Below are 144,179 nucleotides of genomic sequence, written 5' to 3'. Positions count from 1 at the left end.
AGGTAAAACTGACTGTCACGTACATCTTAATATTTATTAAGAAGACTGTGTAGAGGGGGAGGAGCCAAGATGGCGGAACAGCATGGAAGCTTTTTGTGTGTCTCGCACCCACAAAATACAACCAGACCAACACTGAACCATCCTACACACCTAGAAAACTGATTGGAGGATTAATACAACAATCTGCACAACCTGAACCACAGAATTCAGCAGGTACGCGGCACAGAGAGCTGAACTTGGGGAGCAAGAAGCCCTGAAAAGGTAGGGAACCACTTTTGTGGGCAGAGAGAGGACAGAGACTGGGGAGGGGGGGAGAATACGGGAATGTCACCCCCCCCCAAAAGTAGCTGGAGAGAAAGTGGAAAATTGGAAACAGCCGCAGGGAATAAACTAAAAAGGCAGAAAGGAGAAAGGAGAGGGTCTATTTTCCATGAAGACTGTAAACAAGGGGAGCACAAAGGCTGCATCTCCGCAGCTCCATACCTGGCGGTGCTCTGGCGGGAAGGGCGAATCCCCAGGAACAGAGTGGGGTCTGGGAGGTTCTCGGGCCACACGGGAAAAAAGCAGTTCCACTGCTGGAAGCACATTTGGTTGAGACTGTTGAAGCCACCTGATCCCAGCAGATCCCAGAAGGTGGCCACATTCACTCGTGCTGGGGCAAGGTCGTTAAGGGTGAAGTCTGGTGCCAGATGTGTGTTGTGATTTTCCATAATCCCTGAAAAGCTGAGGCTACGCTGTCTCGCGAACATTTTCTGGGATAGGCTGGCACCTGGCCACACTCTCGGGGCTCCGGCAACAATAGGGTCCAGTGGGCGTACCTGGGTGCAGCCAATATTCAGCCATTGCTCATTTGGCCACTGCTTGTTGAGACCCTCCTGCACAGGGGCGGAACAGGTCAAAGCCGCAGTCCTTCGGAAGTAGGGGGCCGGGGAAAACAGCCACATCTGAGACAAGGCTTGGGAGAGAGGTGCTGCATGGGGCCTGGTCACAGAGAGTGAAGAAGCGGGGAGTGGATGAGAGCTGAAGACGGAGGACAAGTGCGTGATTGCTGATTGGGGAGAACAGACTGCGTGGCTGGGTGGTGCCATTTTCACCACTCCCGCGCATACTCACCTACAAGCCCCAAAACAATCCACCCCAGTAGGCTAGCAGCGCCACCAAGTGGAGAGAGAAGCTGTTACACTGAGCCCTGCCCAACTGGGCCAAATTCCCTCTTCAAGAACGTAAGTCTCACCGCCAATTTAATTTATGGACTATAAAGAGCTACATAGAGTGACTTCTAAGGGAAAACGAAGCAATTTCAGTCCTACTTCAGTCTGTTAGCAGGTTCATCTATCCAATTTTCTTTTTCTTTTTCCTTTTTCTCTTTTACAATTCTTTTCTTTTTCTTGAATACAGAAAGACAAAAAATTCATTTTTATTTTCAATTTGTATTAAAAATATCTTTCTTTAATTTTTATTACTATCCTTTTTACTTTTGTGTAAATTTTTTTCAAATTCTACTTTACTTCATTTTATTTTAGTCTACTTCAGTGTACTCACCTTTTCAAATTCTGTTTCCTTTTTTTCCTTTTTCTTTTATCCCCTTTTCCATTTCTTTTCCTTTTCTTGAATGCAGAAAGAGTAAAACTTCATTTTTACTTTCTATTTCTATTAAAAATATTTTTATTTAATTTTTATTACTATATTTTTGCTATTATGTAAGTTTTTTCAAATTCTATTTTACTTCCATCATTTTATTTTAGTCTACTACAGTGTATTCACTTTCTCAAATTTTCAAACGTTGTTTTCTTTTCTTTTTTTAACTCTTTTTCTTTTTCATTTCTTTTTTCTTAAATACAGAAAATGACAAAAAATCATATTTATTTTTAATTTTTATTAAAAATATTTTTCTATAATTTTTTTCTACTACATTCTGTACTTTTGGGTATATTTTTTAAATTCTATTTTACCCCCATCATCTCATTTTAGTCTACTTCAGTGTATTCATTTTTTAAAATTCCCAAACATTTTCTTCCCCCCCCCCTTTTTTTCTCTAATCCGCCAAACCACTTTCAATACCCAGACCAAAACACACCTAGGATATAGCATCATCTATTCAATTTGTGTGTGTGTGTGTGTGTGTGTGTGTGTGTGTGTTTAATTTTTAATTTCAATATTTTTTTATTTTAATTTCTTTTAATTTCAATTTTTCTACCTCATTAATTCCTTTTCTCCCTTCAAAATGACAAAATGAAGGAATTCACCCCAAAAGAAAGAGCACGAAGAAACAACAGCCAGGGATTTAACCAACACAGATACAAGCAAGATGTCTGAACCAGAATTTAGAATCACGATAATAAGAATACTAGCTGGAGTCAAAAATAGATTAGAATCCCTTTCTGCAGAGATATAAGAAGTAAAAAATAGCCAGAATGAAATTATAAATTCTATAACTGAGCTGCAATCACAGATGGATGCAGCAGTGACAAGGATGGATGAAGCAAAACAGAGAATCAGTGATATACAGGACAAACATATAGAGAATAATGAAGCAGAAAAAAAGAGGGAGATTAAGGCAAAAGAGCACGATTTAAGAATTAGAGAAACCAGTGACTCATTAAAACAGAACAACATCAAAATCATAGGGGTCCCAGAAGAGAAAGAGAGAGAAATAGGGGTAGAAGGGTTATGTGGGCAAATCATAGCGGAAAAACTTTCCTAACTTGGGGAAAGACACAGACATCAAAATCCAGGAAGCACAGAGGACCCCCCATTAGATTCAACAGAAACCGACCATCAACAAGGCATATCAAAGTCAAATTCACAAAATACTCAGGCAAGGAGAGAATCATGAAAGCATAAAGGGAAAAAAAAGTCCCTAACATAAAAGGGAAGACAGATCAGGTTTGCAGCAGACCTATCCACAGAAACTTGGCAGGCCAGAAGGGAGTGGTGGGATATATTCAGTGTGCTGAATCAGAAAAATATGCAGCCAAGAATTCTTTATCCAGCAAGGCTGTCATTCAAAATAGAAGGAGAGATAAAAAGTTTCCTAGACAAACAAAAATTAAAGGAGTTTGTGACCACTAAACCAGCTCAGCAAGAAATGTTAAGGGGAACTCTCTTGAGGGGAGAAAAGATGAAAAAAAATATATATATATATAATACTGAGTAATATATATATATATATATATATTACTCAGTATTACTCAGCAATCAAAAAGAACCAAATCTTGTCATTTGCAACTACATGGATGGAACTGGAGGGTATTATGCTAAGTGAAATTATTCAGTCAGTGAAAGACAAACATCATATGACTTCACTCATATGGGGACTTTAAGAGACAAAACAGATGAACCTAAGGGAAGGGAAACAAAAATAACATAAAAACGACGGGAAAAAACAGAAGATACTCATAAATATAGAGAACAAACTGAGGGTTGCTGGAGGGGTTGTGGGAGGGGGATGGGGTAAATGGGTAAGGGGCATTAAGGAATCTACTCCTGAAATCATTGTTTCACTATATGCTAATTTGGATGTAAATTTAAAAAAAAATAAAAAAAATAAAAACAAAAAACAAAAAAACTAGAAGTGTCATAATCACAGATTTCCAGTAAAACTAAAATTTATAGTTACCAAAACAGTATGGTACTGGCACAAAAATAGACACATAGATCAATAGAACAGGATAGAGAGCACAGAAATAAACCCACCCTTATATGGCCAACCAATCTACAACAAGGGAGGCAACAATATACAAATCTTCAGTAAATGGTGCTGGGAGAAATGAACAGCTACATGCAAAAGAATAAAATTGGACAACTTTCTTACATTATACACAAAAATAAATACACAGTGGATTAAATACCTAAATGTGAGACCTGAAATAAAACTCCTAAAAGAAAACATAGGTAATGATGTCTTGGAAATCAACCTTAGCAACATTTTTCTGGATATTTCTCCTCAGGGAAGAAAATCAAAAGCAAAAGAAACTATTGGGAATTACACCAAAAGAAAAAGCTTTTGCACAACAAAGAAAACCAACAAAATAAAAAGTCAACCTGCTGAATGGGACAAGATGTTTGCAAATGATATATCCAATAAGGGGTTAACATCCAAAATATATGAAGAACTCAAGCAATTCAACACACACGGAAAAACAAATAATCCGATTTAAAAATGGGCAGAGGACCTAAATAGACATTTTCCCAAAGACATACAAATGGCCAACAGACACATGAAACAATGCTCAGCATCACCAATCATCAGGGAAACGCAAGTCAAAATCAAAATGATGTATCACCTCACTGCATTCAGAATGGCTAGTGTCAAAAAGACAACAAACAACAAGTTTTGGCAGGCACGTGGAGAAAAGGAAACCCTGTGCACTGTGGCAATATAAATTTATGCAGCCATTATGGAAAACAGTATGGAGGTTTGTCAAAAAATTAAAAATAGAAATACTATATGATCAAACTAATAATTGCATTGCTGGGTATTTACCCAAAGAAAACAACAAAAAACCTAATCTGAAAATATATATGCACCCTTTTGTTTACTGCTGCATTATTTATAATAGCCAAGATATGGAAGCAACCCAAGTGTTTATCAATAGATGAATGGATAGAGATGCGATACATAATATAATATATTTATATATATTATATATAATGGAATATTACCCAGCCATAGAAAAGAATGAGATCTTACCATTTGCAAAAACATGCATGGACCTACAGGTTATTATGCAATGTGAAATAAGTCAGATAAAGACAAATATGATATGATTTTACTTATATATGGAATCTAAAAAACAGAAAAAAAATGAACAAAGAAACAGAAAAAAAGAGAAACAGATTCCTAAATACAGACAAACTGGTGGTGGCCAGAAGGAAGGGGGTTTGGTTGAATTGGTGAAATTTATGAAGGGGATTAAGAGGTACAAACTTCCAGTTGTAACATAAGTAAGTCAGGGGGATATAATGCACACCATAGGTAATATAGTCAATAATATTGTAATAACGTCTTATGGTGACAGACAATAAGTATACTTACTCTGGTGAGCACTGTGTAATGTATATTGTATGTCAACTATACTTCAATAAATTTTTTTTAAAAAGAAGACGGTGTAGAGAACAGACCAGTTTTGAGAAAATTCTCTATTTAGAAATTAGATAAAGGCAGTTGCTTTGCAAAGAAATGAAGAAGACAAAGCCACACTTGAACACCAGTAATGTGGTTTCATGGAAGCCAAAGGAAGACGATATTATAAAGAAAGAAAGGATGGTTGGATCTACTGAGTGTGTCTTAAAAACCTAGTATTCTAAGGATGAAAATCTGTGACCTCATTTGGTCACATTTGAGTCAACAGTGCTTTAGAGACATTTATTTAAAAAGATGATGAGAGGGGCGCCTGAGTGGCTCAGTCGGTTGAGCGTCCGACTTCGGCTCGGGTTATGATCTCACTGTCTGTGAGTTCGAGCCCTGCGTCAGGCTCTGTGCGGACAGCCCGGAGCCTGGAGCCTGTTTCAGATTCTGTGTCTCCCTCTCTCTCTGAACCTTCCCCGTTCATGCTCTGTCTCTCTCTGTCTCAAAAAAAAAAATAAACGTTAAAATTTTTTTTTAAAAAAAGATGATATGAGATATGAAGTAAAATGTGAAAGTGAGATTGGGGTCGCATGACAAATGAGAAGGAATATTGCTTATCTAACGCTAGGTATTTTTTAAGGAATGTTTCCATTACATCTAATTTTTAAATTATAGAATCTATAGATCTATACAATATGTAGTGAGGCTTTACCTATTTTTTGATATCGTCTCTTTTAGCTGTCTATATATTTTTTCAACAGTAAATTCAATAGTTTATCATCTTCTGGATTTCTTCTGCCATGTATAATTTGGTTTGAAAATCTTTAAAATTTTAATTTCCATTCTCATATTTTAGTCTAGAATTTCCCTTTATTTTTATATAGATTATAATTATCCAGTAAAACTTGTTTTCAATATTCAAGTTTTTCATTATTTTAATCACTTCAAGTATTGTTAACATTACAACTCTTAATTGAATTATATAAAATACTTTATAACCTTATCTGCCAACTCCAATATCTACTTCAACTGTAGGTCTGCTTCATTTGTTTTTATTCTATTGTTTTTGAGGAATATGGTATCTTGCTCTTAGTATGCCTAGTGTTTTTTTTTTTTTAATGAATGTTGAAAATTACATTTATTCCCATTTTCCTTCTGCTATGCAGATAGGGTAAGGACCGATTACCTTGATTCAATTAGAGACAGAGTTTATTCAAACCTATATTATAGTTTTGGTACATCGCTGTCCACTTTTTTGGCTCTTTTCTAAGCATAGTTGTGGCTTTCACCAAAAAGTTTTCATAGTTGTTGTTGGCTGTCTTCTCACCTCTCAATAATCTTTGGCTCTAACATACGTTTCTTCGGAACTGCCAGATTACTGACAGCCAACTACTTGCTTTAATTTTCAAGAGCTCTCTATATACTTGCCTCCTCTCCCAACCCATACAACTTCATCAGAGACCTGGAGGGAAAAGCAGCTATGTCAAGCTATTCTTACCCACTACTTCTCATCAAGTACAATTTTGCCTATTTTCATTAGACCGTGAAATGCCCTGCAGGTTGACTTACTCCCTCTTCAACGCTCTCCTGGGACAAAACTTTAATTCTCAGCCTCTTGCATCATGTCATAATTTGGCTCCTACCAGGAGAGAAACTAAAAGTTTCAAAAAAATTTAAGTTAAAAATTTCAAAAACTCATGGGAATTGTGCTCAGTGAAAAAGAAAACAATCTGAAAATGTTACATACTGTTTGATTCATTTGATATAACACTTTGAAAGTAAAGAAAAAAAAAGGGAAATTAATGGTTGCCAGAAGCTGGAGTTGGGGGATGAGAGTATCTGGCAAGAAAAGGAAAGCAAGAAGGAGGCTTCTATTAATGGAATAGATTTGTATCTTGATTGTGGTGGTAGTTTCATCAATGCACATGAGTTATAAAATTATGTAGGACTATATACACACAGTTGTGTTTATAAATAATTGCATGTAAACTTGTGAAATCTAAACAAATCTGTGTATTATACAAATGGCAATTTCCTGATTATATTGATTTATTAATATGCAAGATATCACCATTTGGAGAAACTGGTGAAAGTATATAGGACATCCTGCATACTTTTTACAACTTCCTATAAATCTATGATTATTTCATAATTTAAAGTTTTCTTTTTAAAGTGTTATCCTCACTTTAAGACCATTTTATATTCCCACCAACAGTCTACATGGATTCCAATTTGTCCACATCCCTGCCAACACCATCTATTTATTTATTTGTTTGTTTGTTTAATGATAGACATCCTAACATATATGTAGTGATATCTCATTGTGATTTTAACTTGCATTACCCTGATTATTAATGTTGAGCACTATTTAATATACCCATTTGTGTGTCTTCTTTGGAGAAACATCCGTTCAAATCCTTTGTCCATTTTTTAATTGAACTATTATTACTATCACTATTATTTTGCTATTGACTTGTAAGAGTTCCTTGCATATTTTGATAATTAACCCCTTATCAGATATATGGTTTGTGAATATTCTTACCCATTCTATAGGTTACTGTTTCACTGCTGATTGGTTCCTTTGCTGTGCAGAAGCTTTTTCATTTCATTTAGTGCCACTTGTCTATTTTTGCTTTTGTTGCTTATTCTTTTGGTATAATATCTATGAAAACAGTATGGCGGTTCCTCAAAAATTAATATAGAGCTACCATATAATATAGTAATCCTATAATAATATAATATAGTAATATGTACAGTAATATATATAGTAATAGTATAGTAATATAATATATATATAATATATATAATATACTATATATATTATAGTAATCCTATTTCTTACTATATATCCCAAATAATTGAAACAGGATCTCAAAGAGATAGCTCTATGACCATGTTCATTTCAGCATTATTCACAATTTATCCAAGCTATATAAACAACTGAAATGTTTGTCAACAATTGCATAGAGAAAATGTGATATATAATGTGATAAAATGGAATATCATTTAGCCTTTTAAAAGAAGGAAATTCTGCTATTTCCAGCAACATGGATGGACCTGGAAGACATTAAGTTAAATAAGTCATTTACAAAAGGAAAAACACTGCATAATTCAACTTAGATGAAGTACTTAAAACAGTTAAAGTTAGAGAAGCAATAAATAGAATGGTAGCTTCTAGGGGATGGGGGGAAGTAAGAAGTGGTAAATGTTTGCTTAATGGCATAAAGTCATAATTATACAAAATGAGTAAGTTTTAAAAACTTCCTGCATACTATCCTATAGTAAATACCATGTTGTTGTTCACTTAAAAATTTGTTACGAAAGTAGATCTCATATTGTTTTTTTTAATTTTTATTTAAATTCCAGTTAACATTCAGCCTAATATTAGTTTTAGGCATGCAATACAGTGACTTAACACTTCCATACAACACTCGGTGCTCATCACAGCAAATACATTCCTTAAACCCATCACCTATTTAAGTCATCCCCCCACCAACCTCCCCTCTGGTAACCATCAGTTTGTTCTCTATAGTTAAGAGTCTGTTTCTTGATTTGCCTCCCCTCTTTTTCTCCCCTATGCTTGTTTGTTTTGATTCTTAAATTCCACATATGAGGTGAAATCATAGAGTATTTGTCTTTCTTGGACTCACTTATTTTGCTTAGCATAATACATTCTAGCTCCCTCCATGCCACCTCAAATGGCAAGATGTCATTCTTTTTTATGGCTGGGTAACATTCCCATATATATATATATATATATATATGTGTGTGTGTGTGTGTGTGTGCGTGCACGCGCACACACACGTACCACCTTTTCTTTATAAATTCATCAGTCAATGGATATTTTGGCTGTTTCCATACTTTGGCTATTGTAGCTAATGCTGCTATAAACATCTGGGTGCATGTATCACTTTGAATACATATTTTTGTATTCTTTGGGTAAATATTTACTAGTGCAATTGCCAGATTGGAGGTAGATCAACTTGTTACTTTTTGAGGAACCTCCATAATGATTCCCAGAGTGGCTGTACCAGTTTGTATTCCTCCTACTCTACATTCTTGCCCACACCTGTGGTTTCTTGTGTTGTTGATTTTAGCCATTCTGACAGGTGTGATTTTAGCCATTCTGCATCTCATTGCAGTTTTGATTTCCACTTCCCTATTGATAAGCGATGTTGAGTACCTTTCATGTGTACGTTGGACATCTATATGTCTCCTTTGGAAAAGTGTCTATTCGTGACTTCTGCCCATTTTTTAAATTGGATTATTTGCTTTGGGGTGTTGTGTCTTAAAAATTCTTTATATATTTTAGATACTAACCCTTTATCAGATATATCACTTGCAAATATCTTCTCCCATTCTGTAGGTTACCTTTTAGTTTTGTTGATTGTTTCTTCTGCCATACAGAAGTATTTTATTTTGATGAAGTACCAATAGTTTTTTTTTTTTTTTTTTGCTTTTGTTTTCCTTGCCTTAGGAGACATATCTAGTAAGAAGTTGCTACAGTCAATGTAAAATTGGTTAGTGACTGTGTTCTCCTTTAGGATTTTTATGACTTCCTGTCTCACGTTTAAGCCTTTTATCCATCTGCATTTATTTTTGTGTTTGGTGTAAGGAAGTAGTCAAGTTTCATTGTTTTCCAAGTTGCTGTCCAGTTTTCCCAACACCATTTGTTGCAGAGACTGTCTTTTTTCCATTGGATATTCCTCCTGCTTTGTCAAAGATTAATTGTCCATATAGTTGTGGTTTAATTTCTGGGTTTTCTATTTTGTTCCATTTATCCATGTATCTATTTTTGTGCCAGTACCTGTACTTGTGGATCACTACAGCTTTGTAATACAACTTCAAGTCCAGAATTGTGATGCCTCCTGCTTTGTTTTTCCTTTTCAAGGTTGCTTTGGCTTTTCAGGGTCTTTTGTGGTTCCATAAAATTTTATGATTGTTTTAGCTCTGTGAAAAATGCTGTTGGTGTTTTGAATGGAATTGCATTAAATGTAGATTGCTTTGGGTAGTATAGACCTTTTAACAATAACTAGTCTTTGGGGCGCCTGGGTGGCGCAGTCGGTTAAGCGTCCGACTTCAGCCAGATCACGATCTCGCGGTCCGTGAGTTCGAGCCCCGCGTCAGGCTCTGGGCTGATGGCTCGGAGCCTGGAGCCTGTTTCCGATTTTGTGTCTCCCTCTCTCTCTGCCCCTCCCCCGTTCATGCTCTGTCTCTCTCTGTCCCAAAAATAAATAAAAAACGTTGAAAAAAAAATTAAAAAAAAAAAAAAAACAATAACTAGTCTTCCAATTCATCAGTCTGGAATGTCTTTCCATTTCATTGTGTCATCTTCGATTTCTTTCATTAGTGTTTTATAAGTTTTGAGAGTACAGATCACTCAAATCTTTGGTTGGTTTATTCCTAGGCCTCTAACTGGCAAGGAAGAAGTAAATCTTTCTCTATGTGTAGATGACATGATATTCTATATTGAAAACCCAAGAGACTCCACCCAAAAACTGCTAAAACTGATAAACAAATTCACAAAAGTCTCAGGAGACAAAACCAAAGTACAGAAAACTGTTGCATTTTTATACACCAATAATGAAACAGCAGAAAGAGAACTTAGGGAAACAATCCCACCTACAATTTCATTCTGTTAAGTGTTTTTAACACGCACACACACACAACAAAGGGACATATGGAAACTTTTGGCAGTAATGAATATGTTTTTTTTTGCTTGATTACAGTGATGGTATCATAAGAGTGTATATATGTCCAAACACATCAATTATATTCATTAAATGTATGTATTTTTATTTATTAATTGTACCTCAATAATCTGTAAAATAACACCTATAAATGGAAGTCATTTTTGTTTGGTTTTATAGCTTTTATCTCTCTATGAAAATCCAAAATATGTCTTTTATTATTAACAAATTAATTTCTATACTTTTTATGTCCGTATTTTTAAAGTATGGTTATTTAATTAAATAGGTCTTCTGTGGATCTATTTATATTTTCTCTCTCTCCCTGTCTCTATCATCTATCATGTATCATCATCTTCGTCTTCCAATCATACTTTGTAATTTTAAAAAATGTAGACATGATCTGAGACTCAGAATGACAGTGACTTTCTCTAGAGCATACAATCTAGCTTGAGATATGACAAAAAAATCCCTTAAATATTACAAGGATTTGTGACTTCTAAAAGCTCAAACCTAACCAACAAAATCTTTTCCCTTAGTTAATTTCATAAGGGAAGTATGACTAGCAACATTATACAAAAAAAAAATGCTTCTTAGATGAATGGTAATGAAGAAAAAAACTGAGAAACACTACTCTTGAGAATAACTACGTTTGCTACTGTCAGGCAGTTCAGTTACAGCAAGGTTCTCAAATGTGGCTGGGCAACCTGTGGGGATCCATATAACTGTCAGGAGGGCCACTGCACCAAAATGATTTTCACAATAATACTAAGATGTTATTTGGCTTTTTACACTCATTCTCTCATGAGTACACAGTGATGCTTTCCTGAAGTTATATGACATGTGATTCTACGACAAATCAAATGCAGAAGCAAATATGATAGTCTAGCATTCTTCTATTACACCAGACTTTAAAGATATTTCAACAAATATAGAACAATGAAGTGCTTCTCAATTTCATAATGTCTATTTCATAATGTAGGTTATCTAGGTCAATATATTTTAGGTTTTTGTTATGTGTAAATAAATTAATAATCATATTGTAAAAAGTTCTGTTGCAATTTCTAATATGATAAATATCAATAGATATCAATCATATAACCAAAACTCGTTGGTGTCCTCAATACCGTTTAACAGTATAAAAGGTGTTCTGAGTCCTGAAAATATGAAAGCCACTCAGTTAGATACAGTTGGAATTATAGATCAACTTAATCCAGTCAAAATTCTATTCTCTTGAAACTGGGCTTAATTAAAATCTTGAGAAGGATGCTGTCTTTCAAGTTTACATTTATTCCTAAGTGTAGCCTCAAAGTTCCTACTAAAAGTTGGGGAAGCTTGGCAGGACTCTTCCCCATTGGTCTACCCTGATCTATAAGTTTGCCCTAATGAATCTACCAACATATACATGGACTCCTCAGTGTCTCAATCACTGCTTTTGAATTTGGAACAAAAATACACCTAAAATGTTGAACTTTGTTTTGGGGGTTCTGTCTTTCTGAGATCTTAGTCCCAGGATCTTCACTTATTTTAGTTTGTATGACAAATAATATGGTTTCAAGATGGGAAGAATCTGTTTTTATATTTCAATATAACACATTTTACTTAGATTGGGAAAAAATAAATCATAGGTAATAATTTGGAAGACATTTTATAGTATTATTCAGTGAAGAAAATTTTGTTGTGGAAAGTTCTGTTTTCTACTAGAAAAGTCTGTAATCTGAGCAAAACCACAATAAGAAATGTATAGCCACTGTTATAAAACCGTTACATATATTGTATCACACAATTTTCTCAAAATTATTATTAATGGTGCTTTACAGATAACAAAAAATACTGAAACATGAAAATGTATTTCCTCTTTCTGTCCTCTCCTCTGCCCATGGAGATTTCCTTTCTGCTCATGGTCTATCATTAAGTTCTACTCAATCTTAAATAATAAATGGCTATCCTATTGGTCTAATTCCTTCCTTTAATAAAGAATTTTTCTTGAATAGCTAGATCAGTAAAAAAAGAGCTTCCAGATAAATGCACACATTTTCTCAATGCCAGCAAATTTCAGTTAAAAGATAAACACATGGATAAATGATGGCTTGGCAATTTTGATGTACTAAATTATTTAGTCATCTCGTGTTTTACTCATGTCAGGTCCAAGTCAATGAGATTGGGACTCTAGGAATATGTAAAGAGAAAATTAATTGGAATGAGATAATGTCACGAGGAGGTCCTTCTCACCCCATACATGGGTGCCACTAAGTGACTTTTATCCATTGAGGTTCAACAGTCTTTCCATAATAACACACAGAGGAATGTTCCAGCATTATGAAGTGAACACTTCCTCATTAAAGTAATAGAATAATAACATGGACACCCATAGTTTAAATATTTCACATGTAAAGAAGTCAGGCTCCTCTTGATTGCAAATAGCAATCACACAACTGAGAAGTGCAAGACTCTCCTCTTCCTGTCCTCTCTTTTGTTTCTCATGGTTCAGCATTTCCATTTCCACTTTTACTCTTTGTTTCCATAAAATATAGTCTAGGTTTCTTCTATATTTCTGAGCATTGTTTCTTAGCCTACTTCAATGTATTATATTCCTTTTCATCTTCAAGTTCTACAGGCTTTCTTTTGTGAAATGTTTTGCTGTTATGGTGACTGTTTCTTCTCTTTCTCCTGCTTTACCATCTCCTCTTTTATATAGGGTTCCTGACTAATCCATTTTGATGAATATTTCTTAAGCTGAACTATGTTTACCCCAGTGATCTATGGTAAGATACATAAGATATGCAAAGTTAATTAGTTTCTTAGGGCTGCTGTAATGAAGTACAAAAAACTGGCTGGCTTTGAATGACAGAAATGTACTTTCTCAAAGTTGTGGAGAACAGAAGCCCCAAAGCAAGGTGCCAGTAAGCCCATGTTCTCTCCTCTGGATTTTGAGGAGAATATTTCCTTGCTTTTTCTAGCTTCTGGAGTTCTCTGGCTCATGGACACATTGGTCCAATTATGTGGCAATTTTCTTCCTGTGTGTCTTCACATAGTTTTCTTTCTTTGTATGTCTGTCTCTGTGTCCAAATTCCCCATTTTTTAAGACTCCAGTCATATTAGATTAGGATGCATCCTAATAACCACATTTTAACTTGATTATCTCTGTAAAGGTCCTATTCACAAATAAGGTCACAATTCTGACTTCGAATTTCAACTTATCTGTTTGGAGGACATAATTCAATTCATAACACAAAGTTAAAGCACAATATGACATGCTTTCTTGAAGATTTTGGGGGCTGGGAAATTGGGTTCAGGCACTGGTGTGGGTTCAGTTGTTTTACGAAGATTTGTTTTAAGCAGATTTGTAGGGGAGGTATGCTCTCACCCTTTACGAACATAAGAAAAAACTTAGACACTGAATATGATCTCATTTCCTATGCTTTGGTTTTTGAAATAAATTTTTCCTATAATGCCAATCATTTCATGATTCAACTGCCTAATTTATATTTTATTTTATTATTTTTTTTAATGTTTATTTGTGTGTGTGTGTGTGTGTGTGTGTGTGTGTGAGAGAGAGAGAGAGAGAGAGAGAGAGAGAGAGAGAGAGAAGGGGCACAAAAGGAGGGAGGAACAGAATCTGAAGCATGCTCCAGGCTCTGAGCTGTCGGCACAGAGCCTGACATGGGGTTCAAAACTCATAAACCATGAGATCATGACTTAGCCAAAGTTGGATGCTTAACCGACTGAGCAACTCAGGCACTCTATAAACTGCCTAATTTATATTTTAGAAGCTGATCTCAAGTTTATCTAGTCTTGTAGAGATAATTTTTACATTTCAAAATTATTGCAGATACAACTAATAATTCCACATAATTTAGGGTAAATAACTTTTAGGTCTTTACAACATACTAAACATGCATTTTTTAGCAATTCTTCTAATTTGTTTTTACATCAACTAATAGGACAGATGCTTCAAAACGTGCCTTTGCTTCTGCAGATTATACGCTTTAATTTCACTACAGTGGGACTCATCACTGGCATTCTAATTCTATCTCAGAATTTACTACTTGATGTTTTCTTTGGTTTGCTGAGATTTAAATGACTACTATGTAATTATATAACAGCTACTACCTTAAAATAATTAGAAAAATGGAACAGTTATACTGCAAAGTTCTTCACTGTGAATTACCTATGTACTTACATGAGGAGACAGATACATATAGCCTTCCTGGGAAGCAGTTGACTTATTATCACTTTGGGGTACATAGACCCAGATGTGTGCCAAACAGTTCTCTAGTAGCTTGAGTGAGTGTGCTTTCCTAAATTCTCCTCTTAGCAGTAAGTTGGGGAGGCAGATGCCTGAATTCCCTTATTGTTTAGATACTTTTAGTCCAATATGGATATTAAGGATGTTAAGAAATAAATATTAATACAACTCCTAACAAACCTGTCTGGAATTTATCTTTATTTCCTCAAATAGTAAGATGATTATATAAAGGGCTATAATGATTAAAAAATGTATATATATTTCCTAACCTGAAAGTTTTACAATATGGCTTTCTGAGATGATTTAAGTATTTATTGTTAATGGGAAAGGAGGGAAAGTATATGACTTATCAAGTTAATTTCCAGAAAAAAAATAATTTCCTGATACATGGGAGCGCTGAATTTTCAGTTACCTAACTTGTAAACACATTTTCAAAAATATATTTACTTTTGAAAGTAAGAGCAAAATAAGCCTCTACTCTATGGCCTGATTTTAAGTTAAATTCAGTCAAAATGGTTTTGATTATGTTTTTTTTTTTTTCCCTAAGTGTATTCAGTAATAATATATAAGAATGGCACAAATAAAAAATATGTGAGCATACTGGGCAATTTCAGACACATGGAGAGCAAGTTAGCAAACCATGCATTTAAAATATTCAGAATTCTTTGCAGTGTTCATTCATCTGAGGAGCCAGAGCCCTTGAACTCTAATGATGAGCAGGTGACCAACTACCAGGAATACTAATCTTTAATCAACCCCTATTTGAAGCATGAAATTCTCACTCCAGGAAGGTGATTAGTTAATTTAATGGGAATAGGATTGCCAAATGGGAAATATGTATAGAAATATAATTTAGAATGTTGCTATCTGTTATTACTCTTGCAATTTAAAGAGAAAAATATCTCTTTATCTGGAACTTACATAATTATTTTTCCAAAAAATAATTCCAAACAGATCATATAGAAAATATTTATTTTGGTACTCTTTATATAAGCAAAACAATACTGACTCAATTGTCTTTATGTGTTTTTTTTTTGTAATTTTAAACCAATATTTAAGACCTATGATAAATATTCCCTTATAATTAATTAAATCAAACAAAGGTCAGCAGAATACCATTCAGTATATGATCTAATAATGAGAATATGGCGACTGCCAGAATAATCCAACTACCAGTAAAAAATTCACCTTTATTATGGCCAATATAAGACTGTCCCTAGACAAAGTACTTTACAGTATTTATTCAAAATGTATTTTAACGTCAAACATAAATGAATAATTAGGTCTGCAAGTTAGCACTTTGGGTATTAAATCAGTTGCTTCTTCATAGATTTTATGGTCTGGGACATCTATACTATTTCATTTGATCCTATTTAATAAGATTTCCATATATTTTGTACCCTACTACATTCCAGAAAAAATATTTTATTTCCCTGAATGAAAGAAATGGTACCAATGCTTCATATAAAAATTTACTATAAACGATTCAAGCTGTAAGCAACTATACCTGAGACCAGGCCATTTTCTCTTCTAGAATAAAATATGATACATAATTAATGTTATACATTTTGGGACTTAACATTTTGACATTTAAATCTGAATAAACGTTTAACTGTGATGAAAACAATGTAATAAATCTGGTCAAGTTAAATATAGAGATGTTTAAACGATGCACATTATCTAAATCCTTCCAAACTTTTAATTTCATGAAATTATTTTTCTTTGTTGTAGAAAATGATGCACTTATAACAGTTTATTGCTCCTGTTTTGGATTATTTGATTTTTGCTAATTAATAAAATTTTAAGGTATTTATTTTTAATTTCATCATTCAATCATTAAATCATCATGATTTAATACATTTGTTAGGTGTAAAGAAGTTATATGACAGAATTATATTTAGAGGAGACTTATAGTAAAATATTAAAGTGATATACTGAATGTTTCTATGAATCTTTCCAATTTACTGCCATTAATTATACTTCATGAACACCAAGTACTGATATTTTCAACTCATATTTTAAAGGAAATTGATTGTCTATGGAAATTTTCAGAGGATTTTGGTGCTGTAAGAAAAATAAAAGAATAACCAGGCTCCAACCAATTTTTAAATTAAAGGCAACACCTTGTACTACTGAGAAACAAATAGGAAATCATTGGCAAAGAAAGGATAATAATAATGAATTTAAAATTAGAAATGAGTCATGCTCCTGTAACTATGTGTTCAAGAAGTAAATAACCTATTTTGTTTATTTATAAATCACCTTCAACTGAACAATGCATGTAGCCTTATAGTATTAAAATACAAAGTATGTTACTGGCATTCAACATGTTAATAAGTCGCTTGCGTTGTGTGTATCTGATTAAAAAGTAAAACTAACATTTTTCTTGATGGGGTAACATGTAAAATGTGACTAAGCTAATCGTATTGTGGCTTTACATTTTTTTGCATCATATATATTCACTTATATATTATATTATACATTTATTTTTAATATTCACTTTTAGTATTGAGGATTTCTTTTACCTTTACTTGAGTGGTTGTGAGTGTACATTTGTGTGTGAGAGAAAGATTCACATACATATATGTGCATATGTGTATACTAAATAGAGTACTGGATAATATATTCAAATTGAAAAGAAGTTGGAGCTCCTTGAATGGGTAGATTATTAAAAAAGGGTGTAAGAAGTAACCAAGAAACAAGGTCTAATAAATAATTGAGGAGAATCCGCAATGAAATGCTGAGATTGTGCTCTATTCTCTTCTAAACAGGAGCTAAAGAAATTTATAAATCTTCTCTCAATCTCATGAAAAATAAAATAAAATAATATAATAATAATAATAATAATAAGGCATTATGTACAAAGCTTTTAAAGACTTGGGGATCAATAAATATTCTTCCTTATATTTCTGTGATTTTTCCAAATCACAAAATTTTCCAAATTTTGTTTTGTACTAAAAAACAAAAACAGAAAGGAAGAATAAAGGTTCAATAAATATTCCTCAAAATATGAACTTGGAAAATTTGGCAATACTAGAAAAGTAGGCATCCATAACCAACCATGGCTCTGAGGGAGAAATAACAGAGGTCCTTGCTTAGTAATAATAGAAAAATAAATAGATGATTGATAGATGATAGATAATAAAGCAAACCAAAACAACAACAACAACAACAACAACAACAAACCTTAAGAGAGATCTGAGGAGATAGAAGGTAGCTGTGTCCCAGTGTGGAAAAAATTATTATAATGAAGGACTGCTGTGGCCATAGACAGGGAACGGATCATAACATAGTTTGATGGCTGTGCTCTTTTGTGTCACCCTCTTTACCCCTAGAAGATCACCATGTCAAGGCACAAAAGAAGCCAAAAGAAAACTGAGACATAACACCAAGGCACTGCTTGAGAATAGACAGGATGACACATTAATAGTAACAACAGGTGGGCTATGTATCCCCTGAAAATTATCTACTGGGAAAGATCCCTAAAGGACCAAACATGTTTACTGAGATCCTTGCAAGACTTCAGCCTCCAACTGTTCTCTCCACCCCTCTTACTAAACTCAACCTGACTCCAGGACCCCAGTCTTGCTAGCCCTACATTGTTTTCTATAATTATCACAACCTAAAATTATCCATTCCTTCCAAGAAATTGCACAATGAAGAATTCTTGCCGCAATATTGTTTGACCAATCTCTTTCCTTAAGTGTAATTTTTATGGCTGAGTTCACTAAGATTCTGAGAACACATGAAGTTAGAGATAAATGGAGTGGTTGAGACCAGAACATGAAGACAGAGGCTCTCTCCCTAAATTGTACTCTACAGACACATATAAGAGTATAATATATATGGCCTAAACTTTTCCTCACTCCCCATTGAAACACAACCAGTTTATATATAAACTCACAGAGAACAGTTTATAGGATTGCTAAGAGCATAGGATGAAATAAAAAGAAACTAAAATTGTAGTTGGTGAGGGAGCAGCAGTGACTCGAATTTGCGGGGAGAAGGGAATGTTTGATGTTTCGTGGTTTGCATAGCGACCTACCCTTGTCTGTACTTGGCGAAGATTATGATGCACTCTTGTTTTAAGTGTCCCTTCATCATGGTCCCAGAGTGATGTTGTCTGATGTTGGTGTCCTGTGAGATTATTTCTGGCCAACAGGAGGATACCATCTGTGGCTGTGAATGCCAGCCTGGTTCCCTAAAACACTGAGCCCCAGATGTTAGTGTTGGGGACTCCTATACCCGTTGCTATATTCTCTTGCTCAAAATATATCTTCTTAGCATCAGATACCCCGAAATATAGTATAAATGTCTTTTTTTTCTAAAAACAACAACAACAACAACAACAACAACAACAACAACAAAAATCTCATGAATTATTTTCCAAGCAAACTAGATAATTTATCCATTGGCTAGAAAGCAGTCTATGTACAAAAGTGATGTCAGAATGTATATTTTTATGAGTGTTCAAACTTTTGTAATGCTTCACTGAATATTATAAAATAAATAGGGGAAAGATAGTCTTAGTTTCTTTAATCATGTTCACTCAAACTTTTACCACCTGGATCTCTTAATGCTGTTTCTTATACTTATTGCCTTTTTCCTGCATTTTGTAATTTTCATTAGGTTCTCCACCTCTAGCATCACTCAGTCTGTGAGAAGTGGTCATTATATTGTCAAAAAGAACCTCTCTGATCAAATTACACTCATATTTATAATTATAAACATAGTCAATATTTAAAGACTAGTTTCTCATGCCTTGGAAATTAATTCATTGCAAGTTAGAGTTCACCTCCACTAGCTGAGTTAAAGTAAATCTTCCTTCTAAATTCCTAAACCTCTCATGCACAAATATGAAGAACATTCCAAACATGCTACTACTTTCTAATCTCTACACTGCTATTTCTGTTTCCCCTCTGCCCATACTCAGCTCATTTATTTTTCAATATATATTATATTGAATATATATAAAATAACATATTTTATCAATATATTATCTACCAGTCCAAATCCAGCACAAACCTTGTATTTTACAGCTTTGAAGTTGTCTCAAAGTTTGCCTGTTAATTGATAAAAGAAGTTAGTGCCCCTGACAGGATATCACATTATGTTGTTCAGTACAGATCACCTCTGTGCCTCTCTTATTTCTCAACTGTGTTATATGTTTATTTTAGACTAGTACTGGTACTGGTCATCATTCAGATTTTCAATAGAAAGTCTCTAGTAATGTTTAGACACAGTACTTCATTTTCACAAATTCTCAAAAAAGTAAAAAACTCCTTTGAATGGAAAGTTGAACTGTATTCTGTATTAATATGTAGAATGCTAAAGACTATATATATTTCCATTTTGACACATAGTCAATTTCAGAAAGCCTCTCTAAAATGTTTATTCCCCCTTTATTTCACCCATCCCCCACCCAATTTCCCTCTGGCAACCACCAGTTCTCTGTTTTTAAGAGTCTGGCTTTTTGTTTCCTTTTTCTTTTGTTTGTTCATTTTCTTTGTTTCTTAAACTTCACATATGAGTGAAGTCATATAGTATTTGTCTTTTGTCTTTTTCTTTCTGACTTATTTCACTTAGCATTATACTCTCTAGCTCTATCCATGTTGTTGCAAATGGCAAGATGCCATTCTTTTTTATGGCTGAGTAATATTCCACTGTATGGATAAATACCCAGTAGTGGGAGTACTGGATCATACAGTAGTCCTATTTTTAATTCTTAAGGAACCTTCATACTGATTTCCACAGTGATTGCACCAATTTATATCCCCATTAACAGTGCACGATGGTCCCTTTGTATTCACATCCTTGTCCATACTTGTTATTTCTTGTCTTTTTGATACTAACTATTCCGACAAGTATAAGATTATATCTTATTGTGGTTTTGACTTAAATTTCCTTGGTAATTAGTGATTTTGAGCATCTTTTCATATGTCTCTTGGCCATCTACATGTCTTCTTTGGAGAAATGTCTACTTAGGTCCTCTGCTTATTTTTAATTGGATTATCTGGGTGTTTTTCAGTGTAAAATCTTTTCTTTTTCTAAATATATTAATGCATATTGATGATCCACGTCTAAGGAAAAGAAATTTTAAAGTTGCTATCGGCAGAAACTGTTTGACCAACTTTTAATTAGTGTTTCCTAGTTACTGATAGAAATGCTAAATAGTTAACAGTTTGTGGAAAAGATTATCAATAACAATGTTATTTCTCGTACCCTGATCAACAGCTTTCAATTTTGGAAAACTAAGGGGAAGATTAACTTGACAAATAAAAATACTATCTAGAAACTAGACACAAATAACATTTTTGGGGTGATAAACATGTATTTTATATAGTGTAAGGAGATTATACCTATTTGTGTATATATGTACATGGGAATATAATGATCATAGATATGTTCTGGGGAAAAAACATACAAACCTCAATAATATAGGAGGTATGAGATGTTAAGTATAAGGGAGATTGGAATAGCATAGATGATCATTACTGGTGCAGAGGAAATGTTGCAGGGCATTTGAAATAATGATCTGATTTATAGGGAGTAGGAGCAACACCCTAGAAAAAAGGACTGGAGAATTATCATACTCCAGTTAGAGAGTAATTTTAATATGAGAGAAACACACAGAGTAAAATCCCCAAAGAGCATATTGGATATCTACATATTTAATTTGAATTGTGTAAATTGTCAGCAATGAGTAAAAGAAAATACTGCTTATATTCAAAGAAAAAGAAATTAATGATTTTAAAGTAACTAAAGTTGTCCCTTCAACAATGCAGTTGTCAGTTAGAGGAATCAACCCCATCCCCCTACATAGTCAAAAAAATCTGTGTATAACTTTTGACTCTTTCAAAACTTAACTATTAATAGCCTACTCTTGACTGAAAGCCTTACCAATAACATAAACAGTTGATTGACATGTATTTTGTATAATACATATAACTATGTATTATATACTGTATTCTTACAATAAAGTAAGGTGGAGAAAAGAAAATGTTAACAAAAATCATAAGTAAGAGAAAATACATTTATAGTGCTGGACTGCAAAAACTTGACGTATAAATGGACCCTCATAGTTCAAACATGTGTTGTTCAAGGATCAAACATACATTGTTTAGGAAGAAATGTAGTTAGAGTAAGAAGTCTATTGATGCACCTAGCTATGAGTACAAAGAAACTCTTTCCTAATTCATAACCCCATTGAGAAATGCAGAGGTTCAGTTGCATTTTTTCTCCTCTAGGCATAATTGCAGTATTATTGCAGGGAAGCCAGTCACTGCTATGTTTTCATCCATTTTGTCCTGGACCCAAAGATCTTACTATTTATATAGTTAAAGCACAATGAAGTTGCTTTTTCCATTTATAGAATAATTCCTTTGTCTTAAGAGGTTCTGAAACATGTTTTCACGTGCTAGGATGGAAATAATTTGTGAAACATTTTATTGTGCCTCCTTCAATTTCCCTTGGACATCCAGAGTTAAAAGAACAAGTGACCAGGAAGAGTTTCAGTTTCTACTCTTCCCTACATTTGAGTTATTTGCATACAGTTGGTCTATGACATCCAAGATTAGTACATACAAATCTATGTGTGTTTGCCTCTCTACCTCCCCATGCAAATAAATGTAAATTGCTTGGTGGCCAGGACTGCTTTCTGTTCATTATTGAAAAACCTAGTTTTCCAACGTCTACTATAATTATCCAGCTTGTTATATTTTACCTTGTTAAAATAGTTACACACTATCTTATCTTACTATAGCTATTTACTTGATAGATTTTCCTTATTATTTAAAAAAATTATATATCTGAGTGTATTTTATGATAATAAATACCTACATAGTGGGGTGCCTGAGTGGGTCAGTTGGTTAAGTTTTCAGTTCATGTTATGATCTCACGGTTTGTGAGTTCGAGCCCTGCATCAGGCTCTCTGCTGTTGGCACAGAGCCTGCTTCAGATCCTCTGTCCCCCTCACTCTCTGCCCCTTCCCCAATCATGCTCTCTCTTTTTCTCTCTCAAGAATAATAAAATAAACATTAAAAACAACATACAGAAAGCTCCCACAAAACCACACATACTCTAATATGCCCAATTATTCTTTCATCTAGCAATGACACAAAACTTTCAATACCTAATCTATAGGCAAATGCAGGAACACTATCCATGTGATTTAACACAGGTGGAAAGATATATATCTCTGGACTCTTTGTGATATGCACTATTCCACATGATTTTGCTTAAAAGCTCATTGCCAAATTGTTAGCACATTTTTTATCTCTTTAACTGCTTACTCATTTAGATCATTATAAGCCTGCAGGCTGCCTAGGTTGCTGAGGTCAACCCAAGGATAGTTCTGTATTGCTATTGTCAGCATTTCGATCTCAACTGAGATTATTCAGTTAAATCTCATATTTAACCTTCGACCTCGAGCTTATCTTTGTCTAAAATGCTTTGCAGACACTTTGAAACAACACATCATTTACATATCATAATCCCAGTCCAATCCAAAACTATAGTTATCAGGATACAGCAGCAGCAGGATTATTGTTTCAAAGACTTGGGGTGACGTTCCTTCTGAGGAGGTTGGAAGAGTTTTATAATGGACCAAAACAGTTTTAAGACTCTAGAATAAATATAATAAAGTTTTTGATTAAAAGTTCCTATTAAATGAAAAAAAGTGAAGAAGTAACATGAAAAGTGAATTGTAACATCTTGATATTCGTTATTATTAAACTATATCAAATAGCACAGTAATGATTTCAATTTTATAAAAATCAATAGTTATACTCTATCTCTAAACATTAATATTTTATGCAAGGTTTAATGTTTTGGATGTCCACCACAAAAGACATTGCTATTTGATGATGTATAGTGAAAAAGCATTTTAACACACTAAACGAATTACTAATTGTTCTAAAGATGATAATAATGACTTTATGGGCTGAAAATATCTTCATACTGTTACGAATTGGCTCATTTTTAAGATAGCAAAAATTTTACTATAAACATTATAATCTGCATTAGGGATGGCTGATGAGAAGAATGATCTCAATTATCCTTATCTTGCTTATGTTGAATCACTGAATTAAAAATAATAAGAAATTTATGTTGGGCTTAATAGGCAAAAATATAAATGGCATCTGTTGGTCTTTTCCTCCACTAAACCTCAAAACTTTCTGTTCCCAAAAGGAAAATAAACAGATTCTAATAGCATTCTCTATGAAAATTAATTACCCTGGATTTCAGTTTATTCACCTATTAAAATGCTGGAGGTGATAGAAATACATTTATTCTTCCACTGATCCATTCCAGCTGACACTTAAAGAAAACAAACTTAATTCTTCCTGGAACACTGAATGGGAATCTGTCAGAAGAAAACTGGAGAAATCACTCTGTCCTTAGGGAATCATGTGAAAATAAATGAACTGAATACACCAAGAATAGTAGCTACAGTGTGTGTCAAAGTTCATATATTTATTCTTTATACTCTATTTAAATTATACATAAAATATTATGTTATAAGTATGTATATACATACATATATATATGAAATCTTTAGTGTTCAAGTATAAACACTACAACAGTATTTCCTTAGAATAAGAGCGTTATTATTAATTGTTCTTTTAAGCTATACACATACTTAGAAAAGTGGTCAAGACTAAATTATTTGGTAATTGTACATACAAGTACGTTACTTTCCTTAGAAATAAATTTTTACTTATCATAAACAAATTAAAAGACAATGTAAGGTATATTTTTCCTAATAACACATATGTATATTCTATTTTAATCACTTAACTTATAGCAGCTACTGACCTAATAGGTTCAAAATGATGTTTTGAGATAGTTCTTAATAATTATTTTTAAATAAATTTGATTTTTTTAGAACTGGTTTAGATTTACCAAAAAAATGCTGTATAGGAAGATCACAGAGTTTAAATATACTGTTTATACTCCATCTAATTCAAATACTATTAACATCTTACATTAGTACGCACAGTACATTTGTTCCAATTAGTGAACAAAGGTTGATGCATTGTTACAAACAACCACATTTTATCTAGGTTTCCTTAGTTTCTAACCTAATGTGTTTTTCTGTTCCACAATCTCATTTAGGATATGACATTATATTTCGTTGTCATGTCTCCTTAGATTTCTATGACCTGTTACAAATGCTCAGATATTTCTTGTGTTGACTTTGACAGTTTTGAAATGCACTGGTCAAGTATTTTGTGGAATGTCCCTCATTTGGGATTGGTTTGGTATTTTTATCATGATGGTATTATCATCATGATATCATGATATTATCAATACCTGGTGTTATTCATTTTGGTGAAGGAAGTTCACAAAGGTAAAGTGTCACTGTCATCACATGGTATCAAAATTACATACTATCAACATACAATCACTGCTGATGTTGACCTTATTCATCTGGCTGAGATAGTGTTTGTCTAAAGTTACTCTTTCTGTACTGTAATTTTTTGAAGAAGCTATTATATGCAGCCAACATCTAAGGAGTAAGGAGTTATGCTCCATCTCTTTGAGGGCAGCGTATCTACATACATTGTTTGGAATTGTTACACATCAAAGATTTATCTTTCTTCCTCTTCATTTATATAATAACAAATTATATTGTTATAATATAATAACTATTATTATGTAATGAGTTCATATAATAATTTTATATAATTTTATCTGTTTAATGTTTATTCAGTTTTGAGACAGAGAGACAGAGAAAGAGATGGAGCATGAGTGGAGGAGGGACACAGAGGGAGGGAGACACAGAATCCAAAGCAGGCTCCAAGTTCTGAACTGTCATTACAGAGCCGGATGCGGGGCTCGAAGCCATAAACCACAAGATCGTGACCTGAGCCAAAGTTGGATGCTTAACCCACCGAGCCACCCAGGCGCCCCTGGATTCATACATTTATTTTAAATATACTTTAGATTGTTATCCAATGTTCTTTTATTTATTTTGTTGCTCAAGTTCTAGTTTAGGCCATTGGAAGCTCTTTCAGTTTGGCCCTACATCCATTCCACATAACTCTCAACATTGTGAATGTGTTAATATATTATTTGTTTGCTTGCTTTTGAGGACTTTCTTACTTTATGACACTGCAGGACGCACTATGATTGTCTTGTATGTTTCCTGCCCCAACCCTAGGATCAGCCATTTCTGCAATAAGTCCTATTTCTCTTACTGGTTAATGATATTTAAAACAAGATCTCTATGCTTAGTATGCTCATTGCTGCTGGAGCATCATGGGAATTGGAAGCAAATTGGGGGTCCATGGCCCAAGATAAGAAACTAGGAACAACCAAGTAGATGTGCACTTTTGAGAGATGAATTGATCATAAAAGAGAATTCACATTATCTAGAATTAAAAAGAAGACAGTAGGATATATAAACAATTAATATTCAAGTGAAATACAAAATGAAAATGAGGTTTTGAAATAAATTATTAAACGTTCAGTTTGGCACTTTTCACTATTTCTTATTAAGTTATTTTTACAACTTCTTTTATTCATTATATTCATATTTTTAAATTGAAATCATATTAATATATATTCCTATAAATTCATATGAAAATTAACTTCAAATTTATTAGTCAATATTTGTATAGAATATCTTCTATTTTTTCTTCCTTGTTATATCTCTTAACTATTATAACATTCTCTGTTTGTTTTCTTATATATGTTAGTTTGTCAAAAGTAAACTTTAAATTATCAATTTTATTATACTTTCTACTATAGTTCTTACTTTATTATATTTCTTAGTTTCTTCTTTTTTAATTTTTTTTTAATGTTTATTTATTTTTGAGAGAGGGTGAGAGAGAGACAGAACATGAGCTGGGGAGAGGTAGAAAGAGAAGGAGAGAGAGATACTCCCAAGCAGGCCCCACACTGTCAGGGCTGAGCCCAACATGGGTCCTAAACTCAGAAACTGTGATATCATTACCTGACCCCAAATCAAGAGTTGACACTTAACCAACTGAGCCACTCAGGTGCTCCCGCCAATCTTCTTTATCCACTGATCAGTCAATGGACATTTGGGCTCTTTCCATAATTTGACTTTTTGATAATGCTGCCATAAACATGAGGGAGCACATGCTGCTTCCAATCAGTAATATTTGACAAAGCAGGAAAAAGTATCCAATAGATAAAAGACAGTCTCTTCAATAAATGGTGTTGAGAAAACTGGACAGCAATAAGCAGAAGAATGAAACTAGACCACTTTCTTATCCCATACACAAAAATAAATTTGAAATGGATGAAAGACATAATTTGATACAGGAAACAATCAAAATCACAGAGAAGAACACAGGCAGCAACCTCTTTCACCTCAGACATATAACTTCTTACTTGACACGTAGCTGAAGTCAAGGGAAACAAAAGCAAAATTAACTATTGAGACTGTCAAGATAAAAACTTCTGCACAGAGAAGGAAACAATCAACAAAACTGAAAGGTAGTCTGTAGAATGGGAGAAGACATTTGAAAATGACATATCTGATAAAGACTTAGTACCTAAAATCTATGAAGAATTTATCAAACTCAACACCCAAAAAACAATCCAGTTAGGAAATGGGCGTATAACATGAATAGACACTTTTCCAAAGAAGGCATCCAGATGGCTAACAGACACATGAAAAAATGTTCAATATCACTCATCATCAGGGAAATACAAATCAAAACCATGATGAGATACCACTTCACATGGGTCAGAGTGGCTAAAATTAAAAACACAGGAAACAACAGATGTTGGTGAGGATGAGGAGTAAGGGGAGCTCTCTTACACTGTTAGTAGGAATGCAAACTGGTACAGCCACTCTGGAAAACAGTGTAGAGTTCTTCAAAAAGTTAAAGATAAACTACTCTATGATTCAGAAATTGCACTACTAGTTATTTGCCCAAATGTTCTCTCAGTGTTCTCAAAGAATATAAAGAATATAAAATATAATTACTACTTCCTGGAATGTTTATGTTTTCTAAGCTACAAGCCTCTCATAATTTTAATGTGATATGATAATTTGTAAATAGCACATTTCTAGGCTTAGAGTGATATAAAAACCTATATACATATATAATACTACTTGCTTCTGTGTGTCCCCAATTATGTACACATAGAATCTCAGTAAATTAAGGTCATTAATTATATCTTTCAAATTATGTATGTCAGTAATCTGTCACATCATTTTGACTCATCATGGTCAAGAACTGAATTCTGTAACTAAAAAGGAATAGTGGACAGTGAGCATATATGCCACAAAAATATTATATATAATATATATTTAAATTTATATATAATATATACTTTATGTGTATTAAATATATAAATATATTTTAATTCTTGCAGTATCATTAGATTACCTAAACCTAAAAAATTAAGGTACCTAAAACTGATTATTGATCTGTATGTTGCAGTCTACTTACATTCTCCAGATAAATATCCCATTTTATACAAATCAAAACTTTATATATATATATATATTTATATTTATATATATATTTATATATATATATATATTTTTATATATATATCAAAATTTTATATTTATATCAGGTCCCTATTCTGCTATATACAATTTTATGTTAAACAGATTCTTAATTATTTAATTGTATTTATTATGTATTTTTTTCATTTTGATAATTATCTTATTTCTTTTTCAAATTAGCCATGTGTTTAATGGTATTCTGTTTGTTCTTTTTTTAACTTCATAATTTTACTCATCTACACAATTTTTTTAAAAACTAATTTTTCTGGTCACTTCGGATTTATTTATTGTAGGTTTTCTGTTTTTTTCACATTATGTTCACATACAATATGGGCTAATAGTTGATTGTTACATTTTCTGTGAATCATGAGCAAATAAGTTAAAGGGCATTTCTTTTCAGTGGGATTTGTATTTGCTTTTGCCAGAAGCCACAAGCTACTATCAACCAGAGACTGCATTGGAGAACTGGAATTTCCCACACTACATATGTAATATTAAACATCAGCATCAAACCTGTGTGACCTCAGGTCTATTTATCCTTTTTTTTTTTTTTAGACTTGTTTCTCCACTCAGAGCCAAGGCCAAGCCACAGATTTTCTTATTCCTTCCAATTCCTTATAATGTATTCTATTAGTCAAGGTTCTCCAGAGAAACAGAACCAACAGGAGATTTTATATATGCATGACTTCATTTTAACGCTGCATAATATCCATGGTGAGATGTTGCATTGATTATCAATCTTTTTCCCTTCCTGCCATCTTTGGTTCCACACTATGTGTCTCATGAGGGCAGTTTGACTACTTCAGACAGCAATGAATCAAACATCCTTTAGAGTTTTATATTTTGGTTATTTCATTCCTGTAGACTTAAGTCTCTGGAGTAGATTTTTTGGGCATGAGCTATGCTTTACTGTTTGTTTTTCTTTTTATTTTAATAGAATTTCTAGACTGTCTTCTTCCCCACCCAAAAATGGTTGTAACAATTCATGTTTCTACCAGCAACAAAAAAGATGGTGTTCACTGGATCCTATGTTGCTCACATCAGTCTGATTTGTGTTTGATATTTCATTTTTTCTTTGCCTCTCCATGATTTGCAATGAATTTGTTACTTTTGTTCTTTTTGATATGCTTGAAAAACTGACAGTCTGGACCCTTTTCTCTTTGTTCTACTTGCATATTTTTAAGTAAATTTGTAAGAACTTTCCTTATAGTACTCTTTATTTTGCACTTCTCTTTTATGCTGCCAACTGCATTGTATCTGATGACCAATTATGGTAACTTTTGTTTCCATATGAGAACTTTACGTCTTTTATAACTCAAGGAATTAATGTATTCATCATTAGCATATTACTCTACTCTGGGTTTATATGTATTCTGATTGATACTGTTCTGAGTTATATTTTTACAGCATTTATAACTTTTAATCTATTTGAAATTTATTTCTTTTGTTGTCAAATTTGGTTTATACTTGTTTCTTGAGATCTTTATATTTTAAATTCTTTTTTAAAGTTTATTTATTTATTTTGAAAGAGGCAGAAACAGCACGAATCGAACAGGGGCAGAAAGAGGGAGAGAGAGAATCCCAAGCAGGCTCTGTGCTGCCAGCACAGAGCCTGACATGGGGCTCGAACTCACAAAAGTGTGAGAGCATGAGCTGAACGGAAACCAAGAGTCGGACTCTTAACCAACTGAGCTACCCAGGTGCCCCTATATTTTAAGTTCTAATAAATTAAGTTTAGTTTTATCCACATAATATTTATATAATATTTCTTTAGTGACAACAGCTGTTAAAATGTATGTCAAAACTATGTAGACTACCTGTGTTTTACTTCAGAATTTTGACTTGAGGCCTCTATTGTAAAATTCCTATGTCTCTTTTTCAGTGAAAATTATGCTTTGTTTTCCAAGTACACTTCAGTAAACCTTTCCTGATTTCAGTGACAGGAAGTTCAAGACATTGTATGTTACTAGTAAAGACAATAGAATTTAACAGACCCTTTACCTGAGCTTTGTCATTGCTTATAACTGTGTTATTGTTTTTGTTTTTTTGGGTTTTTTTTTGGAAGTTTATTTATTTTTGTGGGAGAAAGTGTAAACGCGAGAGGGGAAGAGAGTGGGGGGGACACAGAATCTGAAGCAGGCTTCAGGCTTTGAGCAGTCAGCACAGGGCCCGACTCGAGGCTCGAACTCACGAACCATGAGATCATGACCTGAGCTGATGTAGGAGGCTTAATCGACTGAGCCACCCAGGTGCCCCTTAACTGTTTCATTCTTGATGAATGATAAAAAGTATTATATCTTAACATACAATTAAGCTTCTAGCTATATATGTACTTAGACAAACAGATGATCAAAGAAAGAAAATAAAAATCACTACTATTTTAATGTCTCCTATGTGTGTATAGATTTTTAATGTAATCATATCATCTTTCTTCTTTCAATACTATGTCTTTAATTTTTTTAGAAATAATTAAATCTCCACATGTAAATAAAATTACAATGTTCATATAATATTCAACCCTATGCTTGAGGAAACAATTTAACCAATAACTTTTATTATATATTTATGAGATTTTAAATTATTCTCTGTAACAAAGATGTAAATTCTTGTCCACATACTTAACACCTTGGAAGTAATCCTAAATTCTGATTCCACAGTCATTTTTAGATCGTTGATAGCATTGCTAAGTTCTTTCTAAAAATAGTTGTACAATAGTACAACCTATGGTGGAAATAATGATATGTTGTTGTCTACTCTATTTGGAACACCAGATTGCATATGCTAATAATAGTTCTTAAAAACACATGCTATTAAAAGACAGCAAAAAGTGAATTCACATACATTCCTAGTTACATCTAATCCTTTTTTATTTCCTTTCCCCAACGAACAGAAAATTTCTTGATATTTCTGTATCTAAACTAACATCTATTGCATTGCCTGCCACAGACCATATGCTCAATATACTTCGAGTGAATAAAGGCTTAACATCTATGATTTTTGGTCCTCGCAAATTGGTCATAAACAATTATATCTTTCCTTTAATACTGAACTGTATTGCATAGTTGAAAATACAATCTTGTTCTAAATTTCTCTTTGAAAAATACTCTCAGGGACCCTCAAAATTCTTACACAGTTTCACAGTGGTATATGAGAAATAGGATGGACTTCTTGTGTCATACAGAAATGGCTCCTGATAGCCTTTAAAAAAAGTGAATTATAATTAACTTACAATATTGTTAGTTTTAAGTGTGCCACATAATGATTTGACATTTTTACATGACAAAGTAACGACTACAGCAGGTCTAGCTACTACCTGTTACCATGTAAAGTTATTGCAATGCTATTGACTATCTTGTCTATGCTGTGCATTGCATCCTCATGACTTATTCATGTTATAACTGGAGGCTTGTACCTCTTAATCGCCTTCACCCTATTTCACTCATCCCCACACTCCTCTCCCCTCTGGCAATCATCAGTTTGCTCTCTGTGTTTGAGCCTGTTTCTCTTTCACTTTGTGTTTTGACCTGTCTGATGATTACTGCAGGTTCAGGACCAGTTCACTGGCTTTTTCAAAGTAGCAGTCTGGTGTATATCTCTGATATTCGGCATTTTGAAGAAATGCCTCCATTAACCACTGCTGCTGAAGCCTGCTCTCATCAATCTCTTGCTTGCGGGGCTTAAAATATAGTACAATTGTCTGTTCATTTAGTGAAGCCATTGTGGTTCTCAAACATAGAGGAGGTCACTCTTTCCCAAGTCACACATGGTGAAGGTTGTCTCACATCAAAAACAACTTGGTTCCCAATCTTATTTATCTGTACTTCCAATTCACAGATCAGCACATATACCACAGAGACACGTTTTTTTCTCCCAACATGTGGTCAACAGGTCTATGAGTTATGCCAGGCCATTCTGTGACCAAATAACCACGCTTCAAAGTTCAGCTACCATGATGAGGCGCTCAGATGACTCAATCCATTCTCACTTTTGTGGCAAATTATTTATGGAAAATTATTTCCCAGATTATTTCTCAGAGACAATGTTGGCCTTTTTCTTTTAATCACCTTGGCCATTGTAAACTAATTCATCAAAATAATTTATTTTTTGATAAAATTTAATTATCAAGAGATGGAATTGTGAAATTCTTGTACTTCTAGGAAAATGTGCACTATTACAGTTCTAAAACATCCAAATTCTTTGGTGAGGGTCACTGTGGTAGATACACTTACAGAGGTTACCCTGTATTATCAGAATGGCCTGGTATATGCTCCCTAGTGGAAATGGAAGAAGTTTCTTGTTTTGCAACAAGGGATATTCACATAGTTATTTCCAGGGAAAAGGGATACTTCTCTAAGATGAAGTGATGTTTCCATTTATATACAGGAAAAAAAAACATACTGATTTTTAAGTAATTTTTTAAAAAGTGGTCCCCTCCAAAAGTTTCTTTTCCAGAAGTGCTTTTTTTCTTCTTTTAACCAATGAATGAATGAATGAATAAATCAAAACCAAACTATATTATACAGTAAGTTTAAACTTACCTTTATTTTTAAGTGTTTATTAATTTTGAGAGAGCACATACCTGCATGTGAGAGGAAAGGGGCAGAAAGAGAGGAGGGGAGAGAGAATCCCAACCAGGCTCTACCCTATCAGTGCAGAGCCCAACACAGTGCTTGATCTCATGAACCACAAGATCATGACCTGAGCTTAAATCAAAAGTCAGTTGCTTAACTGACTGAGCCACCCAGGTGCCCCTAAAACTTATCTTCAAAAGTTTTAAACAAAAACAAACTATATGTATGTAGTATGTCATATCACAAAAGACACGCTGTATATTTGACAAAGGAGCTTATTTATTTTTTGGTTGGAAGGGGAAAAAAAAAGTAAGGATCAAAATGACAGAGTAGCTCAGAGAATTATAATGAGTGGCTTTTAAGATCATTTCTACCTATAGATGACCAACCTTATTACTTGAACATTCTGTGGGTCTGTGCCCACATTTCCTTTAAGCCTCCTTTTTGTCCTTCATGGGAGATGAAAATATTTCATAGTCACTCTATAAACAAGGAGCTCATCTGTTGATGTCAATGGAAAGTTTACTAATGTATAAGTTATATAGCCTACATCCACACATATGTCATATCATGTGACAAGGCACCATTTGTTATACAACCTTCCACGCTCAGACATATGTCGATTCACATAGCAGAATACAAATATATCAAAAATGAATTTTGTGAAAGGTTATTTTCTGAGACAAGTAAATTGTTCAATGACTTAAGTAAATTTGTAAAGTAGATGTGCTTACAGATTTTTTGCCTTTCATAGTGAACACTGGGATAGCTTAGTTACCATAACTAATGGTTTTGTACTATGTTAAATTAAATATTTTCCATTACTACATTTAAGTTTAAAAAAGGAGATAGATAAAATAGATTTATACATTCTCAAGCTAAATGACATAGTAAACAAAGTCAGAAAAATAATATATTTTCACATGTCTGAGAGAAAGCCTGTGTTCTATAGATGCCATATTAGGATGATAAACTGAAAGTAGTATACTACTTGCATAAAAGTTTAAGAACACATTCCTGATATATTCATTTTATTCAGGTGGATATTGGAATGTAGCAGAATTAGTTTCCACCCTTAAAAATTAACAGCATTTCATGACTGTCTTTGAAATGTACGCCTATTTTGGAGTTGAATAAATCAATAAAAGAAGTAATAAGGTAAAATTACATGCTGATTTTGGTAAAACAAGAAATTATCAAAATATTTAATTTTAAATTTCCTACAGAAAAATGCTACCTAAGAGTTCTAAATTAGTATAAGTATGTAACAAATGTTTTTAGGGCTTTATTAATTGTTTTCCTTCTTCTTTAATTTTTGTCCACTTCTTTCAACATCCATAAAAACTGTGAAACGCTCTAAAGTAAATTTATGTAATTGAAATAATGTAATTGATTTGTACTTCCTGGTTTGTATTTTCCTGATGATAAGTGATGTTGAGTGTCTTTTCATGTGTCTGTTAGTCATATGTATATCTTCTTTTGGAAAAATGTCAATTCACATCTTCTTCCCATTTTTTAACTGGATTATTTGGGGTTTTTTTGGTGTTTAGTTCTATAAGTTCTTTACATATTTTAGATACAAACACTTTATCAGATACATCATTTGCAAATATCTTCTCCCATCTCATAGGTTGCCTTTTGGTTTTGTTGATTGTTTCCTTCACTGTGCAGAAGCTCTTTATTTTGATGAGGTTCCAAGAGTTTATTTTTGTTTTTGTTTCCCTTGCCTAAGGAGACATATCTAGTAAGAAGTTACTATAGCTGATATCAAAGAAGTTACTGCCTGTGTTCTCTAGGAGTTTAATGGTTTCTTGTCTCACATTGAGGTCTTTAATCCACTTTGAATTTATTTATTTGGTGTAACAAAGTGGTGAAGTTTCATTGTTTGGCATGTTGCTGTCCAGTTGTCCCAACACCATTTGTTGAAGATATTATCTTTTTCCCATTGGATATTCTTTCCTGCTTTATCTAAGATTAATCGCCCATGGAGTTGTGGGTTCACTTTGGGGTTTTCTATTCTGTTCCATTGATTTACGTGTCTTTGTATCACTATCATACTGTCTTGATCACTATAGCTTTATAATATAACTTGAATTCTGGAATTGTGATGTCTCCAGCTTTGCTTTTCTTTTTCAAAGTTGATTTAGCTCTTCAGGGTCTTTTATGGTTCCATACAAATTTTAGGACTGTTCTAGCTCTGTGAAAAATATTGGTGGTATTTTGATAGGATTGCATTCAATGTTGATAGAGCTAGAGAGTATTATGCTATGCGAAATAAGTTAGAGAAAGACAAATACCATGTGATTTCACTCATGTGGAATTTGAGAAACAAAACAATGAACATGGTGGAGGGAAAAAAAAAATAGAGAGAGAGGGAAACCAAGAAACAGACTCTTAACAAACTGATGGCTATTGGAGGGCAAATGGGTGGGGAGATGGGTTAAAGAGGTGATGAGGATTAAGGAGGGCACTTGTGATGAGCACTGGATGATGTATGTAAGTGATGAATCAATAAACTCTACACCAAACTATTATTACACTGTATCTTAACTAACTGGAATTTAAATAAAAACTTGAAAAAGAAATAAAAATAATGTAATCGATTAAATGCCGTAAGTAAAATATGGAAAGTAAAATTAAGTAAGCAAAACAAAAATATATAACAATAACCCTTATCTAATAAGGAAATGCTTATAGTTTAATGAATTATTCATTTTGAATAACTTGCTATAATACTAGCCACAGTAAGTTTTACATTTAAAATTTTCAGATTTAATATATTTTCCAAATATGTGTAACACACTCTCATTTTGTTTTTTTTAATAATATATGTGTATATATATGTATATATATATTTATTTTTCTTTGGAGAACACTATCTTGATAAGTATCACTCTGTTATGCATAAATATATATACATTTACTAGAGACTCTTAAGAAATATATTCATATTTCAGAATAATAGGAATTATTTGAGCTTGATTCAGTTAGTTATGGTAATAAAGAAAAAAAAGGGAAATAGGCTATAATTTAATAGTCACTCACTATTTGAATGGGTATGTTTTCTTTAATTGTTTAATGGATCAAATAATTTAGTTTATATTTGGGTAGTTTTTTGCTTTGTTTTGTTTTTCATTTTCAATTTTATAAGTCACAAATTGTCTCAAAAAAGCCAAAGATATTAAATGGTATTTCAGATGTCTCCTAGATCATATATATTCAAATTACTTATACAAGGTATTTGACACTTGACTATATATTAACTCCTATATCACTTGAAAAAGTTATATTCTTATATGTGAATTTCATCACTTTCCCACTCTCTTACCTATAAGCTTACTCTTCTCACTTTGCTTGTCATAGATGGAATGACTTGTTGCTTCCTTTTAGACTCATCAAATTAATTATAATTCTATCATCTTCTATCTCTTTTTAGATCAAAGTTCATTAATTACTGCATAAATGTATTAATCACTGCAAGATCAATGTATGTATTTATGAATAATTAGTATGTTCTATACTTGTCAAACATATAGATAGATAGATAGATAGATAGATATAGATATATGTATATACCAATATATACGTCTCCAAATCTCCATTCCACATATTCAGCTGGAAAGAAAATTGATGTGATTTTCTCCTAATGAGACACCCTAACAGGCATTTACTTAAAGTCTTTGCGATCATTTTAGCTTATATCGTATGTATCCTTCACAGTCAGATCTCCAATTTCTGAACCAGTGTAGTATGTGGTATCATTTTCTCAGCATGCATTGCTATTTTTTCTTTTTCTAACTCTCAACAAATCATATTATAGATATTACTTCTACTACAATAAATTATTTTCAGTACCTCCCACTCCCACCCTCAATCCATTAATTGTCTCATTGTCCAATTAAAGTAACTTGTGTTCTTTACAGAAGAGTAACTGGTCTTGATATATAAAAAGCTGACAAGACTGTAATATTTAATTGCTTTTTGGGAAGTAATATTTTATAAATGTGTGAACTTATATGAAATTGTATAAGGTGATCAAGCTAAAAGTACTCCTATATATAATATTTGCAAAGTTGTGATGATACAAAATTTTATAGAAACACACACACACAGACATACAATCAACTAAAATGACAGAGTAAGATAGCAGCTTACACAGATAAGGAAAAGGAAAACTGAGCATAAAGTTTACCCAAAATATTTGTGATGCATGCTACTATATTATCCAAATTATTTGTTGCAAGTATTGAATATTCATCAGTCTAAATTATACATCTCCTTTACTCAAGATCTGGTGGACTTCTAGGTTACTAGTTCTTTGTTGTACATTTTAAATGATAAAAGGATGTTTAAATATTCATATTTAGAAATATTTAATATTTATATTTAGAAATACAGTATTGTTTTGTATAAGATAATGTAAACATGTGAGATGGCGAAATGATTTACTTTATTAAGGTGGTTTTGTAAAACTTTATAAAAAGACAAATATGTGTAATGTCAATTTTTAAATTAATACAATGATTTGGGCATTATAGACCTTTGCACACATGCAAATCTATAAAGTATAGATACCTCTCTATTCGTATGGATGGATACAGTATGGATACAGTAAATAGTATATAGTCTAGATAGTTCAAAAACAGTACAATTTATTTTAAAATAAGAAGAGTTATACCAGTAGTGATACATCAAATGCAGACCACATGAAGGCTCAAGCCTATTCCAAGGTGAATATCCCTAAGAGAGTTCTGTATGGATTTTATCCAGGAGACAAATCTTATAGATACCCAAAATATTTTTAATGTAGTAATGAATTAGTCTTTAACTGAGATTCTGTACCTTGAGACAAAGTCTTAATTGACATGGAGCTTGAGGAATGGTTCAAGTAGAGGACTGGCAGTGTCAGAAAAAGGAGGTATCTGATCCTGTACCTCAGGTCATAGCTAAGGGTGGGTTTCCTCAGCATTTGGAATCTTGATAGACATTGTCTCTCAAATTACAATAAAATGAATGTAGTTGTCCATGGCTTATTCAAATACATCTGGAATAACTAGAAGACAATACAGCAGGTTGAATTCGTTTTTGTGGTATATATTTGAGACCTCATGTATATAGTCATAGAGCTAGGCTTCCAACTAACAACCAGGGGAAATCTGGAGGGAATTTATTTTTCCTTTGCCTCCCATTGCTTCCTAATATATTTTGGTCATGATTTCATCTGCATGACTCCACTCACTCTCTAGGAGAATTCCTCAATGAGTTCCTAATCATGGGCACATTGAACTCATTAGATTCCTTGACCATAGTCATTTCTCAGTAATGTCTATTAGAAACTTTCTTCCTCTTCGTATCGTCTACTTTGGCTTTTGAAAAACACAATTCACACTAGGTCCCCACCCTTAAAACACTGATGCCTTGGTCCTCTCACTCTATAGGAGAGATTCATCACACAATCTGAATCTTTATCCTATAGTATTCTTTTCTAAATCTAGTAAAATTGATCTAACGTGAATGACCCACAAGTGTCAGAAAGTCATTATATCACACCCTATGCTCACTAGCAGTGACAACAGAGCTCCTTTAAGTCTCTATTTTCCATCAGAAGGAATGTCAACATCATCACAAGTCAAAGAAGCCTAAAGCTGGGAGTCACCCTATATACTTCTCACTCTTAGTCCACCTATTTCACCATAGTCCCATGTGTCTGTACATGCGCTTTCCTAACATTTTGCAACACTCATCTCTGACTTACATTTCATTCTCACATGGATTTTTTATAGTAGATTCCTAATTCCCCTGGCCTAAAGAAATCAATTCCTTACCCCATTATACCCCAAACATACTTCCAATATATATTACATATCCTTAAATACACTGAATACGTACATTCACTCATCACCATAAATATTGCATTTATCTTAATAAACAATGTCTTGCATAATATATCAAAACTTTCAATGTTTGATAATTAAATCTAAATACATTGAATACTTCAATGCTACATCTAGATGTCTAGACCCAGATATATTTATTTCTGTATGTGGCAGCCATGAAAAAAATGCCTTTCAATCTCTGTCTGCAGAGTGTAGTTGACTGATGGCTCCAGCTGCTACACTCTCTTAATTTATCATTGTGTTCACACTGAGACCACCCTTCCCACAAAATTCAGCCAAAGACTAAGCATGGCAAAGATATTAAGTTAGTCCTGTTCCTGGGAGTCAGGGGACTCAAATGAGATGTGACTTTTACTAAACTCTCTTAGACCTGTTTTGCTTTCTAAGATGATTTCACTCAATCTTCCTTCCTTACCTATGGCCTACAGCTGGGATCAACATCAAAGTCTAATGCCTCTCCCCACCTTTCCTGTTTCCTTCCCTTTTTCTTGATAAGCATTGCTCTTAATAAAGCCCCTGCATGGCTAATTAATTCCAAGTGTCCACTTCTTAGAAGATCAGGACTAACACAAATGGTATTAGAACTGTTCTACGAATACAGCAGATAAGATGAGGAATTTGGAACTGGCTCATACACCATGCATCCAAAGTAGGGTACATTCAGTAAGTAGGGTACAGATAGTCCTAGAAAAAGATAGTGGCTTAGCTGATAAATATTTCACTGACAGTTACCTTGGAATGTGTTCCAGGGATAAGGAATGCTGCAGCAGAAGGGATGATTCAAGCATTCAAAGAATATGGAGGAGCAGAGAGTGGATGGGAGGACAGTGTCCATAAAGACAACAGAACTGACTGCTTACTAAGTTGCATGAATGCTATCAGAGGGATATTAAAAGACTGATGACTATTAACAAGCATTAATAGCTAAGTTTGAGAGGCATAGGGCCTTAAATGAGGCCCTTATACCTTGAAGTATAATAACAGACTAAAGGTGAGCAACTATTGGTCACAGTTGGAGACCTCCACAGACATTTATATGCTCAGTCTGTTATGCGAAGCTCAGGGCCTCCTGGGAAAAACCTGGGATCCTGAAACATGGGGCAGACGTCTGTGTATGGAAACACTTGAGTATGTTGACTCAAAGTCCCCTACTGGACTCTCCGGACTTACAAAGGTTGCCTACCCTTCCCTAATAAAAGCTAGAACTTCTGTTATGCGAGAAGATGCTGCTCCACGAGGCTAAAGTTTTTTATTTTATTTCCCCCTCTCAGGAGCTACCTTTATATTCTTTCCTGACTGCCAGAATAATGATGGCTATAAATCCCAGAAAAAAACCTGCCTGGGAACACACTGAATCTAACATAAGAAAGAGACTATAAACCAAAAAAGTTACAAGAAATAGGTATCATGTATGGATTAGAGCCAGGGAAGTGTTTCCAGGATTGAATCTTGAGGGTTATTGATCAAGGGGATCAAAATGTAAATGTATGTAGGCAACTGCTTATTGAATTGGGGACTGTTTCTCAGGATATAGGACCTATCCCAGAAGGTACCTCAAGGGATTGGAAGAAAAGTACCTACTACAGTTGGAAATCTGGGAGAAGCAATGGAGAACAATAAGGGAGGCTAAAGGGTTGAGTTGCCCTAGGGAACAGGATAGATAGGGAAGAGGGAAGAAGGAGATTAAGGGAAGTGGACATGCTGGAATGGATAATTATTAAGGTCAGAATACCCAGCAGAGATTTATACTCCATAGAAGAGTCCAGAAGACTCACCATTTACCAATAGCATGAAGTGAGAGGGACACCATCAACACTACGAAGTTCTCCTCTACAGACAGGGCTGGTATAGAAGATGCAACTGCAGACCTTAATGATGGGTCTCAAAAGTCACAGAAGTCAGGTGTCAGGAGGTTGCAATTACTGTTATGGATGGCAAGGGCAAAGGGGATAATAAAGTGCCTAACTGACAAAGACTTATGAAGATGGTTAAGTGTGTGGCCTTCCCAGGGGAAAATAGAGAAACAGAGCCCAAAGGTGCTACTTAATTTGTCACCAAGTGGCCTCTTGGTCTCCTTGAGCAATGGTGCATGCAACATCCACAGCTCAATACCGATCTTTGTTCTGACAGACTGAATATTCACAAGCAGAATAGTTACATCTGTCTTGGTAGATGAAAGCTCTTATTGCTGGGCTTAAGTCTTGGCCATCATGGCTGCTTAGCTCATGTGTCAATAGTGTTGTTTTGGTGTAACTTAGATAGGACAGTTGGATTTTTTTTTAATTCATGAATTTATATTGATATTTCAAATTCATATTTTGTATTACAGAATGCTTACAAAATTTCCTTAATTTTAAATTTGTATGTTTTTGTTCTCTTGTACTGAAAATCTAACCTTAGCTTGCATGCATATATATATATATATATATATATATATATATATATATATATATAATTTCAATGTAATACTAATAGTGTTACCTTAAAGATAAGAAAGAATAAAGATTAAGATTTATTTGCAGTTTTGTTTATAAAATATATTCAGCTAGAATAAACTAACAAAAACAGTGTTCTGAAGACAGTAAAAATAATTCCTTCTCCACTTCTCCACTATGGTTATTTAAACAACTTGAAATGTGGTTAGATTTATTTTTTTTAATTTTCTCTAACTTTTTAGAAATTGCTTCTTTTCTTGTTGATTTAATTCTGAATAGGTTCATAAACTACACTGTCACTATGATTCCTTATCAGAAAATATTCACATCTATTAACTCTTAATAAAATATTGATTGAATTGGAAGCATACTTTGCAAAAAGTATGAAAGTCATACATACACCTCAAAACCATGTGAGTATATAACCATATAACTACCACCCAGGGTAAAAGTAGGAAAATACAATATTAGAAATATTTCCAGGGGTGCCTGGGTGACTCAGTCGGTTAAGCGTCCGGCTTCGGCTCAGGTCATGATCTCATGGTTCATGAGTTCGAGCCCTGCGTCAGGCTCTGTGCTGACAGCTCAGAGCCTGGAGCCTGCTTTGGACTCTGTGTCTCCCTCTCTCTCTGCCCCTCCCCCGCTCGCACTCTGTCTCTCTCTCTCTCTCAGAAATCAATAAATTAAAAAAAAAAAAAGAAATATTTCCAGAAATTTCTTAGTGCTCCTCCCAAATATCCCTGTCTCTTCTCAAAGTTTCTCATTATTACTACTTCTAACATCACAGAACCGTAATTATTTTTTACCTACTTTTGATATTTTATAATGAGAATCTTTCTTGTAATGTTATAATGAAATCTTTGAACACATAGCATGACCATCATGACAGTGTTTTTTTTTTTTTCCTTTGTTGCATAGTATTGTATTTTACAAATATCTCATTACTCCTATATCCATTCTATTGTTGATGGGTTGTATTCATTTTTTTTTGGATGTTGATGTTTTTCAAATATTTTTTGCTGCAAATATGCATGCATATCATCAAAATTAGTAGATAAATATTAACATATTACCAAAAATAGATATTAATTTATTATGTCCCTAGCAAGTTCTGAGGATTGTTATTTCTTCACTTTCTTGACAACACTTGATATTGCCAGTCTATTTTCAATTGTAGTATTTCTGCTTTACTTATAGTGTTATCTCATTGGGGTTTTAATTTATATATTCCTGGTGACCTAACATAATGGAGAATGTTTTGATATGCTCGCTAACAGCTTGTATATTGTCTCTTTTGAAATGCCTATCTAAGTGTTTTCTCTGCTGAGGTTTCTGCCTTTTCTAATTAATTTATAAGTATTCTTTATACCTTCCAGATATGAGACATTCATGGTCTACAAGTGCTACAAATACCTTCTGTATTCCATGATATTGACAGAACACAATGAATGGAAGTGCAGAAACATATTTCCATAGACGTGGGCATTTGATTAATGTCAAAGAACAGTGGGAAAAAGTCTTAATTTCAATATACAGTGCTGAGTCCTTTGAATTCTATAAAGAAAAAAAAAGTTCAATTTCATCCTTGTATCACCCCACAAACAAAAATCAAATTCAGGCATAAAAAGTAAAACAAGAACACTTGTAGAAGATAATGCAGAAAAATATTTGCATAATTTTGGAATAAGGATAGCTTATTTAATCAAGATAAAGAGGGGTGCCGGGGTGGCTCAGTCTGTTAAGCATCTGACTTTGGCTCAGGTCATGATCTCACAGTTTGTGGATTCAAGTCCCGCATCTGACAGCTCAGAGCCTACAGTTGCTTGGATTCTGTGTTTCCCTCACTCTCTCTGCCCCTCCCCTGCTTGCACTCTCTCTCTCAAAAGTAAATAAATGTTAAAATTTTTTAAAAAATAGATAAAGAAGACACTGTCATAATAGAAATATTGACACATGGACTACATTAAAATCAAGAAAGCTAGTCACCATTTGAGTAAAAAGTTATAAATTGACAAGATTCAAATTCAATAGTATATTCAATAAGTATATTTTATTTCTACTGAAAATGTCTTTTCCCCTCAAAAATATGCTTCTTTTAATTTCATTGTTCATGATTCTACTCTCATCTCATTTATTATATAAAATATTCATTTTATCACGTCTTGAAATTTCTTGATTTTTTATATTCTTTGGGGGAATGATCCCTGTGTTCATTTATTTTTTTCAAAGACCTTTAAAGTGGTGCAAACTCTGTGATAGCTGTAATTTTTGTTTATAATCATATTTTAAGCAAGATTTTTTTTCTATGTCTACATTATGGAAAAAAATATAATAAAACTATTGATTTCCTGTGTGCTACCAAGAGCGTCAAATTCCCCTGGTTCTAAACTTTGCAAAAAAGTTTATCTTCTGCTTTGCAAAGGCACATTTGAATTTTAAACTCTTGTGGCAAGCAGATTGGGGTTTTCTTCCATAAGAGGAGAATCCTTTCACCAAAGTGAAGCCCCATCATAGAAAGTAGAACAGTTTACTAGGGCTGCCATAACAAAGTACACAGTTTGGGTGGTTTAAACCAATCTCGCAGTTCTGGAGGCTAGAAATCTGTTATCAAGGTATTGACAGGGTTGGTTTATTTTGAAATCTGTCTCCTTGACTTGTAGATGACTATCTTTGTGTTCACATGACATTCTTCTTTTATGTTCGTGTCCAAATGTACTCATCTTATAAGGACATCAGCCATATTGGATTGGGGACTACCCTATCAACTTCATTTTAACTTAGTTACAACACTAAAGCCTCTATCTCCAAATATGGTCAAATTTTGAGGTATTAGGGGTCAGACTTTTAACATATGGGTACAAAACTAGACCCAGGATAGATGGGATGTTTCATTAATTTGAACATCCCTTTTATTGAGGTAGCATTTCCAGAGTCCCATATACATCAGAGTCTGACTGCCTGTCCCTGCTTTACACAAACCCAATACCCCATATCTCCATTTGTGACATAACATTAAAATAATAGCCTTAGCTCTTAGGATATATATTCCTTTCTTAAAAGCCTCACCTTGCTAGATAACTGCTCTGGTTCAAGACAGTTTTTCACTTATGCTCATGGGATTTTTCACTTTACTTCTCTTGAGAAAATTCCATACATTATGTAGCAATTTTGTACTTTTGCTTGATATGATGCATATATTCAGCTCAGTCTAATGTATTGGTAGAGACCAAAGTGAGCACATTACTGTTGGAAACAATTTGGAAATAGATGTCAGTATTGTTGACAGTATATTAAATGAAAATGCTATTTCCAAAATATTACATTTAATTTAAAATTGAATGGCCTGTCTATCTATGTATCAATGTATCGTCTACTTACAGGTTTACATAGGTAGAGAAGAAGAGAGCTTTTTAAAGGGATAGAAAGGAACTTTTATAACCTAAGATTTAATTATGGTTAAATCTGAGAAGCTGATGGTGGGATACAAAATATCCTTTTCTCTGAATGACTCCATTGAGTCCATTTTCATTTTTCATAATGAACTTCTGCATTCTGAGTATACTTACTCTCGACTTTTGCTTCTAAAATAAACTTGAATTATTCTGACAGAGTATGCAACTTGCTATAAAAATGTCCATAATCCTAGTAATTCTATGTGCATACTATATTATAAAAGAATAAGTATCGAAAATTGTATAAAAAAATTCATTCCAGCTGTAAAATATTTGAAAAATCCAAATATTTGACAAAATAGGTTATATATATATATATATATATATATATGTGTGTGTGTGTGTGTGTGTGTATATATGTATATACATATATATGTTTTAATGCTATATAATTATTAAAATATTATTTGGAATTTGTAATAATGGTTATATAATATATACAAATTAGGCTGCTATAATGTATACGAATAATTATGTGTTTGTACATGCATGCATATATATCTGTACACACACAACAGTTATGTACAAAAATGTAGAGGATGATACATCGAAAGCTTACACATTACTTTTGGTCATAATGTAATTGTATTTGTTTTTTGTTGGCTCTTTAAATTTTCTGAAGTTTTTTTTATAATAAATTTCAGTAGAAAAGCTGATATGCCTCAATTTGATGAGATTTTCAACTTCTTTAAAATAAGATTACACATGTATTTATAAACTAAATGCAATAGTTAACTGCTATTCAATAACAGTAATAATAAACTAAATGCAATAGTTAATAGTTAACTGGTAACTATTAAGCAGATAAGTTACAAATAGGTGTATAGTTTTGGCAGCATGTCCATGAAAAAAATCTATTAAATTTCTGTTTTGCACAAATTTTAGAACCGTTTATTTAAACAGCACTGACTGTACTATAGAAACAGAAGTAATCAGGCAAGGCAGAGGTGTACAAAACATTGGGCCTCTCAAACAGAATAGCTACCAAGGCTGGTGGAATTTTTTCTTATTGGCAAAAACTCTTTTACTATTTAGGATTTTAAACAGTGATTATAGGACATCAGAATAGCCATTGATAGAACATATGTTTTATGTATTGCATTTTTAAAATCATTAGTCAAAGTACATTTGAGCAGAATGTGCAGGAAGAAGGAGAAGCAGGAGGAGAAGGAGAGGGAGATGGAGAAGGAGAGGAGGAGGAAGAAGAAGAGGAGGAGCAGGAGGAGGAGCAGGAGGAGGAGCAGGAGGAAGAGGAACAGGGAGAGGAGAAGAAAAAGAAGGGAGTCATGAAGCAGAGAAAAAAATGTGATAACTTGCTGCTGGGGCTTTGTCTCCTTCCTGAAGTTTGTAGCCTGCTTTCTCCTGCTGTATCATTCAACAGAGAAGCCACTTCCTGAATATATTTAACAACATTCTAAAATAATTCTTTTCTAGAAATCCAAATGCTCCTGACAGCAAGAGGTAACCAAATAAATTCAGTCAGCTAAGATTAAATTTTAGATCTTCACGGGATAGTATGACATATTATTTTAAAAAATCCTTTATACAGTGTTGATATTCAGCCAAAAAGCAAAACTACATCCATATTGGTTTTTAAAATATTGAAATACTTCCTTTCTTTGGGTAAACAGGTACTGCCTCCAGTTCCCAAATCCATACATCTTTGCATGCCATCATTACACTGAGTCTTGGCCATTCCCCTGGTATCTTCAGTACCACTCCATAGTTCAGCAAACAAATTGTTAATGCTGAGTACAGAAAGCTCCCCCTGGCCTATACTCCAACACCATGATAAATGTCTATTTTCATTTATTAGTGACTATATGGTACTGGTTGATTTGAATTTCAGCCCTTATATGTAAGTTTAAAATATGCTATGCATATTTTAGGGTTACTTCTTTAAACATTGCTTCTTTAAAAAATTAAAATCTGGGGGTGACTTTGTGTATCTCCAAATTCTATCTACAGTAAGTACCAGAGGTTTTCACTTTTGACACTTCCCCTTGTATTAGTTCTCCCTTTGTAGTGAGACCATGTACAAACACAGTCTCATTCAACTGTCTGAAATAAATATGTAGCAATTTCAAGGCTTCCATAACTTACTTGGAGCAAAAGAATTTAGCCTGGAAGTAGAGCAGTTTGGCCACTGGAGTTTTCAAGATATGTTCCACTGTTAATTGATGAAGAGCTGAGGTAGGTGGAGGGTAGGCACAACTACAAAGAATTCCAACAGGTAGGAACACTTGGGCTTTCCTCTCTGTATTTCCAGCCACTTTTCTGCCAGAGAACATCTAGCCTGGGTGCTTGTCAACCAGAAATCTAATAGTGCCTGAGAAGTCTCCACCCTAATCTTTACTCACCAGTCTGGAGCCTGAATCTTTTTTTTTTATATATATTTTTTTAACGTTTATTTATTTTTGAGACAGAGAAAGACAGAGCATGAACGGGGGAGAGTCAGAGAGAGAGGGAGACACAGAATCCGAAGCAGGCTCCGGGCTCTGAGGCTCTGAGCTGTCAGCACAGAGCCTGATGCGGGGCTCGAACCCACGAACCGTAAGATCATGACCTGAGCTGAAGTCAGACGCTCAACCGCTCAACCGACTGAGCCACCCAGGCGCCCCTGGAGCCTGAATCTTATCTCACACTGCTAGCACGGCTTCCATTTTCTTTGACAATCATTCATGCTCAATGATGCCCTCTCCTTAAAAAATGTTTGAGATAGGAAAATACCATGATTTTGAAGGTGAAAATTATTGACATTTATGAACTGTGATTTGGCTAACCCAGTTAGCCAAATTAAAGAGAAAGAGTGAAAATGGTTTTGTATATTGTGAATTTAGGCTTTCACATATCTGAAAAATGTTAATCGTGATAGAGATGGCAACAATGACATTCTCATTATATGTGTTTTGAATGAACGAATGGATTAATAAAATAACGGTTATCTGTACACATGTTAAATGCTAGAAGTTAATGCTGAAACTGCTATCACTACATAATACATAATCGAAAACTGTACGAAGTATACACTCATTGTACATTCCAGGGTTCTCTTTTCTATAAGAATGGATCTTTTCCAAACATCCAAGGGAGAAAAATGTTTCAGCTTAAAAACTGTGAGGAACATCCTGTTCTGATTTTTATCAAACTATTGAGATAAACTCTAATGTGAAATTTGCCTTGCATAAATTATTTATTGGTTTCATATATCTGTAACTCCTCATGAAAGGAAACATTGAAAACAAGATTATCAATAGGTAGGAAAGAATTATGTGGAACATATGGAAATCCAAGGAAATTTTATGATGTCATTGCAGAAAATATCTGATGTCACTCAAATATATTCCCATTACTGTAGCCTTTTTTTTTTTTTTTTTTGTATTAAAACTCTCTTGATAACATCTTGTTAATCTGGAGCTAGAGATAAATATACATATACTCTGGACATTGGGAAATAAATAGTTTGCTAAAGAGAAGATTAGATATTTCCAGTCATGTGACTAAGCACAGTATTGCCATAGTGTAATATAACGAACACCTGACCTGCCATTATTCTGTATAAAATTTTTAAGGTACTTATACACATAGGAAACAAAATAGGAAAGCCTTCACTCTCCCAAAATATTTATTAATAACTAAGAATCCATTTTAAATGCTGGCATAGAGGGGCACCTGGGTGGCTCATTCGGTTAAACCTCTGACTCTTGGTTTCAGCTCAGGTCATGATCTCACAATTGATGGGTTCAAGCCCCACCTTGGGCTCTGTGCTGAGTGTGGAGCCTGCTTGGGATTCTCTCTCTTGCTACCTCTCTTTCTGCCCCTCCTCTGCTCATGCTGTCTCTATCTCTCTCAAAAATGAATAAACTTGAAATAAATAAAATGCTGTTGTAGAAAATTTGATTAATCCAATCAGGAGGAGACATTTTAGACTAAGTAATGATGTGTCATGAGTAAGAAACAAAGAAACCCAAAAGAGTTACTACCTCTCCATTTGCCCACCTGACTCTTTCAAATGCTGACCTGCATTTGTCAGACACCAAAAGGCCATATTTTTTCATTCAGATTCTTCAGGAAATTTTACCTCTAAATATTTATCAATGATGATAATAATTAAAGACTCTATGTATTTCTAAGTTAAAAAAAAAGGTACTGGGGCGCCTGGGTGGCGCAGTCAGTTAAGCGTCCGACTTCAGCCTGGTCACGATGTCGCGGTCCGTGAGTTCGAGCCCCGCGTCAGGCTCTGGGCTGATGGCTCGGAGCCTGGAGCCTGTTTCCGATTCTGTGTCTCCCTCTCTCTCTGCCCCTCCCCTGTTCATGCTCTGTCTCTCTCTGTCCCAAAAATAAATAAAAAACGTTGAAAAAAAATTAAAAAAAAAAAAAAAAGTACTTTCCCACACACAAACAAAACAAAGAAGGAATTGGTAAACATCTTTTTAAAAAAATAACATGTATTTATTTTTTAGAAAGAGAGCACATGAGTGGGGCACAGAGAAAGAAGCACAGAGAGGGGTGAGGGGCAGAGAGAGAGGGATACAGAGGGTCTGAAGTGGGCTCTATGCCGACAAGGGACAGCCCACTATGGGGCTCAAGTTCATGATCCATGAGATCATGACCTGAGCCAAAGTCAGAAAAGTAAATGACTGAGCCACCCAGGCGACTCTGATAAGCATCTTATACTTTGAATGGCATTGCTTCAGACTGGAGTACAGCCATTTTCTCATATAAAGTTACTTTAATCTCTTTTAGTATTTATGCGGACCTTTATTTTTATTTTTTCTATGGGTTTGGGGTCATTTTTATGTCAAATTGATGGACATGTAATACGTGAACATGGTTTACCAAATTGCCTATTGCCTGTCTTCATTTTGGTGTTATTTCATTTGAAATTTCATTCCTCCTCCCCCTGATGTTTATTCTTCTTCATCTCTCAGGTTAAAAGTTACTTGCACCAAAAGTCATGCTCTAAACAACTGGTGATACTGAACAACTGAACAACTGAACAACTGGTGATATTATTGTAGCAAACATCAGTGTTTTTCATAACACTCCTCACAATGTGTAACCATACATTTGTGTGTGTGTGTGTGTGCTGTCCATTTTATATAATAAAATTATATTATTATATTATATATATATTTTATATATGTAATATATAAAATATATATATTTTATTTATATTTATATAAAATAAATTTTATTATTTTTCTATTTTTCTAATTAGCTTATATAGTTTTTGAGAATGGTAAATGAGCTATACTTTGTTAGTCAACAAATAATTCAGTGTAGGAAACACTATAGATATCAAGTATCTTTGAACAACTTCATGGCTGAATTTAGGCAGGATGAGATCTGCCAACAGGTAACATTATTATAACCACTGTACTAGAGTCAGGAATAGGACACCAGATCCTTGGACAGCTGTGTCTTAAAAAGAGAACAGCAGAACCACGCCTTAGAGATGCTGGGTGGCGGGGGGGTGGGGGTGGGGGTGGAGGTTAACATAACAGACACTTATTAGTCTTTTTCTTATATGACCTTTCTATGCCATTTGATAGTGCTTACTTCACTTCTTAAGAATCTTTCCTTCCCAGGGCGTCTGCATGGCTCAGTCGTTGAAGCGTCGGACGTCGGCTTAGGTCATGATCTCATGGTTCGTGAGTTTGAGCCCCACATCGGGCTGTGTGCTGACAGCTCAGAACCTGGAGCCTGCTTCAGAATCTGTACCTCCTTCTCTCTCTGCCCCTCCCCTGTTCATACTCTGTCTCTCTCTCTCAAAAATAAATAAATATCAAAAAAAATTAAAAAAAAATCTTTCCTTACTTGGGTTCCCTAATTCACTATTTTGTATTATTTTCTGCCAACTCTTCATCTTGGGTGAGTGTCTTCTTACCTAATGTGATTACACATGACTGGTAGACAGAGGACAAAGAGCCATTATTTCCCAGTTCATTGCTTACATATACTTCCACATCATCAAACACTGATACAAAGGAAACAAAAATCCACAACAAAAAATCAGGTTGTTTTTGTGCTAGAATAGAATAAGTACTTAAAATATTTAGAACTTCTTAATGGAATTCCCAAGACCATAAAAATAAGATTGAAATATATGGAGTTATCAGCAATGTGTGTAATAGAAGTGTAAGCAATACAAGGAATATTTTGTTTTTCAGATTACTAATGTAACTTTTTCCAGAGTGCTCCAGTGAGAATTCTTTGGGATCTAGGAAGCTGAATCAATGTATCTTAAAGCAAGAATTTAAATTCTGATATACTGATAGTGGTTTCAGGAATGACAGTGTTGGGAGGAAGTTTTAGACCAAATCTGAGCTTGGGCAAGAAGGGTTGTAATGAACCCAGCTTCCATTCTTTGCCTGATGGTTTCAGTTTCTGTTGCTAGTCTCTTACCTGGGAAGTAATTTATAACACCCCTCACCCATCAGCATCCAATCAATTATAAGTAGGTGTTGGCTTAAACATACCCTCAGCCTCCTCACACCGCAGGGGATCACTGAGTTGTGTATTTTATTGTGGCTCTCTGATTTTCCTCAACAGGATTAAACTACAGTCTACACAAAATAGTATTTGTGGTAACAGGGCAGAACTTTTATAAACTATTTCTCTCGATGTTTCTTCCCCTTTCCTAAAGTCAAGTTTCCTTCATCAATAATTGAATTAGGTGCAAAGCCTTGCCCCAGGGTCTGCTTTTGAAGTAGTCTCAAACTAAAGGTAAACCTTCCAATGGAGGTGAGGTAGGAGATCTAGCATGTGTTGGTGATATTCCTGCCAGTCTAGCCTTTCCTTCTAAGACAGACCTGAGAACGAGTAAAAGTAATAATTATTTCACCCACAATCTAATAGAGCTAAATCCTATTTTCCAAATAAGAGGTATTTAATAGAATTTATTAGATATATTTAAATATTGAATAATTTGTAAGGGATTTTTTTTAAGAAAGGATCTGTGATTTCTTCTGTGTATCTCCCTCTTTTGTAATTGTTTCAGAGGATAAAATATGTCCTCCATAATGTTTTTCAGTAATTATAACAAGACAATATACTAGGTAGCCAGGCCATGTAATGTTCATTAAAAGGAACATTATATTATACACAGAATTATCTAGCTCACGATTTTTGTCATCAGATCTTATTGAATTTTAACCTCACACATTCGTGTGAATAGACTTATGTTTGAATGCATGTTTTAGAATTTGTTTCAGAATTTTTGGAGTCATACTTGAAAGATACAAAGAAAATACACTTTCATTTCTGGTTACTTATACTATGAATAATTATGTGAGGATTTAAATACATTTACTTAAGATTAATTTAAATTTGTTAAAGGTTATTGATGGATGTGTTAAATATATATCTTCTTGAACTCATAAATGCTCATACTGCATATATTTTGAATTGTATTGGGTTTATAGAAAAGTAACAAATTAATAATGAAACTATGAGATCAGATTTTCCACCTAGACTTCTTTATAATTTATACTTGAAATATGTTAAATTAAAAGGAAACTATAGAGATAATCTAATCTATAATATGCTTATTCTAATTTCTAAATGAGAAAGAACTGATTAGTGTCACCTTCCTTATGACTGAATGACATATAACAGCTAGGGGAGATAAACTTATATTTTACACAGCAGAAATATTCCTCATGGTAAACAAGAGTATGGATTTTCTATTTTTAGGCCCTGCAAAATAGACAGCCCTAAGTGTTTTTAAATGAATCACCAAATACAAGAGGTGACTATTGTTAAAAACACTATGAATCAGTTCCTTAATTATGATATGGGGTTCTACAGACCCAGCATCAGATTCTGGTACCCAAATTAAGATATAAGTTGCATGACACTTGTTAAAAACAACAAAGAAGACTTTGGTCAAGACTCTTCCAGGAGGGGTCAATGTTATTTTTAAACACTTGTGAGCTAATGGAAAAGTACTGGAGGACTTCAGTGAGCATATGTTTAATGTGATTTAGGCCATACCTGTTTGCTAATTGTAACTTATCAAAATGAGGCTCCTATCCTCCCAAGAAATTGGGAGAAGAAGGTATTATCTTTCTTGATGACTGCATTTCAAAGGGATGACTTTTAGGTACAGGAGAAAGGCATTCCTGGCTTGTAGAAGAGTTACATCTTTCTTCCCCTAATTTTTAATTTAAATTTCAGTCAATTAACACACAGTATAATAATAGTTTCAGATGTAGAAGTTAGTGATTCATCACTTACATACAACATGCAGTGCTCATCACAACAAATGCCCTCCTTAATCTTCATCACCTATTAATCCATCCCCCCCACCTCTCCTCTAATAACCATAGAGACCAAACTTATAGAAGATTTACATCTTAAAGGGACAGATAAATAATTTTAAATGGCAAGTTTTCTAATGTGAATGCTCTAAGAAAAGGGAGGTTAGAGACAGTTACAAAGAAGCCTGTCTGAAATTTAGGCAAGCTAAGGAGAACTGTAGGCCATCTTGTTCATTATTTAAGAGAATTAAACATGCTATCATGTTTTCAGTTTTGCAACAATTATAATGTGTGTTTGTAACACACACACACACACACACACACACACCCATTCTTTTGTTACTGTAGAGGTGACCATCTTGAATGAAACACTATTAAGAAATTATAGTTGTGTTTAGGGTACCAATTCATCATCAAAACTGATCACACTGGATGTTCACTGCAATGTTTCACAAAGTTGGGTACAGAAATGTATTATGGCTAAGAAGTGTTCTCAAATTTGCAAATTACTGGACTAGGTCTTCAGTTTCAAAAAAGGAAGTGATGGCCTCTAAATGTGTTTAACACTCTGCTCTCTCCCCCAACTCTGCATCCCTCCCCCCAAGTCTTGACTACTTGACATTTAGAAGCTAGCCATGGCCAAGGAGTTCTTCGCTGTCACATTTTTGTTTTTCACATTGAATTGTCTGACTAATGAATCCAGTTACCAAGGGTGTGTCCTTTTCTGGGTCATCGTAAACAACACTCCAACACAGGAACTTACACACTACATTATAGGTCCCTGCTAGAGCCAATTATATACTCAGACAAAAAAGTGACAACATAATTAGCATGAAGGAAAAACATTGCCTTCTTGTATACTTCCATTTTACTTAGTTTTATTAATGGTTCTACTAAAAGAAAAGAAAAGATGTTACAATATTTGTTCTTACGGTAACTTTTTCTAAGTATATAAAGAAAAGCAATGATTAGTCATTTTTATTCATTTAATATTCAGTATGTTCACTTGCCAAAGCACAAAGGCCAGAAAAGGAATTAACCTTCGCTCCTAGTTTGATAGGAATGGAACTAAAAATAAGAACCACCTAGCATTAATATTGTTAAATTGAAGCTGCTGAGAAGACAGATGAAGGCTTTAAAATAACCCCAGATGGTTCTGGTATGTCCCTCTCAAAACAAAAATGCCAGCCTGTTTAGTTCAAAGATCATTAGTTCCCTTATTTGACAATTTGGGATTTTACATCTCATAATGTGAGAAATGCACTGTGTTATCTAACAGAGTGTGTGACCCTGGGCTAATTAAAAGGCACACATGAGCAGGGCAGGGTGATGCTACCCTGCTTCATTACAAGTGGTGGTTGTTCCCTGGAGGCAGAAACATCAAAAGATTCCTGGAAGTGGTCCAAGACATCAGTCAAAGGCAATGTGTTTCCCAGATAGCAAGGCCACTGAACGGGATTGCAGCACTGGGAACTATTTAGTCTGAGTGTGGCTTTTTATTTGTTTGTCAGATTGGTGAAATAGGAGACCTCAGAGGGAACTAAACATGCAAACAGAAACTGAATGTGACCTTTGCAGCCGACAGGCTAGACTTCCTTTGGGGTTGGGGGTGGGGGGCTGTTTTAATATCTGTGTGTTCTGTCACCTTTTTAAGTGGAAAATAACTGATTGATGGAAAAGAGAAACAGGGGAGTATGGAGACTCCTGTAATTCTGTGATTCCATTCCATGGCCCCCTTACCTCCCAGGCTAGTATTGTGTTTTTGCTCCTATGTTCTATTCTAACTGAAAGCCAAGTATTCAAGGAGAAGCAAGAAGCAAGATCATGCATTTGTTAAGACTGGGGCTATAAAGAGTCAGACAGGCAGCCTAAACTGTTGTCATAATTCCAACTCTAGGAATCTCTTCAACAGAAGTAATCCACCTATGCACAAGTTTAAACATCTCAGAATCATTTGCAAAGATGAGGAATGTTAAGTTAAAAACATCTCAGCAGGAGGAAGGAAGTTAAATACATAACATCCAGTGAGTCAGATATATTATATATAAATAAATATGTCTAATTATATATACAGAAAGTACATATTTTTATATCATGTATAATTAATATATTTATTTGTAATTATATATAAGAAATAAATAATTGATAATGTATATAGTAGTGAGACAATTTATAAATTATTTCCTTCTCATAATGTAGGTATTATATACAACGCATTTTGTAATATAAATGTACATATCATAAATGTGGGTGTCCACATGCATATAAAGAAATATACATTGGGGTACCTGGGTGGCTCAGTTGGTTAAGTGTCCACCTCTTGGTTTCAGCTTAGGTTATGATCTCATGGTTTTGTGAGTTCAAGCCCTGCATCGGGCTCTGTGCTGGCAGCAGGGAGCCTGCTTGGAATTCCTTGTCTCCCTCTCTCTCTGCTCCTCTCCCACTTGTGCTGTCTCTGTTTCTCTTAAAATTAAATAAATAACTTTAAATACATTTTTAAAAAGTTAAGAATTATACAACATACACTGATACATAGATACATAATACTGAAACAGAGGGGGAAAAGTGAAATTGAGGACACTTGTATATTTATGCACATAGCTGTATTATAATGTTCTATAGGGATACATATACAGGGAAATGGAGTCAAGAAGCCAGAAAGGTTGATATTTTATATACATTTTAATTTAGATTTTCAAAAGGTAGATTAAACTTATAAATAAAGAACGTACAACAGGAAAAAAACAAAACAAAACAAAACTGACTTTACTTGCTCTGAGAACAAATATTTGAAGGTCCCAATATTTTCCTAAGTTTTCATAGTGAAATCTAATTTTCCTCCCTTGATCACCCACTTCACTATATTCTTTCATTTGAATGATCCCCAGTTTTCTTTGAATTATACTTTTTATCAAGAAATAAAGTGGGTGCCTGGGTGGCTCAGTCGGTTAGGCTCCGATTCTTGATTTCAGCCCAGGTCATGATCTCCTGGTTTGTGAGTCTGAGCCTCATGTCAGGCTCTGTGCTGACAGTGCAGAGCCACCCGGGGACTCTCTCCCTTTCTCTCTGCCTTTCCCCCACTAGTACACAGGTGTGTACCCTCTCTATTTCAAAGTAAGTAAGTAAACATTAAAAAAAAAAGAAATAAAGTTAGGTGGTCAAGTGAAAAGTTAGCTTAAGTGTATAGTTCCTAATAAAAGATGAATGTTTAATTCAGCTTATAAAGGTACACAGATATTCCATTCTCCTAATGTTGGCCAAAGACTTTGTTTCTAGTGTCAGGGTCCACACTCAGTATAGGTTGATGTTGTCTCTCTTGCATACTTAGAAGACTTTTTAGTAACCAATTTCACTTCCCCAAAGTAGGGGGAGAATTTTGGTACATGCTTGAAATACCGTACTTTGGTCTCATTCTTTAATATGAGTTCTATCTCTTTTCCTTCAATCATATATTTTTCTCACACTGCCTTGACATTAATTATGCTAACCTTTATTGTTTTTAAAGCACCCAATTTTCTTAATAGAAACCATTTTTCTTAATGTTCTTATGTGTTCATTTAATATTTAATTAATTCACAGAATTAGAAATAGCAGTAAAAGTGCCTTGAGTGGGTTTAGAAACAGAAATTAGTTTGTTCGTGATAAGCATGCAATTTAACATGGGGAAAGTGTGTGACTCACTAGAGAAAAGCTACAAGCTTAGTGACTTAGGAAGGTTATGGACACTGGGCAGGGTATGTTATAGAGCAGTGGGTCTACATTTCCTATCAGAGGACACTTGACAACATGGAGATATATATATATGTAAACATGTACATATATATGTATATATACATATATATATTGTAGTCATAAGTGTGGGAGAATGGGTGCTATTGGAATCTCTTGGGTAGAAAGAGGGGTGCTGCTAAACATCCTCTAGGACATGGGACAGCTCCCACTAAAAGAACTGCCTGTCAGTAGTGCCACCATTGAAATACCCTGTTAGACCAGGAATAGAGAATTGCTAAGTCTGTAAGTCATTTAAGAGGAAAAGATGTTGAAAATGCCATCATTTCACCTGTAAAGATTTGTTTGCTTCCTGAGAGAAGTGGATAAGTCACATTTCCTTCAACCGTTCATACTCCATAGAAAAATAAACATTAGGTCATATATAGAAAATGATCAATAAATTCTTATTTCAATGATATGGATTGCAAAAATAATTTGAGACCAGCCAAAGGAGACACACAAATACTTACTATAATGAGAATAAAGATGTGCCATATGAAATACTTTAGAAGGTGAAAAAGTGGCATAAGTCCAGAATATGATTCCAAAAAGTGTTTGCAATCGTTTGTGAACAAAAATCTTTTATATTACAAGCTCTTAAATTTTAAACAACTTAAAATATGATTTTAAACATATTATGTTCCTAATAAGAAAGCATATTTTGAATATACTATTTTAGAAGCTTTCAAGTATGTGGGCAGATACATAATGTAATTATTTGTAATTAATCTGAATTACTGGTAAATTTAACCTTGATTACACATGAATGCAAGTTATATAAGCAGGTTGTATTTTTTTTTTAATAGAGATAAATTATATTGAAAATAATGTTACCTGGGGTGCCTGGGTGGCTCAGTCAGTTGAGTATCTGACTCTTGATTTCAGCTCAGGTCATGATCCCAGGGTCATGGGATTGAACCCCATGATGGGCTCCATGCTGGGTGTGGAGCCTGCTTAAGACACTCTCTCTCTCTCTCTCTCTCTCTCTCTCTTTCTTTCCCTGTTTCTCTCTCTCCCTCTATCCCTCTCCCCCACTTGCTCTCTCTCCCTCTCTCTCCTTCTCTAAAATTAAACGAAAGGAAAAAAAGAAAATAATTTAACCTATAGAAATGAATAAAAATATGATATTTCTTAAATCATGTAATATCACATCTCTCTTTGGTAGACTATTTTTTTTCTTCTAGCTTTAGAAATATTTTTAATTATATTCATTTATGTTTTCAAAAATAATTATGTTTACTTGTGGCTATAGTATTCATAAAGTGAGGAAAACATTTTACATGCTGTATTTGTACTTACTTTGTTAAAATCTGTACCTAATTTGGAAAACTGACATACCAGGAGAATTTATATAAGAAATCTATTCACTGTTTGCAAAGCAATTGATACAGCAACTAAGACTCTGCATATTGGTAGAAGGATTAAATAGTCATAGCAAAAGTACAATTCATATTTGCTTTCGTAATACTGGTAAAGAGATAGTGTCTATGTGATACTTACTGATGGAGTTTCATTTCCTTCAGCTAAATTGTAGTCTGTTTTGAAGGAGAGTGATTTGGGCAAGTTCTGGTCTTAAGCAAGGTTGCTAGCTAAGCCAGCAGGATAGGAGTGCTAGGTAGAGGTAAAAATTAATACAAGGAGAAATTTGAGTAATTACATTTTGACACTTAATATTGGCTTTGTGTCTGGCCTTTTACACACACTACATTTATTATGTACTAGAATAGGCTGGCATTATTTTGGAAAGATGTGAAACCTAGCAAAACTTAGGAGCTCTTTGATCACCTCAATGTTTAATATTAACATGCTTTTTTTGGGGGGGGCCTTATCTATAAATGACTTTTTAGAACATCATTTTGTCTTCAGTGTCTTTAACTACCTGTATCCTTTAAAAAAATCTCTCTGCTGGTTTTGACATTACTCATCTCTAGTCCTATCATCAGGCAGTTTTCCTCTCCCTAACAACCAAGTACTAAATCATGAGGAATTGGTCATATGCACATGTTTTGGGATATCTTTATAGTCAGGTCACTGGTCTAGTAAAGCACCATAGCATCACAGTCAAATATCAGTGGGCCTGAAGTACAGACAAGCTTCCCTGAGAAGGTATCCAATTTCTGGGAAGTATGTATACCTTTAAATGTCATTTTAATTGAAGCACTGACATAACTGCAAAATGTCATGCTTATTTTTACATTTCTATTATATAATATCTATCAGACCAGGATAGTATTCCCCGTTATTTTTCTGTTCAAAGGACGAAATTAAGAGTTTAAAGCTGAAGGAGGTAAGCCAGATGCTGAACCGGAACTACAAGTTTGAGAATATAAGAAAAATAAAATTCACCATAAGAATAAGTTGAAAAAGTGTAAAAATAAATTTCAAAAATGTTGTGTAGAGGCAACTGAAGTGAAAGTAACCACTAGAATCACAAAAATCAAAAGAACCTTAAACCATAATTACCACCTACTATGTTATGCTATGTTGTTAAAGTAACATTGTGCAAAGCATACCATGAATTAGGAATGTAAAGAGAGATAGACAGAGAGAGGGAGAGAGAGAAGAGAAAAGGAGAAATGGAACGAAGACAGTATGAACAAACAGTAGATGCTGACCTCAATATGCTACTGCTTTTTCTGGAGGTTCCCAAGGGGTATATGCTAAAAGGATGTACTACATTACAAAACAAGCAAACACAAAAACAAATGAAACAAAACAACAACAAATCTGAGTTATTTTAAATCTTTGTTCTAAAAATAATGCAACAGTTCACTGGTGAACTATACTGGTAGGACACTTTCACTCATTGCTGGGAAAGGTTTAAGGTGAGTTCCAAAGCAGGATGAAAGGCCTTTTTTCTTTCCTTTCTTCCTTAGTTCAAACCAGATTCTTATATATTATCACTCCAAATATCAGGAAAGGGCTGACATGGTAGATGACTCATATATTTTAGTAGAAAAGGCCCAAAAAAATAAAAGTCTAAGAAAAAGTGACACTGAGCCAGAGAAGTCTAGTCTGTGTAACAAAGGGAAAATTTTCAGCATGTATTATGTTTTTTGGGAGGCATAATAAAGAAAACAAAAATGGTCGTGAGGTGAGCTAGATGATAGCATGTCTGAATGACTAAATGAATATAATATACCTAGAATAGAGGGATAAAGAAATGAGCCATAATATAAAGGAGAACACAAAGAAATTTTATCTGAAATTTTTTCAGAAGCTGTATTAAAGATTCCAAATTTGAGGAGACCAGCACAAAGAGGGCAGTGGAGTAGAAGGACCCTAGATTCACCTCATCTCACAAAAACAACTAGATAACTACTAAGTCATCCTAAATACCACAGAAATCAACCTGAAGGCTAGCAGAACAAAGTCCACAACTAAAGAGAGAGATGAGGTCACAATTAAGAAGGTAGAAAGTGTGGAGACATGGCTTAGGGGAGAAATGGATCCTGGCTGCTGTTGGGGCAGAGGGAGCCATGGTTGCAGAGAAGGGCAAGAAAGAGAGAAGCACACAGGGGAATGCACAAGGAGAACATTTCCTCATAGCCTTTGGTTTAGAAAATGAGAGGGGCTGAATTTCATGAGTTCTTGCAACCATCGGGGCTTACAGCCTAGAGTTTTAAAGGTCAGCAGGCTTGACTGGGATAGAGCCCGGAGGGCACTGTGCCACTTTTAGAGAGAAGGCAGGCAAAGGACTCAAGGGCCAACATCATGGAAACATCTATCTGAAGAGTACCCATTAGGTACTATCTATCTGGGGCACCCATTAGGGAGATTATTTCCTCTGCTCAGAGTATGCCCTGAGAGGCATCATCCATGGAGAGATTACCCTGAGAACAAAGGATCTGGCCAGCACCATTCCCGCACCTCCCCACCTCTTCAGCAAAATCACAGAGCCACCTGCAGGAAGCAGGACAGCACAGACACTGGTTGTCTAACTTGCTTAAACTAACCTCACCCTCCTGGGCTCTAGTGGAATTTCCATTCTTAGTCATGCTTACCTCAGTCCCAGCATGGTGGGCCCCTCCACCAGAAGACCAGCTTAAACCCTTTCCATACCACATCTCCTGACTGGAAATTTTCACACAGCATCAGTTCCAGTCAAGGTGGTAACAGGTCTCATTTCAAAAGCAGAGCAAAGCACACCACATTCAAGTCAGGGACCAAACACCACCACAGCAGTCAAAGAGAACCTCTTCAGCTGACAGAAGAGAAGGATAGAGCAGCTAGGACCCAATGGCAGAGCACAGGTTACACATTTCAGGCACTCCCTGAAGTGCCAAACCCTGAGTACTATAGAATCTCTTTTTCATAAGGCTATCACTTTTAGGAGCAGGAGGTATAACTGTCTATTCTAACAGAGAGAATAAGGCAGAGACTTAGACAAAATGAGAAGACAGAGGAATTTATCCAAAATGAAAAAACAAGATAAGGCCACAACCAGGGATCTACTTGAAACAAATATGAGTAACATGCCTGATGGAGGATGTAAAGCAAGGATCATAAGGATACTGAGAGGAAAGAACTGAAGCCATCACATTTATCACAGAGATAAAAGAGTTAAAAAAGAATCAGAGACGAAGAGTATAATGAACATGATTAGAAACATACTTGATGCAATGAACAACAGACTGGAAAAAGCAGAGGAATGAATTAATAAACTAGAAGACATAGTAATGGAAAGCAACAAAGCTGAACAAAAAAGAGAAAGAAGAATTATGCAAAATAATGATAGATTTAGTGAACTCAGTGACCATATCAAACATAGTAGCTTTTGTATTATAGTAGTTTCAGAAGAAGAAGAGAGAGAAAAATGGCACATAATTTATTTGAAGAAATAATAGCTGAAAACTTCCCTAATCTGGGGAAGAATACAGACATCCAGATCCAGAAGGCCCAGAGAACACCTATCAAAATCAACAAAAGACAAGACACATTGTAATTAAATATGCAAAATATAGTGATAAAGTAAATATCTTAAAAGCAACAACACAAAAGTCGTCATTAACTTATAAAGGAAAACCCATAAGGCTAGCAGGAGATTTTTCAACAGAAACTTGGCAAGCCAGAAGGGAGTGGCCTGATATATTCAAAATACTGAAAGGAAAAAAATGCAGCCAAGAATACTCTATACAGCAAGGTTATCATTCAGAATAGGAGATATAAAGATTTTCCCAGACAAATGAAAACTAAAGGAGTTTGTGACTACTAAATTAGCCTTACAAGAAATATTACTGGGGACTCTGAGGAAAAGGAGAAACCAAAAGTGACAGTATAAAGGTAGGAAACACAAAAGCAGTAAACATGAATATTTATGTACAAATTAGTCAAAGAACTCACAAAAGGATATAAAATGTAAAAACATATGCCTAAAATGTGAGGAGAAAAGGAGTAAAGAAGGGGTTCAAATTTATATAACCATCAACTTAACATAGACTGCCATTTGCAGAAATTTTTATATATAAACCTAACGGTAACCATGTATCAAAAAGCACTAATTAACATGCAAAGAATAAGGAGAAATAAATCTAAATATATGACTAAAGAAAATCAGCAAAACATGAAAGAGGCAAAGACAAGAAAGGACAAGAGAAAATCTCCAGACACATCCACAAGCCAAGTAATAACATTATCATTTCATTAGATGGAGGAATAGCATTTGACAAAGTACCACATCCATTCATGATAAAAACCCTCAACAAAGTAGGTTTAGAAGGAACATACTTCAACATAATAAAGGCCATATATGAAAAACCCACAGCTAACATTATCCTTAATAGGGAAAAAAAAACTGAGAGCATTTCTTCTATGATCAGGAACAAGACAGGAATCTCCACTCTCATCACTTTTATTCAACGTAGTTCTGGGAGTCCTAGCCACAGCAATCAGACAACAAAAAGAAATAAAAGACATGCAAATTTGCAAGAAAGAGTCAAACTTTTACTATTTGCAGATGACATAATACTCTATACAGAATACCTGAAAAGCTTCACTAGAAAACTGTTAGAACTGAAAAAGGAAGTCAATAAAGTAACAGGACACAAAATCAACAAACAGAAATCTATTGCATTTCTATACACTAATAATAAGCAGCAGAAAGAGAAATTAAGGAATCAATCCCATTTACAATTGCTCAAAAACCAAACAGGTGAAAGACCTGTACTCTGAAAACTATAAAACACTGTTGAAAGAAATTGAAGATAACACAAAGAAATGGAAAGACATTCCATGCTCATGAACTGGAAGAATAAATATTGTTAAAATGTCTATACTACTCAAAGCAATCTACACATTTAATGCAGTCTTTATTAAAATACCACCAGTATTTTTCACAGAGCTAGCCAAACAATCCTAAAATTTGTATAGGACCACAAACGACCCTGAATAGCCAAAGCAAACTTGAAAAAGAAAAGCAAAGATGAGATATCACAATTCCAGACCTCAAGTTGTATTATAAAGCTATAGTCATAAAAACAGTATAGTTATTGGCACAAAAATAGATATATAGGTCAATAGAACAGAATTAAAAAACCCAAAAATGGACCCACAACTGTATGGTCAATTAATCTTTGACAAAGTCAGATAGAATATCCAATGAGAAAAAAACAGTCTCTTCAACAAATGGTGTTGGGGAAAATGGACAGCAACATGTAAAAGAATGAAACTGTATTATTTTCTTATAACACACAAAAAATGAATTCAAACTGGATGAAAGACCGGGGCACCTGGGTGGTTCAATCTATTGAGCTTCTGACTCGACTTTGGCCCAGGTCATGATCTCAATATTTGTGGGATTGAGCCCCACATCAGGGGCACTGCTTTTAAGGTAGCATATTGTATAGCTCTACATCATAGACAGGTGGGTGGGGAGAGAGACAGTAGGCTAAGAAGGAGGTTGGGGTTTAGAAATTGGAGGACTGCAAAGAAAGAAAAATACTGTGGTAAGTTATAGCCTTATATATATACATAAGTTTATATATAATATAAGTTTATATATACATATAAGTTTATATTTATATATAAGTTTATATTTATATTTATATATATTTATATATATATTTATGTTTATATTTATATTTATATACTTATATATAAGTTTATATATATAAGTTTATATATAAGTATATATACACATATACATATAAACTTATATATGTGTGTATATATATGTATATATACACATATAAACTTATATATATGTATATATATTAATTCATTTTCATTAATTCTAAGAATTCTTTAATATTTATTTTGGTACTTGGTTTAGATATAACTCAGTGAAGAGACTGATCATGCTTGCTGATGCTTCATAAGGAGCACATTAAGGGGATCTCTAATCTTGGTGAAGGTGGACACCCTCTTCAACTACTGTCATCATATGACTAAAGTTAGGCACCTGATCTACAAATAGTGCAGGCACTATTGCATAAACTGATCTGGAACAATGAACACATTTTACTTACTGCTGTAATTATATCATAAGTCAACTATGTTAGGGCTGATGCAGGCCATTTTTTGAACTATTAAAAATATATCAATGTATACTACTAAATAAAATGTGTATATGATACCACAATTATAATTACATTCATACTGAACTTATGTGCTGCTTTTATTGCATTATGAGACATCTGTTACTTGGTTTTATCTAAAAAGTTACCAGAAAGTAGTATTGATATCTACTGATTCCAAGAAACTATGTCAGTCCCAGGAAATTATGCAAGGTGTTATAATATCACAATCAAAATCATCTTTCTGAGGTTCAATTATGTGGCATGATTTTGATGCACAGATTGATAATGGGTTTATTCTTATTCATAAATATCTGACACTACTATCATAATGATTTTTTTTTTTAACGTTTATTTATTTTTGACACAGAGAGAGACAGAGCATGAACGGGGGAGGGTCAGAGAGAGGGAGACACAGAATTGAAACAGGCTCCAGGCTCTGAGCTGTCAGCACAGAGCCCGACGCGGGGCTTGAACTCACAGACCGCGAGATCATGACCTGAGCCGAAGTTGGCCGCTTAACCGACTGAGCCACCCAGGTGCCCCCATAATGATTTTTAAAAATACTGCAAATATCAACCATTTTCTGATCTTATTCATAAATATCTTACACTATTTTAATAGTGACTTTTTAAAGATATATGAAGTAGGGGCGCCTGAGTGGCTCAGTCAGTTGAGTGTCTGACTTCGGCTCAGGTCATGATCTCACCGTTCGTGAGTTCGAGCCCTGGGTCGGGCTCTGTGCTGACAGCTCAAAGCCTGGAGCCTGCTTCGGATTCTGTGTCTCCCTCTGTCTGCCCCCACGCTGCTTGCACTCTGTCTCTTGCATTTTCTCAAAAATAAATAAACATTTAAAAAATATAATTAAAAACAGATATATGAAGTATTAGTCATCTTCTGACTTAGTAGATTCAAATTTACTACTGTATAAATTAATATACATTAACATAAACATATAATTATACCTATTATATCTTTGAATGCATGCATGTAATGTTATAGATGTGTCTATATATATGCATATACATAAAAAGAGCAATGTTTAATTTTTAATCCACTGAGTCATGTCAGCATTTTTTAAAGAGTCAAAATTTTTATTGTAACTAATCCACTTTAAATGACTGTTATCATGGGTCAAAATATTTCTAAATAAAATATTTATTTCAATATGAGCTATTAATGAAATTATTTCTGGCCAATTTAAAAGTATTATCAATCACTTTAATATTTGTTTATTTTTCAAAAATAAGCACACTTGTTTTTTGTTTTTCTGTATGTTTTTCTAAGACATATGGTAAGTAAAATGACATTTAAAATGACACGTTTAAAATAGATATAAGGCTATATATCACACTTTTCTAGACTACATTTCTGTGACATAATGTCACCTTCTGATTGATTGAATGGTAGATTGCTTAATACAAGGATGGCTGAAAATATTTTCATCAAGAGACATATTTCACCTTACTGAAACTCAGAAATATGTATTTCCAGCAATGTCATCAGTGTTTTTTAGCTTTCATTTCTACTGCCATATTTGCTACCACTTTCTATGCAGGACATGGAGAAGTATGAGTAAAAGGTAGAAGAAATTTTGAAATTCATCCAAGCATGTTAAAAAAATAGACTCTGTAGTTGTTGAATTATCTATGTCACTAGAAAATTAAGTGTTAGTAATAGTTGTAAAAACTGAAGTACAGATCAAAGCTAAAAAGTTTAAATGAATTTGATGAGAGTTACATGGACCTTCTTATGCACCTACCATAAATAAATAAGTAAATAAATAAATAAGGAATTTTGGAGAGTTTATGACTAATATGTACTAGGCAATTAAATTATTTTTTGATGTATAGTCACCCAGTGCAGTAGAAAATAGTCTCTTCCAACCTCAAAAGGCTGAATTAATTTGGAGCCCAATGTGAGTAAGATGAAGAATGATACAATACTACCAGGAGGCAATTTATCTGATTCTTTTTTAAAATGTAAAAAATTTGTGAGGACATTCTATTGCTGAAGAGAAATGTTTTAGACAGTGTTGAAAGTATCAAAAGGCTGGTCCTTCAAAAAAAAATTAACTCTGTTTCCTACAACCAAAAATTGCCTGGCCCTGACTCTTGAAGCATATTTCCTAATAATTATTTCAAATTATATTGTTACTGACTCCTAAAATTGTTAAAATTATTAAAATTATAAAATTGTTAAATAAAATAGTTTCTCGTATTGTTTTAGAAAAGTGTAACATCTTAGCACATTAACTTCTTTTGTGAGTTTGTATTTAAATTCCAGTTAACATACAGTGTAATGTTAGTTTCAGGTGTACAATATGATTCAACACTTTCATACAATACCTCGTGTTCATCACAGCAATGCACTCCTTAATCCCCATCACTTATTTAGCCCTTCCTCCCACCCACCTCCTGTATAGCAACCACCAGTTTGTTCACTATATATAGTTAAGAGTCTGTTTCTTGGTTTGCCCCTTTCTTTTCCCCTTTGCTCATTTGTTTTGTTTCTTAAACTCCACATATGAGTAAAATTATATGGTAATTGTCTTTCCCTGATTGATTTTTTTTGCTTAGCATAATACTTTCTAGTTCCAACCATGGCATTGCAAATAGCAAGATGTCATTCTTTTTTATGGCTGAGTAGTATTATATATATATATATATATATATATATATATATATATATATATATATATTATATATACACTATACACTATACTATATATACACTGTATATATACTATACTCTATATATAGTAAATATATATATATATATATATCACATCTTCTTTACCCATTCTTCAGTATACACTATATATACTATATATACACTATATATATATATATATATATATATATATATATAGTATACACTGTATATATACTATACACAAATATATAGTATATATATATATAGTGTGTATATTTATATATATATCATATCTTCTTTATCCATTCTTCAGTATACACTATATATACTATATATACACTATATATATACAATACTATATATATATAGTATACACTGTATATATACTATACTATATTTATATAGTATGTACTATATATATAGTATAGATATATATATATACTATATATATATAGTATATATCTATACTATATATATATAGTTTATATATATACTATAGATATATAGTATATATATAAACTATATATATATAGTATATATATTTACTTGCTATATATGTATATATATATATATATATATATATATATATATATATATCACATCTTCTTTATCCAGTCTTCAGTATACACTATATATACTATATATACACTATATATATATATATATATATATGTACTATACTATACTATATATACACTGTATATATACTATACTATATATATAGTGTGTGTGTGTATATAAACACACACTATATATATATATATATATATATATGTATATATATATATATATATCTCACATATTCTTTATCCATTCTTCAGTAGATGGACATTTGGGCTGTTTCCATAATTTGGCTATTGTACATAATGCTGCAAAGAAGCCATACAGATGGCCAACTGCACATTAACTTTTTTTAAGTTTATTTATTAATTTTTAGAGAGACAGAGACAGCATGAGCATGGGAGGGGCAGAGAGAGAAACAGAGGAAGAGAGTACTCCAAGCAGGTTCCGTGCTGCTGTATGTGGAGCCCAACATGGGGCTCAAACTCACCAAACGCGAGATCATGATCCAAGCAGAAACCAAGAGTTGGACACTTAACTGACTGAGCCACCCGGGTGCCCCAACTTTTAATTAGCAAATCAGTTGGTCAGTTTTTTGGTTAGTGTTTATTATTTGATGGGCATCATAAGAATATATGGGATTTAAATAGGAACAAGTCATAAGCCATGGACCTCTAAGAGCTTACTGCCAATAAATGATTGATATGCTTTCTCATTCTGTCACTATGTAATAATTATATGTGACTCCTGAGTCAGGAGCGTCTTTCCATTTTCCTTTTCTTACTTAAAGTCTAATATGTCTTCATTTACAGGATAATCTTGATGACAGAATGATACTGTATATTAAACTGTTTCTTATTTGTCTAAGATTTGCAGCATTTATGCATTCACTGCAATTTCATGCAATGTTCAATACAATAATCATTCTTATATTTCAATTAGGAGAATATTATCTGTGTCAACATTAATTTATTTCCTATGTTTTGCACAGAGCTGGTTCCTCAGACGCCCTATTAAAAAACACATTACATTCTAGGTATCCCAATTTAAGCAGTTAAAATCCTGCCCAGTCCTTGTTCTATGGTCCTTTCATGGAAACCTTATAATCCAAGACTTCCTTTAGAACTGTGACTGTATGTAACCCTTTTTAGTAGACTTCAAAGGATGCTGAGGTGGTATTCTAGATTTCTGATGCTCAGAGTTTGCCTACATAAAATTCCTGATGTTTTCCTGACCATTTAAATCCTATAATGACAGTGTTAGAGTAGCAAAAAATATCTCTAATCAACAATTGTGCAAGATTTCACTTGTTTTTATCAAATGGGTCTGGAATAATTTACCCTTAATGTTCAGGTGGACAGAATTACTTCAACTTCAGTTCTTAATTTTTTTAACATTTATTCATTTTTGAGAGACGGAGAGACACAGACCATGAGCGGGGAAGGGGCAGAGAGAGAGGGAGACACAGAATCTGAAGCAGGCTCCAGGTTCCGAGTGTCAGCACAGAGCCTGATGCAGGGCTCGAACTCACAAACTGCGAGATCATGACCTGAGCCCAAGTCGGACACTCAACCGACTGAGCCACACAGGGGCCCCATGAACTTCAGTTCTTAACTTTCCATTTTGTTCAGTGTAATCTACTGTCTTCACAGGATCCTAACATATATGCAAGAGATTATTTTTTTTTCTACAACTTAACGTAAGAGGTCCTACCAAGTTTAAAATTGAACATGTAATTCGGGCTGGAGAAAGAGAGTTTTGGTTGAATTATAAAACTGGGATGCACATTTTAATTTCCTCATTTTTTCTAGTTGTTATAATATTCTGAAGGAAAATTTTCACATAGTAGTTCTTGGAGCCTACATTACATCCTATTCTTCCTTTTTGTCTCTCACCAATGTGAAAACATCTACATTTGTCAGTTACAAATTGCCTCAATATGACCATGGTCATTAAACAATGACTATTAAATCTGAAGACCGTCAACATCTGACTTCCTCTATATCTCTCCAGTATTTGCACTCTGCTTTATGCTTTCCTTATAGGACTTCTAGATTATACATAAAATAAAAAATAAAAAAAAAAAATAAAGAGGAAAAAATAAAGAAAAGAAAATTGCTCAGATAATAGCGAATGGATTAGGAAAGATGATTTAGGCATTCAAATCTATAAAAAAAAAAAACAAAACATAAGCAATAATCTAAAAAAAAGATAAAGGCTTTTTTCCCCCACTGTACTGCTCTGTTTCTCATTTATAACATACGGATAGAGTTGTTTATTTCAAAAGTAACATATTCCTCTGTCATAATCTTTGGTGAACTGGCTACATAAGTGTTTTGTTTAAAATATGATTAAGGAGAATTTTCTTTTTTCTGCAAAGGGAGAATAAAAATGAAAAACACCTCCTGGAATTAATGTTAACTATCTTGGCATAGCTTATGTATTGCTACATCAAATATATGATTTTGTTTTGGAATTCAAAGATGTAGCAATTTTCTGAATAGATGTGCACAAAATGAATTATTTGCTGTTCTCTGTGTTTTATTATTATTATGGATGTAAAGATATAAAACAGAGTCAATACTGATGCAGGGAGACAAGAAACAGAACAATGTTAAATGAATTATGATATTAAAGTGAAATACAAGGATAGAAATTTTAAAAGGCTGAAATATTTTAATAACTACAGATAATGTATTTAGATAAATTTTAATAATAAATGGCATTGCATAAATCATTGAAAGCAGCACATACAAAAGGACTAAAAATTGGTATATTATAAGTTAATAAAAAATGTGTGTGTAGGTGTGCATGTACACAGTAGTGTATTTTTTGCATCATTATTAAAGATTAAGAGGTATTGAAAGCAACCAAAAAATAATTATAATGTATAATCATTTAAGATAACTTGAGAACTATAGGAATATTTACTCCTTAAAAACATAAAATATACAACATGATGACTATAGCTAACACTACTGTGTGATTATACGTGAAAGTTGTTAAAAGAGTAAATCCTAAGAGTTCCTATCACAAGGGGGATTTTTCCCTCCTAATTATCTTTCTTTCCTTTTTATTATACCTGTAAGACAAGACAAATGTTATCTGAACCTATTGTGGTAATTGTTTCACAATATATGTGAATTAATCCATCATTCAGTATGCCTTATGCTTACACAGTGATGTATGTAATTTTTTTCTCAATAAAATTGGAAAAATAAAATTAAAAAATAAAACAAAAATTTAAATAATTGAAATTATTCTATCTTATTTAACTATTTTCAGAAGGTTTTAAAATTTAATATTCACACTTGAGATACATGGATAAAAGTAAACTATATGATTTGTTTTTAAATTTGTTATTTGAAAGTAAAACAAAATATACAAAATATTCAGTCCCCTACTGACTAGTAAAACACTATAAAGTTAACATGACAGGAAGTTCATGTACCCCTTGATAGATCATGTAATTATTTTTTACTACATGTGAGCCAGAGTTAAGCTTATAATTTGCAGTCAGCTGAGTTTATATTTGACTAGGACATTCCTATGATTATCACACATTTCTTATGGAAATATAAAACACTTGGGTAAATGTTCCTGAAGCTCCTATCTACTGCTATGATTCTATTTGCTAAGTATTTGCTAAGTTGCTAAAGTATTTGTATTACATAAATAATTACCATGAATTTTATATTTCTATATTTAAAAAATTTAACTATGACTTAAAAGACAATGATTGGTATTTTCCCTATTTTCAATCTTTTTACAAATGTAATCTGCCTTTTAAAATTAAGATAAATTATATTTGAGATGCATCCACACTGATGAGCTTGCAGCTCTCTTTCATTTATCCATTTTTCCAATTCTAGAATATTCCATTGTATAAATAGACCACACTATATTCCTCTATTAAATTGGTGTATATTTACTCAATATTTATTTTGTACTCAGGCCTTAAGAAAAAAAATAGTGCTATTATTGGCATAGGATATTCTATATACCCCCTGGAATGTGTGTGTGTGTGTGTGTGTGTGTGTGTGTGTGTGTGTGTGTTTGTGTGAGAGTGAGAGAGAGAGAGAGAGAGAGAGAGAGAGATAGTATATATATTATTTACTGAATAAAATACAACTTAATAAGTTAAAACTTTTCTTCATGATTATTGTGACTAGAATTTTACTCTCGCTTTTCCTTATAAGATATAAACCCAGCCTCCCAAGGTCCATTAAAAGCCCTGTTGGAATTTTTATTTGAATTCATTTGAATATAACTCTTGCCTAGAATCCAGTGTTCATGGTCTGAGAATTTGGCAGAGTTCTGGAAATCCTTTTTCCCTAATAAGTTGTTTAAAGCGGAGTGAAAATGCTCACTTCATCTTTGAATGACATCTTCAAATTAGTACTCAAAATAATTTTACAAATCTCAACATCATCAACAGAGTATGAAGGTTCCCATTTTTTTAGTACTCAAAATTTTAAATGGTAGCTCACATTAAGTTATTGAAGTTTCTTCAACAACTGTGTATCAGAACATTGTTCAGATGTGTCTCTCCTATATAATGTCTGATCATTGATTTTGCTCAAATTTGTTCAAATTTCAACAGGATTATTTGCTTTTTTTGCCTTGAATAATTCTATTTCTTTGTATATTCTGAATAATTTGTTAGTTGTATCACTCTATGGATTCTAATTTTATTTTGTTCATAGTGTACTTTACTATTTAAACATTAAATCTATATGTATTCAAAACTCCCATTGTTTTCCTTGTGGTTTGCACTTTGTGTGACTTAAGAAACTCTTCCCTACTAAAGTCATTCCATTTTTTTCACATTTCAAAAATATATTCTTATACAAAAAAATAAAAATACAAAAATAATAATGCAAAAATAAGAACACAAAAAAACCCTATAAGAAAAGTTTGTATATAATGTGAACTAGGAACCCACATTGTTTTTCTAGCTCAATAACCAATTGTCACAGAATGATTGACTTTTCTTATTCAGTTGAAATGTTAGTTCTATAATTTCTTATATTTTCTTAAATGTTTGGGGCAATTTCTAACTATCTATTACTCCTATTTCAATATTAATCTGGTTAATTAATGTAACTTTTTAGCAAGTCTTGATATATGTTTAGGCAAGTACCAATATAGCCACCCATATCCTAATCCTGCAAATGTGTTTCGTTATTTAGGTCATCTTATTGCTGGTAATAAAACTCATTAATTCTTCTTATCCCATTAGTTAATATCTTAGTTTATTCCTTCTTTGTCATGTAAGGAAATTTTGTGGAAAGAAAATAAACTCAAGCACAGGTGGCATATAATCATATTTAAATATAAGTGAACAAATTGTTTAGTTTGTCTTTAAGTAATGTACTATAAACAACACATTATGTCATGATATATAATTTTAAAGCATAGTTTTAGTGAAAAAAAACATTAGATAGCAATATATTTGAATATCTATTTTGGATTTTTAAATTGTTAAACAACTCATTATTTTAAATATAACTATAGTGATATCTAAAATTCCTCATAGCACAACAATAATTACTCATTTAACATACATTTATAAAAAGTAGAATTGATCGTTCAAAGAATTTGAATACTTTTCAATGTTTTTGCTATATTATAAGCTGGCATTTTATGTACATGTCATTAGATGTTCAAATTACTAAAAGAATCTCAAAACTCATTTCTGTACATGACACTTGGCTACCATGTGACTCATTCTCCATGAAATATCCAGAAAGAGTAAAATAAATATATATATAAATACATTACATGAGGTTATGTCACAATCATTCATAAAACTGATGATATCCTCCTCATGATTGTATCTTGTAAAGAATCCAAACCCCTTTCCATGACTTACAATTACCTACCTGCCTTTTTCTCTGACCACTTCTTGGATTCTCTTTTCTTGCCAGCTAGTATCCTCTTTTGTTTTATTTTAATTTGTTTTTTAAATGCCATGCATTATCACATTTTTTTGCTCCCATGTATAGAACACTCATGATCCATAATTTCATGACTACTTCTTTGTTATCATTTCAATCTCAGTTCAAAATCAACACATAGTTATTTTTACCACTCTACTATATAAGCCCCTCCCATACTTCTGACATTAGCCTCTTCCATATTTACTCATAGAATTTATGTGCACTTAAATTATTTTATTTATCTATGTGATTATTATTTTCCTCCTTCAATAATAGGGTAAGCACTTTCTCTATCGATGTAGTCCGATATGTAAAGTGGTGCCTAACATATGGTTAATATTCAACAAAATATTTTAATGAAACAAAATGCAAGATTACCCACCCAAAAAGAAAGGGCAGGGGTAATTTTTCTTTCACACACTGTTTGCCACAATGAAATAAAAAATACATAATAAAAAAATAAGAAAACAACAGTGTATATAAAGCATGCAAACTGGCATTGACAATCAACCATATACTCGGTCTAGGTAATGTTGTCATTGCCTTGGGAACTGGCTAGAACACTCTTCACCCCAACTTTTCCTCTAATATTTATCTTTGTATGCTGATGCTGAGGATGCAACATATGAAAAATAAAAAGAAAGGTGGCAATAGAGTTTACACAGTAGTCAATACATACTCCTATGCCCAAACAAGAACAGCATTAATACTTAGAGAACTAGGAATAGACTTAAGAGCAGCTCATATTGAAGATGAAACAGATATATTCAAGACAACTGTTGTAAGAATAACTCATTTCAGTTCATCATGGTTTCACTACCACATTGAAAGAATACCTTTGCATCAGTGGTAACTTCTCTTTATGAAAGAACAGATACTCTACAGAGATTTTATAGGATTTGAAATAGTCTAAAGTGAGTAAAGAGAAGAAAATGGGCATACACAGTCATTAAAAATAATTTCAGAATAGGAACACCTGGGTGGCTCAGTCAGTTGAGCTTCTGACTCTTGCTTTCAGCTCAGGTCATGATCTCATGGTTTGTGAGTTTGAGCCCCATGTCAGGCTCTGCACTACAGTGCACAGCTTGCTTGGGATTCTCTCACCCTCTCTCTCTCTGCCCCTCCTCTCCTGTCTCTCAAAATAAATAAATAAACTTTAAACAAAACAAAACAAAATTATTTCAGAATAAATTATATGGAAAAGTACTAGCAAAATGATATTAAATGGAAAAAAGTAGCTATAATCATGATACAAAATTGAAATGCATATACCACCTTACAGCATATGCATGATGTAAATTATGCACACATAATTATATGCCCATAACTGTATATGTACATATGTATGTATGTATATGAAAATATACATCTCATCCATGGAAAAATCTCCAGTAGTATAAGTCACATCCACATCCACACTGATTACCACATAGTTTCACAAGAGAAAAAAAAATTCCTGAAATAATAAGCTAAAATATTAGCAGTGACTCCTCCCTGAGTAGTAAGAGTATAGAAGGTAATTTTAAAAGGTTACTTTTACTTTTTTTATATTTTTACTCATATTCTATAGGCCTTAAAATTTGTATTGGTTACGTAAAAATATAAATTATCCAAGATCTATTATAACATGCAATGTAATCCAAATATTAAACTGTTTTTTGCCATTGTTTCAACATGCATATTATGTTGACATATTTTGGTAATGTAACAAAACATTGCCTTTAGTAAGCTTTTAAAAGCAGAGAGAAATGTCTTTAAAATTACAGTTGATTTATGATTGAGTGGAAATAAAACTCAAGCACAGTTAAATGAAATATCCATACTGACCCTGAATGGATGCATTTAATTTATCTAACATATTTTACACTGTAGATTGTCACAGACATTACATAAGGAATTTACTTATGTTCTCAACATTTTTTTTTAATTTTTTTTAAGTTTATTCATTTATTTTCAGAGAGACAGAGACAGTAAGAGTGGGAGAGGGGCAGAGAGAGAGGGAGAGAGAATCCCAAGCAGGCTCCGCACTGGTAGCGCAGAGCCCAATGCGGGGCTCGAACCCATGAATCCAGGCGACCATGACTCGAGCCGAAACCAAGAGTCGGCTGCTTAACTGACTGAGCCACTCGGGTGCCCCTCTCAACATTTTTTTTTAATCAACTACTGGCCCTATGACACAACCCAGATTGACAATGGAGCAAAGATAAAAGTTCTCTGTCCTTAGATGGCTTATGGTTAATTCACCAAGGGAGTCATAGTGGGTATACAATCACCCAAATCATTACTATTATGATACCTGTGATAAAAAGACATTGTGGTTGCAAAGACATTGTGTGTTGGTGCAGGAACAAATCCAGTATTTAGAATTGACATTTAATGTGGGACCTGAAACTTGTTAAGATATTAAAGTATTACTATATGCTTGGAATAAGTGACACTTCAAAAACAGGAATAGAAAAGTAGAGGTGGAGATAATCCTAAATTCATATTCTGCAAAATTGCCAACACCTGTTTTCTTAAAATGGGAGTAAAACCTGACAGTTTCTCCACACTCTTTGTGTCTTAACTGATGTGCAACAAATATAAATAGAAAAATAGAATAAGTTATATTTTTTGCCCTTCTGGTTTCATAATTAGCAAACACATTTTATCACGTCTACCCATTATACTTTAAAAATGTTCAAAGAGATAAACCATCAAATAATATTTTGTGATAGGAAGCCTGGACTTGCATATGATTTGAGAGGGAAAAGTCAAAGACAACAGCATATCTGGATAATTGAGAAATGAGTTAAACTATCCAAAATATAGTCAACATTATAAATGCTTAACTAAGATAGCAATTTAAGTGGAATCCTTTCTAGTGTTATTCTAAAAACTAATAATCATAAATTGAATTAATATATAATTATTTTATATTTATATTAATTAAATATATCGGGGTGCCTGGGGGCTCAGTGGTTTAAGTGTCCAACTTTGGCTCAGGTCATGATCTCGTGGTTCACGGGTTCAAGCCCTGTGTGGGTCTCTGTGCTGACAGCTCAGAACCTGGAGCCTGCCTCTGTGTCTCCCTCTCTCTGTTCCCCTCCCCCACTCGCACTCTGGCTCACTAGCACTCTCTCTCTCTCTCATAAATAAATAACCATTAAAAATTTTAAATATATATTATTAGGTAAATAATAAATATATAAAATATAAGTAAAATATATAAATAATGTATAAATTGAACTAATGTCAAATGATGAATACAGTATACTAAGATAATATATCAAACCTACTTAGAAAACATTGGAAAGTCGATAATTTAGCTTATATTTGACTATTTGAAGTAAATATATATTTACAGGTCACCACTAATGAATACAACATTTTTTAAATTTTTTTTAACGTTTATTTATTTTTGAGACAGAGAGAGACAGAGCATGAACAGGGGAGGGTCAGAGAGAGGGAGACACAGAATCTGAAACAGGCTCCAGGCTCTGAGCTGTCAGCACAGAGCCCGACGCGGGCTCGAACCCACGGACCTTGAGATCGTGACCTGAGCCGATGTCGGATGCTTAACCGAGCAAGCCACCCAGGCGTCCCTACAACATTTTTTTTTTAAATACCAAAACTTATTTTGAGTTGCAAATTAATTAGCATAGAGTAAGGGGCTTTCCTTTACTGCCCAAGGTACTTTTCCTTGCTACCTTGAAAATACTCATTTGCATACATTATAAGGAAAAAAACAAAAACAAAAAAACAAAGGCAACACTTCAGAGCAATTAAATTCACAAAGACATAAACGGGCACCTCGGTAGATTTTCTCCTTTGTTGGCATCACGTTAAGGCACTAGTGCCTTGAAAAAAAATACCCAAATTAAAATTACTGTTCATTAATAAAGCATACACTTTTATTACCCTAATGCCACAGTGTTCTCTAGATAATAGTAATTTTCAAGACACTTTGTGTTGCTTTTCCCAGCTTATTTCAAATAAATGTGATCATCATAATGACCAGCATTTTTTCTCCTGATTTATAATATGTAGTATAAAACCTTTAAAAAACAAATTATTTCTAATTTCCAAGTACTGTATGTAAGGAGCTCAGATGTTGACACTCTAACTGAACAATATAAAAAGCTCAACCAACTAAAAAAAATCGACTCTTCTTGGATCCCTAAGAAAGAGGAGTTCACAGGGTAAACAGCTGCTTCCAAGACTGAAAAGACAGGTCAAATACAGAGGGTTTTGACTTACCAGAGCAGACTCACAAGCTAAGCTGCCTCAGGAGCCAGTGCCTGGAGAGAAAAAAAAACCTAAAGTTAATTGGCAAATTGCTGGAGGCTCAGTGTAACTCCAGAGGGACCCAGTCACAGGGGGGCCCCACACTATTGTGAGACTTATCTCCAAAAGGTTAATCAAATTCCCTTAGTAAATATTTGAGAAAAATCACCTCTTTGTCCCAGCTGGTGGAGAGGAAAAAAAATTGTTTTTGAAAAACTCAAAGCATTTTGTTCTCCACGAGGCCTGCCCTCAGGGGAAACTAGTTAACCAATGCTTAACTCAAGTGGGGGAAGGGACATACATACCCAATGGATCCCACTTTAGCCATCTTGCCCCACTACTTGTTAAGTTCACACTCCAGAGGCATGGGTCCTTCACCGAGAAATAACCACAGGGCTATGTAATGCTTTCCACAGTACCACACCACATTAGGAAGTGCCTATTTACAGCAGCTCCTTTTACCTTGTGCATAATGCCCCACTATCAAAAAACAATTACAACACAAACCAAAAGACAAAACAATACACACACACACACACAAACATGCAAGTTGAAGAGACAAAACTTCAGAACCAGACATAGTAGGACGATGGAATTATCAGAGCAGGGATTTAAAACAATTTTGATTAATTTGCTAAGAGCTCTAATGGATAATGTAATTAGCATGCAGGAGAGATGGGCAGGGCATGTCACTGGAGAGACAGAAATCCTAAAAGCAAAAAGAAATGTTAGAGATTAAAACAAACAAACAAACAGAATACCACCACCACCACCAACAACAAAATACAGAAATGAAGAATGCCTTGATGCACTTATTAGTAGACTGGACATCACTGAGGAAAGAACTGAGTGATAGGATATATCAATAGAATCCTCTAAAACTGAAAATCAAAGCAAACAGACTCCAAAGAATAATAGGCACAGCATAGGGAATATAGTCAATGATATTGTAACAGTGTTGCATGGTTACAGATGGTAGTTACATTTGCGGTGAGTTTACAGAGAACATACTGAGAGGTTGAATCAGTATGTTGTATACCTGAAAGTAGTGTAACCTTGTGTGTCAACTATATTTAAACAATAATAACAACAGAAACAAAGAAAACAAAGACTATACAAAACCTTGGATACAGAATATCCAAATGGGAAGACTACAAATGGTGTAACATATGCATAACAGTATAACCAGAAAAAGAAGGGAAAAGGGAGGATGGGAAAAAGTATTTGCAACAAAAATGACTGCAAATTTCCCCAAATTAATGTCAGACATCAAAAAAAAAAAAAAAAAAAAAAAAAAAAAAAGATCCAGGAAGCTCAAAAAAACAGCAAACAGGATAAATGCCAAAGTACACCTTGGCATATCATTTCTTTGAGAAAGGAATAAGCAAGGGCAAAATAAAAACCCTCTTTTTTTTCTCATTCCTAATTGATCTAATATATTACAATTTGTTCAAAATAGTAATACCCACAATATACTCAATTATGCATAATTATATATAAATATATGTATATAATAAAAATTATAAATAAAAAGTGAAACAAAGAGTATAACCTATATGCTAAGAAGGGAGAAAAAATGAAATCATATTAAATGTTCAGTTAAAATTCCAAATAGCAACAAAAGGGTAGAAAATAAAAATAGAAATAAATAACAAAAGCAACAAAGGAAAAACAGTAATGAATATGATAGATATTAATTTAAATGTTTCAATAATCACTTTGAATATCAATAGTTGAAATGCACTATTTAAGAGAGAGATTGTCCTTTGAACAAAAAACAAGCCTAACTCTATGTCATCTATTATATGTCATCTTCTAGAAACCCACACTAAAAAAAATTTATTTTTGAGAGAGAAACAGAGCACAAGCAGGGGAGGAGCAGAAAGAAAAAGGGAGACACAGAATCCGAAGCAGGCTCTGGGCTCTGAGCTAAAGTCAGATCCTTACCGACTGAGCTACGCAGGCGCCCCTAGAAACCCACTTTAAATGAAAAGATATATAGGGGTGCCTGGCTGGCTCAGCTGGTTCAACTTCTGACTCTTGATTTCAGCTCAGGTCATGACCTCATGGTTGGTGAGTTTGAGCCCAGCATCGACAGTGCAGAGCCTGCTTGGGATTCTCTCTCTCCCTCTCTCTCTGCCCTTTCCTTGCTTGTTCTCTTTCTCAAAATAAATAAATAAACTTAAAAAAAAAAAAAAAAAGATACATAAAGATTAAAAGTTAATGGGAAATGCACCCTGCTAACACTAATCAAAAGAAAGCACAAGTAGCTGTATTAATTTCAGACAGGGCAGATTTGAAACAAAAAAAGTTACTGGGGATAAAGAAGGATATTACATAATGAAAATGGGGTCCATTCTCCAAGAAGAACATACAGAGCATCAAATTATGCAAAGCAAAAACTAATAGAATTAAATTATACATATAACTGATGCTCCAATGGTTTTAGTATATAGCAATGTAAGTTGCACTCAAGCATTAAAAAAGGGCAAAGAAATCTTGAACACACTTCCCAACCTTAGTTATGATAATAAGGCCATATTTATAAATGTCATCAAAGCAGCATTTCTCTCTTTCTCTCTCATACACACACACGCGCGCGCGTGCACACACACACACACACACACTTCCCAGTTTTAGGATATGAGTTTCTATTTTTAAAATATAGCTTTAATATATATGTTTTATAAAATTATACTTTGCTATCAAATTTTAAGATGTTACTCTGAATATGCTTTTAATTCAAATTATATTTCTTATGACATGACAAAGTGCATAGTTTTAGGAAAGTTTATTTGCAAAAATTACCAAATACCAAGTATTCTCTGCCATGTTGTGGTTGATGATTACTTAGCTAATAATCATTCCGTTTGACAAACAATAACGATAAATTATGAATCATTATATCTGTGCTTTTTAATATGTATATCAGGAATTTGAAATGTAGTATTTATACATTTTATAGTTTAATTTTATATACTTTTATATATGCTACAATTATTTTATGAAACAAAACATTATTCAATGAATGATTAATACCAAGACAAAATGTGTATGTCCTTTACATATTTAAACATGGAGTAAAAATTATGTGCCATTTATGATACTCTTGGAAATAAATTTCTCCTTGATGATGACACAGCAGATGGCCTAATGAAAAAAAAGAAAGCCCAGGTGAGAAGAAAAACTGAGGCCATTTTTGACATCCTAGTTTCATGGAGAGATGATATCAAGGTTACTTTAAAAAAAAAAACAATAACAACATTTATTGGGGCACCTGGGTAGCTCAATTGGTTAAGTGTCTGACTTCAGCATGGGTAATGATCTCATGGTTCGTGGGTTCAAGCCCTACATCGGGCTCTCTGCTGTCAGAGCAGATCCCACGTATGATCTGCTGTCTCCCTTTCTCTCTGCCCCTCCTCACTCATGCTCTCTTTCTCAAAAATAAATAAACATTAAAAAAGAAGAAGAAGAAGAAGAGAGAAGCCTGGGTATTTCTCCTTCCCTCCTTAAAAAAATAAAATTAAACAAATATTTATCATTGAAGTATAGTAGACATACAGCATAGTGGTTCAACAATTCTGTACATCATACAATGCTCACCACAAACATATAATCACCATTGTTTAACATACATTATCACAATATTATTGATTATAGTCCCTATGCTGTATTTTTCATCTCCATGACATATTTATTTATTTTTTTCAGTATCATTAACATACAGTGTTACATTAGTTTATGTTATACAATATAATGCTTCGATAGTTCTGTAGATTCCTCAATGCTCATCACAATAAGTGTATACTTAATCCCCTTTATCTACTAAATTTCCCTTTGCTTACCAGGATACATAGAAGAAAATCTGTCATTTAAAAGTTTTGAACACCTTTATGTCCCTTTCGGTGAAGAATTAAAATTAATTAGGTAATGCATTGATCCTGAACATACCTTCATAAAAAACACTGATAATTTTTCAAATGTATGGCACGCCGTATTTGGTTTTCATAACAACTATTAAATAGAGAATGATTTTGGTGACAGATTATGAATTTCAAGACAAAATACACATGCTAGTCAATGAAGAATATTACATCTGTGTATATGAGGTATGAGGAAATATATATTATGAGTGTGTGTGTGTGTATACACACATATATATGGCTTAAACTACATGCATTTAAATTTGGGTGTGACAATCATGTTGACATGAATTAAGAATGGAAATCTAATTTTATCACATACCCATGCTTATTAATAGTCTTTAAATCATTTACTACCATGAAGATATGTGCCTTGAACATATAAAAAAATATACACCAATGATGGATTTTTAAATGCTACATATGGAGAAAAAAATTAAAACAGAAAGTATGCTGCTTTGTCTTGTTGTGTTTTCTTACAATGCATGAATTTGCTAAATTTTACCATCTGATAAGTTCCACAAATGGTTATTATTTGTAAACATACTAATGTTATGGGTTTAATTTACCCTATGTGGCAATAGTAAGTGGCAAACCTATTTCCCTATGAGTATTAGTAAGCAGTAAACATATAGTTAAAATATGACACAAATTCCATTCATATTCTTGGACATATAGAAAAAAAAAGGGCAATCGTTTCCACATCAATTACAGATAGTTTAGAAATTTCGATTGTGCTACCTAGTCATTTTAGTTTGCCGCCTTTGTTGTATCTTTGATATTATCCTCCAAAGTATGAAGTCAAATACCTATAATGCTTTTTGTTAGCCACTTTGACCCACAATTAATCTATCTCATAGATATTCCATAAGCCTTCACCATGAGAAAAATGATATTAATATATAATCAAAGCAAAGGAAAGGAAGAAAGGAAATAATTGCATATGCATAGCTGATATCTATGTTTATGAATTAGATGCACAAAAACCACTTCAAAATTTAATGGCTTAATGCAGCAATTATTTTTTATTTTTTTATTTTTTTAAGAGTTGTGATTACATAGCAGCTCTGGTTTGGGACAGCTTGGTGAGAGCTGATTGTCTAAGACACATGTCTGTATCACATGTCTTTGGCCTCAGCTGGAATGAACAGAATGACTGAGATGGTTATGCCTCTCTTTCCATGTGGTCCTTCCTGCTCTCTCACCAAATGGTCTCGTTCACATTTTTCGTTGTGTTTCCAAGCATACCATTGACGAAAGCATGCCACATGGCCAGCTTAAGATTTAAAAGTCAGAGAGACAGACCCTTACTTTAGGTAGGAAGAGTGAGGAAATTACTTTTCAAGTGGATGTGAATACAGGAATGAGACAAATTTGGGGCATTTTCCTGTTTACCAACATGCGCCCTCTGGCCACAAGTTACTCTGTTCTTTAGATCCTCCTTTAATGAAAAAAGCATATTTTCCCTAGCTGCAAGAAACTTTTCTATGAAAAGCTCAAAGGTTAACCCCTTCCCAGGAATTGTCCTTATATTAAAGGACAATTAAAGCCTTTTCTAACTAGCTATTGCCTCATAGCTTCTCTCCTATGCAGGCTGCATCCAATTACCTGCCCACACTGGGTATAAAGACTTAGCTCAGCCTGGGTCAACTTGAAGATACATCTCAGTTCCAGAGCTGTCAATAATATTGGTGGAGGGTTTGTTGTAACTTCATTAGTGTTCAAATTATTCCTCTGCCCAAAGCTGCTGCTGTCATTCACCCATAGATTTTTTTTTTTTCTGAGAGCTTTTAGCAATAAACTTCAGGCACACAATTTCTGTCTCAGAGTGTTTCCTAAGAATCTGATCTAAGTTACTCCCCTCTATAAAATATGTTCAGCGTCATTCCTGGAACTACCAAATTATTTTCAAATTATGGCATCAGGCTCCAAATCCATAATCTCGTGAACTGCATTAGGTCCAGATACAGATGAAGCACAAAGGGCTGCAGATCTTCAAGTGCAATATCTTCTTGATCCAAGAGAGTGAATGAAAAAGAAACATCATTCATTCCCCCAAGCATCCACCATGCAAAAGTGAGACAGGAATGAGACAATCCCAATAGGAACTTTTGATCAGAATAGGGAAGAGTAAGAAACATTTATGAAATCAAGCCGAGCATATGTTCTAATTCCTGGGTGTTGTTTCCTAGTCTATTGTTCTCTTTAGATTTTGGCTTTACCCTCTGATAAAACTATGAATTGGCCCTCTGGGATGGCATTTCCTTTTCACAAGAATAGCCCATGATTGAAGTTGGGTAACATGCAATTCAACTTTCTTTTTTTCATAGAGATCTGGGGCCCAGATCCCATTTTTTCTAATTAAACAAGTTCAATGCCAGTTAATCTGTCATTATTATATTTGCTAATGCAACTCTTTTAAAGATTTAGTGTGTTGTCTATGAATTCATGTTTCAAAAGACACATTCACACATTTAAATGAAACAAAATTCTCTTTAGCTGTAACCATATGGCCACTATAGGTCAATCCCTTTAGGATTCTTAAAAGCTTTTTGGTATAGCTGGGCTTGTCTATTAAGTATACCTTAAATCCTTCAGAGGTCTTAACAAAGTGCATTACAACCCCATCATTAGTTGTTTTCTAAGCTTTAATTTTCTTCTTTGAAAATTTTGCATACTAGGGAATCTAAAGATTTTATATAAATAGATAAATAGATAGGCATATATATATATATATATATATATATATATATATACACACACACACATATGATTATACAGAATATATATAGTAAATCCTGAGCCATATGGATTTTATATAAATTCTTTCAAACTTAATGATTCTTTCCTTAGCTTAATACTTTCCTACAGTAACTTAACATACCTAATGCTTCCTGACATAGCCAGGAAAAGTCAGGTAACACCTTAGCATGCATAAGGTCTTTAGGTACATGTTTTATTTTCTATTTTATCGCAGACAATATTTTTGTCAAACATTTTCCTACTACTTAACTAAACTGTCTTTTTTTCCCCAATATTAGTTTGCCAGTACTCCTATCTTCAACTTTATTAGTACACTTACGTGTCCATAAACTACAAAAATTTACTCCTCTAATCCATCCTGTATTTCACCAAGACCTCCATAAATAACTTTTCTGAGAATGCAAACCCGTTTAATACCTATCAAACACTAATCACCTCCCAAATAAGGCAAAACTTTTAAACATGACATTAAACATATTGCATGATTAATGTAAAGCCAACTGTATTCTTTTTTTTAAAGTTTATTTTGTATTTATTTTGAGAGAGAGAGAGAGAGAGAGAGAGAGAGAGAACATGAGTAGGGGAGGAACAAAGAGGGAGAGAGAATCCAAAGCAGGCTCTGTGCTGTAATTGCAGAACCTGATGCGGGACTCCATGAGATCATGACCTAAGCCAAAATCAAGAGACAGCTTAACTGACTGAGTCACCCAGGCATCCCCAACTGTATTCTTATCACTTAATAATCTCTTTCACATCTTCTATGTACCAAAATCAACATTAACTCAAATATTAATCTTGATTAATTTAATAATAATTTGAAAATAATTGAAGTATTTACTATTTGAAATATTAAACATTAAATTTAATGAAAATACTTAAAAATTGCTTATTGCTCATATCACATATTTCCCCAAATATCCAGATATACATATCTCATTTAGAACTTCTGAAATTTTGCACTGAGAACTGCTCATAGTACTTAGGTATAACTATCAAACATGTTTGATTATATAGGATTATGGCCTTTTTGTGACCCATTATTATATGTTTATCAATAAATGCATGGCATCTCTGTCAGCAAAATTATTATTTGCTGAGACTGTGTTCAGGTTCTTGTGAAGTACCAAGTATTAACACACGGAATTCTACAAACAGGCCTTAAAGTGAACTTTACTATATCATGACAGCAAATCCCGACCTTGTAATTTTGATGACTGAATTTGAACTTTTCTATATTATCATGGTTAATTTTATGTGTTAACTTAACCAGGTGAAAGGATGTCCAGAGAGCTGGTAAAACATTCTTTCTGGGTATGTGAGTGAGGGTTTTTCTGAAAGAGATTTGCATTTGATTCAGTAGACTGAGTAGGGAAGATCCATCCACACCTGGACTGGGTGTTACACCAGCAACTCTTCTGGTATTCAGACCTTTGGACTCAGTCTGAATTATACTCCCAACTTTCCTGGATCTCCAGCCTGTGGACAGCAGACTGTGAGACTTCTCAGCCTCCATAACTGTGTGAGTCAATTCATATAATAAATCTCAGACATATCTACACATATCTTAGAGATGTTCTGCTTCCCTGGAGAACCCTGGCTTCTCTGGAGAACACTGGCTAGTACATATATTAATTAATAATTTTATATTTAATTTTTAGTTTGTTAATTCTATACTATCATAACTATATTATTTTTATTTTTTTTTTAAAATTTTTTTAATGTTTATTTATCTTTGAGACAGAGAGAGACAGAACAGGAACAGATGAGGTTCAGAGAGAGAGGGAGAAACAGATTCTGAAGCAGGCTCCAGGCTCTGGGCTCTCAGCACAGAGCCCGACACGGGGCTCGAACTCACAGACCATGAGGTCATGACCTGAGCCGAAGTCAGAAGCTCAACTGACTGAGCCACCCAGGCGCCCCTATCATAACTATATTATTAAATCCTTTTGAATCTTTCTACTTTCCTTCTGCACTCACTTATACTATCAATAAATACAGATGACAGAATGTCTATATTTTTGTAAAATGTTTTGATCAAAATATTATGTAGAATAGAAAAAAGTACCCATTGGCACAGTAAAGAAAAAAAAAATCAAGCAAACAAACAAAATCACTGTAGTAGAATCACTTGTTTTATCTCCTAACATTCTTATCTCCTTTTGGGTAATTACTTTATTATCAGTTTCAGGAAATTCTTAGCACATATGTCTCATGTTATTACTTCTGTCCCGGTGTCTCTCCTATCTTTTTCTGTGACTTCAATTATATGTATATTAAATCTATTTGATCTGTCTCAGATCTTTCAAGCTATTTTTCCTCCTTCTGTATTTTCTATCCTTTTTTTTTTTTTTTTTTCACTCTTAGCCTCAGTCTGAAAATTTTTGTTCTCTGGCACTGGTTCACAAATTCTTTTTTGCTGTGACCAATCTTAAGCCAAAGCAATGTATTATGTTCTTAGTAGCCAATATCGTTTCAGTTCTAGAATTCACATTTAATTGCTTTTATTAAAACTGTTCTATGGTAAATTCCCTACTAATTACCTGTGTTTAAGAACATACCATTCCCATTTATTTTCAAACCCAGGTATGATAATCTACTATGTTATTTATCTTGGATTTTGCCCCTAGTATTCATTTTTATTTTTATTTTTATCTTGGTCTTCTTTATCATATGCATCAACATTTATCTTTTATTGCTGGGTCCTGTTGTCTACGTCAGGGTTCTCCGGAGACAGAGAACAATGGAATCTATCTATCTATCTATCTATCTATCTATCTATCATCTATCTGAAATTATTTTAAGGGATAGGCTCATGTGATTTTGGGTTACTGCAAATAGAAAGTCAAGAATCTGTAGGGTAGGCCTGAAGGCTAGAAACTCAGGTAAGAGTTAACATCCCAGTTGTGAAGCAGAATTCCTTCTTCTCCAGAAAATCTGTGTTTGCTCTTAAAGACTTCAACTATTTTTATGAAGTCCACCCACATTACTGACAGAAATCTGCTTTTCTTAAAGTTGACTGATTATAAATGCTAATTACATCTTAAAAATGTCTTCATAGCAACATGTAGACTAGTGTTTGACCAAACAACTGGGCACCATAGCCTAGTCAAGTTGACACATAAAGTTAACTACAAGAATTATTTATGAAAAATAATATAGGATTCCAGTGATCATTTTATTCTCCAGATTGTTTTAACCATAAAATATGATAGCAAGACTGAGAGAATATCACTTCATACTGACTTGAGGCAGAGTAGTAATTTTTGAGTGATTGAGTTCACTCTGGTTTGATTCTCAGGTACACTCACACTTCTTTTTAAATTTTTTTAATCTTTATTTGTTTTTGAGAGAGACAGAGTGCAAGCAGGGGAGGAACAGAGAGAGAGGGAGACACAGAATCTGAAGCAGGCTCCAGGCTCCAAGCTGTCAGCACAGAGCCCGACGCGAGGCTCAAACTCACAAACCGTGAGATCATGACCTGAGCTGAAGTTGGCCACTTAACCGACTGAGCCACCCAGGTGCCCCAGTACACTCACACTTATATAAGAATAATATATATTAATATTTGTTTTATAATTTTGTTTCTTCTCCTTGGAAACTAAGGAACTTTAATTTTTATTCCCTTAGCACTGAGAAAATGTCAAAAACCCCCGTCTTCCTTTCAGATTCTTTTGTCTTGACTTTTAAGTCTTGCCCTGTACAATTTAATAATTTGGCACATGGCTCAAGGGGAAAACTGGCTATTCTGTTCGTATCTCTGCATCTCTCTTTGTTCTGAGATGTTGCTCCCATTAAATTCTGGTTAATGTATTAGTCCCCAAACCAAAATTGTATGTTCCCATCCCAGTAAAGATTGATGAAATTTCTTCCATCTTCTCTGTCTCTGGGCATTACTGCACAGATTTTCAATTTCTAACTCCATGTGAAGAACAGTCAACCTCTAAGAAGGAAGGAAGGAAACTGGTACAACAGAATATTGGCTCATTCTTCTTTGGTTTTCTTTCCATATAGAATCTTGTTTCATCAAGTGTTGATTTCCACAGCAGCTTTCCAATGGATTTGTTATTTAGTAAGTTTCTTCTTTTTCTCCTCCTTCTACCTCTCCCTCCTTTTTCTTCCTCCCCCTCCTCTTCCTCCTCTTCAAACTCCTCCTCCTCTTCCTCTCCTCTTCAAATTCCTCCTCATCCTCCTCTTCCTCCTCCTCTTCCTCCTTCTTCTTCTTCTTCTCCTCCTTCTTCTCCTTCTTCTCCATCTTCTCCTTCTTCTCCTTCTCCTTCTTCTCCTTCTGCTTATTTTATTTGGATTTCTCTATGGCCTGAGTAGAACTTTTAGTCTATCAGAGTTACTCATATCTGGGATTGAAAATTTCTATTAGGGTTTTTGCTGGGATTGCAAATTACCATTAAGATTTTTGCCACCAAAATTAAATCACAGGCTATTTCAAGAAGAAGCAAATGGTCAATAGTTGCAACTAAAGCTGAAATGTTAATAAGCTGACTAAAGAGTGCCGATTAAATAATGTGTCATGGAAGTCATTGTTTTTAGCCAAAACTGATGATGTTCAGTGTAGAATGTTTTCAGGCAAAGCTATGTCCAAGTGTGTTGTTCAGTATTCAAGATGATTCTAATAATGTATGGAATGCTTCATACATTCTAGTGGCTGAAAGAAAGCATATAAAAAGAATGAAGGTGAGTATTGCAGGCCTAAGTGCTTGAGCAGATTATTTCTTTATGTTTTCACTTACTTCCCACTAGGGCTTCATGAGTGACTATATCTAATAAATGAGTTTGGAAGGAAAAATCAGCATAAACTAACAAGTATACAGTAAATGTCAGTTGACTATAGTAATTTTAAGACAACACTGAATATGCATTTACCCTGATTTTGGATAAGTTAAAATGTGAAATGATGTGGGCCTTAGAATCAATAAAGTAAGTTTTATATGCCATTTTCCTCAATGTGATCTTCATCAGAAATTAAGACTTCATTTAATCTTCCATTCCACTTAATCTCCAGTCTTATTTCTCAATTGTTTTAGAATTTGAATAACGACAAGAGTGCTATTTATTTCTCTTCCTTCGAATCCCCAAAGCTATGTTAAAAATTGTATTCTTTAAACGAAATATGGGGATAAAAAGTATCACTTTATGTTGTGAGCCAATTAGATTAGGTTTGTCTATAAAAGTTCCTTCTGTACTGGAATAAGAGAAGAAATTGGAAAAAAAAAATAACAGCCCTCATATCCTCATTATGGTACTTATTTGTTTCTCTAAAAGTGCTAAAATAATTTTGAAGATAACAAAGTGGGCTATGTAAAATCCTAACTTGATTAGGAGTTACTGAAGAGAAGCAGTAGGTACTATATTGTTTAAGACTTTGTCAAGTAGGAAAACTATCTGAAATTATAAAACATGCATTCTAAAATATAAGCATATGTAGCATATAAATTAAAAATCACTGCCATTCTCTGACTCAGGCTTTTGAAATTTAGCTAAAGTAGTAATTTATAAATCCCATGAACACAAGCAGCCTAAGTCATTTTGGGCATGGAGCATAGTTTACAGATACTATTTTATCCTGTTACCCAAGAAACCACTTGCATTTATAACATTACCCGAGGTCCTGTTTTCCTCTTTAAAAGATTCACATTTAGCCTCTGTACCCCCCAAACCATGTTATTACTACCTCAGGGACATGTTGCTTAGATTCTATGAATGCTTTCTATAAATTTCCTGTATAATGACAACATTGTCTAAATAACGACAAATGCCAAAAGCACTTTGTAGCTCATGTTCACTGTTGTTTGGCCAGATTCCTCGGGCTGTTGATACCACTCAAGTGTAATCTATTCAGCCAGAATGATCTTTTTGAATTTATAAGCCATCAAGGGACATGAATCATACTAAACTCCGGCTTAATGCCACATTTCTAAATGTACTAGTCCTTGATCTTTTCATGACTCTAAGCCACTCAGCACTTACCAGCATGGTGTTTTTACTCATACCTTTCTCTTTGAGAATACTGATTTAGTTGCATACCTGCCAAGCCATTTTCCCTCTCACATTCATCATCTTCTTGGAATCTTTATCCATGTAGTATATAGAAAGATCTTGGTTATAAAAATGACCGTAAGCTAAAAGGAAATAATTCAAATTCTCTGTATAGGTGTCTGTTCATTATGTATTTAGTAATTTTAGAGTCTAACAAAAAGACTTACATATAGACTTTTATGGAATAAATAATTAAACAGCCCATCTTCAATAAAATATAGATGACCCTAATATGTTTTGCTTATTAGTCATGCTAGATGTAAATAGATCAAGAAACTGGTAGGTGATGAATGCAAGAGGGGTAAGCACATGCTGCAGAACATATGCAAAACACAATAAAATCTCCCTGATACTTTTCCTTTAAAACTCAGACGTGAAAAATGTATTTTTAAAATTCTATATTCCTGTATCTGAATTTTTTTTTGTTTCCATTTTGTGTTTCTGTGCATTTAAGCTCATGAGCCACTAACAAGATGTAGAAGGGCTCTGATTTTGAGAAATTGGTAAGACAAATTTGAAAACTTGTTTCATGTGTCTACTTATAATTTCATCCTTGAGTTTTACGTGATTTGAGATACTATTTATGTTTATGAAAGCATTTCCAGTAGCAACAAGTTATCTTTATTTTAAGTGATTAAGTTGAAATGAGTTACCTGTAAATCCACACACATGCACATATACACACATGTGCACACACACACACACTCCTTCTTCCTCTCTTTCTCTCTCTCCTAAATAAGACTTTTAAGAATACTACTGATTTTATTTCTCTCCTTACTAACACATAAGCCTCGAGTTTTTCCATGGCCATTCTCATATAGATAGTAGAAATAGCAGGGCACCCAATTAAGTTCAGCTTTTAATTAATGTGAAAGAACAGTAGATCCTAAAACACGTGGCCAATAAAAATACTTAAATAAATAATGAAAAAGAATCAGATGATTTGTTACACAAGCTTTGGCAGAGGAAAGTTTGGCAATTAGTAATTTTATTTTGTTTAACCTACTCAGAGTTTCTCCTAGAGATATCTTAGGACTTCTGATGAAAATTAGAAAAATAGAAGAAATAAACTACTGTCAAGGTAACTAATTATTATCTAATGATCCAGCACAAAAGTTAGTGATTTAGGAGAGACTCAGATAGCAGGGACTCAGAAAGACACATAAGTTGAAAGATGCTTAAGTCTGAAACAGGATTTTTCTTCTCATTTGGCATGGATATCATCTCCATTTCGTACTCTAGGGTAAGACTGTCCATTGAAGGACACTTTGCCCACAGTCCTTTATTTCTCCATTAGAGAGCATGTTTAATTCTACTTCTTTGAATTAAGAAAAAATTAGTGCCAGTTTATAATTTGCATTGCACTATTGACACCTAGGTAAGTGTTTTTCATTGCTCTAAAAGTAGTACTTGTTCATTTTGTGGTTTCTTTATTCATGGGATTTTACTTCCTTTGTTTACATGAATGTTTATTTGTTTAAGTTTATTTATTTATTTTGAAAGAGAGAGAGAGAGAGAGAGAGAGAGAGAGTGAGAGAGAGCACAAGCAGGAGAGGGACAGAGATAAAGGGAGACAGAATTCCAAGCAGGCTCCACACTGTCAGTGCAGAGGCCTATGTAGGGCTCGAATTCACGAACTGCGAGATCGTGACTTGAGCTGAAATCAAGAGTCAGATGCTTAACCAACTGAGCCACCCAGGTGCCCCCCATGAATGTTTATTTCTAAATATGTTACCTGGATATTTAGTTTGCTTCTGACCCTTTGCATCACTAATAACTCAGCCTTTCTAGACCAGAGGTCACCAAATTGCATTTATTTTTCCCTCCGAGGGAAAACAAAGGTAGAGTATTTTATACTTTCTCATCACTTATTGTTTTTTCACCCCTGCTTCAAATGTATATAATGTAATTATATTTTTCAAAATCTTAACTTTTCTTCTCAAAGATAAAGAAGTTGTGAAAATATATAGCAGTGGAAAACTTTAAATATAATTCATGAAATGTCATAGAGATAATCATCAGGTGTAGTTTCAGGGAAAACAATTAAGTTCAATTCAAAAATATTTTTGCTATTAAATTCATTACTAGGTTTAAATTTTTGTATAGTATAAGCCATATTTTGGTGAATGGTATTGAGTGGATTTTGGATGAGCAGTGATGCACATTTAATTTTCATAAATGGAAATATATTTTCATAATAGACTTAACTGATATTTTTACATACACCTACACTGCATGAGAATATATTTTCTTTATGTTCTCATCTATTACTGAATGTTCTCAATAATTTACCTTTTATAAACTGATATATAAAAAATTATAACAACGTTAATTTGAATGTATTTAATCATTAGTGACATTAACAATAATTCTTGCCAGTTGTCTTTATCTCCTGGCATTATTTGTTCATATACTGTTTTTTGTTGGTTTAAGTTTGTGGAAGCTTGACTATCCTCCCTTCTCCTACAAATGGACCTTGAGAACTTGTTTGGAGGTTCTGGCTGGGGACCACAGCTGCTTATATACCCTTGATCAAGAAATGGTCCTTCTCTATCAGGGAAAGTTGTCATCTTAGACATCTTCATGTGCAGCTTCATTGTGAAAGAGGAAGGGGAAACCCGCCTAACCAGCCAGATCAACCTCCTCAACTGGTGACCAATGGGGTGACAGATGTTGCAGCTGGATCGCCCTCACATCTTTGTATACTGTTTGTATGCTTTTTAAATTAGTTTGTAGAAACTCTCTTTTAGGAACACAGATACCCTATTATAAGTGCGGTGGGTATTTTCTCTCAATCTTATATTGTACATATTGTAGTGTGGTCAAATATACAGAGACAAACGTACAAATTTGTGTAGTAAAATCTGTCAACTTTTGCCTTCACATCTGGGCCTTTGCGTTCATTTAAGAACTTTTCAAAAGCCAGTCACTGGAAATATATTCTTCTTTATGCTCAATTTTATTTTTGAATGTTTTGTTTGTTCTTGTTTTGTTTTTTAATCCATTGAAATACATTTGAGATAGTTTGAGGTCAAGACCAGTCTCCATCCTCTCAAATGGACAGCCAACTATCTCAGAGCCATTTAATTACTTGCAATGGCAGATTCTTAATGAATCATATTCCCCTACATATATATATCTACCTATCTACACATTTCTAATTCTGGTTTATCAGTATTTTTCTATACCTGTTTTACTGAGATCTTTCCAAAACTTAAGTCTATAGAAATTTTATTTACTGCTGACAAAGTATGTAATAAATTTCAATAATTGTTTGTTTTCCCCACTTTAATTCCTTTCTCTCATATACTTCAAAAATATTATTGACATGCCTACTGTAAGTCAGAAATACCCAATATTAGACAGGAAAAATGTGACACTAGGAAGAAAGGAAAAACAGTGATATAAACACAACTGGAAATTGTGGTACATACAATTAACTCATTTGCCTATCCATGAGGCTTGTGTTGAAGAAAGATAGCTACTAATGTTTTTAGTTTGTTTAATGCTTAATTTATTTGTAAATAAATGTATTCTAAAGGTCTTAAAAAAACACCAATGAGAATTGTTTTCACTTTGATAGGAATAGTTATCTTAAAAAGCACTTTGACATTTTCTTCTACTAATTTTACTATTTCAACGACTCCCAAGTGCCCCCAATACTATAGTACAGAAATAATTAAATGACTAAAAGTTAATTTTTTTCTACACTATTTAAAGAGATTGCAATATACATTATATATTTTATTTCTTTCCTCATTATATTCATACTTCTTGTTGCACTTTCCAAGGATAAAATAATAACCCCAGAACTAGAAATTATAAAAAAAAAAAGCATACTATTTCTGCCTGGTTATGGATTGCAGTTTGTCAATTAATTGATTTCTAATTCAAACAGGAATTCTGGTTATCCCTTCTAGACTTCTCAATAATCTTCATAAGAATGTTGTTCTAGGCCAATTTTAAACATAACATTACTTTCTTATGTCAAAAGAACATTCCAAACACATGCATTTCCTTGAAACCTGAAGCCTTTTCTGCATGTACCCACATCCACCAAGTCAAATTTTCTTTATTTCCGACATTCCTTTAATATTTAGAAACATGCTTTCCTAGTAGCACCACATACTATAATTTAAAGGGTGGTCCAGAGTTCGAATCCCCTAAGAATCCAGAGTTTGGATAAGCAAAAGCTGTTTTTCTCCAGACAACAGATCAAGGACTGTCTTCCATCAGATTTGGGGACTGGTCTCTACCTGATCACTTTGTAGAAAATGAAGCCGACAAGCCCTTCTGAGTCTAGAGCGGGCTCTACTTTTACCAGAGCAGTCTGGCTTATTCACAGTTCCCTTTATTTACCCTTCTCTTTTTGGTGAGAAAGATATTTGTAAACCATAGTTGGTTTTTTTGTTTGTTTTTTAAGAGAGGCTAATGCTTAATATTATGGCATAACCAGAGCCACATATAAACTGATAATGACTTTACACAATTATTGGAATGAAGAAATGTTTTTAAATATGTCTAATACTATGGGGTGTCTGGGTGGCCCAGTTGGATACACGTCCGACTTCAGCTCAGGTCATGATCTCCCCGTCCGTGGTTCGAGCCCTGCATCTGACTCTGTGCTGACAGCTCAGGGCCTGGACCTTGCTTCTGATTTTGTGTCTCCCTCTCTCTCTGCCTCTGCCCCACTAACTCTCTGTCTCTCAAAAATGAATAAACATTAAAAACATTAAAAAATAAATATGTTTACTACTAATAAGTATGTCCATACATACATTTTCCATACATTTTTATTATTTTTTAATTTAAATATACTGCGGTATTGGGTTTTCATTGTGTCACTATATTCCAAATAATTCTAATTTTTATTTTATCTTACTGTTCGTTATCACTGCCTAGTCAATTATCAACACTAGTTCCTTTAACATTTAGATATATCCCTCTTGTTTTTGAAAGCATTTTTGTTTTCTGGGACAAGGTATTCCAGCACTATCGTCAGTACAGGCATATCCCTTAGAATGCAATCTACATGTTTTTGATATACCTTGTATTCTGCAAAATCGCTGCTAACAATCACGAGGCTTATGGGGAAAATGGCACTGGCCAAAACCTATGCAGCTATGTAAACAGAGTACTAAAAAAATGTAATTGGCGTCAGGGGAAATAACTTGGACAGACCAAGTAGCACAGGATGTCTGGAGGCTGCTCGGGGAATATTAAAATCGCGCAAAAACAAAAGAGGAGAAATTGTGACTTGTGGGAGGCACAGAGTGAATGCACTGGGAGGCGGAGCTCTGAGCACTGGAGCAAGTAATACCTACCTCGCACCTAGAACTCTTCAGAGGTTTGATTGTGGCTCTCCAGAACCCCGGTGCAGTGGCTAAATCTCAGCACAGTGACTAATATTCAATTTTCCAAAAACAGAGAAGGGACACTTGTCTGTGAAATACTCAAAGTACTTACTACTTTTTTGCTAAGAGTTTCAATTCTCCCACTCTTTTTGCCCTCTTCCTTAAGTAAATCAGACATGAAACCACACTTTTTTTAAATTATTATTTTTTTTAATGTTTATTTATTTCTGAGACAGAGAGAGACAGAGCATGAGTGGGGAAGGGGCAGAGAGAGAGGGAGACACAATCCAAAGCAGGCTCCCGGCTCCTAACTAACTGTCAGCACAGAGCCTGACGTGGGGCTCGAACTCACAAACCGTGAGATCATGACCTGAGCCGAAGTTGGTCGCTCAACCGACTGAGCCACGTAGGCGCCCCAAAACCATGAGCTTCTAACTTACAACTTTCTCTTCATAACTAATGTGTGTGAATAAAATTGGCTAATGGAGACATGTACTTTTGCATGGAAAAGATGGAAATTTCCTGCAATAACATGGAATCTGCTACTCTGAAACAGTTTACGTTTTTTAAATTCAGAAATAATGCTGAAGATCAAAATCTGATAATTCATATTTAATTTTTTTAATATGGGAACTCATGGAAAATAGATTGAAAGGCTACATCTAAAACTGCCATCATTTACATTTTGACAAAACATGTAACTTTTTATTTTTTAATTTTTGGTCCTGAGTTTACATTGATGCTTCTGATTTTCACTCACACTTCCACATGTTTTAATCTTTTACAAATAAAGTGTGGTTAATTTTCCCTACACTATGCACATTTAGACTTTTCACCTTTCACCTAAATTGGGACTATATCCCATTTTCTTTTATAATTTTCAGTGTTCTTATTGACTAAGACAAAGTATCTCTAAAACATGGAAATAAAAAATAAATAAATAATGCTGATAGGTTTTTGTAATGATAGATTACCTTATTCCTGGAATAAACCTTGTTTGTCTTGATTCATTTTGATTTGAGTACTACTGCATGGTTTAGTTTTCTAATATTTTATTTGTATTTTGGCATATATTCGAAGTAAAATTTATCTATAGTGTTCTTTGCACTGAGTTATGCTTGTTTTGTAAAAACATTGGGTAAGGTTTTTTAATATTTTCTATGTTAGGGAACATTTTGAATGAAGTCAAAACTGTTCTTTAAGTTAATTTTTTAAATTTATGTTACACTTTAAAAGCATCCATTTGCTTTTTAAAATGCATTTGTTCAGGGTTGCACATCATATTATTTTATGTGATTTTATTATCTTTCATATCTGTGGCTATATGTCACATACTTTTTATCTCTTTACTCATAAGCAGGAATTTAATATTAAAAAGTACAAATATTAACTTGTTGGGTTACATTTTCATTGTGTGAATTTTTTAGTATTTTGATGTAATTATTTTATATACAAAAAGAGAAAACAAGAGAAAAAATCTAAATGAAAATGTGAGGTCTAAGTCAATAGCATTTATTTAGCACAAACAACAAATAATATATAAACATAGATAAAGCTTAGGTTCCAGTCCTAGATATCTTTGACCTTGAGTAATTCACTTAATTCATTTGCTAAGTGATTTACGTAATGTTTGTCATTATAACTTGGATCTCAGTAATACCATTCAAAATGAAAATGTTTCCCTGGGGAGATGTGTGGAGTATGTGTGTTTGTGTGTGTGTGTGTGTGTGTGTGTGTGTGTATGCATATATGTGCAATGTGCTCATATTGCACAAACTATGTAACTACTCTTAGAAATAAATGATCATGTAAAATGGGGAATGAGGCTTTTAATGTATTTACATCCATTGGTTTTTGCAAATGTATACTAAAATCCTTCAGGGGCCTGACACATTTTTCCCCCTTCATAAGAGATTTTATACCCAGGTATCCAAATCTCATTAACTCTGTCAATATGACCATGGGTACATTCTCAATGGGAAAACCTTTCTAGAATTTTCCAATTTGATTAACACCTTACATGTTCTTATTTGATTAAATACTTTAAATTGAATGAAGGACTCCAAGGAGCTATTTTTTGCAGCAAAAGAAAAAAAAAATTAGCCCTGTCATAAGCAGTAGACACCAATCTTTGTTAAACTTTTAATTTAATTTCTCAAATTAAATTTGAATGGCACTATGCAATACTTATGACATATCCAAAACTTTCTTGCAAATTATAAAGGAACACATTTTTAATTGTTCAGATTCCTCAAATACAGAAACAATTCAAATGAAAATTTTTAAATAAATGGATGTAATTAACCTCATCTGTCTATAATACTGCAGGCACATAATCTTTTAAAGGAACTTCATACAGAGCTATTGATAATATTGCAATCAATCACTATTTATCACTTTCCAAATCAGTTCTGATCTGGGCAATATAAATACAAAATAGGTCCAACGTATATATGATACTGCCAATTATGTGGGAGACATTATTGTGTAATAGTTTGTGCATTTGTTTTGAATTAAAAATACATAGTTTTGAATCCAGCTTTGCCATTTACTATTTATAAGACTATGGAAAAGTTAATTCCTTATTTACAACTATAGCAGTTGGTACAAGACTCACAACACAATCTCCATCCAAGGCAGGGTATCTGCCTTGATATATAATCTTCCATGAAATGGTTCCTTAGTTCCATCATCCATAAAATAAGAATAATTATAATAACATTACTTTCTTAAAGGCTTTTGGGAACAATGCATGCACATAATAAGCATGAATGTATACTAAGTAGCCTTACGATTTACTCTATTCATTATTATTATATTGAAAAGAATGGGCATGGCAAGAATGGTTATAGTTCAGTCTCAAATGATAGAAAAATAATTTCTCATCTTTCCCTTTTTAATTCATATTTAAAAACCTGTAAATAGAATTTACAAGAACAATATATGATCACCTGTCATTAAGGATAGAAATAAAAAACTCAAATTATCTTGATAATAAACTCGAAGTAGTTCAATCAGTTGGAGATTATTTTAGCTATATAAGGGTTTATTCTTCAGTAATCCCATTGGGATTGCTCTGTAGGCAGTTTATATTAGATATTCTACCAATCTAGATGGCTCTTATACTTTGTCTTGCTATTTTCCAAAAAATAGTGATATGTTTTGTGTATTCTTGAGTCCAATTCAAAACTCACTCACATAAACCACACATTTCACAGAATTCAGCAAATTCAGAGCTTGTATTGATAAAAATGTTTTTCTTGGCCAGAAACATCAATGTGTCTCACCTTCAAAGTTGATCTTCCCATCTGAAGAATTAATAAAGCTTTTCGACTTTCAGAATAGAGGTCAAAATTGTTACCTGAAAAAACTTTTATTTATTTATTTTTATTTTTTTTTAATTTTTTTAACGTTTATTTTTGAGACAGAGAGAGACAGAGCATGAATGGGGGAGGGTCAGAGAGAGAGGGAGTCACAGAATCTGAAGCAGGCTCCAGGCTCTGAGCCATCAGCACAGAGCCCGACACGGGGCTCGAACTCATGATCACGACCTGAGCCGAAGTCGGACGCTTAACCGACTGAGCCACCCAGGCGCCCCATGAAAAAACTTTTAAAAGCAACACAAGAACGGTGTTGTCCAGCTCTTCTGTGTGTTTTAGCTTAAATTGACTGTTAATACAATTCTTTATCCAAGTCTATTGAAAAATGGCCTTCAAACAAGATAGTTGAGTGGATGTGCTGCCCATGCAGCTTGTCACATTTTATGATTGCTGTCAATATAAATCAGTGACATGTAAGTCCATCTAATGAAATATATTCAATTAATTGAGTTTCAGTTCACAATGGTTCTATGCAAAATACCTTATGTTTTCTATGAAATGATCATTGAAGATATGAACCATAATGTTGTTCAAGGTTTTTTTGTGCTGTTCAACATTTTTTTTCCTTTTTTGTAAGAACCCACGAAGTGAGTCTGTCTTAAATAGATGAATGGATAAAGAAGATATGATATATATATACACACACATACAATGGAGTTATTATTCGGCAATCAAAAAGAATGGAATCTTGCCATTTGCAACTACGTGAATGGAACTGGAGAGTATTTTGCTGAATGAAATTAGTCAGTCAAAGAAACACAAAAATCATATGACTTCACTCATATGAGGACTTTAAGAGACAAAACAGATAAACATAAGGGAAGGGAAACAAACATAATATAAAAACAGGGAGGGGGACAAAACAGAAGAGACTCATAAATATGGAGAACAAACTGAGTTACAGGAGGGGTTGTGGGAGGGGGGATGGGATAAATGGGTAAGGGGCACTAAGGAATCTACTCCTGAAATCATTGTTTCACTATATGCTAACTAATTTGGATGTAAATTTAAAAAAAATAAATAAAATCCAATATATTCATCTTTCAGAGAAATCAGTGTGTTCTGAAGTGTCTATAGCAATGCCAAAGTACTTCACTTTTTGCCAGGATTGACAGACAATTCAACGATCATGATTAATCACAACAGGGATATTAGCCTGAGTGATTTCAAAGTTTTCTCATTTTATACTTATTTTTTTTCCTTCTCATAAATTTACAAGCCTCTGAAAAATATCTTTTAAAAATGTAAGCCTTGGGACGCTTGGATGGCTCAGTTGGTTAAGTGCCAGATTCTTGATTTTGACTGAGGTCATGAATTTAGGCTTATCAGATGGAGGTCCATGTTGGGTTCCAAGCTGGATGCTTAAGATTCTCTCCCTCTCTCTCTGTCCCTCCTCCACTTGCACACATGTGTGTGTGGGAGTGCGTGTGCTCTCTTCTCTCTCTCTCTCTCTCTCTCTCTCTCAAAATAAAATGAATGAATAAATAAATAAATGTCAGGCTTAAAAACAGACAAGTGGACTTTAATCCAATAACTTTCTATCACTATAATCTGTATTTGATTAATTTTTGCCATATTTCATATGGTACATCACAGATTGTTATGTGAAAAATATATAATTGATGACTAATTTATAATCTATTGCAAAAGTGAAATATCAGACATGAAAATAACGAAAAATTTTAAAAGACATTTTACCTGTAACATTGCAGTCAAGACTATTCAATTGCTTTATCCATTTATTTTAAAACTTTCATTTGAATAGTTTCTGCATCTCAATAAAAGTATAACTCTGAGAAACTAAAATTTTTAATCTACTAAATAAACATATAATTAGTCAAATAAATTATTATGTGGTTACTTAAAGTCACCATAATTATAGGCTAAGACTTGTTACACATGTTTTATTTGAAGAATCATACATAGCATTATTTTTCTGGCATAATATAAATATAAATGTACTAATCTTTTCCACCTGTGAGACCACCAGAAAATTTCTTCCCAGAAGTATTCTGATGGATAAATACTTCTCTTTATATCCTCAAAAATCTCATTTTATTCATTTCACTCTTATTTTATATTGGGTTTTAAGATCATTAAGTGTTTCTGATTTTAATCATGAATGCAATACTTTTTCAAACATATATACCCCTGCCTCTACCAAACATGTTGGAGAAGCGCTTTTCTCTATATACACTTTTCTACTTCTATTCCCAACATCATTAACTTTCCATTTGTTCTGCTGTGATTTCCGCTAAAATTAACAGTGAGCTATTGACTGTTAAAATGAATTGAACACATTAATCTAACACATCTTTACTAGGGGCACCTGAGTGGCTCAGTCGGTTAAGCTACCAACATTAGCTCAGGTCATGATCTTGCGGTCCGGGAGTTCAAGCCCCGTATCAGGCTGTGTGCTGAGAGCTCAGAGCCTGAAGCCTGCTTCAGATTCTGTGTCTCCCTCTCTCTCTGTCTCTCCCTTCTCTTGCTGTCTCTGTCTCTCTCTCTCTCTCTCTCTCAAAAATAAACATTTAAAAACATAAAACATGTTTACTATTTGTCATTCAATGAACTAGAGAATATGTGAAGAGGCCCATTAAATATTTGCATTATTTAGTGTGCATGACTTTGCATGTACTTGAGTTTCTGGGTATGAGTGTACATGGTTTTGGGTGTGTGTGTGTATAGGTGTGTGTGTGTGTGTGTGTGTAGAAGGAGTTCAGAGGGAAGAAGGGGTATCAAATACAATTTTGTAAGTCTTGACATTAAGCTCCTTTTTATGTATTCAAGTGAATATGTATACTTGGAAGTAGGTTAGGTCGAGCTACGTTTTGAGATTCAACCCAATGTATATGGTAGATGAAGCCATACAGTGCCTGAGATAGGTCAGGCAGAGTCTAAAAAGTGAGAAAATATGTTTGGGAACATAAAACTTGAGATTCAGGCAAGAAACAAGTACGTACCAAACATACTGGGTAGCAATCACCCAAAAGGAAAACTAGAAGATAGTAGTGTCTTGGAAATAAATGGAAAAGAAAGCTTTAAGAGTGTCGGCACCTCAGTTCTCCACAACTTTTGGCTCCACCCCTCCATTGTCCCTCCATCCTCTGGGCATCCATCCAGAGTCACCCTCTCTAGCCACTTCTGATGAGGACATTAAAGAGGATGCTCTGCTTAGTATGTGTGCTTCCTGAATATGGAGATTTGGGCCCCAGAAGTAAAACATTAAAAACTCATTGCTGATATTATTCCAAGTGGTTCAGTCTGTAGACAATACAACACACTCAAAACCTTTGTGAATTTTTTAGCAACTGTTTCAAATCAACACCTTGTATATAAACTCAGAACTATAATTCCACCTAAGAAATGTATATTTCAAATTTAATCATGATTATTTCAGATTTTTCAGGCTTCTGTGAGACTATGTCCATGTGGACGTTCAACATTCACCCTGTATGATTTTCTTCTTTCATTTCTGATGCAGAACTTTGAACAATTTTCTAAACAATCAAATTGAAGCTTATGAATAGGACTCTTCCATAAATTGTCCCATCTTTTTTTTTCTCAAAGTTTTTTTCAATGTTTATTTATTTTTGAGAGACAGAGAGAGACAGAGTGTGATGGTGGAGGGGCAGAGAGAGAGGGAGACACGGAATCTGAAGCAGACTTCTGGCTCTGAGCTGTCAGCACAGAGCCTGATGCAGGGCTCCAACTTAGGAAACTTGAGATCATGACCTGAGCCGAAGTCGGATGCCCAACGGACTGAACCACCCAGGTGCCCCAATTGTCCCATCTTTCATAACTGATTTCATCTCTTACCTATCTATTACCTTTCCTAAATAACTTTGTTCACACGTTGTCATTGTGGGCAGCACCCACCCTATACATGCATATATATAATGTAAGAAGAGCAGTTTTCAGTTGGACTTTAGAAGAAAATTATTACATACAGCAATTAGGCACATAAAAATATATTTTTATATACATATATATTTAATATATAGTTACAGTTATAGCTTTACAATTATAGGATACTTGGTTGAGCTAAAGAAAGCTTAATTTTGGTTCCAGATGAAACTTTGTAAATTTGTAAATACTCCCAATATATGTGGCTATGTGTATGTATACAGATATAGGTTTTACTAAAATACATGCAGTAAGATATGTGACAAATATATTACTTTGGGAAGATGAATTTAACATTGATCATACTAGAATTAAATTTCTTATGAAAGTAGAGATAACTTCTGTTTTAATTATCCAGTCAAATAGTATCATCAGTACCTGGCATATGGTAGTTATTCAATAAATACTGAATACAGAAGAACTAGATGATTAGATATATCTATATATATCTATGTAGACATTGTATATACATATTAATATATCTGTCTTATTAATGAATTTTCTATATATTTTATTGTATATTATACTTTTTACAATGTTTTGTTTCTAACATTTTTTTCTTTCAAGGAGAATACATTACTAATACTTTTAGAGTTTTTCAAGTTGTTTTTAAAAATTAATTAATTAATTAGTTTCATTTCTTTGTCTTCCATAATTTATCTGGCTATAACCTCCATTACTGTATTGAATGAAAGTGAAAAGAATGGTCATTCTTCCCATGTTCCTGAGCTTAGAAGAAAATCTTTCCCTTTTTCACCATTGAGTATGATGTTAGCTGTGAAAAGCTAGAGTAATTACTACTGAGCAGTACTGACATAAAAGAAGAATACATAGTAATAGAACATATTAGACAGCCTATAAATAAATCCACATATATGTAGTAAAATGGTCTTTGACAGGAGTTCCAAGAACATGCAATGGGAAAGGACAGTCTCTTCAACAAAGTATGTTGAGAAAACTGAATATGCACTTGCAAATATATGGAATTGAATCCTTACTATACACAATACACAAAAATCAACTCAAAATAGATAAATAAAGCCTTTAATGGAAGAAATCAAACTGTAAAATTCCTAGAAGAAAACAGGGAAAACACTTTTCTCCATTGGGTTTTGCAATGATTTTTTAGTATGACACCAAAAGCAGAGATAACAAAAGCAAAAACTGACAAGTGGGAATGCATCAAAATTAAAAAGTTCCTCACACCAAAAAAATAATAAAATTAGAAAAGGAGAGATAATAAAATTATGAAATAAGAGAAAATATTTGCAAACCATATGTCATACAAGAGTTTAATTTTGAAAATATATAAGGAGGTCTGAAAACTCAAAGGAATGAAAAATGAAAAATGAGCAAAGGATTTGAACAGACATTTCTCCAAAGACATGCAGATAACCAACAGGTATTATGAAAAGATGCTCAATGTAGCTATTTATCAAGGAAATTAAAATCAAAACCACAATGAGGTATCATCTCACACTTGTTTGAATGGCCATCTTTTATACATATAAAACTACTGGCAAGACTATGGAAAAAAGGGAATCTATGTACTATTGGTGGGAAAGTAAGATGGTGAAGAAACTATGAAAAAAGGTATTGGAGATTCCTTAAAAAAAAAAAATAGAACTACCATACGACCCAGCAATCCCACTTCTCAGCATATATCCAAAAGAATTGAAATCAGGATCCTGAAGAAATATCTGCATTCACATGTTCATTGTAGCATTACTCACAATAGCCAAGATATGGAAACCAACGAAGTGTCTGTTTACAGATGTGTGGATTAAAAAAAAGTGGTATATACACATAATGGAATATTAGCCATGAGAAAGAAGAAAACCCTGTTACTTGTGAAAACACTGATGCACTGGTGTACATTATGACATTAAATAAGCCACTCAAAGAAGGACAAATACTGCATGATTCCACTTATGAGGCAGCATCTAACATATTTAAACTCATAGAGGTAAAATGCAATAGTGGTGACCAGAGGCTAGGGGTGAGGGAAATGAGAGTTGTTATTTAATGGGTATAAAGTTTCAGTTACACTAGATGAATACACTCTAGATATTTCCTGTACAACATAGTGCCTATAGTTAACAATACGGTATTATGCATTTAAATAATTGTTAAAAAGGCAGATCTCATGGGGAGTGTTCTTTAAAAAAAGTGACACAAGAAAACTTTTGGAAAGGATGGCTATGTTTATTGCCTTGATTGTGATGATGGCATCATGAGTGTTTGCCTATGTCCAAACTCATTCAAATTGCACATATTAAATATGTGCAGTTATTTGTATATTAATTATACTTCACTAAAACTGTTAAAAAGCAAACAAAAACATTACTATTGGGATAATAGGGAAATATTGGGCAAATCAAAAATATAAGTAAACCATGTTGAAAGTGGTAAAACTGATAATTCACAGCAAAGGGGATTGAAAAAGTAAATACACATAGAAAAATTACAGACTACACTGATAATGTATGTAAAATAAACCCTTAAATATTTAGTAATCTGCAGGAATCTGGGTTGCTCAGTTGGTTAAGTGTCTCTTGGTTTTGGCTCAGGTAGTGATCTCACAGGTTCATGAGATCGAGCCCCACAGTGCTGAAAGTGCAAAGCTTGCTGGGGATTCTCTCCCTGCTCGCTCGCTCTCTCTCTCTCTCTCCCCCTAACTGTCCCTCTTTCTCTCTCTCTCTAAAAATAAATATTTAAAAAATACTTGACAATCCATTGGAAAAATTATAAATCTATCTATACTGAATTTATAAAAAATGGAGTTAAGGTGATTTTTTTATATGGTGTTGAGGAGGTTAAAATTTAAAGCAATCATAAATATTGGCCCATAGTTTTCTTTTCTTGTGTTGTTATCTGGTTTTGATATCAGGGTAATGATGACATCATAAAATGCATTTAAAAGTGTTCCCTCCTCCTCAATTTTTTGGAAGAATTTAAGAAAGATTAGCATTAATTCTTTAAATATTTGATAGAATTCACCAGTGAAACCTGACCCTTGGCTTTTCTACCTTGAGAGGCTTTTAATTATTAATTCAATCTTATTGCAATTGGTTTGTTCAGATTTTGTGTTTCTTTCTGGTTTGTTCTTGGTTAATTGTTTGTTTCTAGCAAGGTGTCTATTCTTTCTAGGATGTCCAATTTGTTGGTGTGTAGTTTGTTGGTGTATAGTACATAGTAATGTTTTATGATTCTTCGTATTTCAATACAATACAAATCAATTACAATATCATATCTTTCATTTCTGATTTTAGTTCAGAAATCCTATAGGTTTTAGTATACTGTGTTTCCATGTTTTTGAGATACCTGTTTTTTTTATTTCTTCCTTGACCCACTGGCTTGTCAGGAGTATGTTATTTCATTTCCACTTATTTGTTGCTGTTGATTTCTAGTTTCTTACCATCTTGGTCATAAATTATACTTAGAATTATTTCAATTTTCTTAAATTTGATAAGATTTGTTTTGTAGGGGCGCCTGGGTGACACAGTCAGGTAAGAATCTGACTTCGGCTCAGGTCATTATCTGGTGGTTCATGTGTTTGAGCCCTGTGTGGGGCTCTGTGCTGACAGCTCAGAGCCTGAAGCCTGTGCATTCTCTCTCTGTCTCTCTGTCTCTCTCTCTCTGTCTCTCAAAAATAAATAAACATTACAAAAAAAAAAAAAGATTTGCTCTGTAGCCTATCATATCCTTGATGAATACAGATGCAAAATTTCACAGCAAAATTTTGCAAACCTAATCCACCAGCATATTAAAAACACTACACGAGGACCAAGTGGAGTCTATTACTAGGATTCAAATTGTTCAATATATGAAAATAAATAAATGTGACACATCATATAAAATGTAAGACAAAAAAGCATACAATCATCTCAATAGATACAGAAAAAAATTCTTTGACAAATACATCCTTTTATGAGAAAAACCCTCAGTAAATTGGGTATAGAAGGAACAAATCTCATCATGATAAAGGCCATATATGACAAACCCAACTTAACATCATACTCTAATAAAACACTGAAAGCTTTCCTTTAATACCAGAAACAAAACATGGGTAACCACCCTTACCGCTGTTATTCACTGTACTGGAAGTTCTAGCTAGAGCAATTAGTCAAGAAAAGTAATAAAAGACATTCAAGTTGAAAAGGAAAAAGTAAAATTGCTATTTGCTGATGATATGACCTTATGCACATATGCAAAATGTCTTGAAGACTAAACTAAATAGATAGGTAGATAAATAAATAAATACATAAATACATAAATAAATAAATAAAGTTGGAACTAATTAACAAATTGAATAAAGGGTGAAAAATCAACATGCAGGGATCAGTTGTATTTCTATATATTAATAATAAAACATCGGAAAAAAATAAAACTATGTAACAGCATAGTCTCTTCAACAAATGGTGTTGGGAAAATTGAATGAACATATGAAAAAATAAATAAATAAATTAGACCTCTAACTTACACCACTCACAAATGCTAACTCAAAATGGATTAAAGACTTAAAAATAAGTCCTGATACCATTAAACTCCTAGAAGGAAAAAAAAAAAAAAAAAAAAAAAAAACAGAAAAAGCTCCTTGACATTGCTCTGAGAAATGATATTTGAGTATGAGACCAAAGCCAAAAACAAAAGCAGAAATAAATAAGTGAGACTACATCAGGCATAAAAGTCTCTGCATAGCAAAAGTCAACAAAAAGAAAAGACAACCTACAGATTGGGAGAAATACTTGAAACCATTTATCAGATAAAGGATTAATATCCAAAATATATAAAGAACTCCTATAACTCATTAACAAAAACAAACAAGTCATCCCATTAAAAATGGTCAGAGAACGTGAATAGACCTATTTCCTAAAACTGACATCCAAATTACCAACAAGTACATGAAAACATGATCAATATCATTAACGATCATGGAAATGTAAATCAAAACCACAATGAGGTATCACTTCAAATATTTTACAATGCTTATCATCCAAAAGAGAAGAGATGAGAAGTGTCGGCAAGGATGTGGAGAAAAGGAAAACCTGTGCATTTTTACTAAAAGTCAGCATGGTTGGTAGCTTGTAAAATAGTTCCCTATGAATTCATCACTGGGTATCCATTCCTTTTTGTGATTCCCTTTCCTTGTAACATCAAAAGTGATAGGATGTTACAGAGTTTAGACTTCTGAATTTAGATTACAAACGTTAGGATCTCCCCTTTGCTCAGTTTGATCAAGTCAGCTGCCATACTGTTATCTGCCTGGTGAACAGGGTTGCCATTGGCTTTCCATCAACATCCAGTAATGAATCTGGGCCCTTAATTCAACATATAAGATTGTCCTGCCAAACACTGTGTAGTGAGCTTGGATGCAGATCCATCCTCTGTCATGCCTGTCACAGATGTGACAGATGACTGTGGTCTTGTGAGAAGCCTAGAGGTATCTGAGGACCCAGTTCAGCCATGTTGGGGTTCCTCACCCACAAAAACTGTGAGAAAATGAGTGTTTATTCATTTAAGGAGCTAGGCGTGGCAGAAATTTATAACACAATGATTAATAACTAATATAGCTAGTAAATGTGAATGATCTCATGTCATAAAACTAAACAAATCTAGTTCTAGATATACTATAAAAATCATATGGCCCCTATCAACTGGGAAATGGACAAAACAAACGGGTTGCTCATAAAATGAATTTTTTTTAGTTAATAAACATAGGTCAACCTAGAACACAAAATTATGAGGAAAGCCATTAAGTTACAATAATCACATTTATAGATGCTTTTATATTTACACATGAAAGTAGCAAAACATTATATGTTGTATATAATTTATTCATATATATAGTTAAAATATTATAATTCCAATTCAGAATATAAACACTAAGATCAGGATAGTGCCCCAATGAAGGATCATTGAGCAGCCAAAGAAAGTGCTGTGTCATTTATAATGTTTACTTTTCAAATAATAGGTCTGATGCAAATGTGGCAAAATGCTATTAACTTTTCTTACATTTTGGTAGGGTATGCACAGATATTTTTATGTTATGTTCCACTTTTTCTTGTTTGAAATATTTCATAATTTTAAGCATAATATTTAATAAGGAGAAATTAAACGATCTAAAATGTGACACATTCATATGAAATTGATAAAAGTTCCACTAATATAAAAAGAATGGAGATAAAAACACTTGCATTTGGTTTAGACAAGCTAAGAGCGGACCAAATTAGATACAGATCTTGTTTATTGTAGTAATCTGATGACAACAGAATCAGTAACCATAATACATCAAATGATTTACAAGACATTAAGCAAACAAATCATTTATATAGAGTAATGTAAACAAATCATTTATACATCTACTGCACATAGTGCATCTCTAAACTATGCCTCAGACACATCTAGTAAATAGTATAAGGCAGGGTAAATCTATCATATTTTCTTATTGTTGGAAAAAATACTTAAAAATGACAAATAGTCCACTAAAAATAGAAAATACATTATTCAGCCATGGAAACCTGGCCTCTAGGAATATTAGTATTATTATGCTAATTAGAGAGTAACATAATTATTCAAAATTTTAGGCATGTGATGCAGAGAGCAAGATGGAGTCACCCATGTCAAGCAGGGACCTGTGTCAAGCAATGATGCAAGCAGCTGAGGACATCACACTAGCTGATGACACACTCAAAACTGACAACCAGCAGAAACAGAGGAGTCTGCAAAGGCCCAAGACTGATTAAACCCTTAAAAAAGAGAGGATTTTTGCAGGAAACTGCCAGACTCCTCAAACACTGACCCCTCTCTATGTCTGACCACTTTAAAGAGGCAGCTGCCCAAGAAGATTCTGCCCAAATGATCTAACAGAACTGAGATCCTTCGCTGCTTGAACACGATAAGCAGTAAGTGCTGAGAGCTAGCTGACCTGGACCGGACAAAGGCCTTATCTCAACTGCGTGCTCACAGACCGACTTTGTGTTTGGTTCCTCAGTGTCCTTACCTCTATTCTATCTTCTATCTATTCTATTGTCTTTGTTATGACATGTCCTGTGCTTTGCTTTGTGTGATGTGTAGGAAGACAAGTTAAACACATGTGGTGAAATGTCATTGAGTTTGGTATCCTAAACCTGCTTTCTTATCATGTTAACCTTGCTTTATGTATTAAATAAAGCTGACACTGAGGAATGACATAAGTCGTGTGCCTGCCTTCAATAGCATGCTCATGACACTTGATATGCAGTAAATTATATTAAAGATGTGCAGTCCTAAAGTTCTTTTAGGATTCAATTTGTTGTGCCATATAAACTTTGTGGGTTATATATTTTTAAAACAAATTTGTTTCCTTTTTTAAATTTATGAATTACTAAATGCTAACATACATAATACCAGAATTTTTGCTTTTATATTTTGTCACTGTGACCAAAAATTGATAATTAAAATAATGTCTACCTTGTGTATGTTTTGTTCTTATCATGATTTGCTTAATAAACAAAGTCAACAAAACCTGATTTCAAGATGTAATTTTTAGCAGTTGATAAATAAGGCATGATTTGTGCACAGCAGAAGGGCATGAGGAGTGGTTAATAAGACTATCTTAATTCCCAAACCTTTCATAACTCACTAGCTGATTTCTAAACCTTTACTTTCATACACTGTAATAAACACTCATAAATGGTAAAGTGGAATTAACTGTGGGGCACATTATATTAATTTTTGTGAATCATTTACACTTCAGTGCTCAAATGCAATTTTTGTAATACTTATGGGAAGAAAAACATACATATATGACACTGGAAACAATATTGGGGACCAGTTGGACAAGAAGAATTTGGAAGACTAAATGGAATTTGGACGACTAATTTGCTTAGTTTGTACTGATGGTCCAGTTTCCTCACCACTCCCTCTATCCGTGCACTTTTCTGTGTAAGTTTTCAATGCTATCCCACTGTGGGCTCGGCTGGTGACTTGCTTAATTAGGTCAATATGTCCTTGACACCAGCAGGGCACCCAGTGTCCTGAAAAGCTTTTGCAAGATTGGGCATACAAGCTTTTGAGCTTCGGACATCCCCATAATCATAGGAGGCTTGTGCTAGGCTGATGGTCCTAAAAGGAGGATGAATGAGAAGTGAAGCAGAGAAGTACTAGCTGAAGTGCCCTATGCAAGTCCAGCCAAGAGAAGATCAGATTTCAGGTCCTGCCAACCACCAATCACTGCACAAGTCCAACCAAGGTAAGTTGGGCCCAATCTAAATCAACAAAACCATGGCAAGCCACTGGCAATATAGCTAATAATAAATACCAGTTCATTCTAAGCTACAGGATTTGGGAATAGTTTGTTATACAGTGATAATTAAATGCGCTAGGCCCTATGAAAAGCAATTCCTATAATCCCTAAATATTCCATGGTGATGCTACAGAAATTTGTAAGTAATTCACCTTAAATTTTTTGTTTTTCATATGATAAAAGTTTGTTCTAAATAGAAAATATGAATGTATACCATCATGTAATGTATGTATGGAAGAGACCCCCACAAGTTATATATGAGAAATATTAAAAAAATGATAAATATTAAACATGGGTCATCATAACCAAGAGAACATGCAAAGTAGGGGGAGATGATTAAATATTAAAATATTTACTCTTTTTCCCCATTCATTAATTTTAATCATCTTATTTAAATATATAGAGCAGTATATTGGTATAGATTAACATAATATAAATCATAAAGTCCCACAGAGTTAATGATTATTTATTAATTACCTTTTTTGTTGTTGTTCATGTGGAAAAAACATGGTTTTACATTCATGATCTTTTTAATATTTATTTACTTTTGAGAGAGAGAGAGAGAGAGAGACAGAGAGAGACAGAGAGAGACAGAGACAGAGACAGAGAGAGAGAGAGAGACAGAGCACAAGTGGGGCAGGGGCACAGAGACAAGGAGACACAGAATCCAAAACAGGCTCCAGGCTCCAAGCTGTAAACACAGAGCCCAATGTGGGGCTTGAACTCAAGCCATGAGATCATGACCTGAGCTGAAGTTGGATGCTTAACCAACTGAGCCTTCCAGGCACCCCTACATTCATGATTTTAAGGTGCATATTTTATTTTAGTTTAGTTTAATTTAGGTTGAGAGAGAGAGTGTGTGTGTGTGAGCCAGGGAAGGGAAGAGAGAGAGGGAGACAAAGAATTCCAGTCTCCCCACTGTTATTGCAGAGCACAGGCAGGGCTCGAACTCACGTACAACACCAGGGGATTATGATCTAAACAAAATCAAGAGTTGCACACTTAAAAGACTGAGCCATCCAGGTGCCCCTAAGGTGCACTTTTTAAAAGAAAAAAACTAAATTTACATAAAAAACAGCAAACCAAACATTGTACTGCCATTGGGTATTATTGATGTTGAGGAGCATTTTTCCATGTTTTTATCTTTTATGAAATCAGGGCTATTTGTTGAATTAATGTGTAAATATAATTTTATAGCATATGCTTTTATACTGAGTTAATTATGCATTTTAATCTTACATGTGAGAATCAAGCAAATGTAAATTAAAATGGACACTTTAGGTAAATATTCTTATTTATTTGCTGCTCAATTGAAGAGCAGTGAGACTTAAGTAAATGAGAAGAATCTGAAGTAGTGATCTACCATAATAATTTACACTGAAACTTATATAAGGAGAAAACAAAAAGTTTAAAATCGCGCACATTTTAATTATGTGTAAAAGAAATACCAAAAATCTTGAAGTATCCAACCTCACATCCTATGGATACAATTGAAAAAAGACTCTGGCTCTTGGAAAACACGCTTGCTTTATGAATATGTATAATGGTACTGAAAAAAGTAAGAAAGGAACTTTGAGAACACTCCATTTTTATCCAATATTTCCCAAGGAAGGACTTCTAGAGGTCTGTCTTGAGCCTCGACCTTTTCCCTAATCTTCAGACTCAAATCCTTACTCCTTTGCTGACAACTCCACTTGGCTACCTAATAGGCAGTACGGACATTACATACATCTCAGTCTTCTCTACTCATATAGTCTAAACTATAAGTCCCCATTCTCTAGTTACGATTGTAACAGACCATTCCAAAACATAGTACACAGAACCACCATTTATTAAGTTTACAGATTCTATGGGTCAGGAATTTGGATAGGTCTAGACTAGACTAGATTGGTTTAACTATAGCTGTGGGGACCTGAAGGCCAGGGACTGAAATCATCCTCAAAGTATCCTTCATCATATATCTGCTTTTCAGCAAGGACTGCAGATGAAATTTTTCAGAGGACCTACAAGTCATTTATCCATATGCCCTGTACTTGCTCACAGCATAAGGCTAGCAGTATAATCAAACTTTTTCTACAGTGGCACAGAGTTCCAAAAGCTGGTGTCCCAATGGACAAAGTGAAATCTTCATTGTGAACCTGGCTGCAAAACCACCATTGTCATTTCTGCTGTTATTATTTTAGGTAAATTAATCTCAGATGGACCAGGATTCATGAGGATGTGGACCAGCACTGCCTTTTAGGCAAGGTGGTAATATCATATTGCAAAACAGCATGTAGGATGGGTGATATAGTTGTGGCTATATTTGAAAAATACCACCTGCCACAACCATATGCTCCTTTTGCTTAATTTTCTCCTCATCTCTTATCACTAACATTCAATGTGTTTTACCTTTTTATTTTTTGTATATCTTCCCATTAGAATGCAAGTTTCCTGTGTTTTGTTTCATAGCTTTCCACAACCCATGAAAAATTCCCTGGAACCAGTAATCATTTAATAAATATTCGTTGGGTGAATGAATGACTGGTTATTTTAAATTATTTTTAAAAAGAGGAGAGAAAATGCAAAGTAGGCTTAATGAATAAAATATGGACATGGAGATGTAGAATAAATTAAAATAATATGTTTTTAAGGCTGCCCATGTTCCTCTTTGCTCAACTTACATATTTTAAACTTTGATGATTTCCTTTACTCTCAAGAAATTTCCTTATCTCTTTTATTTCAAATATTTTTAGACTGTGTCTTTTTCTAAGGCAGAAAATGACAATGTTGGCATATACTGCATGATTTACAATGATTATTTCTTCTATAAATCAATTAAACTATGAATTTAAGTTCTGAGATATATTCAGCTATTCATTTGCTATAAGAAGCTACATTGTTTCAAGAAAATTTCTAGAATGTTCATATGTATCTTTTATAGACAGATTAGAAGCATAAGTGAGCATAATGAGCTTGCAAATTTTATGTAAGTTTCAAGAAAAGAATTAGTTAGCGTTTGTAAAGTATATGCAATGAGGTTAATACATTGACAATCATGTTGCTTCATATATATGATGGAACTAATGATAGTGACAAGAATTTATCAAATTTAAGGGTGAAAAATTAGAGAAAGAGGAAAGGTGATATATATATATATATATATATATATATATATATATATATATATATACACACACACATTTATATATATATATATATATATATATATATATATATATAATATAGATATATAATAATAAATTTAAATAGTCATTGGTTTCTAACTGGTACTTACCATTCGAATAAGGGAAGGAAAAGTACTTGATTGCTGAATAATATAAAGAAAAGAGAAGCAGCTGGAATACAGATTTCAGTTTGGGGTGATTATGAAGCAGAAGCAGTAAATGTGTGTGGTTGAAGTAAGATGAAATACAGTAGAATACATATAAGATGATGACTATATATATTCTGTTAGTATTTAAGAACTATTTTCATACATTCCAAAAGTAAAATATATTTTATACATTAATTCACTCATCATACACATGAACATTGATATAGTGCTCTTACAAATATAATATGAAATCCGTGCCTATGGATCATTTTCCTCCACTTCAACTAGGTGCTTAAGTCAATTCAACTTTAGGATGAAGAGACAGTAAGTATATTTTCCTGGTTGAAGCCATTTTGTCCATTCTGCCTTCAGCAGAAACGAAGTATAAATTGTGCACTTAGTCTCAATTGGCCACTCTGCCCATTTTTCACTGGATCAGAATGCACAGGGAGAACAAATACTGTAAATATTCTTTCTCTCTGTCTCCTTTTTTTCTCTTTCTCTCTTCCCTCTCTTTCTCCTCCCTCTGTCTTTCTCTTTCAATTACATAAACATATATACTTCAGTAAATATACAAATTTTCAAGTGACCCCTTAAACTGCAGTTCTCTGCATATTTTTTTTCCCTTGACATCCACACAAGATCAAAGCCATCCTATATTTCTCATAGCACTTTCTATCTCTCTTTTTTGGACTTAATACAATTTAAAGTAAGTAAACATTTTGGGGATTCTTTATTTTATGGTGCTACATGAGATTAGAATGGGTCAATTTTTTCACAGCTAGTCTCACATCATAGCAGACAATTACTCAGTAATACATTCTGAATGAATGAATAAAGTTACTTACACTCACTGATCTTCATCCTTCTCAATTTCAAACTGGAGACGGTAATACCTATACCATATACAAAACATCAAAAGCCTCAAACCTTTCTTTATCCTATTCACTTTAACCAGTATATTGTTAATTTTTAGCTTCTCAGACTTGATTTTCTTTCTCCCTGCAAACTACAAAAATTCCATTGCTTTACTTAGATTTGAAGTTGCAAATCCCTGTAACAGCTGTCAAATAAGTTTCAGGAAGATGAAAAATGTTCCTTTTTCCCTGAAGCTGAATAAAAGCAAATAATAATCTGTAATATAGAACTGTTACTATAACTTTGGAATGTAAGTTTTATCTTCTAATAGAAATAAATCTTTGATTGGCTACTTAATGTCTGTGGCCCTTTGAATAATATTTAATTTTCCAGATTATGATAGTTATAAATGCTTGTAAACTTCATTTGTTAAGCCATAAGTTCATTGCTGCTATCATTTTTCCTCTCCCGTAACATGCATCACACTCGGGGCATAAGTAACAAGAATTACGCTAGCATATCTACTGGACATATTGATTTCTTATTTTAAAAAGGTTTGAGTTTTGATGTCCCATTTAAATCTACATTACCTTCTAGCTTTGGTGTGAGGCTACATATAAATCACCACGTAATCAGAAGAGTGAAAAACTATGAATTAAATGCTCAATTAAATCTGGTGATGTTACATAATGAGAAGTGCTCGATTAGATGGACGGGCCATTAGCATTTTGGGCAATTGTTAAGTCTGATTTTTTTTGTTCATATATAGATGGAAAAACACACAGTGTCACTGTGAAATGACAAACCTAACATGAGATTTTACCATGAATAATTTCCCTCCAGAGTAGAGAGAAGATTAATGTTGAATTTTCAAATAATTACTTTAAACTAATTAAAAATAGAAAGGAAAAGCAATAAAAGGAAGTCTTCAAGATGTGAAACAAAAAATAACTTATCATTGGATAAATTTTCAGAGTAAATAAATTCCCTGAATACAAATTGGACCTCATATTCCCAGTTTGTTTCCAGTACAAAGTCAAAGTGTCATTTTGTATTAGGTGAATAATAAGACTCCACAGCTCATTAAAGCATAAATTCATTTCTTTGCTTCTCTTGTGGTGTAATGTGCTTGCATTTTTGCCCAGAGGACAGATACTAACATGAACATTTATCTGTAATTAAAGATTCACAGACCATTAACAGTATAGCAATTTCCTTGCAAGTTAAGGCAGGGAAATAAGATGTTTTAAAAATTATTTTCTGTCTTATGTGAAAGTTATCCTCCCTTTCTTTTGTTCATGTTTTCTAAGCTGGAGGAACCCATTCCTTGAGTGGCTTTGTTCCAAACTAAGGTAGAAGAAGTATTTGATAATCTACCACCTTCTGTTCTCTCAGTAATTGTTAAAATGTTTTCTGTGATTCTGTTCTCTGTGAGGACTGTCTAAATTGATTAGGGAAATGAGTGCTAACTCTAAATTTGTCTGTCTGTATCCTCAAAGATATGTGCTGGAACAGATGAAGGTGATGAGAAGGAAGCCAAATCAACAGATGCAAGGCTGAACAGCTCATCACCAAAGTGGGGGTGGGGACACATTATTGATATTAAACTGAATATCTACAAAATATTTTTCCAAGGAATTAAATATTATAATGTGCTTGGGTAATACCTTACTAGTGATGTTAAAATGCCAGGAAGTAGTAGTCAAAAAAAGGGGGGGTTCCAACAAATATTTGGGTAAAATTATCCAGTCTACATTCAGTCATGTAATAAAAGTACATTAGTATGTATTATCTATTTTATATTCTAGTTAGAATCATCTGTTCTACAGTCATTTGTTTAAGAAATATGTAGTAAATATTTGTGTTAAATTACAAGCATTACAAAAATAATATAATGGGTAGGAACACAGATTACGAAGATAAATTACCTGGCTCAAGCTCCTTTTCTGACAATTTCTAGCTGTGTGACCTTGACCAAATTGTTATTTAAGCTCTCTTTTCCCTGATTTCCTACTTAAAAATAGGGTGTGACAACAACTGCCAGGACTCATCAATTACTATGTTTCCATTCGTTTATAGGTACAAAGTCCAAATATATTTCCCATTCACGTTAGTTCAGGTGATCTATTTCAGCAAGTGAAATGAAACAAGTGATTGCAGCATGGCCCACAAAACTGACCCATGCATAATTTTGTTCTTCTTCCCCATCCAAAAGTAAAAAGGAATGAATTCTGATGATGTTCCTGGCCAAGCCACATGATGGAAGATGGCAATATCCCTGAATTACTGCCTGGGGAAGATGCTTCCCTGCCCTGCATGCAACCTATTGTGGTATGAAAGAGAAATATATTCTCATTATATAGATCCATGGAGATTTTAGACTTTGGGCTCTTTGTTACAGGATTATACTTCTCTAAATAAAAGATGAAGCTTTTAATAGTATATATATCATCAAGTTAAGTGAAAATTCATGGGTCAATATATGTAAAACACTAGGAATAGAGCCTGGCATCAGTTAAGCCAATGGAAGTAGTTCTTTTATTGATTAGGATAATTGTGGTAGTGTGGTAGAATACACACATATTCTTCTCTTTTACAGTTTCCCTTAACTTGATGTTGGGGCTCAATGACTGGATTTGGGCCAATGGAATATGAGCAGAACTGCCATGCCTGATTTAAAATGTGTCCTGTGTGCACACCTCTAGATCATATTTTAATTGTCAGAGAACTGTAAAGGTACATGATGAAGATAGTGTTATCAAAAATATAAAAATTCCAGAGCCCCGAGTTACCTTCACAACATAGGACTTTGAAAATTTAATCTTTATACCGGTTAGCACTGATATTTTGAAAACCTGACCATCCCCTAACAATGAGGATGCTAACAAAGTCTGTCATGGATGCAAAACATAAGAAGCAATTTCTGTGTTCTTGGAAAATTCATGATGTATTAGGGAAATAAAACATACCTATTTTAAATATATGGAAGGTGTAAGATATGCATGATATCTATATCCCCATTTTAAACAGTAGTGAGATTTTGCAAATTTTCACATCGATTAGGAGGGCGATAACAAAAGACACAAGGCTTTATATTTATTTGATGATTCTTTTTTTAAATTTCTTTAACATTGATTTACTTTTTGAGAGACAGAGACAGCACGAGTGGGGGAGCAGCAAAGAGAGAGGGAGACACAGAATCTGAAGCAGGTTCCAGGCTCTGAGCTGTCAGCACAGAGCCCGACACGGGGTTCGAATCTATGAACCATGAGATCATGACCTGGGCTGAAGTCGCACCCTTAACAGAGTAAGCCACCCAGGTGCCCCATGTATTTGATGATTCTTAAGGATATATACTTAGTTTAATTCTATAAGTACTAAGCAGTTATTTCTATTTTATTATTTATTTATTTTTATTTTATTATTAAAAATAAGCTAGGTTACCCCATCAAGAAAAGTAATTACTGTCCATCAAAATCTACAGTTTATATAAAAATCATGTTTCCTAATAGAAAATTACCTTTATGAAAATCAGTAAACTTGAATTTTCTTCTATCGGCTTTTAATCAAGTGGCCTTTGAAGATACAAGTCTCCTGAGATCCTGTAAACTCCATTAAGATTCTGCACCTTGATGGCTCTGAGGCTGCAATCCCTACTAGCTTTTTCATAATTTACAATAGATGATTAGGTTCTTATTTACTTGCGCTTTGTGTTAAGTGTGCTCTATAAATTTGTTCTTCAAATAGACAACCTAGAGATGAAACATTCTAGAACGTATTAATAGAAATTATAAATATCTCCAAAAAATTAAACATTTCTTCTGTTATGTGTGATACCCTTAAAAGCTATTTAAAAGAGATAGTTTCAGACTTCCTTCTCTTCCAGAATATTAGAGTGATGAATTACAAATCTGTCTCACCTGGGTTGGAAATGTTATTCTTCTAATTAATTTTTAACAGTGGGAAAATAGCTTTCGAAGTGTGAATGATTCCTATTTTCACAGCAGTATTGAAGAATGCGTGACTGTCCAAAGGGAAAAAAAATAAATGTGTTTGTAATTTCATCACTCTCTCGTGTCATATGTACAATTTTGGACAGCTTTCCTGTCTATTACACTTCATATCACATTTAACAAGTATCAGTAATACAAGATTTTCTCTGAAAAACTAAGTTTCTAATAATGACCCTGAGACTCTGAGATACAAAGATCTTATCTAATTCAACATTTTTCATGAGAGATAGTCAGAATTGAAAAAAACATATCCTGAGTCTTTCTTTTCAACCACTGAAGTATATTATTTTTGTTGTTTATCACAATCATTCACCAAAATACCATTATAAAAAGGAATTATACACAGAATATAAATACGTTGTATATTCAAAACAGGTTTTTCCCCTCATGTCTATCTAACAACATGGAGTTACTCAGGAGATCAGACACAGTATCCAGGGATATCCATACTTTGTTTTCCTTCTGAATTGTTTGATATCCTTAAATCCCAATTATTAAAATTCTTGCTAGAATGTTTTATTGTAGGTATGTTACAAGTAGAATATTCCTGTTGATTAATAAGTAAATTATATTAAACCACATTTCATTGATGTCATATTGACATAAAAAATTCTTTTTAATCTTATTTTTTTATTTACTGTGGAAATTATTCATGTTAACTAAAAATTAAAATACTCGATTCTCTGAATTCTCAGATATCCCTAATGTCAAATTGTGTCAGTTATGGTGATTTCCATTTGCTAGTAAAGGTGTGAATTCGAAAGATTTCAAAATGTTTTACTTTTTCCCTTTCACAAAGTAAAAGGAAGGCTAGATTTTAAATTTATTTTACTTAAAATTCTGTTTATCACACATCTTCTATTCCAGGTATTTCATAATCGATGTTTTACTGTTTCTTGCAATCATAAATGTTGTAATTATATTTATATAAACATAAATGTACTTATACACACAACTAAATACTCCCATTATCTTTCCCTCTATCCTATTTTTCCCTATGTTTTCTTTTCTTTTTTTTTTTTAATTTTACTCTCTTTTTAAACATCTCCCTTAGTTCTTGTAAGAGATCTACACTGTTTGAATTAGTAAAGCAATTGTTTATTGCCTGCCAAGTAGCAGGGCTTTTTTAATTTTTTTTAATGTATATTTATTTTTGAGAGAGAAAGAGAGAGTCAGAGCGTGAGCTGGGGAGGGGCAGAGATAGAAGACCCAGAATCCGAAGCAGACTCCAGGCTCTGAGCTGTCAGCACAGAGCCCAATACAGGGTTCGAACTCAGGACCCATTAGATTGTGACCTGAGCTGAACAAAGTTGGACACTTGACTGACTGAGCCACCTGCGTGCTTCCCAAGTAGCAAATCTTAAAATACCTTCCAAATGATTCAATATTTTTTTCTAAAACAGTGTAGAGGATCAAGAACGCTTTTTTGGAAGTTCCACCAAAAGTAGTCACTAGAAACTTTTGGAATGAAAGCTATTTCCTACCATCAGGGAAAAGACACAAAACTGGGAAAAACACAAATGAAATAATAAAGAGGGAACAAACACCAGGCAAACTATCAAATGGAGACATTCAAACTTAGCCAGCAATGGCATGAGAAACCTCATAGTTGTCACACTCTCTTGTTCAAGGAGGCTGATCTTGAAGCAGGAACTTTTAGAGACATTATTATTATTATTATTATTATTATTATTATTATTTTTAGTGAAAAGCAATAATATTAAAAACATGAACACATAAAAAATTTAAAAACCTGAAATATAGGTACTAAATGAAGTAGTCCTAGTCATATTTTATAAATTAAGACACTAAATATATTTTTTCTGGCTAGCTTCAGACAACAAGAAGGTAATCCTTAGCAATTGGAGATGCAAAAGCCATGTAATCAGAAGACAGGTAATTTTCTGCAGACTGTTACTTCTCAGCTTTCTGTAATTCTTGTTTAATTTATCCAGTATGAAAGTAATATAAAATAAAATAACTATTTGACTTTTGAATTGAAACTTCATGGTAGACACGCCCTTTACTTTCATCTCCACCTGTTAAATTCTACTCATCTATACTTCAACTTTTTTTAATGAACATGCAGTTAAAAATAATTGTTAATATTTATTTATTTTTGAGAGAGACAGAGACAGAATGGGAGTGGGTTAGGGGCAGAGAAAGAGGGAGACACAGAATCCAAAGCAGGCTCCAGGCTCTGAGCTGTCATCACAGAGCCTGACGCGTAGCTACAATTCAGGAGCTATGAGACCCTGACCTGAGCCTAAGTTGGTCACTCAACGAACTGAGCCACCCAGGTGCCCCCTAACATGCACGTTTTTAATGTTAGTGGTAGACTAATTTAAAGTTTAATGTTTATCTTGTATTTTCTAAAGAGTTTCTTTCTATTCATTCATTCATTCATTCATTCATTCATATTTTATGTATCAGGTACTTTTGAATCACTCCTCTATTTAGGAAAGAATAGAAGAAAAAAGAGAGCATTACATAGTAAGGCCTACGTAGTATTAAAAACTAATATAAAAAATGTCTTAATAAATTTCTAAAAGGTAAATGAAAACAACAAGAAAGCAGAATAAAAATAAAGTATGAAACTCTGGAGACTTTAGTCAGAATAAAAAAACATCACAGAAAGTCATTTTTTTAAAAAAAATTTAGTTGCTTCTTTTCGTTTTTAAATTCGACTGAGACAGGAGTGTAAGAAATTCAGATATACATATTCCTGATTACATGGCTCTTGTATCTCCAATAGCTCCAACTGCAACACATATATTAACATATATATATTATATTTGGAAGGTTTATATATTGACATATATGTATATTATTTGGAAGTATTATAGATTCAAAGGGGCAGAATCAGTACTTTTTAAAGTTTAATAGAAAATATTTTCTTTCAGATAGTTGAGCAAATATTAATGCCCAATCACATGCATTTACTCTTCGTACTGTAGGGTAACTTTCAATTTTTTTTTTAGAATATTCAATTTCTTTAATAATTTATGCTTTTTGAGTAACTGTTTTTGTTTTGATTAACAGAACCGGTTTGTGTTATATTGGAAGTCATGTCCGTTCTTGTAGATTCCAGAGAATCACATTCAGATTCACGTGACACCTTGAAACCTCTGCCGGCCACAGAGTCCCGCAACAACATGCCTCTTCTCAACTCACAAGTCACTCAATTTATACTTCTGTATCTGAAATAAGGACTGGCTTTATAAATTCCCCAAATTCCAAACATAGATAAAATGAGCATGAAACATGAAAAAGAAATCATTTATGATGTATTTTATGTGTTCCTGTTCTGTGATTGACTTAAAGTGTTTCCCAATGGGAGAACAGAAAGAACAACTTGTGGTTTTCTGTTTTCTTCTCTGCCATCTGTTTGTTTATTTTTTTAGGTGGTAATGAGAATGAGGAACAAGGAGGTTTGCAGCAATGAATTTCAAATATTTCTAATCTGTGGATCATTTCACTAGAGGATATTGAAGATGCCTCAATGTTTTTCTACAGTAAATGTGTGATAAATACTGATTTATGTGATTTTTTTCCTCCTAAAAAATATACACATTAAATTAAATTCCTTGAAAGTAGTATTACTTTTGCCTCAAATTATCCAATATGTTACATAAGCCTGATGTGCAGTAGACATTTTATAAATATTGTGTAGGTTTTTAGTCCATATGTAAAAAATTTGGGATTCATGGATGACAAACAGGATGCAATATTAATTTTTTGAAAGATTTTCAAATGTTTTATCTGTATATCTCATAACCAAAAGATAAGGCCTATGTATCTCCTTTGTTTATTAATCTGTGGATTTGGGAAATACTAGTACCAACAGTATACTGATGTTGAAAGAGGCTTATATATGTCATGCATGCAATATTATAAGTGCTGTATGAATGTTACTAAAAATGTTGTTTTCCGTTAGGGCTAAGATTATTTTTTTGGTATCCTGAGCACCTGTCCACATATACGTAACAGAATTTATTCTCTTTAAATGCATGCTTCTTTTCATACTTTTTGGTGATAATCCAATTCTATCTAGTAGCACACTGAACAGAATAATGGAAAAACTAAAAATGTTTCTTCCCCTTCCTTCTTTATTATAGGCTATTCTTAGATCTTTAATGGAATATTTAATGTAACCATTGGAAGAGATATGATGCCCTTGATTCCTTTCACTGAAGTCTAGACCCAAATAAAACTTGTTGAAAGAGAATTGTAGAAATATATTTTATAGTAAGTTCATAAATTAATTTGAAATTGCTCTCATCAAAATCTTCCTCTTTAAATTTAATGTATTGGGAGGAAAAACGTTTATATTATCAAAGGTTTTTGGATTGTTAATACACTCACACCTATTCTTTTTCATATTAACTCAAGTGGATTTCAAGGTAAAACATACACATTGCCTGTAATCAGTACTGTCAGGGAAAGAAAGATAAATGTTCAATATAAATTTTTACAAAGCTCTTTTGCTATTTTTTTCAATTCTATTTCAAACTTATATATATTTTAATTCAGGAGCAATGCGATGTCATATTTTTAAGAACTTTCCAAAAATTTGTTAATTATTTATTTCAGAATACACAAAAAAGCTTGATCAGTGTAACAAAAATCACTTCTTACACGATTTCCTATTATCATTATGTTTTTCAGTTAAACTCTAGAATATAATTATATAATGCTATCTTGTTACAAAAATAACGTACAATGATGAAAATATCACTTCCCACGTTGTATTCTGTGTAATGGGCACCATAACATCTATGTTTTATTAAAAATAATATAATATGGGAGGGGACTTGGGTGGCTCAGTTGGTTGAGTGTTCTATTTTGGTTCAGTCATGATCTCACGGTTCGTGAGTTCAAGCCCCACACTGGGTTATGTGTTGACAGCTCAGAGCCTACAGCCTGCTTCAGAATCTGTGTCTCCCTCTCTCTCTGCCCTTCCCCCACTCACACGCTGTCTCTCTATCAAAAATAAATAAACCTTAAGAAATATATGTTTAAGGGGAGCCTGGGTGGCTCAGTTGGTTGAGCATCTGACTTCAGCTCAGGTCATGATCTCATGGTTCCAGCGTTCAAGCCCCACATCGGGCTCTGTGCTGACAGCTCAGAGCCTGGAACCTGCTTTGGATTCTGTGTCTCCCTCTCTCTATGCCCCTCCCCCACTCACGCTTTGTCTCTCTCTCTCTCTCAAAGATGAATAAACATTAAAAAACTTAAAAATCATATATGTTTAAAAATAATATAATTTGATCCTCTTAAATATGCGTTCAGAACCTTTAAAATCTTTGTGTACAAAAATCATTTACTGTCCCCTTTCTTAAAATCTACTTCAATGAAAATGGTCAATGTGTGCCTAGATGTCCAAGTAATTGGTTGTACTTTAAATACTGAATTGAATATCCATTAATAAATAAAAATAGTAATCAAAAGCTTCCCACATATATATTATAAAAACAGTTATATCACAAATGTTTTCTATAAGTGAGTTTAACCAAAATTTAAAAGCAGATCATCTTTTCTCCTAGAAAATTTCCCCATTAACATAAGCATATATGCTTACTATAACATTGGATATCATCAAAGAATACTGTAGTGGGCAGTGTTAAGCAGGCAAGGATAATTTTATTCAAGACCATCACAGTTTTTGAGTGTTGGGGTGAGCTAATGGAAAAATAATAGAAGACACACTGGGTTGGTGTGTGGGTTGGTCAGAGTGATTAAACCATCTGTGTTTGATAATTTTAGACTCCTACCTTCACACAGAGATTGTAAAATAAGAATTCTATCTTTCTTAGTGACTATGTTTCAAAGGGATATCTTTCAGGCCTTCGGAAAAAACATTCCTAGTTGAAAAACTGGCCAGAGTCTTTTATAAATATTCACACCTCTATAGGACAGAAAAAATTTTGCAACAAAATTTTTCTAAAACTCTGAGAAAAAGGTGGTCAGAAATCTATAGACAGGAAGAAACCTGTGTGAAGTTGAGCCAATCTGAGGAAAAATTTTAGGCCATCTTGGTCAATATCTTAACTATTGCCATGAAATAAGACAAAGCACGAGGTAAAAAAAATTTAAAAAGATGTAGGTTATTATAATATGATATATATAGAGAGATACAATCTATCACAGGAATTCAGTAGTTTCCTTCTATAGAAGCAAAAGCCCACTAGAAAATATAATAGGAAATAATACAGAAATTAAATGAAGAAGATATATTTGTAAATAAATCTCATAAAAAGCACAAATCCTTTATACATAAGACATAAAATCATATTAAAGCATCCGCAAGAATATTTCATAAGTGGTATACCCTATTTGTATATCTGGAGTCAGTTTCCTCCAAGTAAATGAAGTGTCCACCAGTCAGCAACTAAATCAATTGTAGAAAACTTTACTATTTTAACAAATCATCATAATCCAAAAATAAAATAGGAAATTCAAATATATTATTTTTCTAAAATTAAAAAATGGTGACAGATGTTAACTAGACTTATTGTAGTGATCATTCACAATACATACAAATATGAAATCATTATGTTGTACACCTAAAGCTAATATAATGTATACAACAAATATACATCAATTTTTAAAAATTAAATTAAAATAAAAATAAATTTTAAAATAATAAAAGATATATTATTCATTAAAATAATAAATTTTAAATAAATAATAAAATACAAATATTTTATATATAATATTTGATCAAAATGAAAGTTATGTTTATCTATATATGAAATAGGTGATTAATTTCTTTATTTTCTTCATGGAAAATCACTTCTCAAACACTATTTACTGAATCATTTATCCTCCTACTCGTCTATCTGTACTGCCAAAACTGAATTTTTTTATTATATGAATGAATTTTTATATTCTCTCTCATTGCTCTATCACTGAGACAAGATCACAGTTACTTAGGTTCCACAACTTTAAAATAAGCTCTATGGAGCGCCTGGATGGTTCAGTCAGTTGAGCTTCTGACTTTCAGCTCAGGTCATGATCTCATGGCTCATGAGTTCGAGCCACACATTGGGCTCTGTGCTGACAGCTTAGAGCCTGGAGCCTGCTTTGGATTCTGTGCCCTACTCTTACTCTGCCCCTCCCCCACTCATACTCTGCCTCTCTCTGTCTCAAAAATAAATAAACATTTAAAAATATTTTAAAAAGTAAAAAACAAAAATATAAGCTCTAATATCTAGTAGCACATTCTTTGCACAACATGCACTTCTCCCTCTCCAAAACTTTTTTGATTTATTTTGGCTCAATATTTCTAAATGACTTAAGAAGTATTGCTGATTACTGTAAAAAAATTTACACTACTCTGTTTTACTTTCCCACATGGACTTGAAACACATTTCATTGTATATTATACATATCATAAATAATAAACTTCATATTCCATATTATATATTAAATATGCATTGTTTATTTGTCTGCCCTCTTGACTAAAATATAATTCTTTGAAGGCACAGATTTGTCAATTTTGGTCATTGTTGTATATCCAGCAGGTACAACATTCTTCACCATGCAGTAAACTATGAATAAATACATATTACATGACCGAAAGAATGAATGGCGTTTACTGCTACCCACTCACCCCACCAGGTACTTGTGTCTGGGATACACACACAAAGCAAATCTAACATGGCGTTCTCCTGATGACTGTTCTTGATCCAGACACTGTATGTGACTTAAACTGGCCTGTTCAAATTGAAAGGAAAGACTGTTCCTTTGATAGGAAAGTGATCTCAATCTCTCACCAATGGGAAGGATGAATTATGTGACCTCAGCTGCTTAGATGCTGCTGATAGATGCTTCCTGACCATGAGGGACATTGAAAACAAAATGCATCTTCCAAGGAAGGCAGGACAGAGTTATAAGTAGGGATAATGATAAAGAAACGGCCCTGAACTCAGGATGCATAATGCTTGATGCCTGCCTTACCTTTGAACATGTTGCCATTTTTTTTAGATTACATGTATTATTTGTTAATAGAATAAACAGTTAGACTTGAGTTTAATAGTGCTTGGAGTTGAAAATACCTTACCAGAGTGAGATCCAGAAGTTGCCTTCAGAAGAATTTGCCACCTACATCAGAAATGGCTGGTTTCCTCTAAGCATGCCAATTTAGCAAATATCCGGCAAAAAATGACACAAATTCTTTCAAATACTGATGATTTTCCTACATGAAATAAGAGAAATAGAGACAAGTTAATCATCATCAACACAATGGTGATCTATCATTTCAATTCCTGCACAGTAGAATATAGTATTGTAATTAAGGTTACAGGTTTCAGATTCCAGGCAAAACTTCTAAGTTAACAATTGAACTGTACTAATTATAAACACCCTATTTTGGAGTAAATTTCTAAGATTCAGTTTCTTTGGAAATGTTTCCAAATCTAAAAACTTGTTAATTGTTAATGATAATATAAAAAATGCTAGAAGAGAAAAGTTACAGGCTATAATTAAGTGTTGGGAGGGTATTAGGAAGGTATTTATGTGATCTAAAATAAACTTGAAAATCCACAATGGTCAAATAGTGACTTCTGTTTGATAAAGGAAATAAAACACGAGAAAATACATGATTTGAAAAAAGGACATTATTTTGTTGTTTTTATTGTTTTATTGCTATCTTTTTTATAAAAAAAGAAAATTAAGGTTCCAATGCAACATTAGATACTGGCAGATTTTTATAAAGATTACTTCAACATTGGACTTGGGTCACATTTGTTTTAAACACCATCTGGTTGCTATAGAGATTATTTATTCCATGTTTCACATCTTGAGATATTGCAAGTAGACCCTGGAGTAATGGATAGTAAGTGGCAGAGAAATCATGAAGCTAGATTTCTTCCCTGTTAAAGACATTGAATTTCTACCACAAAACCTGTCCATTAAAATGAACTTCTGTTTCACTCTTCAGGAGATAGTAAATTGTTATGTTCTATTAAGAAGCGACACCCTTGGGGCGCCTGGGTGGCTCAGTCGTTTAAGCGGCCGACTTCAGCTCAGGTCATGATCTCGCGGTCCGTGAGTTCGAGCCCTGCGTCGTGCTCTGTGCTGACAGCTCAGAGCCTGGAGCCTGTTTCAGATTCTGTGTCTCCCTCTCTCTGACCCTCCCCCGTTCATGCTCTGTCTCTCTCTGTCTCAAAAATAAATAAAAGTTAAAAAAAAAAAAAAAGCGACACCATCACTGAGACTAAACAAGGGGAAGGGATTTGAGTGTGGGAGATTATGGAATGCTCCTGAAGGTAGATGATCATGATTGGACCTCTGTGGAAATAGTGAAAAATGTTTGATTCTGGATGTCAGTGAAAGTAGACCCAACTACATATGTCAGTGGATGGGCTAGTTAAGAGGTGACAGAAAAAGATCAAGTTGATACCAAACTTTTTGGGCTAAGAACCTGAAAAGAGGGAATTGAAGGTTACTTATACAAGAAATAAATTATAAGTAGCAAGTGTGTGGGAATGGTAGGTAAAGGGTAAGTTTTGAAATTGCTTTTCATGTCCAAGTGTAGGTTTTCATTTAGTAAAGAGTTAAAAATAAGAAACGAAAATGATGGGAATGATGTAAAGTGGTATTATAAAGCTGGGAATTTTTAGAACAGATATGATATTTAAAACCATGGTACGAGAGGGATGCCTAGATGGCTCAGTCGGCTAAGTGACCGACTCTTGGTTTCAGCTCAGGTCATGATCTCACGGTTCAGGGGTTTGAGCCCCACATCAGGCTCTGCAGCTGGCAGTGTGGATCCTGCTTGGGATTCTCTCTCTCCCCCTCTCTCTCTCTGTTCCTCCACCGCTCATGCTTTCTTTCTCCTTAAAAAAAAAAACCAAATAAACTTAAAAAAAAATTAAAAAAGAAAACGCTCCACCTTAAAAAAAATGGGGCCAGAAAGATGACATAGAAAGGAGTAAAGAAACTGACTGGAAAGCTAGAGAATACTACAAGTAACTGAAATGCATCTGTTTCATGCTTAGGTAGTAGAAATGGATAACTCTTTATTATAGGTTTCCTCAGTGCACTGACTTTTATCATTTCATGATATTGAAAGGAAAAGAGAGATGAATGGGGGAAAAACCAACAGTTGCAACTTTTAGAGAGGTATAAAACAAAGTTATATTAATTCCCCATTAAAGGAAATGCCAACATAATTAGAGAAAGTTTTTATAGGCTATACACCTATCAGTTGGCTTCAGTTAGATGATTATAGTGAACATTCCTGATGTACTGCCCACATTCCTTTTATCTAAAGTTGTAACCATCTGCTAGGTAAAGATACTGGCTTAAGTTTGTAAGCTTGTGCAAGTTATTGTCCTTGGCTGAGAGAAGCCATCTGGAAAGATATTTGTCCCAACTCTGAGAGTCAGTCATATACTAACAGGCATGGGGTACAAAAGCCCAGACTTTGTCGCAAGACACCACAACTATGCAGTGTAACTTGCAATTCAGACTCCCTTGCAGATCAAACCAAGTCTAAATTTTACCTACCATCCAATCCGAGTTTAACTCTTTTACCCTTTCCTATTCTGTTTACCTCAGTTCCTATCAGTATCTCTAGAAAAACACTCCCTCAAAAAATCATGCACACCAGATTTTTATCTCAGTCCCTGTTTCTAGGTAAGACTATCTAAGGTAGATTCAGGATATATTTTGAAGGTTAAAGGTGACAGGATTAGCTGATTATTTAGTTCTGAGAAATGAGTATGAAAGTTAAGACCAAGGTTGACTCTGATCTGGTCTTAGGAAGAAAACTATAAAGATAGATTTATAGATTTAGCTCATTCACCAGTTAGATGTAAATGAAGTCACCTTCACTAAAGGTAAGTTACTATTGATATTCCCTGGCATGCCGTAATTGTGCAAAAGTTAGGATTTGGCCCTGTACTGAGGGCCAAACATTAACATAGGTTGAGGTTTCACTTTGTAATTCTACTGTGCCAAAGTCTGGGCCCTGACAGAAAAGAAGTAAGTTTATGAAGAATATTAAAGCAAATTATTTAAAAGCATGAAGACCCAGCATCCTCTAAACCTGTGAATCTGCCAGAGTAGCCCATTCTTTGTTAAGTGATACTGTCCCCCATTATTCTTGAAGACTATGCAGAAGTCTCAAATGAAGCAGTGGGAGAACTAATACCATTGAGAAGTTGGGTAGTGAATGATTTCTGTAGAACCGGCTTACAAAAGGAGATGTTATAGAACTAAAATCCCCAATAGCATGTAGATGATAGGAAGGTGAAACTATCTGAGGCCAATGGCAGAACTTAACCAACAGCTATAAGATTGGTGTAGTGAGTGTAATCAACATCCAGTATCTATGGAAGTGTCTAATAGAAAATATACTTCTAAAGACAAAATGAATAGCTGTGTGTGTGTGTGTGTGTGTGTGTGTGTGTGCAGAAAGCTGAAGATAGTCATCAATAGAAAGTAATAATTCACCCATTAGTGGGCGCCTGGGTAGTTCAGTGGGTTAAGTGTCTGACTCTTGATCTCAGGTCATGATCTCACAGTCTGTGTGTCCAAGCCCCACACTGGGGTCTACACTGACAGTATGGACCCCAAATGGGATTCTCTCTCCTCTCTCTCTGCCCCTTTCCCGCTTGCACACACTCTTTCTCAAAATAAATACACATCAAAAAAAATTTGAGGAGACATAGAGGTGACATTCCTCATTATTCCTTCATTTTATTTTCAACATAAAACCTATAGAAAAATGGGATGAATCAGGACAAATGAAAGTAGACCAGAAAAAAATGTAACTAAGTTTGAGTCCGAACTGTGAGTTCGGACTGTAGGAACTCACTGTAAGAACATATAATAGAGTAATAGCCTCCATAAGGGCTATATAGCTATTAGTCTGGCTAATGTACTTCATTTATTTCAATGCCTATCACTAAAGAAGATAAGAAGCAGTTTGCATTCACACAATATGACTAGCAGTGCACATTCATGATCCTGCTACAAACATGTTTAAGTCTACACTATGATACCATATAGTCCAAAGAAAACATTTTGAGAATGTGATACCGGCTCACTACATTTATGATATCAATTAAATTGTATCTGCTTAACAATAAATAGCAAGAACTCCTGATTACTTACAGCGACATAACTATTAAAAGGGTAAAGGTATTGCTACATTGGTGAAGATTTCAAGTATGCAGCGGTTTAGGACAGGCCAGGACATCTTCTCCAAAGAAAAGGACAAGAATTAGTACCTCCCCTCCTTTAGCGCTAAGAACAAACAACACGTGGTAGACCACATCATATTTTGTTAGCAGCATTTTCTCCATGTGTGAATACAGTTCTAACCCATTTACTGTGGAATGAGAAAGGCTCCTGGCTTTTAACTGGTCCCAGAACAATACCAGATCCTGAAATGAGTACAATGTGCAGGATAAGCAATCCTGATATATTGGGCCCATGATGCAATAGACCCCTCAAGTGTTAGAGGTATCTTGGGATAGAAAATAATGCAATTTATTGTCTCTGGAATAGAAGTCTAACTACTTACCATGCCATATGTAGTTGAGAATTATAGTCTATCTGAAAATATAGTTCCTGGTATGCTAGTCGATCCTGGTAGAGGTAGAGTAACTGATCATTAGACATAAAGTGAACTTGAATCCTAAACTTCCCATCATCAATAAGATAGTTTTGACTAATGATCATAAAATTAGTTGAGATCAACAGCCATCCAAGTTAAGTTAAAAGTGATGTATCTTTGATTGGGTCTAAGCAGTAGTAGAGGGCAAAAGCTAGCTGCATGAAAAAGTGACCCGGGATTCCCTTTCACCTAACTCTTCTACACTTAAGACCTTCCCCCAACTTGCAAATAGTAGTGTTAGGGTTTCTGTGTGAACAGTTGATGGGAAAGGGAAAAAAGTAAAGCTTGGTTCACAGATATGTCAGCATGTATGTTAGTTTTAGTTGACAATGGATGGTTGGTTGACTATGTCTTCATTCAGGAGTGATAATGCTAAAAGATACAAAGGAGGGTAAATCCTCCCAAGAGACATAAGTTCAAATAATGTACTAGTCATGGACTCATCGACAGTTATGAACTGTTTAGCTTATTTTTTAAGGAATCTGAGGAATAAACTTGGACGATCAAGCACAAGAGTTATCTGGAAAAGAAACGTAAATGGACTTAAGGCAATGGACACAAGCGATGAAGATGTTACATGTTAATTCCCACCAGTGGACTTTAACTGCAGAAAAAGAAAACATTCACAACTACATGGAGAGGCTGATTTAGCCAGTAACTGTCAGCCTCTGCCCTTAAAGATTTCAGTACATGTGCTATTGTTGGAAAAATGAAAGCAAGGCATGAGCCCAAGGGCATGAGTTTTCACTCAACACAGCTGATCTAATGTTCTGTTATTAAATCTTAGACCTGCCTAAAGCAGAGATCGTAAGCTCCCACTTTAGTACCAACCCCAGAAGAAACCACCTATCCACTCAGCGGGCGCATTGTTTATATAGCACCCCTTCCATTTTCACTTATCCTGATATGGAGTGACAAACCTGATAGGTTTGTCTCTTATGCCCGTAGTGCTGCAGATAACATCACTATCCCTGAGGGCTAACAGAATATCTTACTCACTAATGGTGAGTCACTCATGTTATTTTCTCGGTACAAGAACTCTCTTTATGGCAAAGTATGTGTAGAAGAGAGAGAATGACTATAGGATCTGTTACAAAATTCACTATCCAGAAGCTGAAACCCGATTGAGCAGCAGAAGGAATATGTCCCAAAGATTTAAAATACCAAGGTACAGGGAGCAAGGAATGCAAACAGAAGTGACCTTTTTCACAATTATCCCCAGCTACCCATTTGGTGAATGTGTGCCTCCTCCTTCTGCAAATTTAGACTTTAAGGGTCTAGTGATCTTGGTCCCTAAATTATACCACAGTAAGACAGTCCACATATGAATCAACTCTTTTCCTCCCCTGGCTAGAAAATACACTCCCAAACCAGAAAAGGGGTCTGACTGATCATGACACCTCTAGTTTGGTCTTGTGAGACACAGAGTGTGTGCCTAAACCAATACTCCATGAAAACTGTGAGGTCATAAAGGGGGATTGTTTTAAGCCTCAATTTCTGTGGTATGTTTTATGGCAGATACAGAAAAGTAATTCATATATTTACACTTTTGTCCCCCTCCACAAAATTAAGCCACAGAAAACTCAAGGGTGTTCTTTTTTGAGACAAATAGTGAAGATCTCCAGCCTGGAGAAGATATAGCATATTAATTTACATGTTTGTTCCTCTGGATTCTTTTTTATTTATCCCATCACTTCCAAATTACTTCTGTTCACACTGTGGAGATGTTTCTGTTGGAGATTTTATTCTTTCACTCCTCTTCCCGAATCATGGATCTTTCACTTCTTTGCTTACTTTTATTTCTGCCCTAGTTATATTTCCATATCAAAACATGGTTGGAGATAAGCAATTATTTTTAAAATCAAAAAAGAGGGAAAGAGGAAAGAGTATGTACTATAGTATGATTGGTGTTTCAGAATTGCTTTTTTTTTTTTAACTTGGAACTTGTGAGTTACTTTTATTTAGACTTTTTATACAGTTTAAAAAGGGAATCAAGACCAGAGATGTAAGGTAATAACATGCTTGAGGCCACACAACTAAAAGAATTACCAACGTGGAATTCAACTTAGCACAGCCTGGCTTCAAAAATTCTACTCTTGGGGCACCTGGGTGGCTCAGTCAGTTAAGTGTCTGACTTCAGCTCAGGTCATGATCTTGTGGTCCATGACTTCGAGCCCTGCGTCAAGCTCTGTGCTGACAGCTCATAGCCTGGAGCCTGCTTCAGAATCTGTGTCTCCCTCTCTCTCTGCCCCTCCCCAGCTTGCGCTCTCGCTCTCTCTCTCTCTCTCTCTCTCTCTCTCTCAAAAATAAAAATTAAAAAAAAAATTAAAAGTTCTACTCTCAGCCACCTCATAACACCTCTCTTAGCAACATTTAACTGTGTCTTCAAATTTACTATTATCATTATATGGGACCTAGCACAATCCTGGACATAGAAAAAGTGTTGAATATATATACATTTCACTGACTTCAACAGAAAAAAAAAGAAAAAAAAAAGAAAAAAAAAGATGTAATTTATTCAAGACCAAAACAGATTAACAAAAAAGAGATTAAAATGTGGGGCATCATCCTCAAACATCCTCTATAGCATCACCAACCCTAAGAAAGCTTTTCAGAGTCTATGAGGAAGAGTTTGTAGTTCATGCCTTTCTGCTGTTCATATGAATTATATCTATACTTACTGTTGTGAAATAGTGTAGGGCAATGATTGGGAGCATATTTTTAATTTTTTGAATATTTATTTATTTTTGAGACAGAGAGACAGAACATGAGTAGGGAGGAACAGAGAGAGAGAGAGGGAGACACAGGATATGAAGCAGGCTCCAGGCTCCAAGTTGTCAGCACAGAGCCTGAAACAGGGCTTGAACTCACTAACCCGTGAAATCATGACCTGAGGGGAAGTTGGACACCTAAACCGACTGAGTTACCCAGGCACCCCTAAGAGCATAACTTTGAATCAGACTGCCTTGAATCTTGGCACCGTTATTTAACCAACTAAATCCCATCCCTGTTAGTCTACTTTTTTTTTTTTCCTCATTCGAGGGTCAGCATGAACTAAATCCAACCTATGGGCTGTTTTTGTACAGCCCATGAGCTAAGGATGATTTTTAAATTTGAAAAGAGTTTTAAATGAAACCAGAAGAATATAACAGAGACCACATGTGACCCTTAAAGCCTAAAGTATTTGCTAACTGGTTCACACAGAAAAAGTTTACTAAAGTTACTCAAACTGTTTTGTGCTTTATGACTCTGTTTTTTGGTGTTTTGGTTTTTTATTTTTTCTGCTCTGATTTGTGGACTGTCTCCACATTTTAATACCATTGACTCCATTTCTCATTCAGATTTTACCTTAAAAATCACTTCTTTAGATAAGCTTCCCAATTCATTGTTTCCTACATCTTTCACATGATTTTATGATAGCATTTATCCTTCCTGAAACAACATATATATATATGTATATATGTATATGTATATGTATCTGTATGTATGTATATACAAATATGTTATATTATTTTCTCCTCAGTTCCTTACTTAAAGACAGCAGACATCTCTCCTGCCCATATATCCATCCGTCATCATGGCCTTGTCATGTGGCAATATTTTACAAATTTACTGAAGAAAAACAAGTATGCGTATAAATAAATGTTATGTTACCCTATGCAAAGTCTCATTATGGAATGAATGCAGTATTGGTGATCTGGAAAATAAAGCTCTTTTTGGAGTTAAAGCCCTGTTTTGCACGATAGCATATCATCTCAGACAAGGCAGTGGCTCTGCTCTGGTCTCATGAAGTCGATATGCTTTTTCTCTTTAAGGTTCACTTTTCTTCAGCAGTTTTTAGAAAAATTACTGTCACTCAGATATGTTCATTTCCAAAAATCTCTGCTTCCATTAAATAAGAATAATTGACAGAGAGCTCTGTAGAAAAGTGAAGCACTGAATTGTGATAATCACCCGGGAAATGGCCTCATTCTTCTGTTTTTGCTTAGAAGGAAGAGCCTGAATTTGCAAACTTAGGCAGTTGGTTTCAGTGGAACAAAAGAAAAGAAAGAAAGAAAGAAAAGAAAAGAAAAAAAGAAACTTGCCGCGATTCTGTCTGAGACATAGTGTCTCCACTACAGTGGTGTTTCTTTGCAGTGTGATTTGGGAGTTCAGTTCTATTTATAGTGCACTGAGGACTCTCAGTGCTTTCTCGCTAAAGAACACTGATATTTTGAATTTGGATTTTTCTTCCTCGTGGACTCCAGTTTTAAAAGGCTTGGAATTTATGAGGCATCTCTACGAAAAACAGGAAAACTAGGCAATTGTTCTTGATTTATTGTTTACTGAAACATGGATATGTTATTGCTAACCAGAGGTACTAATAAGATAATAATCTAATTCTTTAGAAATGTGTATTCACATCTGTCCCATGAGTCTCAATCTCTCCCCCACTTTCTCTCTCTCTCCACATACACACACACACACACACACACACACACACTCACACAATTTGCATGCATGTGTATTACAGTTAGATACTTACACATGTTTACGGACTTGTATACACATATGTTTATATAGGTTTCTATTATTTTAACTGTTTTTTTCTTTGGTAAGATAAGGTACAATTGTATAAGTTTTTTTATTTAATGAAGAACAATATGTGTCAAATGTCTCAGCACTTCATAAAATGTCCTTCATCCAATAAGCTAATAAATATTTGTTGAATGGAATTCAATTTTCTCTTTGTATTGGCTGCATACCAAAATGCCATAGACTGGGTGGCTAAAAAATAAAACAAAACAAAACAACAACAACAACAACAACAACAACAAGAAAAACCAGCTCTTTTTTCTCACAATTCTAGAGGCTGAAAAGTCCAAAATTAAGGTTCTGGCACAGTTCAGTTCTACTGAGTCCTCATTACCTGGTCTGTACATGGTCACTTTCTTGCTGTTTCTGTCTCATTTTATAAAGCCACAGTCCCATCAGATTAGGGCCCCACTCTTATGACTTCATTTAAACTTAATTACCTGCAACACATCCTATTTCCAAATACAAGGATATTGGAAGTTAGGGCTTTAACATATTAATTTTGGAGGAACACAGTTCAATCCCTGGCACTCTTCTTTGAATAACTTTCCTTTTCTCCAGTGTTTCTTAGTTTACTTACAAAAATAAAATTCATGGGATTTAATTTAAATTAATAGTCTGCACAGAAAAATATTCTTTTTTTATTTAATTTTTTTAATGTTTATTTCTGAGACAGAGACAGAGCATGAACGGGGGAGGGTCAGAGAGGGAGACACAGAATCTGAAGCAGGCACCAGGCTCTGAACTGTCGGCACAGAGCCCGACACGGGGCTTGAACTCATAGACTGTGAGATCATGACCTGAGCCAGAGTCGGAAGCTCAACCAACTGAGCTACCCAGGCGCCCCAAAAATATTCTTATTTAGATCATAATAACAATGTCATTTTCAACTGAAAATATTTAATCTTTTTATATCTTCATTTTTGGAGTTACAAATATTAATAATTATTTCACATTTTTCTTATGATTGGCATGTGTTTATTGCTGGAATAGCTTGCTTTATTCTTCAAGGGCTGGAAATTTGCTGTGATAAACAAATAATTCTTGTAGCATTTCTTATATACCTTATAAAATTGAAAAATCCTTCCCTCTGAGTTTACATGCTTTCTATTTAAAGTGACACATTTTTCCATTTCATTACATGGAAAGTCTCAATCACTCCTACCATTTTCTCTCCTCCCCCTCCCCCTCATCCTCCTCGATCTTCTCTTTCTGCTTTCTCTCCATTTTCTTCTACTTCTTTTTTTCTTTTCACCTTTAGTTTTGGTTAACCAGAGGTCTCTTCTACCATTCTATGGCTCTATCATCTTAACTTCAGTAGGGGAAGAGACAATTGAAGGAATTTTAATACAGTCTTGGCTAGTTGATCTGGGATTCCTTTTAATGAACATAGTGAGTGAGAATGCACTTCATTTCCAACACACACACACACACACACACACACACACACACACACGCCTTCCAATTTCCAGAGCAAGACTTTGAGAGATTTTCAACTTTGAGTAGGACTCACAAATTCCATCCTCTTCCCAGGAATTCCCCCTCTGCCAGTCAGATTTCCACCTCTGCGTGAATCTTACAGATTACAATTACTGATGGGAGTAAACTCAAGTGTCACTCTCTGTGAATGCAATGGGTTACTGCTTTTGCTGCCCACACTGTCTCAGACATCTTGGTTACACAGATATTGTCTAATTGTATTGTTATGTTTGTTTAAGTTTTACTAAAATGTTTTTGACATCTAATAATTGAGGTTCTCCTCTACATATTGTAATAGGTTGGAAGGATTAGTGATTTGGGGCAAAGTACACACCTTCTCAATTCCTGTTTCCTGATATATAAAATCAAGAAAACAAACATTACATTGTGCATACACCACGGGAGGGCTCAGTAAATATCAGTGCTTTAGTTTATCATATTGATTATGATAAGAGAAGCACACTGCAGAACAACATTAGGCTTAGTGAAGATTTCCAATATTTAGCGTTCACTAGCTGGTGCATCCTTTATCCTGTAGTTAAACCAAAGGGGTGCTAATGACCAATCCAAATTGTGGGTTGATATGTTCAGTTTTAAATTCCCAACTATTCATTGATCAACTTTTAAATTTTGGAGTCTTTTGAATATGATCTAATATACTTGGTTAATACATATCACCATATTTGATACTCAGGGAAACTCTGTGTTTTAAATAATTTTTGAATATATTTTATAAATGAGGCTCCAAGAAGGTATGTAACCATCAGAAACAAGTGATACAAGATTCTCTGAGCAAAAGAAGGGATATACAACTTTTAACAACAATGAAATTAAAAAAATATATATATATATATTTTATATATATATTATATATATCTATATTAAATATATATATATTATATATAATATATATATAATATATATATAATTGTGACAATGCAAAGCCTAACCCTATTTGTTACCCAAATACTAGGCTACTTTTTTTTCCAATTTCTGCATTGTCCTGACAAATTATATGTAAATTATGTGCAATGTCTTTTGGTTAAAAGTTTTCCTGAACGATGAAGGTTATAATTAAAGGGAAAGTAAATATGCACTCAATTTAACCTTCAGGAAGGGAAAAGAGACCATCTGGTTTATTTCAATGCCTTTACTGTGAAAATACGACTATAGTGGTTTATACACTATTGTTGACACCACTTTTAAATCTGCTTTTATGGATCATTTCTTACAGTGTCTCCCTTAGGGAAATATATATGAGGTGACAGAAAGGTTTGTAATGACGCTTCAACAATAATTAGTGATAGTGGTAACTTTTAGAAGACTTTATAATAGCAAATGAACTAAGGTTAGCTTATCCTCCCTTATTTAATAGTCTTATGTTTAAAACAAGAACACACACTAATCTAAATACATTTGATGTCTTTAAAATAACAAAAGATGTGTTGTCAGCTTCTAAGTGCAGTGTGCTCTTAACCATGTTCATTTATAGAAATGTGCTCAAAATTTAAGGCTGCATTAAATTTTTCATGACTTTTTCTAGTGTTTTAAATGCAGTAGTTAATCTTGAAATGAACTTCATTGCCATGAAACCGTAATACACTACAGAATTTTAATGATACTGGCAAAGGATGGGATTTATTTTTGGAAGAAGTAAGATATTCCTACATATATTTAGCCAAAAGTGTGAAAAATACAATCTGCTTTATAGTATCTTCTGTTATTCGATACAGATATTCAAACTAAATGATTGTGGCTTCAAGCATGTCAAAAAAAGGTGCAAACCTTAAAATATTGCCTGAGAAGCAAATTTCATGAGAGGGGAATGTGTGAGCTTTCTTTGATTTTTGTCATAATGCAAAAATGAAATAAAGTTGTTTTTTTTTTTTTAAGTATTGTAGTTTCTTACAACATAATGGTGTGTACATATACAGATAGGCAGAGAAAAACTTGTGGCTTAAAACAATTTACAAGAAAACAAGACTATACAAATACAGTTTTTCAATATCATTTTAGATGAATGCTGTCATTGCTCATCTATTGATTTTAGCTTACTTCTACGAAAATTTTCCCAGAAAGAATTCAGAACATTAAGGATATTTTCTGGGAAATTATAGTATGAACCAGAATATGAATAAAAGATTTAAAAAAAAAAGGAAACCCTCTTTAACCTAGATGCACATTGAGTGTGTATCCATTGTTTTGTCTGATCAGCAGCCCAACTTTTCTCTATGTTTTTAAGAAATTTTCTCCAGTTGGTAAAAATACTATCACCATGGTCACATAAATGCACATGAATCAAACCTGGCCACTTTACTTCGTTTCACCACAGACACACACAAAATTGTTCCAAAGTGAATGTGTGGCATGAACCAAACCTAGATAATATGTCCTTTCCTAGATGATATGTGACTAATATGAGGAAATAGAAAATATATTATTTTCCCTCTTAGGGTTGCTGGACACAACAGTAGCCATGACTACACTTCATTGCATTTTTCCCATTTATAGTTGCTTCTTACCTTACATAACTTGAATAATTATAGTCACAACATGGATTATTTTAGATAATTTCATTCCCTACTCCAATAAAAATAGGCTGGCATCATTAGCGTAGTTATATTACAATTTGATTTGCAATAAAGTAAATCCATCTTGAATAAATATTTATGTTTCATTGATTTTTATTAAAAAATAAAGGCTTCAGGAAAAAAAAATTGCTAGCTGTAATAAGGTATAATCTCGTGAAAATATCCTATTTAGATGAGGAACCAGCTTCCAGTAATTAATTATTCAGAGATAAATCAACATTTTTTGATAATTATTCAGAAGTGAAAATAAGCTATTAAAGGCAGAAGTATGCTATGGTCCCAGAAACTGAAGACAGTTAAACATAGCCCCATCTGATATCAAAATGTTTTCAACAGTTTTCCCATCATTATTACCAGCTCAAAAGAAAATTCCTGGAAGTGATAGATATGTTTATTACCTTGACTGTTGTGATATTAGTTCAGGTGTATACACATGTCAAAAATGATGAAATTGTATACACTAAACATGTATTTTTTGTATATCAGTTACACATCAATAAAGCTATAAAATATACTGTACACAAATATTTTCAAATTGCCATCTTAATCATTTTTGCCCTGTATGTGTTAGCTATCCTCATGACAACCTGTGTATACATGAGGACTATAATAATTATGAGTTTTTCATCCTTATTTTGATATTAATATGTTTGTACATGTTCACTAATATCCTTCTCATATCCTTGATGTATAAGATGTATTAATTATAATTAATATCTCGGTATTTAAATTACATGATATCAAATGGGAGCTAAGAAAACAATGAACATGTTACAAAGACAAGAAGAGGGCAAACAGCCTCTTCTAGGAAAAGAGTCACTTGTTTTCAGTTATCGGGAAGAATTACATGATGTTAGGTAGAAGCATGATTTATTATCTTATTTGGAAATGAAGTATGTTTTAAGGAGATATGTATAAGTGCCAAGTTGGCACTCCTATGCTTTTTAATGTGCCAACTTGGCTGGGTTAGACTGCGTTTCCAAGAATCCCCTTTCCTGTGTTTCTGGTTACAACAGACCACAAGAGGGATTCTTGTTCTTGATTTGGAGGGCAGAGGTGAAGCAACAATTTTTTAAGCCCTCACATTTTTGGGAAGATATGATCGTGTACCACATTGGCAAGAGACAGGGTTGACCTTACAACTGCTTCACTTTCTTCTGGATCCTCCTTGAAACTTTTCTATATGTGTGTTAGGTGAATATGTTCAGCTCTGTTGTGGAGGGCCCAGCTTCTGTGGGATACTTACAGCAATAAGGTAAAAAACTACAAAACTAATATGACTTTCAATCCATCATCATGGGCTCCAGCTCACTCTATGAATTTTAGTTTGTTTTTGCTCTCCTTTATCTAATTCCATCTTCCCTTCCCCACGTCTGTACACTTCAATTCTAGCATCACATGCAAAGAAAATCCTAAGCAAAATGCTTAACTCGTTCTGACAATTACATAAGATCAAATGTAACACAGAAAAATCCAGCTAGCTAGAAAGAATCTTAATTGATAACATATTCTTCAGTTATATCTTAATTGGTGCAGTGAAGCATATATTGGAGATCACCAATGGAAGAAGTTGGAAAAAAGTATTTTAATGTGCATTCATTGTTTAATAATTTATTACTTATGAGAAAACTATGTGATTATTATTAGTCATTATTAAACACATTTTATCCATAAAGAAACTGAGATTCAGAAAGCATTATAAGCAACTTGTCAGTTGTCAAGTTAGTCTTGCTGAACCTATTCCAGTATCTATAAAATTCCCATCATTATTAAAAACAATTGATTTTCCCTTCCTTTACTAGAAAATTGTAATAATTTTCTGATGAAAGGGCACATGAAAGTCATGACACTTGTTTTTCTTGTTGTCTGTTGTTGTGTTTATTTATTGTAAACTTAAGAATACACCAGTGGGTCGGGGCGCCTGGGTGGCTCAGTCGGTTAGGCGGCCGACTTCAGCTCAGGTCATGATCTCGTGGTCCGTGAGTTCGAGCCCCGCGTCAGGCTCTGTGCTGACAGCTCAGAGCCTGGAGCCTGTTTCAGATTCTGTGTCTCCCTCTCTCTGACCCTCCCCTGTTCATGCTCTGTCTCTCCCTGTCTCAAAAATAAATAAAACGTTAAAAAAATTTTAAAAAGAATACACCAGTGGGTTAAGAACTCTAAGAGAAATAAAAGTGTAATTATTTTGAAAACTCATTTCTTAAGCAATTTATTACAGTGTCATTCCATCTTCCTGAATCCTGCTGCGATACAATTAAAATGCATTGTTTTTTCTTAACACAAAAGACTTTCTTGGGCTTATTTGTTTTTTGTTTTTGGTTTTTATTTTTAGAAAAATGAGCATATGGACAATTTAATATTTATTCTAATTTTCTTTAGAAGTTTGTTCCAAATGATAAATTTGGAATATAGTTAATACATAACCAATAAATCAGTCATGTGCTATTCTTGTCAAGAAAAAGTGATATTAAAGGTATTTTAATTGTAGATTGGTATATATTGTTCAAAAACAGAAATAAGTGAAGTGTACATTTTGTATAAGTTTAAAACAGGAAAATTTAGAAGTAAATGTGTAAAATTTATGCAATAAAAGTTTGTTTTAAACTTAGATTCAATAAATATGTCAGACAAAATGTACTGTGCTACTATAATTTATAAGAGTGAAAATGAAAAAAAAAATGAAAAGTCTCACAATTTTAGAAATGTTAGATAAATTATAGAAATTATTTAAAAAACAGATTAATAGAGCCCAGAAACAGACCCACAGAAACATTGTCAAACTGACCTTTGACAAAGAAGCAAAGACAATACAGTGGAGAGAAGACAGTCTTTTCAATAAAAGGTACTAGACTGGATATCCACATGGAAAACAAACAAACAAAAAAATGAATCTAGACATGGGCTATACACCCTTCATAAAAAATCAACTCAAAATGGGTAAAAGACCTATATCTAAAATGCAAAACTATAGAGGCACCTGGATGACTCAAGCCTCTGACTCTTGATCTCAGCTCAGGTCATGATCTCACAGTTCACGAGCTTGAGCCCAGTACTGGGCTCTGTGCTGACAATGTTGAGCTTGCTTGGGATCCTCTCTGTCTCCCTCTTTCTCTGCCTCTCTCCCGCTCATGTGTGTGCTGGTGCTCTCTTACTCTCTCTTTCAAAATAAATAAATAAATAAACAAACAAAAAAAGCATACACTAAAAAAATAAAATGCAGGAGTG

Source organism: Panthera leo, chromosome A1, assembly GCF_018350215.1.
Source record: "Panthera leo isolate Ple1 chromosome A1, P.leo_Ple1_pat1.1, whole genome shotgun sequence".
Taxonomy (NCBI): Eukaryota; Metazoa; Chordata; class Mammalia; order Carnivora; family Felidae; genus Panthera; species Panthera leo.
The sequence above is the reverse complement of the archived record's forward strand: the minus strand, read 5'-3'. Positions refer to the sequence as shown.